The following is a 110,422-nucleotide window of genomic DNA, read 5'->3' as shown; positions in this document are numbered from 1 at the left end:
CAATACACCCTGCCCCCTCAAAATAAGCACAGTTGGGTTCAAAGCTGTGCTTTCCATCTATGCAAGGCTTGAGAGGTTGCAGATCTTTTCTCAGTGGGAGGCCTCTCTATTGAAAAAGCAGTAACAGGAGTAGAAACAAACAGCTCTGCAGAGTCGAGCAGCTAACTGGGAGGTGGGGGAGAAGCAGCACTCTTCTGTATTATATAAAATCACCCCAGGCTGCCCCTGAGGAGCACAGTCCTGTTCCTTTAGCTACAGCAGCAACGCACATCAAAATATTTCGAAACAGAGGTTGCAGTTCTTATGTGATTAGCAGTAAAGACAAGAATTAAACTGTGTGCTCTTGTGCCTTTGCCCCTGCAACTCTGAATATGCTGTGAGCAATACAACATCTTCAGATGGAGTGAAAGGCCTTCAAATGGCCCACTAAGAAAAGCATCTTCAGTGTTACACAGGCTTTTTATTGCTGGTGCGGCATGCAAGGCAAATGGTTGCCATAAACACCACCAGCCTTTCCCGGAGCCCACCCCAAAACAGTGGACACAGCGCTGTTATGTTTTCGGACAGACTAACAACGGAGCTTGGCTGTGAGCATGGAACGAGGCCTCACCGCCACGGCGATACTTAAACCTCCTCCAGCAGAGAGTTGCATTCCTTCACACCAGGACTTCCGTTGACCGTCGGGTACGCTGTTTGTCAGGGATACTGGAGCTCTGCAGGTACCGGCTATCGTTTCCCTGCAGTTGCGCTCTGTTAGAGCAGGTGAACAGCCCCTGAACGTCATCATAGATTTTTAAAAGCAAAAAAGTACTTCAGAAGTCTGCCAACGCGGTATTCCCCTCCCCGAGGTGGGGATCCCGCACTGCTCGGAGAAAGACCCTTAAAGGCTCTTTCCGACTCCCGGAGAAGATGGGTCTCTCCCAGGGCTCGCCCCGTTCCGGCCCGCCCTGCGGCAGGTGCGGCCGTTGTGGCCGTTGCCGCTGTCGCGCGATGCTCTGAGGTGACGGAGCCGTCCCGCGCGTCTCCATGACACCCGCGGCCGGCGGGACGAAGGTGAGCCTCAGGGTCCGCCTCACCGCGGCTGCTCCCCCACGGCTCGGGAGCTCTGTGAGTCCGCCGAGGAGAGACTCTACCGGGACACGGCTAGGAGAAGGGCCCCTCCTCCTGCGGCAGCCCGTGAAGCGGGGTAGCGCTGAGGGGCAACACCGCGCCCCACCAACTCGGAGCACACACAATGGAGCAGGTTGAATGGAAGCGGGCGCAGGGCCGCAGCAACAACGGGGCTGGATCGCTGGCCTCAGCCGCTACCGCGGCCCCGCTAGCGGACGGGAACACACTCCACTCCGCGTCTGATGCTGCTCCGGATTTCCCCTGAGCTCCGCGCTGGAGGGCGGGCCGGGCTGGGCCGGGGCGGGGCGGGCGGCAGAGCCGAGCGTTTGAACGGGAGAGCAGGTTGCGGCGGTACCGATTGATCTGAACCTGGCGTCCCGTGGTGAGTGTGGACGGGATGAGCCCCTGGCGGGTAGCTTCGAGCCCCTGTCCCGTGAGGCTCGGGCAGGCGGGTGGTTGTGGAGCGGCGGGGTCGGTAGTAGGACGGAGCTGTCCTGGGGCGTGCGCGCACTGCCCGCCTCTGGGGAACCTCCGCTGGGGTCTTGCTTCGGGAATTAATGCCGGTTTTTCGGCGTGTTTGTCGCCGGAAGTTAAGGTAAGGGTTTACAAACTGTAACTTCCCCCCCCTCCCCCCCAATAAAATATTGCTGTGGTCGGTGAGAAACGCTGTACCTCACGGGACGCCGTTATAGTCCCTTTATCAAGAAACCAGGACCTTTCCTTTCTCTAGAGCCGCAGCCGGTCTGTGCCATCCTCGAGAGCATCGTGGGGTTCTCGAGGGAAGCGGCAGCGCCCGCACCACAGCTGGTCCATGGGCTGTTCCTTGGTACTCCGAGGTGCACCTGGAGCTGGCCGGAGTCATAAGGGGCTACACCGGCGGTTGTGTTGGCCGTATTTGTTCTGTTGGTTAAATAATGAATCATGCCGGATAAAATTCCAGCCGTCTTTGGGCTCTTTGCCCTCTTTCTTGGGGGTAAAACCTGCTTTTGCCGTGTGCTGTGGGAGGTTCTGCTTGAAGGCTGCGTCAAAACGGTTGCAGCACCCGATTCGGTGGTTAGCTAAAACCAGAGAAAGCTGCAGCCGTTTGGTATGCCTTAAATTTAGACCAGACCGTGTTAAATGAGGCTTCACGTAAAGTCTTGACCTCACTGAGAAGAGTCGAGGACACCACCCAGAGTGTTGCAGGATGTAACAATGAGGGAGAACACTTGGTCTTAACCCTGTAAGGTGCTGAAATAGGTGTGAGTCAAGCCTCTTGGGGTATTGAGTACTTCATCAGCCCTCAAACAAGGCATTTTTAGGATCTACTCCGCAAACCATTTTTCAAGGAGAAAAAGAGCCAAAACAAACAACAAAACAGAACATACAATGAGCTGGGAATTATACTCCATGCAGGTTTTGTTGTATTTAGGCAACTGTATAATTCTGGGAACTTCAACTCTAGCTGGCCAAAAAGTGTTCTTAAAAGAAGCGTTATTAAATTCCAGGGAGAGAGATATAAGCCTTATCTGATGAACTAGTCATAGGCTCTTTGTTTAAAGTGTGCTTTAACTCCTGAGTTATAAAGCACAATGTTTGCCTGTTTTCAGTGGACTCTCCTGATTTACTTGTCCTTGAGACTTCTGGCCTTTGTATGTTACAAAACTTAGACGAAGAGAAAGAAAACTTTGGCTGTCTTGTTCTGAAATGTGAAAGAATAATTGCACACACCATTACTGAAAGGATAGACAGGATTCAACCCTGCAACAAGACACCCAAGTTAGCAATAATGTGGTATATAAAAAGAAAAAAATCAGACTTTCTGGGAGGTGGAGTACATAGACACTGTTAGAAATCTTCCTGTTTCTTTAAATGTTGGCTGTCTGGAATAAGTTTGAGAGTGCTACTTTAAGAAAGAAAACTCTGAAGGATGCTTTTTTATAGGTCTAAAAATACAGGTAGGCTGAGAAAAAAATATTAAGTTTTATCCGTTGAAGACACAGGATTTGTGAAAAATTATCTGACCAGTGGTAGACGTTTTCTGGTTTTATGCTACCTATTGTCTCTAAAAATGGGGATCAGCTGGTGGTTTTGGATTGAGTGGTGCACAACTCATTATTTTAACAATACTGGCTCAGGCTGAGAGGTTGCCTAGGGAATTGGCTTAATGCTTCTGTCCTTTCACCCTTTCAGGCGGGTTGTCCTACGATGACTTTGATAAAAATCACCAGTAGTTGTAAAAGAGAATAAAATTTTCACTCCATAAAAGCAAAGGAGAGGCCACCCACTATTAACAGATCCTCATTTTGCATTTGTAGATCTGTAATTTAAAACACTGCTAAGAAATACCTGTAAAACAATTTTATGAGCATCAAAACGCAGAACAAAAATTAATCTTCTATTCAATATTTAGCTTCCCTTTATTTGGGAAAGGCTTTAATGCTGAAGCTGTGTATTTCTATTGGCTCTGCAATGTAATATTTCTGTAAATAGAATGATTTTCCTTTAATGAAATGTGAATAAGATTTTTCTTAAAGGTGTCACCCAAGATCCAATTCAATTAAATGAATTGATAGCAAAGCCAGAGCTGCAGCTACAAAAGGTGGTGTGGTGGTTTTTTTTCTGTTTTGTTTTGTTTTGTTTTGTTTTTTTTGTAATAGGTTTAAGTCTGAATATTAAAATAAAACCCCAATAACATAAACACTCAAAATTTGGAAAGCAGAGGTCTGCTTTCCCTCCTATATTGTCTTCAACAGGACAGTATTTTTTGCCTGTATTTTCAGAGGAGGTAAGATTGCCATGTATAACTGCCGTGGTCTTGCAGAAACTGCTTTAATGCTTCAAATTTGCTTCAGTGTGTTGAAATGAAGGTGCTTTAGGAGCACAGTTATTATGGCATTTTCTTTTTGGCATAGTAGGATGCAGAGCATGGTCTGAGCAGTCATTAGGGCTGTTGTACTGGAACGGTGTTAAAGCCACTTATCTGCACAATGGGGTTCCCTAGGGGGAAGGAGCAGGGCTGAGCAATGTGCTAGAGTTTAACTGGTCTGAACCACTGGATTTGGACTTTGCTAGGGATAGACCTGTCTTTGCTTCCAAGTCTGTAAGCAGAAGATGCTTCTGCTTGAGTACTGCTGAAGTTGGCCAACATTTGTGCAGACTGATCTAATGGCCAGGAGGGAGGTGTGTGTACTCTTTTTATTTTGGTTTGGTTTTGACTTGTTTTATTGTTTATTTTGGGAAACTGGAATGGATTCTGTAACAAAGATGCCTTTTCTGTCCATGAACACTGAGGTCATTATCATTACTCCAGAGATATGAGCTTGCCCTCTGGTTTCCTGGCTTATGGTGCATTTTGATGGTCATCCAGCATTACAGAAGGACTATCTAGTTGTACCTGGGTAGCAGAGAGTGATGTAGAGTGTGCATTTGAGAGGTGGTAAGCCAGGCTGGGAAATACGAAAGGTGAGGAAATATCTGCTACCGTGGATAGGCACTTACTATGGTTCCCACAGGGGCAATGGGAGTGCAGAGGAGTGGAATAGAGAGGTGGGCAGAGTGGCTGACAGCGGTTTGGAAGCAGACACCTGTTGCAGTGCTAGAGAAAGCCAGGGACAGGATGATGCAGATGCTCCATACCCCTGCAGAGGCTCAGGTCCACCAGTGAACAATGCAAAACTGCTCAAGGCTGCCTGTCTGTGTGTTAAAGCAGTATATCATTCTCGGCAAGAGCTGTCCATGTGAGTCTCTTCAACCTGAAATAACTCAAGGTTGCATGCAAGAAATTTCAAGTGGAGTCAAACTGTTGTGTAAAGCAGTCCATGCTCCATTACCAAATTGATTTATTGGAACTGACACACAGCTCAGGTACCTACGCATACTGAGCATGACCAAGCATGTTACTGAGATGGAGTACGTGATAACTGCGTGGGTCTGAATTGGGCACTGCTGAGCCTCACATTAATGTGTTTCCCGTACTCTTTGCTTGGTCTTAGTTCTAGCCACATGTGATTGACACATTGGTTGGTAGTGTCCCTACATGAAAAAGAGGGAATGAAATTGGCAACTACCAACTGTCTTGATGAAAAAACGCAATGGGTCTTGTGGTTTAAAACATCTGCTTTGTGGGGAACTACGTGTCAATTGGTAAGTAACTATATATGTATTTATATGCCTGGCTGTGCTGATACAAATCCTTTCCTGGCATCTTATTTTTATCTTCTCATATTATCACATTCTTTGAATTATTCTATGCTACAGAAAAGCAACATCCAGGGTCCTCTAGGTAGAGCCAGAGCTGTAAGTTCAGCAATAGCTCGTTCAGCTATGAAGAATAAGGTCTCATATATTAACAGTGTGTCTGAAAATGGCTTCTCCAAATTATTAAATATTTACTCATAGTGAGAGATGGGTACTCCTGGGTGTGATCTGGTGTGCTGTGTATCACCTGCTTTTTACAGGGTATATTTCTGATGATCTCTTGAGGAAAAAAAAAGGTCCTCCTTAAAGCGAAATAACCTATGGGGGAGAAATGTTTATATTAGTTTCTAGAAAGAGAATTATTATTTTATAAAATTATGATAAGAACAAAGCAAGATTACGCTTCATGTTCGTTATCATGACTTCATGCCTTTAAAGCATCATTTTGCCAGTGGAAAAGGTCTTAAAGTCTTCACCAGGTATTTTCAGAAGATCTTAAACATGTGTTATTAGCAGCTGTTGAGTGAATTTCTTGCTGTATTGAATCTTCCTGAGAACATCTACTCCCTTCATTTGTGCTCTGTGTTTCACACTCCAGGCAGTAATGCACATGGTGAAGTGATGGTAAACAGAGCTTCATCTAAAAGAAGGTCTGGATGTGTTCTAGGGAGACTGGGGGTTTCCTTTTGCCCACACTCAGTAGTTCACCCTAGTCAGCATCAGCACCACCAAACTGAGTGGTGGGAATTAGAGTTTGTTTTCTTGACTGTGTGCAGTAGTGTAATTCATTGAAGTCTGAAATTTTTCATCTCCAGCACGGGAGATAAAGTTGGATTATTTTTTTTTTTTTTCTCTTGATCTAGTTTTTTCCTTAAGGAATTGAAGCATGAGCCAGGAATCTCTGGAAGTCCAGAAACTGCCTCTGATATCAATCAATTCTTCTGACTTTGGGACCATTAATACTGGGTGGATGGCTCTGGGCTTTCTGTGCATTCCTTTGCCTACTTCAAAGTGATTGGTTTTAAAGAATTTTGAGAAAATATTAAGAAAATCTCAGAGTAGAATAGGAACTGAAGATGTGTTGATGATGATGCATTAAAAATAGCATTGCCAGTGTGGTGAAGTGAGTTCTTTCTCTGGAGATTAAAATCTCCAGTGTAGAAAGACTCTTGCATTCATCATCTAGAGTTTGAAAGCCTTTGTGCAGCAAAACTAGAAAATTACTTGGGTTAGTTCATTGGTGTACAGGGAACTGGCAAAAGTAGCAGAAAGGTGTATAGAGTACTGGAAAGCTGTGTAAGGGAAACATACATGTACACTTGTTCATACTTATCAGTTCCATGTCTGGTGGGATCACTGCTATGCTGAACACAGGGTGTGCACAGTGTTTTCCAAAGCTGTGCCTGCTGAGCGACAGAGGCAGCAGTGTGTCACCCTCCTGGAAATAATTCCTTAAATAAGAGAAAAACAAATTCCATTTAGGTTTCTTGAGGAATGGGGAGCAAATGCTAATTCCCTTTCAGAGTCTGTTGCCATGGGGAATCAGTTAAAATCCTTTCTAATGCCTTCCTCAGCAGCAAGTTGTGCTGACACATGCTTTTCATGACTTCCCATAAAGAGCAGAGAAATGACTTGAAACAAAAGGTCCATCAGAATTAACAGCCACAGGAAGATTAAGGTTTGCTGGTTTTTAGTTGTTGGTAGGGCAGATAAGAAAGTTGTCCATTATACAGGCCGACATGGGTTGACTGGCCTCCTGTCTGCCATGGGTGGGCTACACAGCAGGGAGAACTTGCTGGGCAGACACCATGTGCAGCATAGTGAAGTCTACCTGCTCCTCTCCTGGAAAGTGAAAGGGTAGTTTGTAGAACAAACTGTGGGCATCAGCCCTCTGGTGTGACCCAAGTTAGATGCAGTTATGGTTAAGCTGAACCTTACATACCATTAGAGAAAGTGCAGCTGCTGCTGCCCACTCTTTACACCATGGCATTAGCTAAGTGAAGCTGAGTACAGCTTCCTGAGTGTCCCCAGTTGAATGCTGGAACTGGGACAAGAGACTGAACTGCTGTAGGGGACAGTGAAGGGAGCTGTGGTCTGATATGGCAGTAGGAATGATATGATAATGCTATTTCAGTCTTGCTGATGTAGATAGATAATTACTGTGAAATGAACAAAGATTTAGAAGCATTTTTGAACACTTAAGTAAACTGACATCGGAGTCTGCCTTCATCTAGTGAATGATGTATGACTAAGATTTGTATTTAATGGTCTAATAGGGGAATAGCCAAAATACAAGTTTAAAACAAATAAAATAAAAAAAAAAATCTGCATTTTCAGGAAACCACATCTGCCTAAAGTATATGCAGGTGCAACATCTGTGTCCTAAATCCAAACTGTCTTGTGCCTTTTTCCATTTGAATAGACAACTCTGACTTCTAAGAGTTTCCAATTGCTCCCAGCAAAATCCGCAGGATTTCTACTGAGCTGGCTTGCATACTCCAACACCTTTACTGCCAGCTTTGTGCCAGCACAGCTGTTCTTGTGGCCTCATGGCACATTAGATTAGGGAACTGATCTGGCAGAAAAATAAACCAAACAAAAATCACTTCTTCTATTCCTCCAGACCAGTTCTTAGAGAGATAAAAAAAGGACCAAATATTAGTTATGTTTCCTTTCTATTATCAAGTATTATCAGTAATATTTTTTTCATGCTGGTGGTACTTATGGATAAATATTTGCTGTTGAAAAGGGAGTTTTTTAAGCTTTTTGTTTATGCATGATACTTTAACTTCTGGTAAGTACCCCTACATTTCTGAAATAGTTTACACTGTAGATAGGTGAAACTTTGTTTTTTGAGTTAGAGAGTAACATTAATTTGTGGTCAAAAATGTCATTTTCTACCAGCAGGGTGGATCTTTCACTTGATGCCACTAATGTGCCTTGCCTATTCCTCATGGGTCCTGTACATCTAACTTTACCCACATTTATGCAAGTTATTTTGAGTCAGTGTTGATACTTGATTAAAGTGAAGGTCTGCACAGATGATGTATGGAACCCTTAGAGAGCCTGGCTCTGTGTGGCAGTTAAATCTAAATCTGCATGAATTCAGACCAGCTTAAATGTTTAGCAATATTTGTGTGACTTAGTGGCTTAATGTAATAAGATGCTCCATCCCTGGCAGTGTTCAAGGCCAGGTTGGATGAAGCCTTGGGTGGCATGGCTTAGTGTGAGGTGTCCCTGCCCATGGCAGGGGGGTTGGAACTAGATGATCTTAAGGTCCTTTCCAACTCTAACTATTCTATGATTCTAAGATTTCAGATAGGAGGATGCTCTGTGAAATACTGTCATATTAGGATGTTATTATCTCTTCAGGTTCTGTTTTCAGGTCTGACTATGGCTAAGCTTTTCATGTGATAGCTACTTTGTTTTGTGGATACAGTTTAAAAAAAAATATAGCCGATGTTGTGCAGCAGCTGGTCTCTGAAAGCTTGAAGGTTGCTTCGCTAGAAGATTTGCCGATACTTTCTTTAGAAAGTACAACCATGGGCTAGAAACACCAGTTCTAATGCAGCAAGCCTGGAAAGGGGTTCATGCTAGTGGCTACTGATGAGCTAATTTAGGATAAATCCTTCAGCATGTTTTAACATGCTCCAGGGAAAGAGTTGTTGAGGGCATAATTTTTCCTGGTTGCATGTTGTGGTGTAAACAGAATTGCAAATCGCTTCCCTCCCTCTTTTCGGTACCTGTTATTTTGTAATATTAGTATAACAAAGGGCTGAGCCTTAGGACCCTTGAGAGCATGTTCTGGGATAAGACTTACCTGATTTCTCCTGCAATGTGTTTGTCAAGCTGCTGAGTGCTGAGGACACCTTTAGATATGATGTATGGCTTGATCAAGAACATTCCTTTATCAAATTTAGGAGGTCGTACAGACAGACCAACAATCTCAATCCCACCTTGGCAGCCCTCATTCTGATCCTGAGGTGTGCAAGTAAATCTTTTGCTTACTCTCAGATTTAAGGCAAATCTAATGATCTCTGTTCTAATCTCTCTTCTAATCTACATGTATGTACATCTGCTGTGAAGCTAACTTGCTTGACTTTGAATACTACATCAGTATTTTCAAATAAAAGTTCAAAGTTGAACTTGTACTGTGATTTGGTGTTTGTTTTTTATTGTTTCTAATAACTGGAAGCTAACTGGATATGCATGATAGCAGTCAGATTCTGAGTGTGCCCACTGTAATCACAGCTGTCAGATTAAAGACCAGGGTTTCTCTTTGGACTGTATATGTTTCTGCTCCTTAGTGCCGGCCAAGTAGTCTTTCTGCCTTCACATACAGATGTTTTTAAGGGTGCTTTCTGGCCATATATGGAGCTAATACAGTAGTATTTCCAGTCACACACTTGGTGTGTCCTTTGCTTGACTGTATTACTTTCTTCGTTTCTAAACTACTTCTTGTTTTCTGTTCTTTATTATTCTTTCCCTTTATGTCAGTTGTGGTGTCCATTTTCTCTGAATTATTTTTCACTGTAAAATTTATCATTAACAGATATCTGAAACAGGTGCATGCTTCTAAAATCTGAAGTCCTGTGAATATTCAGTGTTTTCTGGACTTTCCAGTTTAAGACAGAATTGGCAGGCACCCAGGCACATGCACTTTTTTTTTTTTTTTTTTTTTTTTACTTTGGTAGAACTTTACCCAAAATATTTGTTTTTTCTTTTTTTTCATACATCATTTGTGCTAAGGAATACATTTTTTTTATAAATTGTACTTTTAAAATATGCTCACTGGGTAGATACTGGTGTGAGTTTTGAAGCTGGAGCTGTGGTTTTGTCAGAGGGTGGTAAACAGCAGTATCTGTCCTGTTATTAGGAACGATTCACAGCATCTGATTGACTTAACACTTACCTGTTGAAGTGCTTTAGAAACAAGAAGGGGAGAGGGCAGCTAAGAAAAAGTGAAATTAGCAGTCTCTCCACCTGTACACTGTTTGCTTAACTACTTGTTAATCTATCTGAGCATTCTCAAGAGAGCTGTGCAGTGAACTCCCAACTGTACAGGCAGAATTCCCACCTGGTGCTAAATGTGTGCCTAATACCCTCTACACATTTGGGACCTGCACAGGTCCAGGTTAAATACTGCAGATAAATATTTAGGTTATGCTGCTACTCTCAAAACCAGCTTGGTGTTAACTGTAGCAGTCAGCCTGGGCTGAGAACATACTCTGCTGAAGTGTTGATCACCTTCCAGCTGCTGGTGTTATGATTCACTGGAATGAGCATCCTACTCCTCTGCAAAACTCACTAAAGCATGGGGGTTTTTGTGCAAGAGGGAAAACTGGAGCATACAGTGACACCAATGTGTCAGGTGTTCTTGATGTTAAGCCTCTTCTAATAAGAAGCATTTATCACAACCTAGACAGCATGCACATCCTCTTCTAGATTCAGAAGTATCTTACACATTCATCTCTACAAATTCTATAATAAAATAATTTCATAATGTATGCATATAGAAAAAATTCTCTTGTAAAGAGCTTACCCACAACAAAACAACAAAAAAATCATATTTGTTAATCTCATCCAGCTATCTGGGCTCAGTATTGGGACTGGTGCTGTTCAACATCTTTGTCAGTGACATGGACAGTGGGATTGAGTGCAACCTTAGGAACCTTACTGACACCAAGCTGTGTGGCGTGGTTGACATGGTGGATGGAAGGGATACCATCCAGAGGGACCTGGACAGGCTCAAGAGGTGGACCAGCACAAACATCATGAAGTTCAACAAGGCCAAGTGCCAGGTCCTGTACATGGGTTGGGGCAATCCCAAGCACAGCTACAGGCTGGGCAGAGACTGGATTGAAAGCGTCCCTGTGGAGAACAATTTGAGAGTATTGGTTGACAAGAAGCTCAACCTGACCCTGCAATGTGCGCTTGCAGCCCAGAAAGCCAGCCATATGCTGGGCTGCATCAAAAGGAGTGTGGCCAGCAGGTTGAGATGGGATTCTACCCCTCTGCTCTGCTCTTGTGAGACCCTACCTGCAGTACTGCTTTCAGCTCTGGAGCCCCAAACATAAGGGATGTAGATCTGCTTCAGTGAGTTCAGAGGATGGCCACAGGTGCTTGGAGGCCTGGAGCACCTCTCCTATGGAGACAGGCTGAGAGAGTTGGGGTTGTTCAGCCTGGAGAAGGCTTGGGGGAGGACTTATAACAGTCTTCCGGTACCTAAGAGGGCCTAAGAGAAAGCTGGAGAGGGATTTTTTTATAAGTGATAGGATAAGGGAGAATGGCTTTAAACTGACAGTGGGTAGATTTAGATTAGATATTATGAAGAAATTTTTTGCTATAAGGGTGGTGAGGCACTGGCACAGGTTGCCCAGGGAAGTTGTGGATGCCCCATTCCTGGAAGTGTTCAAGGCCAGGCTGGATGGGGCTTTGAGCAACCTAGTGTAGTGGAAGGTGTCTCTGCCTGTGGTGGGAGAGTTGGAACTAGATGATCTTTAAGGTCCCTTCCAACCCTAACCATTCTATGATACTCTGTCTACAGATACATATATATGCATGCATACATGCATGAATACATAAGTTTAATTTTCTTGTATCAAACTCTTAGAGGAAAATCAGTTTGCTTCCATTAATAGCTCTTTTGTAAAGAACAGTTCAGTTTAGAAGTAATCATAGCTCTTCTAAAGGATGTCTTTTATGGAACACAGTACTAAAGTATTACAAGAAATCTGGAGAAGGACTTTTTACAAGGGCATGTAGCAATAGGACAAGGGGGAATGGTTTTAAATTGAAAGAGGGTAGATTTAGAATTAAGTATTAGGAAAAAATTCTTCACTATAAGGATGATGAGATATTTGAATAGAAGCTGTGGCTGCCGCATCCCTCAAGTGTTTAAGGCTAGGTTGGATGGGGCCTTGAGCAATCTGGCCTAATGGAAGGTGTCCCTGTGATGAGGTTGGATGGATGATCTCTAGTGTACCTTCCAACCTCAACCATTCATTGATTCTATGAAAATAACACAGCTGACACACATTTAATGGAAATTAATTGGCTAAAATAGAAAATACAGTTCTTTCAAGTTCTTGTGTTTCTGCAGACCACATAGTGGTCTTGCTCTCTTGCACCCTTGCTCCCTGCCTGTAAATTCACTTTATTCAGGTATAAAGTAGGTGGATTCTTGACACACTGGAGTAATGTCTCTTCACTTGAGTGGTGAAGCACTGATTACCACTTTGAATGTGCCAGGCTCAGGACTGAACCTGCAGAAATTCTGTTTGTTGTGAAAGAACAACACCCCTAAGGTGAGAAAGCTGCAGAGTGGAAAAGTTAGGAATGTTTTCAACTCTTTCTGAATTGGTTGCTTTATCAAGTAATACACAAACTGATTTTGAACTCAGATTTATATATGCTCAGGATCTTCATAACTTTTTGCCAAAATAGTTTTGGTGGTACAAGTCCTTTCCTACTTAAACATGTGCTTACTGGCACTTTTTACTCATATAGCATATTCTACACGACATAACCAGGGTATTCTTTTTCTGCTATATTGTTGAAATGGTGCAAGTTTTTGAACACTTAAGTTCCAAAGTGCATGTTCATTTGAGATAATGGTATTTTGGTCCAAAGTGTGTGATTGCTTGGTTTCTTGCTTGCTTTTTTTTTGTATAATGTAGGGTGTGATGATGGCTGGGCTCTCCCAGAGCTCTGTGACAGAGAAAGCAATTAACTTTGAGTGCCATCCAAATAACTCCTGGCATTTCTTAGGAAGGTTTTCTTACAGGATGTTTGTGTCAGCTGATACAGCTACTTTGGGATTCTGCCTTCATCCCTGATTGTGCCAGGGAGAACCTTTGTTCTAAGGGGCCACTGTGGTGTGGGAGAGCCCTTTGTGCAAGAACAAAGGAGTGTTGAATCAGCAGGAGTCGTGAGAGGGAGGGGGCTGAAGGGCTTCTTTCAGAGGCAACTGCATATATGTATTGATGGCAACATTTTCCCCATAAATCTCCCCTGTGGTATGAGTTCTGTGTGGGAGCTGAGCAGGAGATAACTTCTCTTTTTATTTTGTGTAAATTCTTAGTGATGAATATTTGATATGTGTTTCTTAATTAGAAACATGGTACCACTTGCATTTTTATAGCCTAAAATCAAAAAACCTGGCAGTAGGCTGGGCCATGATGGTAAAATTATTCCTACACTTTAAAAGTAACTAACAGCTTGTGCCTTACTAATTAATGCTAGAAGAGTAACCCTAGTTATGGCAAGCTGTAATGAAAGCTCATGTCTGACAAGGGCGAAAGTCCAAGAAACGTAGAAGATGAAGTCTGGCAGAGGTAGCGGGTATTACTGCTTAGCATTCCAAATTTTATGCCGTTAGTGTAAACAATACATGGGCCATGCCCAAAAGACGTACTGTAATGGAGACTGATAAGTTTAAGATAGAGCAAACTGGAACGATAGAGCAAACTGGAACGGGTGTTTTTGACTCACACGTGGAGTGGATCGTTCAGATCACCTCTCCTCCCCACAGAGGCAACAAGTAGAGAGGCAAATCCTGTATCTGCAGCAACAGCCTCGTCACAAACCTGCAACAGAAATATCATAGAAATCATGTCAACATTTACCTATCAGTCTCTAATACTTGCACCGATCAACAGTGCAAGTAAACATGAACGTAATTTTGCACGTTTTCACAAGTTATTGGCTTCAGCCCCATGCTAGCTGTTGTTTCTGCGAAGGAAAACCTGTCCCTGTTCCAGAGTGCCCCTGGCAGGGATGTTTGTGACACCCCACCGGATCTGACAGCTCGTTGGCAGGAGAGGTGGAGGCTGTCTCCCCCTCTGTCTTGCCTCCATGTTTCAGGATGCTGCTACCCCTTCACAGTGGTAATGCTGCTGAACCTTCTCTGAGCTCATTCAGCCTGCTAGCTCTCCAGGAATAGCTTGCTGCCTTTCCTGGGTTTATGAGGTGAATCAGTTGAGGAGGTGTCTGGTGACTTACTGAGAGGGGGGGAAGGTCTGTTCTTTTGATACAGGGGACTACAATAGAGGTGGGACTGGGACTGTTCCCAGGTGGACCAGACACAGCAAGTATTTCTGGGCTCTTCACAATCAGCTGCTTCATCACTGCAGGGATGGCATTCATCATACCTAATGAATGGGTAGGGGGAAAAGTTCTCCAGGTTCCTTAGTTCCCATGTAGCTGGGTTGGGTCCAAGGAAAGGATTGTAGCTAAACTGATCATTAAATGAGTCCTGTTAGCTATGACTTAAGATTACTTGTTTATTTTCTTGTTTTGAAATCACTTGAACAAAATGGATTTGTATTCCTCAGCAGAGCTGCAGTCCAGGCATTTACAACATGCGTGTGGTATTTCATCTGGGGGGATTTGTTACTGCCCCCTGGCAGTACTTTTATGAGGAGGCTTGAATAGCAGTGTCCTTGCATCCTGCTAGTGATTTGCTTGGATAAAGACAACTGGAGTTGCTTATATCTGGTGTGGGTGAGAAAGCAACTGGGTTGACTGGTGTGAAGGTGGGAGGGAGATAAAATGGGAGGCCAAAGTGGGCTTGTAACAGGAAGGGGTATCTGGGTTGCTGAAACGAGAGTCTTGAACTTAATAAAACTGCAGACAGAGAAGGAAGATCCAGTGAAAGGATTTGATGTCAGAACAAGGTATCAAGGAGTCCATGGTTGGTTGGTTTCTTTTTTGTTGGGTGTTTGTTTGTTTGGGTTTTCTTGGTGTTTTTGGTTTGGGGTGAGTTTTGGGTTTGGGTTTTTTTGTTTGTGGGGTTTTTTTTGAGGGGGTGTTGGTTGGTTTGGTGGTGTTTTGGGGGGGGTTGGTTTTGTTCCTTTTAGCAGCAAATATCAAAGAAATATGAAACACATTTTTGTTTGGCTGTAACTGTAACTGGCATAAGAAGTCCTGCTGGGTTTTTGCAAAATCCAACTTGCAAAACAAAAGTTTGGAAGTTCAGGGAAGTTCAATGAAATGACTCAAACAAATACAGCCTTGTCTTGAGTTATAACCATCAGCTTATTAATGAGTTAACTTCTACTGTTTAAGTCTCTGAATATAATTGTTCCAGTTGTTTCTGTTGTCCCGGGTTGTGGCAGTGGAACAATGAGTGGCTGTGATGGAAACACTCCCAGAGCTGAAGGAGGGTTGTTTCTTACCTCATTGTCAGCGATTGGATCATGTTTCCCTCACTTGGCTGGGTGCGTTTGGCCTGGCTTGCTGTTCATTTCCATTTTAACTGGTTTCTAAATACTACTGGCTGGATCCAAGAAAGATTGGTGGTTGCGGGCTTGGCCTAGTGGAGCTCCAGGGCCTGTGTCCAGAAAGACTGCTCTCTCCTCCCAGCACTTACTGGTGGTAGCATCTGCGGCAAATTACCCATGAATGCTTTGATGACTTGTCTCTGATGCTGCTGGTGTCAGAGGCAGAACTTATCTGTGACAGTGCTAGGAACCTCAGCAATGGCTTACAAGCAGGGAAGACAGGGCCTCCATGCACCTGTGCAGGGAAGGGCTGCTGCAGTCTCATGGGACATTCTCTGCAGCCTGCCTCTGAAATGAGTGCTGTGGTTCAGAGATGAATCCCAGTCTTCCTGCACAGCAGTGTGAGCTTCTGCCTGCTGATAAAAGACATATGGTTTGTGGTCTCCACTGTGGAGGGCGAGCGCTCAGGCTCCCAGGTGCTCTGGCTGTGCTCTGGGCTGTCCTCAGCTGGTGGCACTGCCAGGAAGGGTGCTGCTTCCACTCTGGTTGGTTTGGTGATTAGCTGCGCAATAGGAATGTAATGGAGGCAGGGGAAGCAGAAAAGATGGAAGCAGACTGACAATTTATCATGTGCTTCAGCACATGGTAGCCCTGGCACTCTGGGTTGAGGGCATCTCTTCCCTGTGCAAAACTGGGGTCCCTCAGGGCTAAAGGACACAAATTTTGCATGGCTGACTGTGCCTCCTCAAAGGTGCTGCTCAAACTGCCTGTCCCCAGGAGAGTTCTTCTTGAGCTTCCTCACAGGTGACTGTTTGCCAAGGGCAAGTGTGCGCAGGCACAGGGGAGTGCTCAGAGGCTCTGTGTCCATGTAACACTACTTTAGTCTCAAAATTACCTTTGATTCATTTGGGGAGGGTTTATAGTTTTGTGCCATTGTCTGGTGTTTCTGCAGCTCGTTAAATATGGGACAGCATCACTAAATGGATTATCTCTCCATGGCCCCACAGTAGCCTGCAGGGACTGTGGAGGTGGCTGTAACAACAGGCGCCCATTGTGGGTGCAGTGAGTGCTGGATAGGGTGGGCTTGCTGCAGCAGCCTTTAACATGCTAGCTGTCAGTGTGCTGACCCTTCTGCCCTGTCCAAATGATCTGCTCATACCCTTTGCCTGTACATCCTCAGAGATGGGCATGTTTGGAGAGTGAAGGACTACATCTGTTGCAATGCTTTGTATGAAGTTAATGAACTATTTTGCATAAAGGGCACAAACAAATACTCTTACAGTGCTTTGTGGTTACACATTTCTTGTAAATTAACTCCTAATTATCCACTCCTTGTTTTCCTTTGTAGGGCCACTGCCTTGGATGGTGAGCAGGAAATTATCTTACGATGAGTTACAGGAGTCTGGACAAGAAATGCTGTCTGCAGTACTGCAGGCACTTCTTGGTGGACAACGGTGTGTTTCACGGTGAGTTACAACATACCTAAGTGCTGACTTCTAGCGTTTCCTACCGTCAGGTGCCACTGAGGTTTTGAGCATGTGTGCACATCTTGTTGGTAACGCTTCCCTTGGGGCCAGTTAGCGACGGGGCCTGCTCAGCTCACCGTGGGTGCGAAGGCCGGGATGCTCTTCGGGTGGGGTGCCGGGGCTGCGGGACCCCGGTGGTGCGCTGGAGGCCGGGGGGTGCACAGACCGGGGCTGGCTGCTGGCGGCGCCGCGCGGGCACGCCAGGGGGCGCTCCGGGACCGCACCCATTCCGCAAACGCTGGCTCCCAGCACAGCGGCCGCGGCTCCGGGAGGGTCAGCGCAGGGAGCCCTTCCCATTCTCCCCGCCGCTTCGTTCAGGAATGCGCGTCCTCCCTTCACCATGGGTGAGGCCACCGACAGGCTGGTGCACCTGGCTGGTTCTGCTGAACCAGAGCATTAAAGCCCAGAGAAAAGCAGCGCAGCAGCGGAAGCACAGGCAGCGGGTAGGGTTGCTTGGAGTGTAGGTGGTAATTGTACTTTGGAGTGAAATGGATTGTGTTTACAAAGCCTGGCTCTTCCTTATACTTAAACGTTCCCTCCTGACATTTCTAGAACTGCTCCAGTTGCAGGTATGCATCCTTTGTGCTCCTAAAAAGGAGGAATTGAAAGTGTCCAAAGAGCTTGACTTCCAAGTATTGACCAGGCATTTGTGTTTGTGCAAAATAGATGCCTAATAGTGATCCCTGGTTAGTTCCCCATCAACCCCTTACATCTTAGTCTCTTGCCATTGCAGATAACATGCTATAATCATTTAGTTGTTGAAGTATTCATCCAATAGCAAAGTCAGGAAATACTCTGAAGCAATTTTGTTACAAGATTCTTCCTTCTCAGGACCTCTTTTTGTACACTTCAAATTTGATTTATCAGTTTAGAGCATGCGTGTCCCCCATGCAGGTTTCTCTCCCCTTGCTTTACCCTTGGACACAGGGTGCTGAGCCCAGCCCATGCTCCCGCAGTGGGGTAGGGATCATCAGGACTCAGAAGCTATGCCTGCCTGGAATAGACTCCTGCAGGCCTAGTCTAATGAGACAGCTGGACACCTACCTGTCCTGCTGGGGGAGGGACTTTCTAATGCTGTTTCCAGGAGGCTCAGATTTTGTATTCTTTATTCCCTTTGAGGTCAGTGATTAAAAATTGTCACTTTAGGGTAGATTTATGGCACTAATAGCAGCAGTGTGGAATAGCCTATAAATTTAACAGAAATACTCAACTTTTTCAAAAGCAATTTTTTTTTCTCCTAGAGAGCCTACACCTCCATTTTCATTGTTTGTCAGGAAGCTAGGGAAGTTTGCAGCTTGCAGAACTTCTGCAACCCATCATAAACCAAACTGCATCTGCATTTTTGTCACTAGTTATATTACTGTTGATGAAGCTAGTAGCTAGTGGTTGAATTAATCATTTGTCAATTTATGCATAATCTTAACAGTCTATTTAGAAATTGCCATTTTCCCCTGTATTGCTCTTTTCTTACCTGTAGTCACTGTTAGTTCTGTTTGGAACATCAGAAGAATGTTACTTTTCTGTAAGTCAGTCTGACAGCAGCATTGTCATTCAACTTTGTGCTATATTTGGGACATGCATTACATGGAAGATGGTTCACAGACTTGTAATTGGTAAATCTGTTGTCTCCAGGCACAACTGTTCTGATTCTCAAATGAAGCATATGCATTCCTGGGATTCATCAGGCCACATCTGTGGCCCCACTGCCTTTTGTGGGACTGTGTTCTCTCTGACACCGTAGAAGGAGACTGTTGTCTCCCAGGTGTCTTCACCCAGGTCCCTCTTTTCTGAGTCTGAGCACTCTGGCAATGTTTTGGTAGATGCCAATTAATCACAGTTTTCTCCAGGTAATAGTCTGCTTTCTGAGTGTGTAACAGGAGCAGCCATGTTTTGGATGTGTATTTGCAACTTTGCTATTCCAGATCAAGTGAAAGAAAAGTCTGGTCCATATTCTGTAACTTGAGGTAACATTTTACTGTAGAGCATCACAATGTCTTTATCTCCCTAATGGCACAAAGGATAGATAATGAGCCATTAGCACAAAGTCCAGTAATCTGTGAACAGCTAGCGAGTAATGAGTCTGGAAAGTGATAATCATCTAAAATAGAAGACAGAATTAGCAGGCATCCTATACTAGAAAGATTCTATGGCTTAATTTATTTTTCTTTCATTAATGACCAGACAGGTTTAATTATTTTTCTCTGACAGAATCCTTCAGGGCTTCCCATTTGTCTCTTTGACCTAAGCAAGACACTGCAGTGACAGTTATTTTCACACTGAGTATATGGAGGGAGTTGAAGTACCTGCTGGACAGTGACAGAGGTCCCAACAGCATGACATAAGGGGACATGTGCATGTCTGCAGGAATTAGCATGTTGCTCTTGATGCTCAAGAGAAGCTGGTTTCCTGTGGGACTATGTTGATGTAGATAAAAGGGTTGATGGAGCTTTTTAAGGATTTGGGGTTTTTTGTCAGCGAGCCTTCTTACCTTGTAGGTCCCGACAAAAGGCACGGGGGACTGGTGGGGGTGTGTGGGCTGGGTGCTTGCCCCATTCCTGGTGGCAGGTAAGATTGACCCGTTTCCTTTCCTTTCTTGAAGAGTTCAAGTGGGACTGAGCAGTGAACTTTTGAGCTTTGCATGGCTAAGTGAAAGCCAAACAACTAAATTGGGACTTACCTGTGTCTGAGGCCATGTTTTCTTCAGCAGATATAAGGAAATTGTACTTGTTTAGAACTTTTTTTAGCACTGGGAAATTGGGAGAGAAAATATAATATGAACGCTGTGTGGGAAGGGACTGTTAGCAGGGAAGGTACTGTGGTACAACCCCTTGTGATTTGCTGACATTTTAGTGTTTGGGTTTGTACATGTCCAGCTTTAGGGTGTATTCTGTTTTACACAGTTTTTTCATTATTTTTTTTTTAGTTATTACTATTATCATTTCATATTCTGACATTGAGAGCATAGCTCTTCAGGGAGCAGGCACACAGAGCTATTGATTAGCTTATTTTTCTGTTTATGAATGCTAATACTCTGTAATAGTTTAACAGAAAGAAGCTGTGACATGTTTAGCAAATAGCTTATTTTGTCTTGGCAGTTCTGGAAGTATCTGTTCATATATAGTTACCTATGCCAATTATCTTTTCTTCTTAAGTTCTCTCAGAAATACAACCCTTTTGTTTCAATTGCGTTTCCATAATTGTAATTCATTCTCTGTTTCTAATGTTATCTTCTGGATTCTCCACCTCTTTCCAGACTTGTGTCAATAGGGGCTTAGCCATTGTCATGTTAATTAAGTCTTGTTCATATTACCTAAGTTGCACTCTTAAGAGCGATGGACTAATTTAATTGTATCAGTCTTCTCTAGAAGGTTCCATCACAGTGGCACAGTTATTATCTGCAATTGAGCTCGTAACCTGGAAGAACTGTTGCACCTTGGGTGCAAGCCAGTCGGATAAAAATATCCCACTCCATCAGATGGTGTTCTTAAAAAGCATAGGAACATCATTCTCTGTAGAGACCTAAGTACTGGAAGCGTCTGCAATGGCAGACAATATGAACTTTGCTGCTCAGCTGCATTCATCTCTGGTGTCTTCTTGGACCTCAGGAACAGGCAGAGGAAAGGACTACAGAAGTGGAGGCAAGATGAGTCTGGTTTGTTTAGCTTGGGAAATCAAAGATTGATAGGGGATGTGACTAACTATCAATGCATTGCTCAGGGAAGCAAAGACTTATTTGAACTGATGGGGAAATCTGGCACAAGAGCAAATTGAAAATTGTCCACAAGTATATAAATAGACACAGGAAAAACTAACCTGGTAAGTTTTGAAAAAATTCTTAAATCACCCTGTCTGTGCTCTTACTCTGAAGTTATAAATGTAAGCAAGCAGGATGTTGGCTAATGTGGCTGTAAGGCTGAAGAATTATTGAAGTAGTCCCAATTCAAATCCTGTGTACAGTGAACATCAAATACAAACAGGAATGTTTCCATTCTATTCTAGAAAATGCTGCTGTACAAAATCAGGCTGCTCTTTCCCTACATTATGATGATGCTTTGAGGCATATGTTGTTAGGCGAGAAAAAGTATTGATACACAGCTATGTGCCTTTCCATGGGGCTTTAATGGATTGCCTTTGAGTAATGACTGAACATTCATCTGTGTAATGCTGAAGTACTATATGCATCAAAAGTGCCTAAGGATTTGTCCTAATTTTGTAATTTTTTAATAAAAATCTACTAATAGCTGCAGTTGCAAGATATTAGAATTCTAATCTGTTAATGTCTGAAATTTTTGGTTACAGAAGTGAAGGTTGCTGCTGTATCTTATAGTCTAGGGAGTCTTATCTGCCTAGAAGCAAAAATGTCAGTTTTCTTCAGTAACAGTTAAGATACGGCACTGTGTGTGCACAGAGAATAACAAACTGGAGACAGATCTGGGTTTAAGCTATTTTAGCAGTTTCTGTAGAATAGAGCAGATAAGCAATTATAATGTGTGGAATAGCCATGAGGACTTGATGAACCCACTTTCTTTTCCTTCCTGTTGCAAACAGTGCCAAAATACTAAGTATATGTGCCTCTAGGCTTGGAAAAAGATTTTTTAATTTTCTCAGGGTTTTCATGCTATAAATGTGGATCATATTTTGTTTGTTTGCTGGCAATAGCAATGTAGGAATGGCGATTTTGTCAGACCAAGCATCCATGTACTTTGCTAGTAGATGTTTGGGGCTTAAAGCAAAAAGGCGGAAAACCACAATCTGTACGTAATAACCCTTTCTGTGGCACATGCTCCCGGTGCCTGTTGGTCAGCAGCATAAGTACTTCCCAGGCCAGAAGCTGCACCTAGATATTTGCATGTATTGATCTTTACATCTGATAAGTTTTTCTACTTAAGTTTTTTGGAATTTTTATGCTTGTGACCATCTGTGCAGGTGAACTCCAAAATTAACGATGGTTGGTGTAAATCTGCTTGAACGGATACAATAATTTCATGTAACAATGCCACATTCAGGCCATAATAGATGGAACAGGTTTGGTTGCTTTATTGATTCACCTTTGAAAGACCATTGACTGGATGCCCTGAACTGAGGGCCAAATCTGTAAGAGAGGTACTTCAGTCTTGTCAGGCAGACATTTTGATAGCTTCGAATGTCTGCCTTCTAACGTCTTACAGAGGAAATGAGTGGAGAACATTGTGGTGATAGCACTTTCTGCTGCCCCTGAGAAGGGAAAGCAGCAAGAATGGGAACTTCATTCTGAACTTCAATATTGAGGTCAATATTGAGGTCTTGAGACATCACAGTGAAACTTTGTGGTACAGTGAATACAAGTACTTCCACTTACTTTAAATGGCACTTTGAGATAGGCTACTCAGATGTCTGTCTTGTGCTGGCACTAAGCAAACAATATTTTTCAGTAATTATTTTGTCATCTGACAGTGTGCAGTGTCTGTCCCCGCCACCAGGAGACTTACAGGGAAAATTGCTGGCTGCTGATTTGGATTCCTGCGTGTGCTCTCTGCCTCTTGTTTTGGGAATATCCAGCTCATCTCAAAAGGTTCTTCCAAATCTCCTACTTCTATACATCCCAAGTTGAGGGGGAGGAGACTTAGTCCAAGGCAATTGCTTATTTTGAGAGATAATCTCAAAGATTTCCGAATTGTAATGGATGTAATTGTGCACTGCCTTTATAGATGAGCAGCTACTCCTGTTACGCAACCAGCTTTGCACAGGTTAACAAGAGGTTGCTTATGGCTGGTGTTATTGCAGTGGTTTTCCATTCATTTCAGCCTGAGAGACTGAGCTTTTGTGCAACTTCTTGTAGAATTTTTTTGCTTCAGTGATCCTGAACTTTAGTGCCCAATGAATGGGAACATGAAATGCATTATATTTTACTTTTTATGCAATAAAATGGTCTATTTTGGTTATTAGAGCACAAGAGTTTGGGAAAACAATATTAAGTCATTGTTGAAGTGCACATATATATTAGGCTTGATGTTTGCTGATGGGCAATGCTTTATAATTAGCTCTGCTGAAGCCTCATGCAAGCCCTGCGCTTGAGGCTACAGTGCTAAAGATGGCAGATGTAGACTGCAGAATTCAGACTTATATCTTAGTAGTCAGCTTCAATTTAAGTTTTATAATGATGCTTGGGAAAGTAGGACAAGATAATAGTGCAATAATTTGTATTTTGGTTTATATTCTGATTTATGTAGCAAAATATCCACAATTCATTCCTTGAGAGAACCAGACATAACTGAAAATGTATATGCAAGAAGGGCATTAAAGACTTTTTTTATTAAAGTTCACATAGGTTTAAGAAGTGCCTAAAATGCCTGAAGAAAGGCCCTCTTGATGCTTCGTTGAATGCATAGCTACCTTTAAGAGCCCCGTGTGTTGCTAGATGCATCTTTGCTGAAACGAGGAGTTTCATGTGTGGGATGTCTCTCATAGTGTATCAGGTGGTTGAGTTCTAATGCCAAGTGTTTTCACCTTTCCATCTTTATATACTTGTTAGTTTTCTAAAGAGCCATGTCTTCATAAATCACAAATGAGTAGAGCTGATAAAAACTTTAATCTGATAAAAATGATGAGTTTTTCGTGCAGCTAATTTAAAGTTTTATTCATTGTTAGCTGGCTTTTCATGAGGAGGTTGTATTACAGCTTAGGGCTAAGATTAAATTTTGATGATTAATATGAAGATGTTATCCTCATTTCATTATCTGTTTGCTGTAAGAGGTAGAAGTTCTCTAATCAGCTTTCTTGGTTTTTAGCAGAATTAGTCTTTGTACAAGTTTCCAGCTATTTTGACAGTGAAAAAGGAAAAACTGACAAGCCAGAAAATTGATATTCTTTTGACGCTATAATTTCAAAACTGCTAGTTAAATCATATTCTCATTTCCTGCAAAATGAATATTTTGCTGTAGAACTTGCAGTGTTGTGTCTCTGCCCAGTATCTAAGCCTTGTGAGGTATGTGTTTTAGTGTTAAAAAATTGGGCTTCCATTTCTCTCAATCTGGCAAAGGCTGATTCTTTTGGTAATTAAATTTCTTCAATAGGGAACAGGGATGTGTCAGCTGCCTAGTTCAGGTGCTGCCGGGCTGTGGTGAGGAAAGGCAGCCTTCTGTGTCTCAGGGTGCAGGCAGGGCTACACCGCAGCTGGTGCTCCAGCAGATACCTTGGACCACGGCCACTAAGCATTGCCAAATGTGGGCTGTTAGCTCTCGAAAGGAGCATCTGCCTGAGCTCATGTGGTACAGCCCTGCCTGACCTCTCGCATCTCATCTAACCCAGAGCAGCAAATACAAGGCAGGACTTTTACCCTGGAAGTACTGGTTCAGGTTTTCATGGCACATGTATCTTCCATGCATCTCAAAGGAGTTTTAAACTGGATTTGTAGCCCAACAGACTTGAGCTGCCTGGGGAGGAGGGGCTTGAATGTAGCGATTCCTGCAGCTGGCTGGCTGTCCCCTTGGTCATTCCATGCGGGAATATTTGCTAGTTACCCCATGGGCTGTTCCCTCACAGGGATGAGCTCGGAGTGCCTTGGTGGCAGGTTTAATCCGTATTTTCTTGCAAACAGCTGAAAACACTGGCAATGGTTTGGCATATATACCCCATGCCAAGCCAGGACCACTTTGTCCCTCTGGCATTGTTTTTGGTGCAAACCCACATTCTCTCATCTCACTCAGAGCTCTAAGCTGAACTACAGTGTGTTTTAAATGAGAACATATCTGTAACTATGGGCATGGAAGAGAAGAACTACAGTTTGCAGATATTAAAAGAAAGCTTTAAATCATCTTTTTTAATGAAATGGTAGGGATAGTGATTTGGCACTATCTGCTTTGTACCTGGAGGTACTTGCTGTCTTACCTCAAAATAATTCCAGTGGTTTAATGACAGAAGCGTTTGGTGGGTTTTTTTTGAACAGCAAATTGAAAAAACTGGAAAATAATATGAGCCTAGGGGAGATGAGTGAATAAGCATCTTTTTATAAATTTTATTGCTTTTGTAGCTGGATTGTCAAAAGCTATTGGCAAGGTGAAGTTTGGAGGATGGTTCATGTGTTTCTTGAAACCAGCTCAAAAAGTTTTAAACCCCCAGACTTTTAAGCATGCAAGGCACTGGCAAAGGTCTTGCAAGGAAGTGCTTGAGGGGCAGAAAACATAAACAGGAAAAAAAGGCATACAAGTGAGCCTATTACCTCCCATGCCAAACCTTATCTGGGTATTGTGCAGTACCTATAAAACAGTGGTGGCTGTTCAGAGTATGTACGTTTGTCTTACAGTGCTCATTGATGTTAATCAAATTCAGCTAACAACTTTGGTAGGACTTTGGGTGTGGTGGCTCTGCAGATAGCACCTAGCAGGGACATCATGAGCCCCCTGAGAATAGGGGATGTATGTGAAAGTGAAGTGAGCTGGAAGGATGTGAGGGTCACCCAGCCATGGCTGAAATAAGATGTAGGTACAGCATGAGATGGAATAAAGTGAACTATTTCTCTTTTGACTTCTCCCCTTGCAGACAGTCAAACTCATGTAGAGTGTCTTTGGGGACACACCATTTTCAGATCTGACTCTGACAAGGCCAGAGATTGGATGCAAAACCTGGCTTGTCAGTGAAGAGTTGTCATGGTGATTTTTTTGGGGGGGTGTATGTTAAATAAACCTACCATTATCTTCATATCAGTTTGCATGTCTCCTGAATTATATAGAAGTCTTTGGTTTGTTTTAAAAGGAACTTTATTTTGAAGACAAAATAATAAGGAATGTATTAATTATTGAGCAAGGTTTCTTACAGAGTACCTTTGTTAAAGACGGTTGTGTATAGCTCCTTTCATAATTAACAGAATGATAGGACTATGGAGTAATTTGCATTTAACACATTGTCAAGTGCAATCTGATCTATCAATAATTAAACTATAGACTGGTGATAGTTTAGATTTTGTCACTGAATTGCAACTGCAGCACATCAATTCATTTAAATGTAAATGTATTGGTAACTGTCTAGAGGCTTTGGAGTGAGGACTTCATCCATTAATCTTGTGAACTGAGGTGTGAACCAGTGGTGGGGTAATGATGCAGCTGTTTCATTTCCCTTGTTATAACTGAGATAAGTGAAACTTCTTTTTGCAGAGCATGACTTCTGCTGTGTCCTGGAAGTGTGATTAGGAGCATGAGCTTTGAGTGCAGCTAAGAATGATCCTTCAGTGGGTTTGGTACATTCTTTCATTTTATAGGTTTGTTAGATATAGTACACACACATATTGCAGTGTGCTGTGATCTATCGTGACATGGTGACTGTGGGAAGTCTTAACAATTTGTGTTAGCAGCAGCTAAGAAATAATGATATTTCAGCAAGTAAAACATGTCAGCTCCACTTGTATCTTGTCTCCCATCTTATGCAAGTTCCACAGCCATGTAGAACTATTGGCTTTGTTTTGTTTTGTTTTGTTTTCTCAGTCATACTGTCTATTATGTAACTTTCTCCTAGCATGTGCTAGGCAAATTCTGTTCATTTATTGCTGTTACAATCTTTGAGAATACAACTGGGGATTCCTTTGGTGTGCTGATGTAAATGTCACTGTGTAAAAGCCAGATGAATAGTAAAACAATTAGGAAATGCAATAAATCAAAGATGCGAAGCTTTATGTATGGAGCTTGCTTTATTCTTGCTATGATTTCAGCCCTCTGCCCCCTTGGGCTCTGTCATAAGTAAGTGCAATTTATGCAAGTCTGAATGTTCCTGCCCATTGATCCACCCTAACTATAAACATATTGATTTGAGTTAGTTTAAACAAGCCCGGTATTTAGCCGGTAGCATGGTAATTTTTTTATAGCTCTTGGAAGAGTTAGCGCTCAGCATCTCACAGGAGACTACTTGTTCTTACGAAATCAAATGCTCAGTGATGCAGAGACTAAACATTTGCATGCTTTGTGCTCTAATTGGCTTGATTCTGCAGAATGACTGTTCCCTATCAAGTTAGTGACAGAGACAGGAGGAGGGGCACAAATTTAGGGGGAAGAAGTGCAGTCCACAGGGGTTCTGTTCTTCTGCCTCGCAGAATCCCATGGCTGCGGATGCAGAGACTTTCCCTGGAACGAGGGTCATTTCTCTTCTGAATTCAGCTGGTGTCATTCTCCCATTTTTTACGTGAAGTATGGTAATCCTTTGCTGACCAGCTTCCCTAGGTGCAAGCAGGATTTCCTCACACTTGCCTATATAGAGCTGCTCTTCCTAGGCGTTGCACACACTTAGTGCCTGGAGCGTCTTAATCGCTGTGCTATGTATGCATGTCTCATACCAAAAGTAGTCGCTGCTTCTGCGTTCCTGCAGCAGCAGCAGCATAGAGCAGATGCTTCCAGCATCCTTCTCAGACTGTGCTTTTCGGTTTTGAAGAAAGTTGCCTAGTACTGTCTCTGGATTTGTGCTTTCCTCTTTTTGTTTTATGGATCATGAAGATTTCACCATTTCTTGTAAAGAGCAGTGCTGGCAGTGTTCTCCTGTGCTTCTAAGGATTGCTTTCCAAATGTTTTAGCTCTGGAGATATGAAGACTAAATTGAGGCTTCCCTGCAGTGGGAATTTCCATTCCACTTGCCAATAATGCATAAGTTACAAATTTAATGGCAGACCTTGAAGTATATAAAAATTTAAGTCCAGAAAAAGGTAAGGATGTTTGAGTTTGGAATTACTATAGGAAGAGCTCGTAACATTTCTGGAAGTGCTATAGAAAAATCAGGTAACTTCATGGCTGGTGAGTTACATACAATATGTGGACATTGTTAGTATGAAAAATATGTGCGTGTATATATATTCCTGACTATTTAAGAGGAAAACCTGGAATTTTCGTATTGACTTGAAAGTGTATTTGTCCATGAAAACATAATATGTATTGTATGTGAGATACTGCTGCTATGACAGGGACGTACTGAACTTGTAAGTTACCTTAAATTATTAAAAATGTATCTGTGTTTGAACAAAATATATAATCTTGACATTTTCATCTCTTGGTCATTTTGCTGTGGCATAGTTTTCTATGGAAAAGAGTTTCTGTGGTTGGTTGTTGGGGTTTTTGCCCTAGTAGCACTTATAAATAATATAACACACCTGCAAAGGATGTGTAAAATTTTAACCAAATAGCATTGGGTGGTAAAGATGTGTCCTTTCAAGAATTGCAGGAGGCTGGTACAAAAAGGAAGACATCTTGAATAACTTTCTTCAGTAACTTGTAGTTTATAATTTCTGATTTTGTTCAATTTAAGTCATTGCTGGATGGAAAGTGGTAATTAGTTTAAGCATCTTAAGTGGAGGCTGTAGTGCTGTGGAAAAATCATGAGGGATAAAATTTATTTTAGTATTTTTCTTTTCCTTAATTATGTTGGATTATATGCTTTTAAAGAAAAAACAACACAACTTACAAAATACATTTAGCAGAGAGCTGGCTTGCCAGAATTGGGTAGTTCGGAAGACATTTTCTAACAAGATTATCAATAAGTTGTAACCAAACTAATCTAAAATTAAGCCACCAAAAGTCATGGATTGTATTTGAAATATTGTTTTGCCCACTATGAAGCATGTTAAAAAGAATTAAGGGCAGTGTTGGGGATTAATATATACTGATTTTTTATTAATATTTATTTAGCATGGATTATTTTATTTGACAATTTTTTTTTTTTAACTAGAGAAAATTACTGGAAATAGACAGAGCTGTTGTACAAGAAATTGATATATTTTTAAAGAAAAAGTCAGTTATGTATATCCTCTCAGGGGAGGAACTGTATCCTACAGTTCGAAATACTGTTTTTATTTTGGAGGTTTTGGTTACACAAAGCTCTACATTAAGCTTTGATGCATATGGTTAGGTAAAGGAGACCAGGTGTTACTCCATCTGAGATGCAGAAGGTAATGGATATGTCCCCATTCAATAATTTACAAGAGATAGCTAATTTGAAGGGGATGTTTTTTGAACAGTCCTGGAAGAAAAGCATCAGGTTTAAGTTTTGAAGCTCATGTAAGTGTGTGTGTAAGTGTAGATAAGTAGATTTCATACCAAAGTACTCAACTGATGGTGAAAATCTGTGAGGTCATTTTTCAGTCAGTACCTTTTTCTTAGGCAGATATAAAGCAACTGTCAAATTTCTGTTGATCTTTTCCAGTTAGCAGCACTACCGTTTCGCTGCCTGCTGGAGGTAGTTAAAGGATGCAGCAGCAGCGAGTGTAACACAATGTGACTTGGTGTCCCTTGCATTCAGGTTTGGCTGCTTTGGTGGTGTTGCAGCAGTGCGTGTGGGGTCATGGTTGGGCTACTGGGGTGCCCCAGCACACAGGAGGGGTGACACAGCACGAGGCAAACAGAGACTGTGGACTGTGCGTTTCGCAGGCATGAATATATTCATGTGCTTGGATGGTGGAATAAGGCAGATTGCCTCATCCTCTCTTGCTCAGGCTGGTGATCACTGATGCTGATAACAGCAGGATCACACCCCTTGCACAGTTTAGGCACTATAAGAGTGCTTGTATGACGTACAGCACCTGTATACGGGGATAGCTGAACATACAGGTTCTGTGTGTGCTATTGCTGGCTGGGTGTCTGATTTGCTCTTCAGGAAGCACTTGCAGGAAGCAGTAGCTCCGCACCTGCGAGTAGCTTGGCTGTGAGTTTGTATGTGACTTCTAACCACTGTGAATGGGAAATGTGCATGTACCATAAGGGTTATCAGCAGTGGGACGTTAATGGGCATGGCACAGGAGGAACGGTATGGACTTCCCTTGTTCATAGGTCTGTGTCTTTGGCTGATGGGGTCATGCTTGGTAGTTACCTTGCTGTTACTGCTTTAGCAGAACACTAGGGTTGAAGTTGGTACGGCTAAGCAGAGAACTGCATTGTGTTTCATTGACAGAGACTATTGCAGCAGCCTTTTTTAACGTCATTATTAATGCTTCTTTGGGACTCTTGTATCCTTGCATCTGACCAAGCACTTGTGAAGCAAGTATTAAGTATAGACACTAGAATAGTAAGTGATATATAAAGAAATTACCTCAGAATGGCATACACAACGGATATTGAAGGCATGAACCTCTTCCTGTGAAGAAGTTAGGTCTCCCATAAGTTTAATTCCAATAATATCTTAAATCTGTCACAGTACTACGTGCACTTGCAATAAAGTAGCATATGTATATGGTTCAAAGTCTCTGGGTTGTTTGGTATGTTCTGATGATGTTACCCTGCGTAAAGTGAAACGCCTCACCTGCCAACCTAAAAGGAGCATCTCTGTGCCATCTGGAGTGCCAGGTGGCACCACTGAAGTTTCAGAGGATGCTGGAGTTGGATACTGAATGCTGATGGCTGAATGAAAGGTGTCTAATCTGCTTGGTATATACTTTGTGTTCTGTTCTTTTTTCTTTTTTTTCTTTTTTCTTTTTTTCTGTGCTTGTGAATTAAATATGCTCCTGTTTCAATAAATCTACAGGACACCATCATCTTGTGACACTGAAAAGGTTCTTAGAATTTGCTGGAGAACTGTGCCTTTCTGAAAGTGTCTGCCAAAACTTAGAACTGTTAAAGTAACTCTTTCATTGCTTTGAAGACTCAGATGCCCAGATGCCAGCACTGAGCTTGCCTACAAGGGGAAATAAGTGTGCTTATTTTTCCTCTTTACCATGAATTTTGAAGTAGTCCCTTAAGAAGCTCATGTCTTAGAGGGCAGCCTGTTAGTATGCAGGCAGCATTTTGTGCTGGTATGTGTGCTTCTTGGATGACTGAAATTAAAGTCATGGGAAACCATAAGCTGTCTTTTTTTTATACAAGTGACAGAAAAAAGCTGCACCAAGGGAGGTTTAGATTGGATATTAGGAAAAATTTCTTCACTGAGAAGGTGATCACATATTGGAACAGGATGCCAGGGAAGTGGTGGAATCATCGTCCTTGGAAGTGTGCAAAAACCATGAAGATGATGAGGGCCCCAGTGACAAGGTTTAGTGGTGGTCTTGGCAGTCCTAGGGCAACAGTTGGACTTGATGATCTTAGAGGTCTTTTCCAACCTAGCTGATTCTGTAATTCTCTGTGTTTCAATTGGGTTCTGACTTATACTAAAAAAAAACCCCAAACCTGCAGGTGAGGAAGTTTACCTGTTTCTAGGTCAGGTTATTGCTGTCCTCAGCAATGTAACAGGTAACTGGTTTGGAGGCATTTTCACATTACTGATAGAAACATTGATCAGCATGAGACTTGTGCACAAAGTGATGCACAAAACATGATTATTTTTGTCAGTAAAATTACTTTGGTGTTTGAGACTCAAGTCATTGTTTATCTACAGATGACTTACTGTTGTGAGTGACTTGCACTGAGGTAATCTGAGAATAGAATCCACATGTTTCATTCGCAAAATTGCTTTCTGAGGCATTTGAATAAATTATTTAATATAATTGTTTGTGCTGTAGTTTTCATTACTTTTAAAGGTTAATTAGCTCTACCTTCATTTCTATTCTATTTGTTTTTTTTTTCTACCTCCTATTCTTATCAAACCCCAGATGTGGATTTATTTGGCAGCAAAAGGGGAAGCAGTGCTTCCATCAGTTTAACCACTATCACAACCCATCATGATGAGTGGGCTCCAGGTCCTGGGGACTGGATCCTTTTCCACCCACTTCATCCTACTTCATACAGCTGCTCTTGTGCCCGGTGTTTTATTCCCCTGACCAGGATTTGATGCTGTACAGGTGCCAAAATTGCTGTGACATTGCTATTTGCTGATAAATTTGTTGACATTAGAATTCATTATTTTCACTGAAGCTGAGACAGTTTATCTTCTGCATGTCTTCTGTGGGGGGACAGAAGCAATCTTTATGAAGGGTGTTCTGGTGGGGGTTTTATTTTTTTGTTTTGTTGGAGAAGTTGGGAGGAGGGATTATAAAGGGATAACATATTTCTGAGGCAGGAGCGAGGGGATCTGACCCAGCTCAATATGTTGCAGTGGCAAATGTATTTCATTGAAGACCTGGGTAGTACTGAGGAACATTCAGTGCCGTACAACAAAGGCAGGCTTAGAACAAGACATATTTATCGGTCATATAATCCTACTTTGTGTACTTACTGATTTTTAGAGGGCAGACATTCTGGGATTCTGGAAGAGAAAGATTTTACTGTTTTGAACTCCGATCTCTGTATCCAGAGGCATAGCTTCAGGGGTGCCTTTCAGACTTCTTTGTCAGTTGCTGTGTGGCCTCAAAGGAGAAGCTCATGTCTTAGTGCTGCTGGGGAGCATACACAGGTGACTCAGCTGAGCTACTTGGAGTGAGTTAATGCTATTTTTTTCTGGGAAATGAGCAAGCGCTTGCCTAGTTGAAAGGCGACCCTAGGGTTTCCTCTGGAGAGATGACCATAGAGCAATGTCTTGCTTGTATTCCTTGTGAATGGTTACAGCAGAGTGAAGGTGCTGCACGAGAAGCCAGATGTACCTCTGCCCTTTGCTTGTCCTGAGCTGTACTACTGTGGCTGCCACAGCAATATGTATGTACAGACCTGTCCACTCATCCTACTTGTTGGCAGGTGTTGTGGAAACTATCCTCCTCCATTTCGTCCTTTCTGCTGCTGCTTCCACTTGCTGTATGGTGTCGTTATCAATTGCTGTGCCCTCCCTGCTTGAGGAGTCCTCGTGCAATAGTGAGGGTTAGAATGTGCAAACTTGTCAGCTGTGTTTGCTTAATAAATATACATTCTTTGTTCACTCTGTTGATGTGAGAATATGTTTTGGCAGTTGGCCATGTCTGTGGTTACATGGTTGTGTTTTCTTAGTGTTGAGAAAGGAGTAATTCAAGGAATGGAAAACTTACAGTCCTCAGACATGCTGGGTTGCAGTGGCACAAGGGCTCTTGAACAGCTTTTCTGCAGTCTGTTCCTGAAAAGCCTGGTTCTTAAGCTTCACCCCTCTTGTTTACATATTATTTAGTGAATTTACAAGTATAAGTTGGTTTTCAGATTTTATGATTTTCATTGATTGTAAGCCATTCGCAATTGTTTTGAGTGTCAAAGTTTGTCTTTGGCTGGACTATTTGTTTTGATTCTCTACCTTCTTGAGGGCTGAAATTAAATATCTGCATGTTTTTTTAGCTGGGCCTTGCAAAGAGTAACATCAGCCTTTGGCATCTCTGCTGGTTTTGTGTAACTTCCTTGAGGATTTTGAGATTTGCAGAGGTGTGAGAGATTGTCCATCTCATGTCCATAGACTTAACAGAGATTATGATTCAATCCACTCTAAGAAGCTTAGTATGAAATTCCATAAGGTTGAAAGACTTGGTGCAAATCAAATTACAATCTGGCATAAAATATGACATTTGGCTATTAAAAATGGTCCTGACTGGGGCTGTCATGGATTCCCCCAGACCTGTGGTCTCTTTTCTCCTGGGCTTTTTGCCCATTACGTAACGAAACAGCAATCAACAATTTGATGACATTAGTGGTAAGCTGCGTGATCTGCTGGATATTAGTGCTGTTCTATGGGATTTAGATAAAATGTGCTTGCTGGGGAATGGAGGCAGGGAGGAAATGGCTTTTAATGGCATTAGTGTAAAGGCAAACTTACAACTTTCATATGATTAATAAATGATGCAAAAAAGGGTGATCAGAAGAATTCAGACAACTGAGAATATTGGGGTTTTGGTAGTTTGTTGTTGGGGTTTTGTTTGGGGTTTTTTTGTTCAGTTGGTTTTGGTTGGTTTTTGTTGTTTTTTTTTGTGGGGGAGTTTGGGGATTTTTTTGGTGGTGGTGGTTGTTTTTTTTTTTTTTTTTGATTGCCTGTTTTGGTTTGGTGATACCATGCAGAGTATCTTCACTACTTGGATCCTGACAGTTTAATTTCATACTGTTCTCTAGTTCAGGAGTGTGGGGGGGGTTTGGTTTGGTTTTGGTTTCTGTTGGGGGTTTTTTGGGTTGGTTTTGTTTTTTTTTTTAAATATATATACTTCTTCAGTGCTTGCTTCTGGGAATGTGCATCAGTGTCAGTAAAAACGAATTCCAAACTGGATCCAAGTACATGATTACAGTGATGGAAGCATGCTGAGACTCCTTTTTTAACTAACAACCACACACTTTTTGTGTAACAGCCTCACTTAGAGTTCAGTTTCTGGAATTTGGGGTGTGTGTGTGTGTGTGTGTGGGGGGGGGGTGTTAAATCTGAAAACTGAAGAGAATAACTGAAGTAAGATAAACCATGGTTTCTGTAGTGTATGAGCAGTTATGTTATGTTGAACCTCTTGGGATGCTTCATCCAGTGAATCACAGGAGCTGTCCACAGAAGTCCTGGCAATTGTGTGGGTGGAAATAATGTGTGGTAGTACCAGAGGGTCTTTTAGTTCTTCCCTCTCTGAAGGGAGAGCAAACGATATATCTGCAAAGTGTACAGTGAAACAAAAACGCCTGAAAGTGGGGGAGAAGAGCTGATGTTGCAATTGAAAAAGGAACTTCTGCGTTTTATGGCTTTCTTTTATTTCCTCAAGCTTAATGTTGGCTTTATGCAGTTACTGCATATAGTTTAGAAGCATGGCTCATCCTCTTTCATAATTATACTTCTCATTGTTTGGTAATGCTCTTTATACCTTATTTAATCTTTTTGTTTTGTCAGACAGCTGTAACATTAAGTCCATAAAGCAGTGGAGTTGGGATAACCCAGAAAACATTGGTGTACAGTGTTGGCTGTCACGTGTGGGTGATGGGGCAGCTGGTACACGCCAAATATCCCAGCTGCATCCCAGCCAGCATCCCTCGGGTGCCAGTGCCTCTCCTGCATGGTGCCTGCCTGTTGGCTCAAATTGCACAGTGACCCACATATTTATTTAATCTTGGATAACATGTTCTGTGCGGAGTGGATGTTTGTTTCACTGATGTGATGTGCCCTATATAGTAAAGTGCATTTCTATTTTACTGAAAGTGGTGCCAAGTGTAATGTTTTAATTCCCTAAATATTTTCCATCTAAAGAGTCCTGCACACCTTAGGGCTTTGTAGTGAAACACAGCAGCAAGCAGATGTACAAGTCATAACTATGACTGTTGAGAATTAAACCAAATTAATTGCAAACCCTTGAATAACAGGCCATGACTGTTAAACCTGTGAACAGAGCTGTAAGTTTTTGTGGGAGATTCTTGCAGGGTGCAGTGCTAAGCTATTTGCTGTTTATTAAAGACCTGATTGCATATTGGGATAGATTAGAGCAGAGCTGGATGGACAGTAGCATTGGCTGATTTGTGGCGGATTAGAGTGCTTTTTGAACATAAGACCACGTATGGTTAGTGGTCAGAGTTCCAGCTCAGTGTTCCCAGGCAGCAGCTTGATTTATTCAGCAGCAAGGAGCTGTGCTGTCAGGTAGAATAAATAGATTCTGCCTAACGTGTAAGATTTCAAGTAACATCTGGACTTTCCAGGAGCTTGGATGGCTTTCCTCTTGGCTTCAGAGATCTGCCATGTGCTGGGGAGTGTGGCCACTTCAGAAAAAGTCCAGCTGGCGCAGATGGGTTTGTATCTGGCTTACTGTTAGACAGGGAAGCAGCTCCTTCTGCAGAGGATATGTGTGTACTACTAGGAATGGTTATCATTGTTTGAACTAGAAATCAGAAAATGCTCTTTGAATTCAGGTCTGTTTAGCTCTAAATGGTTATTTTGGGAGGAAAAAATAGACTTTTTAAATATTATTAAAATCCATTAAACTACAGAATGTCTGTTTGGATGAATTTATACTATCAAGAATAAGTTTGCATAAATCTGGAAACAGAAATTACTAGTTTTCAGAATTTTTTTTTTCATTTGAAGGTAAAGCTTTAAATAAACAATGCATAAGCTTAATAATTTTGTATTTCCAGATTAACTTGCTTTGTTCTTGTAATACATAAACTGTATTGTATTCTAGTTTCACTAAATTTTCAGACTTCAGGCAAAAAAATGCATAGCTAGTTCTTGTGTAAAAAAAATACCATATAATGGAAATCATTATATGTCTTGTTTTCTCAAACTTCTGCATTGAGGAGCTGCTTCGCTTACTTAGTATTCATGGTTTAGCTAGAGGATTAAATGTTTTTCTGGAGTGAGGTGTCCTATTCCTTAGTTAAAACATTCTTGAATTGCTCTTCTGGAGCTTTATTCTGAACTGCCTCTGTTCAGTAACTTTGTTTTATTCAGATGCTAACATGCAGTGGTCTCTCTTTTGTGAATGTCTGGCCAGAGGCTGAAATTAGCATGTTCGGAATAGATTTGAACAAGAGGTGTTTTTTTCTTTGTGTACTTATATTTTATAAATAGCTTTAAGGGGAGGACTGTATTTTGTAAATGGTTTGCAGAGTTGAAATCCAATGGGCCTATGAATGGTGTGGCAGTTCCATTACCCTAGTCCTTTCTTTAGAAGTGGATTCTTTCTGTTATTAACACTTACACAGTAGAGATGATGTGATGAACTCTCTTACATGTTTACTAGTCTTCTTTAAATATTTGCATTCGGATGATATTTTCTGATGGAAAATTGCAAGCAGAAGAGATGGTGCTTATTTGGGCAGTGGGCTTCTTGCAGATGGCATCCAAAAAATGGAGAATGTTGAGATATTTGGCAGGAACTGGATTTCTTCCACTCTGAGTAAAAGTGTTTTAAAATCTGTTCCCTATAACTTTGATTTATAAGTCTGTCTGAAAGCGTGTATGTGAAATGCATCTATAACATTTACAAATGCAATACAGAAATGATTAGGCAATTGAAACAGTGAAGAGGTTTTGGTTTGTGGGTTTGGGTTTTTTTTCTTTTCTCCCCATAGCTTTGTTGGCTGTAATTATCTGTGTGGCCCATTTTCTGCTTTTCTTACAGTAAAGAAATGTAGTCCTCTTTCTTCTGCCGTTTGTTATCTGTCTTCAGCATCTTTAGTGAAGCCAGATTGTTGTTGTGGTTTTTTTTCTATCATAACTGAGCTGACAAAAATAAGGACTTATGTGAGAATTAGGGTTTTTGTAAGACTTTTAATAATAACTGATAGCCTTGGGTGCAAAGAAGCAGATTTTGTGTTGAATAGCTTGTTGCTAAACCTCTTCCTGAGATAAAACACTGTTGCAATTGATCGCTCTAATAGTGTTGATACTTCTAGTACTGAAATAAGAACATGTCTGAAGTTTGTATGCCAGGCTAATGTAGCGGTACAGATTTGCATATCCACGCACACACTGGTACAACCTTTTTTTTTTTTTTTTTTTGAGAACCTTATTCGTGTGCTGGAGGACATTATTGTACGTTAAGCATGAATCCAAGGCAAACTTGATCTGAACTCAGTTCCAAAAGTAAAAGCTCCGTTTGCTAAGAGGTGTGCGTGTATGTACATATGTAGTAAGTTTTAGAGGCTTAGTTTTGCTTCAGTTAATCTTTCTTCAAGGTTCTGAATATTCCATCTCTTGTAGTGTAAAGGCTTGTCTTTCTGGTATTTTGTGCATCTTCAGATAGATACAGGTTAAAACTGCCACAGTGTGTGGATACTGCATAACATCTATTTCTGGCTTGATCTATGCACTTTTCTGGCTCATCTTAAAGAACTTCCAAAGCCACGTTTTCATTTGGTGTATATTATGTATATTCAGGGAAGGCCATATATTTATGAACATATAAAGGACAGATTTACTGCACTCATGCATCTGATGCTTTCAGAACAGTTTGGTTCTGTTCAGCTCAACCTGAGTCCTCTCTTTCCTTCAGGAAGAACAACTCAGTAAAAACTGCTTCTGATGCAGTTTATGTGATGTGGAACTTGGCTTGCTATTTCCCTTTGTGTGAGGGAGCCAGGGGAAGCTGGTCCAGCAACCATGGCTGTTTGTCCCATATTTGACTAATGTTTGGGGAGCTATTCTGACTGCATCTGACCCAGAGACGCTTCAGAAGGAGCATCAGGCTTATTTTCCTTCACTGATAGCCTCAGAGTTGTGTGATTGCTGGAAGACATGCTCTGGCCACATATCTGCTGTGGAAGTTAACTGAAAAGGGCCATCACAACGTGTTTCGGTGTATGAGAGCACTGTTGGGTTTCAGCTGGGTCTGAGTCCACTGCTGGATGTGCCACTTGCTGTGGGAGCTAAGGAGGTGTCAGGAGCTCAGAAAATAAATCCTGATTCTGACAGAGAGGAGTGAGAGGGTGTCTTGGTCTTTGTTGTGATACCAAGAGGAGTATTGGAGAGAAATGATAAAGAGCAGAAGGGTGATAAGAAGTAAAGACAGACACAGATAGTATTTGGGAGCCAGCCAGAGTGTAAACAAATCATCTGAGAGGTGAATGTGGAGTGATATCAAGTGAGGAGAGGCTGTGAATGGATATGAGAATGTAACTTAAGAGCATGGATCAAGAGGAAATGTTATCTTGATCCTACTGTTTGGAAAACTGTAGGAGGGAAGATGTGAGATGAAATGGAAGAGATGGGTATATTTTAGTCAAAACATAGAGAAACAAAGCTCTATCATCCTGGGTGGGATGATGAAAGGAAGTCATCACAGTATGTGCTTGAAACTTAGTAGCAGGATGGAGAGGGTGTAAATGTGTGTGGTAGGGAGGAGGGATTGTGTATTTATAAATCTGTTATCAATTCTAACAGTGTCAAAAGCACAAGATATAGGCTAAAAGATTACCAAATCCAAAGGGATGGGAGTTTGAATGATAGTCTCGCCATCTGAAATTTGCAGAGTTTAAAAGTTTTAAAAGTACAGTACCATTTGTAATAATAGAAAATAATTAAATGAGGTAAGTATTGAACAACTTTAACTTATTTAGCTTCAATGTATGGTAAAGTTTTCTTTGCCTCCTTTGTTGTGAAAGTGTTTTGACAGATTATTTTTTATTTTATTTATTTTGTACCCTATATGGAGAACCTACTGAGGAAGAAATAGTATGTCTCATACAGCAGTGACTAGTTTCTGTCATTAAAGGTGCAAATCAAAATTGCGGTATGCTTGGCAGATGTTGGAAAGCTGGTAAGTCATTTTACTAGTAGAATTAGATGGCCATTTAGTTGAATTTATTCTGTCTGTTACACAGTTGAAAGATGCATGAGTGTTATGCAATCTGGGACTCAGATGGTTAAGCTGAAGAGTGGAACCAAAGGACTAGTTCGTCTCTTTTACCTGGATGAGCACAGAACCTGCATTCGATGGAGACCATCCAGAAAAAGCGAAAAGGCAAAAAGTAAACTTCTAATATTCCTTTTAATTTCTGGGGCAGTTCAGTATTAGAATGTGAACTACAGAGGGACTGATTAAATAAATGGTTTTTGATGCTTATTTCAAATGTGATGTTATTCTTACATAAAGATTTTCAAGAGTGCGGGTAGAATTTAACCACCTACTGAAAGTTCCGGGTTATGAAAGGAAGGCAGTGTAGTTCAGTCTGATGTCAACATTTTTCATACCTCTATATGAATTATGAGTAAACTGAAGTTAGCTACGGGGAACTATTTTAAATATATACATCACAGGTTTAAATACAGAATCTATAAAAGTTTAGATTGAGGTTTCTTAATCTTAACTGATAATTTTCTTTAGATATTCTTAAATCTTGAAGTCAGTGCGTAGCATTATTTCTTATTGAAACTGTTTCTGCTGCGCTGTTTTAAATTGGAATTTTAAATCAGTGATTTATTGAATAAAATAACTAGAAGTTCACAGGACTGTCAAGGAGGCTTGAGATTAAAAGCAAGCAATTGGGAAGGCTACAGACAGTGACAGCTGATGCTTTTGGTCCAGTGAGTGGTGGCTAAGAGCTGCTGTGTTGAACAGCATAGCTGTTTCGTGGTATGGCACTGGGAACCATGTTATCCATCACTGTGCTAGGGTATCCCTGTCTTCCTGCTCTAGAGAGCACAGCTGAGATAGGAGGAGTCCCTTTGGAGCTATGCAGTGTTTCACACATTGATGGAAGACACTTGGTATCTGTTTTCTCGTGTTCCCCTTTGAGTATCCTGCAGTCCTCTGATGTAGCAAGGAGCACTCAGAGCTCTGCTGTAACCTGCCTGTACATGCACTGGCCTGCCTTCAAGGCAGCTCCGCAGTACATGTGGCTTGGACAAACCTAGAAAACAAAAAGCGCTTTGGAATATGACAATGTAACATTAACAAATGTCTAATGACATTTTGCCTGAATAATTCAGAATAGCTAAAACCAGAAAGAGGTTGGGTGGATATCCAAGCATGCCAATTTTTATTTTCCCTTTTCCCAACAGTTGTCATTGACTCTATTTACAAAGTCACTGAAGGCCGGCAGTCTGAAATCTTCCACCGCCATGCAGAGGGGAACTTTGACCCGAGCTGTTGCTTTACCATTTACCATGGCAACCACATGGAGTCACTGGATCTGATTACATCTAACCCAGAGGAAGCTCGCACCTGGATCACAGGACTGAAATATTTGATGGCTGGAATAAGTGATGAGGACTCACTTGCTAAGCGACAGAGAACACATGATCAGTATCCTTTTATGAACCTCAGCTCCAGCTTCTGATTCAGTGTTTCTGACTTGTATTTTTTGTGTTTTAGTGACTTCAGCATAGGGTTTGCTTTCACCTGCTGTTATGTGATCAAAAACCTTACCATTGATTGTGATGAAAGCTTGAGTAATGGGTTTGACATGGACACTTACCTGTGCAATAAAATATCAGCTGTACCTTAGGGATTGTATTAAGCTGCATTGAAGTCAGGGGATAGTCTTGCATTTTGTTAGTGAAATTCTTGTTGAAGAGTCAAGTCATTTCTAGTTATCGCAGTAAATACTAACCTATCCTGGGTTCAGCAGTAACAGTCATTTTTCTCCTTCTTAGTAGCTGGTGCAGCGCTGATAATACCGATGTTTTTAGTTACTGCTCAAATGTTTAGTCTGACCAAGGACTTTCTGAGCCTCAAGCTCTGCCAGGGAGGAGGGGAAGCTGGGATGAAGCAGAAACAGGACATCTGACCCAAACTAGCCAAAGAGATATTCCATACCACAGCATGTCATGCCTAGGATGTAACTGAGAGTTACCCAGAAGGGCTCATTCACTGTTTGGTCGGGCTGGGTATCAATGGGTGGTATTGTATTCTCTTCCCTTGTTATTTCCCTTATCATTATTATTATTGGTGGTAGCATCAGTGATGTGTGTTACACCCTAGTTACTAAACTGTTCTTACCTCAACCTGTGGGAGTTACATTCTTTCGATTCTCCTCCCCAGCCCTCCGCGTGGGGGGGGGGAGAAAGAGGGGGAGTGAGAGAGCAGGCTGCATGGGTTACTGACTGCATGTCATTACCATGACATAACCTCAGCATGATTTCAGGATTTCTGTCATCTTCTGTGTTTTTGTTCTGCTGTAAATTGCAAAGTCCATTAGAAGACACTGTCTTCAAGATACTGTTAATTGAAAACTTGAATTCATTAGCCTCTGCACAAGTGAAACTCAATGTTTTTAGGAGTCTTCAAGTAAACTGACTTGTAATTCCTTGTCATCTCTGTTTCTCCTGGTCAGTGTATGTCAGATACGTGTCTGCTTCTTAGCCTCCATTGATTGTCAGGAGCACAAATCTTTAAAGCTCCTTAAATGTTTGTTGTAACCTAGCAACCAAAATGAACTTCTTATAAAGATCATGTCCATTGAATATTTCTTTGATGTGCTTGATTTCACAACAGTGTTGACTAGTATTTTAGGCCAGGTTGGACCGGGCTTTGAGGAACCTGGTCTAGTGGAAAGTGTCCCTGCTTGTGGCAGGGCAATTAGAACTGTGTGATATTTAAGCTCCCTTACAAACCAAACCATTCTACGATTCATTCTATGTTAAATACAAAGAACACTCTTCCCACTAAAGCAAAACCTCCCCTCAAAAAAACCGCAGAACAACAAACCAATAAACAACAAAGCCCATATTGACTAAAATTGTAACCTGTCTCTTCTGCCACCTGTAAATTTGCAGTGATCACTTGTAAATATTCCTTCTGAAGAATATATATCAGGTATTTTTAATTCGTATTTCCAGTGTTTAATTCTGATACAAGATAGGCACAGGTCCATTTGGGGAATATACTGCATACACTGTTGCACACATACTCAGCTTGCTGTATTTATCCACAACTTTTCCAAGCTGCATGTCCTCTACTGATGAAACATCACTTCAAGTCTCGTTTGTGGTATCAAAAGGGGCAGCTGGGAGACTGCAGACAGAATGACCCTATACCAGTTCCACCTAGCATAAGGACTTGGCAAAAGCTGAAAAGGGATATACGTGCAAAGAAGGGGTAAAAGGTACTGGTTAGAAAGTGGAGAAATTCAAGCAGAAGGGAGGGAGAAGTGGAAGATGATATTGAAACAAGCTCAACAGTATTTGAAAACTTAGAGTATGTTCTCAGAGAAGTTAGTAGCAGGAATGAGAGTGTGAAGGGGCTGGTATTGTGAACCTGTAAATAATAGTCCAAACCAGTACCAGTTATAAGCCTTTGAATGAAACTGTAGTGGGGCAGGGAGAGGGGGAGAGAAAAACTGGTTTAGTGTCAGCTCAAGCCCATGTAAACCTGCAGAACATCCCAATAAAGGTTGTGTTAAAAATGAGCTCTATGCTGCTTGAAGAATCACCTCTTGTTTTCTGAATTTGGCAGCTGTTGACTTTATTTGATGCCCTTTTGCCCTTGTGAGGGGAGAAAAAGCAAATGTATGGGCGCTATCCATTTTCTCTGTGCCATTTACAGTCTTACAGTTCCGATGCCCTCTGGAAGTGTAACACAAGGTGAGGACAGCGATATTGAAGATAAAGTGGTGGACAAAGAACTTGTCCAGAGATGGAAGAGTTATACAGATACAGGTGAAAGAACTGTGTGACAGTCTTGGAGGAGAGAGCATGGAAAACCAAGAATGGTTAATTTTTAATGATGTTCTGATGGAAACCAGAGGCCGATAATCATGTACTTGGGCTGGTTTAACAGAGTCTTCCTTATTCTATCCTCTTACACTAGATTAACATCATCCCTGCTACAGATGGCTATTGAGCTTGATTCCTTAGAGTTGAATCACAAAATCACCAGCCCTCAAATATAACTGTTTTAGTTGAACCAGGCAGGAGGTGCAATAGCAAATTGTACCACAGGGTGTACAGTAGTAAAAATGCTTTGGTTTGGCATGAGTGTGTGAACAATGCAGACAGCACCAGATCTTTGCCAGCAATAACTTTATTTCACAGTGTACCCATGATAACAATAATGCAGGCTGTGGGAAGTCTATATGCAAATGTTCTACCTGGAAGCACTGGCTTGAGTAAAACTTGTTTGTGAAGACTGAATTGAATAATGCCCAAGTTTTTCTTCCTGGAAGTTGTTAAGGTTCTCTGCTAAGGAGGATTACTTCCCTGCCCAGAAGAGTTGGGGCAGAGACTTGTTCTCCTGAATCTGAATCTTGTCCCTTACCTCTTAACTACTCTGTTTCCCTATGCATGAGGAAATTGCACTCTTGTACCTTTCCTTGACACATTTGTAGCTGGGTCAAACAAACCTTTGAGGAGGCTGACAAGAATGGAGATGGCCTGCTGAATATTGAAGAGATCCATCAGCTGATGCATAAACTAAATGTTAACCTGCCCCGCAGGAAGGTCCGGCAGATGTTTCAGGTTGGTAGTCTCTAACACAGTTTTGCTGTGGTAAGATAGTGCCAGCTACGGTCTGTTTCTGTACAGATCCAGAATAGGATTTGTAAGTTGTGGCTTTAAACTCTGTCGTTTCCAGCACCTCAGACTTTCTTTGAGCCTCAACCTTTTTGTAGACAAGGATGCATCAGAACATTGTTTTAATAATGTGAGCCACACAGAAGACAATTTATTAATATTACTTTTTCAGATGCATGATTGTTTTCATCTCTGAACTGAATTGTTCTATGCTGGCATTGATGGACAATGAAGTTCCTCAGTTTCTATTGAAATACTTTTTCATTTCCTTTATGGAAAATGATTTAATAGAGACTAGCTTTATGACAGTAATTGTTTGTTTTGGGTGTCGTTTTTTTTAAAAAAAGCTTCCTCTTACTTAGCCAGAATCAATTTTTTTATTTCTGTCTGAAAGCAGTTATCATTTTCCACCAGCCCTAGTATTTACTGATAGAAATAGACAAAAGATAAGCCAAGGACGTAATGAAGAGCAAAATATTTTTTTCTTAACTCTTAAGAAACAGTAGCAGCCAAAAGCTGATTTGCTATAAAACATAGGAAAGTTAAAGAATCTTCTATGGAAGTAACTTGGTTTTTGGTCATAAACCCCACATTAGAGATATACATCTATGGAGTTTTCAAGTTACTCCCCAATGACTTGAGAAGTGTGGAAACTGGTGGGGTTGTGTTGCAGTAATGAATACAGGTTGTATTTGTTCCCACAAATGATAAATATCATTTAATATATGTAGTAGATATAAAATGCTTCAAAATCCAACTCAGCACCAGATAGCTGGGAATTATTTTCTTCTCAGCTTACTTTGTGATCTGAGTTTATAGCTCAGATGGGATTAGAACTAATAAGGTGTACTGAAATGCAGCTTCCTGAGATCCTCAGGTTTTGCTGATACTGTGCACTGCTACAGGAGAGGGAGGGAGTTGTGAAGCCATGTACTGAGAGGAAAAATAATGTAGTTCTGTCTGCACTGTTAAACTGCCTAGGAATGAGTGCACTCTAGAAACCGTTAGCCTTTGTATAATCAGAGGCAGCTTTTGATTAAAAATGAAATGCTTTATTTACTTTCATTTTGCTGCACTTGCTGCCAGCATATACCTGAGTTAATGTCCTAGACCTCACAGATATGGTTGAAGTTATTAAGGTCGAGTAGAAAAGTAGCGTTGAAAGTTTGTTTACTGTTAGTCATTCAGGGCTCAATCCTAGAGGTCTTACCCCACAAGCAGTGCTTTGTGCCAGCAGTTCTATGGACTTCCAGGACTTAATGCGTGATAAAGGCAGTAGCAGAATAATGGTGGGACAAATCCTTGCCCCTGTATCTAGCTACTCTGCCCTGTTCTTGCACTTAATCTGCTCAGGTGGTACTGTTTATGTGACTTAGCATTACAGTTCAGACATGGCACAAACAGTACCTGTCCTGGAGGAGCACTTGTGGTCCATGGGGGTGGCTGGGCATATGACAAAGTCCAGACCCTGCACCTGGGAATAGAGTATGGGGCTGCTACTTCAGTTCTGTGAATGTACTAAGAGTAAAGATGGTTTCCTGTTATAAGACTTCAAGGTGGAGTATTTTATGTGAAGGGGAAAGTAGAACTGGATCCTTGGAAAGCAAGCCGGGTCAGAGATGTGTTCATTGTATCTGCTCCTCTTCTGTAGAAAAAGTGAGGTTGGACACCAATTGGAAGAGCATTCTTGTGAAGGAAGAAGTGATAGCAGGATGAATATGTCCTCCATCTGGAGAAGAGCTTGTATTTGGTGCACAGCTGTAGACGCAAGACCATAGGTTCAAAGCAAAGTCAGTGTTGAAAAGGCTCTCTGCACAGAAGGTGTTCTGAACAGAAGAAAACACCACTTTTAACAGAACATGACTTGAGAATGGCAATGGGGTTTATAACTGCAGAGAAAAAAACCTATATACAGCTATGAATGAAGTTCATTATTCTAAACATTTATTTCATTTTGTCTCCATTATCTGCTTATGGCCTAAAACTTTGCAAGAGTTGAAGTTTCCATGAAGTTTGTTTTTTTGTGGGGACCTGCATGAAGTTTGACAGTTCTCCAGAATATATTGTTTGTTTTTTAAATCCAAAGCAATCCTCTTAGGCAGATGTTCACAGTAAAAAGCTTGTATTAACATGCTTTAAGTACTGTTTCCTTCTCTTTCTACCTCTGAGGATAAACAAAACCTGCCAAGACTGAGGCTATTTGGCATATGTTGTGGTGTGGAGTCTTATTGCTGCTGCAGACTTGTTCCCTCTGCAGAGTGCTGACAGGGGGCTGAGTGTGTTGCAGTTTGGATTACCGTATAAGACTGATATTGTCCTGAATGTTTTCAAATCTGAGACCCTGTTGTTAGGGGAAGCCATGGGTGAAATTATTAGATTCCTTACTATGTTTTAATCCAGGATAACTGCAGGGCATACAAGAGAGTAACAGAGATGAGAATAAAGCCCAGGGTGAGCCTCTCAACAGGGGTAACAAATTCAAAACAGGATGGAATTGAGACTTCCGTAAGACACCTGTAGCTTTAGTGTGGCAACTGTTTTCACAAAAAAAAAAAAAAAATCCAATAGGTGGTATTATAATTTTGCACTTATTTTTGCCACTGGAATTTGTGTCTGAACAGAATGTTGCAGACTGGAATTTATTAGATTTCTGTTGTCTATGTAAAACCTGTTCTGCTTTGTTCCCTGAATTCACCTGTGTTTAGCATGCTTATCTGAATTTCTTTACCTCTTAGGAAGCAGACACAGATGAGAACCAAGGAACCCTAAATTTTGAAGAATTTTCAGTGTTTTACAAGATGATGTCCTTACGTCGAGATCTCTACTTACTGCTCTTAAGTTACAGTGACAAGAAGGATCATCTCACTGTTGAAGAACTTGCTCAGTTTCTAAAGATGGAACAAAAGGTATGGGAATACTAGGCAGGCATATATATGAACATTTAAATATATCCAAGTATAGGGAAAAATGTTCAGACAGCTGTTGTGTGACTGTTTGCTCTTCCCTCTGCCTTTCTGCTGCACTCACGGCACATCAAGTGCTTTTATTTCAGTCATAGCAGAGACCTTTTTGATTCTTGTGCTGATGGTTTTATGCAGTTACAAGGTTCGTGTTACAAACACGAAATGTTTAGTTTTGATTTCATGAGAGTGAGGTTTCCCCATGTGCCTGCTTGCCACTTGGATCAGTTACTTTATAATACAGTGTTCCTCTGTGCTGAAAATAAGGGCAGCCTGCTGAGAATTTGCCTACAGCAGCATTCTCTGCGTGCTCCAAGAAAGTGCTTCATATAGAATGATGTGCCCTGTTATGCTCCCAAGGGACAAGAATCAGGTGGAATTGCTAATACTGTGGCACCATATTGGTACCAAACTGGTATCTTCTGTTGTTAAAAGGGCGGCTGTTGTATGGAGCTCAAAAGAAACTGATAGCAAAAATTAATGCCCCTGTTCATTTTAATTGAGCTAAAAAGGAAACAATTTTATAACAGTTACACCCTCGGAACATGCACATATAATTATGTAAAGCTTTTTGTTAATTATTCAGTATGGGCTAGTGCATTTTGAGTTAAGCCTTCTTGAGAGAGTAATTTTCCCCTTATTACTTCTCTACACTAATTATAGAGTATCAAAGGATTAACTAGGGATGTGGTGAATAGTGAAAATGTGACAAAAAGTGGTGAGAAGTGGGGATTAAGTACACTTCTAGAAAATGAATATTTTGAAATAACTATACCTGCTCTCTTGAGAGGTGTTTTAAAGGGATATAATGAGGTAGTATATGCCAGGGTGTGTCTGTATGTGTTAGGCTATGATCTGAAACAGTGTGTGTGGAAGGATATCAGGAGCCAGTATCCCAAAAGGAATAGGGAACTGGTAAAAATATCAGTGTTGGTACATGGACTTTAAAAACAGAAGAAACTGTAGAGCTTGTTACTGTCAGGTAAAGAAGACAATACCAGTTCGTCATGCCTAGTCAATCCTTGCTGCTTTCCAAAAAAAAGCACCAAAAACACCTCTGTGGGAACACAAACTCTTGATTGGAAAGAAAGATGATGCCTTCCTCCCTCTCTCACACAAAAGGATAATCACTATAACTGATTTATTTGGTGAGCCAGTACATCATGACATCTTACATTGACATCTTGCACTGAAATTGGAAGAATGGCTTTGATTATTTATATTTGACTTTTCTTATGGAATAAATAACTGAGCAACTAAAGCCTAAACCATTACAGTACTTTTGACGTGCCTGGTGGGTTAGAATCCTGTCTAGGAATACCTGTTATTAGCATTGTGCTGCTTTTCTAAATTCTCCTTTTTTTTTTTTTTGTAACTTCCCTTCTACTTTACATTCCCTTCTCCCACTCTCTTTCCTATGAGAATGGGAAATGAGAACAATTCACATTCTTAACTTGTGGGACTTTGGCAGAGGAGGTCTCTCCTATTACTTCACATTGCAGTGCTTTGCAGCTTCAGATAGCATTAGACTTTTGGCAATAGGTTTGTCTGACCTGCATCCAGTCAGATTGGTGAAATCAAAAGTGATTTCCCTCTTCTTTCTTATACTTCTACACTGAAGATTAGGGATAATGTGGGTGTTTTTTTTTGTAGTTCTGTAGGATCTTGTTTTCAGAAAATTAATTAGTAGTTCATTTAGTTAAAAACGAAGTCTTATTGGTTATTCAAAGGCTGATGCTCTTGTAAAGGAGATATCTCCATCAAAATTAAAGCGTTTAACCAGGAACCTAAAAAGTAGCTATGTATTCAAAAGGTTTTGGAAATACTGCTGTTGGCCATCTTCAATAATTCATCTATCTAAATATTCAGTTATTGATAATGATCATTGCTATTTTATATCAATTTTAGTGAAATACTTTAAAACTTAATGAAAACAAATTTAAATGAGTAGCCTAAGTCATCATCTCTCAATCTCCAGTTAAAAAGCATTAATCAGTGGGCTTTTTCCTAGCAGATGCAGCTTTGGACTAGATTAGACATTTTCATTCCCAGAGCACACAAGTATGCTGCCATTCAGCCATCAAGGAGCCATACGGGATAATGAAAACTTTATCTGTAGCCAGCTCATGCTGAAGAAGGGCCTGCTATGAATAGTGTTTGCAATCAAACAGCAACATTTACTTGAGCTAAGATAATCAGTTGGGTTTTTTCCTACTGAATTGTTCTTTTTCCTATAATCCTGTGTAATTCCTGCAGGCATCTCATGATTGTTGGTTTAGATAGGAGATATAAATGTTTGGAGAAGGAGATGGGCCAAGCCATGCTTTCCCTATGCAACAGTAAAACAGAGGGAAGGGCAAAGGGCAGAAAGGCTAGAAAATAGCTCTGTCTCTCAACTCATATGGCAACTCAAGCTGAAGTGTTCACATGCTTACCTTCTGTTACTATACTTCTAACATTGACATATCTAGTTTTTCACCTCCTCTGGTAAGTTTCATACTTGGGCCATAGCCTTTTAGTTGTTATGAAATATGGTCAGTCATGGCATCCAAATTTGTTAAGAGGAACCCAGCACTTGGCAGGATTGGGCCCTTAAAGAAGATGAGATAGAGTCAACATACTTCTAGATTTCCATGTAGCTGAATGCTGTTGCCAGGAATCCTGAGCTACAGGAAATAATGGAAAGCCCAAATTCATCAAAGGCCACAGAGAGAGCAGTGTAAATAAAACTGATGTTGCCATCTGAAAGAGAAGTCCATTAGTAAGAACCGTTAACAGAGAGACTGTTTTCAGATTTAAAACAATAAATACTCTGTAATCTGCATGATGACTAACCTCACTTCTGCCTCTGAAGCAGTCATGTCAACAGAGACAACACATTATCTGAGAGGGGGAACTGCATGTTCCTGTGCTTCCAGAATGTCTGCATGTCAGGGCATTTGAGCTAACTTTGACAAAGGATGCCGAGTACAACCAGTAAACAAAATAATGATACAAATAAGCTGCCAAAGGTTTTAGTGTTGTCATTATCATCCTGTGATATTGTTATTGGAGGAAATGAAATACACCCAATTGTATTTCTCACTTTGGTTTTATGCACATTCAGGGTGGTGTGACAAGAGAAGAGCTGAGCAACAAAAGCTGCTACTTTCCTTTAAAATTAAAGGAAACAGAAGCATATGGTGATACTTTGACCACACTAGTCAGTTAGGACTTAAGCTGATGGCTAGTTGAAGCTGATTACAAAACTCTTACTTGTTTCAGAAGAGCTGCTGATTTTCTTTTTAGAATCTAATCATTTATCTCAGCCTGTGTATTATAGTGAACGCTCCTGGAAGTAATAAAATCACAGAAGTGGAAAATGCATGAAAATGAAATCAAACCCTGCCAAATTTTTTTGCATGTTTAAGTTGATTATATGAAAGAATATAACTTCATAGTTCTCATTTCATCAGTATTGCCCAGTACAAATAGTAAGTGTGCTTAACAGTTGATTTTAGTCTTTAAATTACAATAACACACCTTTTAAGTGATTGCTGCCTCTCCTGTTTTTATCCTCAAAGATAAGAGCCATGAGGCTTGTGCCAAAAATAAAATCAAAATCATAAAGTCTTTTACAGTAGTGTTACTGACTCTCTTACTCATATTTGACTGATCTCAATTTGATCATAAGTTTTTTTCCACTGAACTCAGAAGCCTGAAGTAAGGTTTGACATGCTTGTGACATGGTATTTAAAGTAAGTGCACCAATACTGAGGGGTTTTTTTTTGTGCAGATGAATAATGTGACACCAGAATATTGTCTTGACATCATACAGAAGTTTGAAGTATCAGAAGAAAACAAGAAACAAAATGTTCTTGGGATTGAAGGTAAAGGTTTTGATTTCAGAATTATATTTGTCTCTATATAATGTAGTGGAATGGAAAAGCTTTAACAGTGTTTTGGTGTAGCTTATAATATTTGACTGATAGGATGTTATGTAGATTAGCAGTTTGATCAGTAGTGCAGGTGCGTTTTTTGTGGGACATGGCAGAGATGAGAGTAGGTGGGGTGAATTAGCAGTTAGTATTATGCAGTGATGCATCATAACCATCAGACAGTAATGTGATTGCCTTGGGCTTGAATGAATTTGTTGCTGAGTATTTGTAAAACACAAATGTAAAACATTCTATACCATGTGATTTATACCACATCTTGCTCATAATTGCAGCAATAAAAGCAAAGTTTCCATTCTGCTCTGTCTTTGCAGGTTTGGAGTTGCTCCTGTACAATCCATTGATTTATGCTTATGTGAAATAAGCATATGAAATGAAATACGGGTAGTTGCATTTTCTTTGGGTTTGAAAACCTCATTCATCTTATTTGCTAAAGCGATTCTAAATGGTTTATTTGTTCAGAACCCAGCTTGGAATCAAATGAAAATCTGAACTGGCATGAAATAGATTAAATGCCATGGTGTGTTAATTTGCCCAGAAGACAGCTTTCATGAAGCAGCATAATTTAAATGGTGACTTTGGGGCGGGGGAAGGAGAATTCTTTCACATGGTACTTAAATCCTTGGTATAACCTTCCAGATCTTAAACAAGCCTCTGGTGTGACCCAGGGCACTGTACTTGAACTGAAGTAAGGATAGAAAAATGAACAAGCTATGCACTTAGATAAGAAATATTTCTGAAAGCATTGCTGTTCCTCTTAACCTTACTGCTGCTACTTTTGTGTTTGAGCGGCTTTCAGGGTTAGTGTTGTTTGCACTATCCTTTTGTAATATTTTACATTTCTCTGTCTCAAAGGAGGTATTTTTAAAACTTTATCTATCTAAAGCTGATTTACAGAAGTATAAACCAAGTATCATCTTGTCAGATAAACTTGAAGCATAGGGAAAACTGTAACGTATAGTGAAATTAGCTAGATGTTTGAGTTGGCTAGCATGGACCCTGTGCTCCTTGCGCTGCAGTGTAGCTGTTTGGGTGGTGCTACCTTGTCTACATATTATATTCAGTCAGGGTAGTGCTTACAGTAAAGGAGTGTCACTGGGGCAGAGTCAGCGATAAACTCAGGGAGTGGGGGAAAGGATGGAAAGGAATCATTTGCTTCAAAGTCAGGATGACAGTCTAACTCTCACTTCTGTCCTGTGATCTGTCTAAGAAAGATCTGACAATTTCACTTCGATAAAGTGTGTTATTTTGTTTTGTTCTTGACACTTGTGCTTTCTGAAGATAACTTCTCAACTTGGGACCCATGGAGCATTAACAGCAGCATGAAGTCCTGGCAGCTCTGCAGGATACCAAACCTATACTCTTGCAGGTGTCATAACCTTTGTCTCTTCTGCTGCCCAGTATTTGAGGGATTTCCTCTGCATCCTCTTATTTACGATACATTACACTTGTGACAGAGCAGAACAGAATACCTTTTACCTGCTAACATCACAAGGGTCCATTGAGGGAAAGATGGTGCACATGTCAAATTCTTTGCATCCTGCTGAAAGGGAGGCTGAGGTTCCTCCCCCTCTTCCACCTTCCCATCTACATTCCCAGCAAGCAAATCACTTGCCCTCCAAGCCACAATTCATCATCCGAGGAAATGCAGGCTGATGCTGCCAAAGCATTTGACCCAATTTCTCAGTTATACTGATGCTTTAACAAGGATCATGAGGGGGTAAGGGGTACCAGTTTGAGAAAAAGGGGAAGGAAAAGACAGTTTTTATAGCAGTAATGACTCATGGTTTAGCTGCTTACTCTCTGCAATAGCATCTAGATGAAGAGATCATTTTTATCTCACAGAATAATGGTGAGGGAGGATATTTTCTTCCACTAGTTCTAACAGAATCAGTAACGGATTTTTCTGTTCCACTTAATAGCAGAGTGGTTTTGTCTGAACTGCAGAAGTCAGCTGGAGCACACTTGTTTGCCTGTGCACTGGATTTGGTGTAGGCTTGTCAGGGTTTCATAGAATTTTTACTTGTGTGGTTTTGTCATCTGCCCCTTTTGAGGGTCTGAATGAAACATCTGATCTGAAAATAGGTTGGCCAGTGACCGTATCTATCTGTCTTGTTTTCAGCCTTCTCATATAGCTACTGTTCTTTACTTTTTATGCTTCTCTTAGAATCCTATTTTGTTTTTCACTATTAGTTGTTAATTAATTTCTAAAGAGTCTTAGCTCAATGTCACATTTTGCAAATGCTTGATTTTTATTTTTCAGAGAAGTCATAAATGTCTTTCTAGATTATATTTGCTTTTTTAGTTCAAAGCTGTTTGAAAATTGTCTGGGTTGGCTCTTGGGAATGTATTCTTGTCAAAGGTGTCAGAACTTCTATAGGCTTCAAAAAGAAACACCTATGTGTGTGTCACCAGTGGACTGAGTCTGTGCAGCGTCTTCAGTTTGAAAAGAACCAAGCAAGTCACAGACAGTAGTTAATATGTTGAAAACACAGGGTACAGGAAGATAATCCCTGTGATGGGGTTTTGGAGACCACAAGCACAGACAAGCATAAACAGAAAAAAATATATGTTACTGTGCAAATTGTTTACTTGGCAAATAGGTACTGCATCTATTGCAAAACTGTTTCTCTTTGTTCGAAGGTTTCACCAATTTCATGCGCAGTCCTGCTTGTGATATATTTAATCCACTGCACTGCGAAGTGCATCAGGATATGGATCAACCCCTTTGTAACTACTTTATTGCTTCATCTCACAATACATACCTGACGGGAGACCAGCTGCTGTCCCAGTCCAGAGTGGAGATGTATGCACGAGTGCTGCAAGATGGTTGTCGGTGTGTTGAAGGTATATTTTTATTGTGACTTGCTGGCTCTGGGAAGTATGGTGGATATTTCTTATGAGCACAAAGTCAGTGGCAAACTCAAAGCATCAATCCTTCACTGTCTGATTACCTTAGTTGTAAACTCTTTTTTTTCTAGCTGTCTAAACAGAATTTTCCTACTGGGGATGACCATCTCAAACATCACAGACACCACTGTTTTCTCCTGTCTGCTAGTGTGTTCTTCTGCTTTTCTCAGTCAGTGCAAGTCTTCCATTGCCCTGAATTTGTGTAAAGCATTTTTTCTGTGGCACAAGCTCCAGTAAGGCAATGGGCAGGCACCTGTTTGGGAACCTGCAGTTCCAGCAGAGCAGCCCTGGGTGTTCCGCTCTGCAGTTCCCCCATGCATCACAGAACAGCTTCCAAATCCACATTGTTCTGAATGAGCTAAACCAACAAAGACCTTTTTGTTTCACAAGCTGAATGGGGAAGCGGGTGTTTGCATATGCAGTTCCTCCTGTGGGTGCAAAGGGAAGATGAAAGGTGCCTGTAGGAGGAGGATGGGTGAGGAAATAGTGCATACTGTCAGCGCAGCTGAGTATCTACTTCTGTCACCATCTTAGAGCTGAGAAATTTAGCTTTTGTCTGCCACAATGGAGAGGTAGGATGCAGTTTCATTGGCTTAACGCTGATGGATTAAAACAAGATGCTGTTTGATAGCCTGGAGAGTGTGTTGGATTCCTGTATAACTTCTGCATGATTTAAATAATAAAAAAACATTCACATTTTGTTTTCAGGATTCTGGGTAGAATAAAGTCTTTTGACAAATTTTTTAGAGCTAATATTGCAAAACTCATCTCTAGAAAAAAAAAAGTTACTCTGAATTTAGAAATTATTTAGAGAAAGTGAACCTGAGAAGATTGGGCAATCTACCACTGTACTTTCACTTCTGTAGGAAAGTTCACCAGAACGCAGAGTAGCATGCTATTTTGCTTGATCTCAAAACTGTTGTGGGTTCCATACATTCTAGCTAATAGCTCTGTGGCTTCTCTTTGTGAAGCTCTTGACTTCCTATAGAGGCAACAGTAGTAACAAGGTTGGTGTGAATCCAGGATAATTCATTAGGAGAAGTATTACTTTCCTAATCCATTCTACATGTGATGGATTTGATGCTACTTTTACTATAGTCAGTTATAAATCTGCATGTTTAGTTGGGCATGGAAAAAGACTATATTCTTTTTAAATAGTCTGTCTTTCCCAAGAGATAGCTGTAAATGCCATTTGACTGTCACACCTTTATAATGTTATATATAAGGAAAAAAATCTCTGCTTAATATAAGGGGAAGAAACTAATTTAGGTTACATATTTCTCATTTGATGTAAGAAAAAAACCTGGTTTATTAGTCTTAATTGGTAGGTCATAATAAATTGAATGAATTCTTGACACCTGCATGTTTGGGTAGTGTACATATTATTGCCAGCTCTGCCAGTAAGCAAGATGAGCAGAAATGTATCAAATCATGGGCATCTCTTAATGTATAGCTTTTTCTTTCCTAATAGTGGACTGCTGGGATGGTCCAGATGGAGAGCCGGTAGTGCACCATGGTTACACTCTTACTTCTAAAATACTTTTCCGTGATGTGGCAGAAACTATCAATAAATACGCCTTCATCAAAAACGAGTAAGTGTAGAGTGAGTTTTGAAGCTACACATGTCTGGTTTGTGTAGTTAATCCCATCTCTAAATCAACAGTCAATGTCAGGAAGTACGAATATTCCTTAAAACACACTGAAAAATTATAAATTTGATTCTGTTCCCCTGTTTGTCATATTTATTGTTCAACTACACAAGCTGTTTCCATCAATCAAGTTAGAAAATTCATCCTAAGTTAGAAAGGCCTTTCTTGCATTGTGAACTCAGTAATGTTTTGAACAGTCTGAGACTGTTGAATATCTTTGAACAGAACTTCCCACTCGTATCCACAGGAAAATTATTCTTAAAAATCAGTATATTCTCTATGTAAGGAAACTGCTTCATTTCAGTAGGAATATGAGAAGCTATCTCATACATAGTATGAGAAAATACTGCGATGTGGGGTAATGTTCAGATTCTATTTTGTTTACCATGGTAATATGTAACAGTTTATTATGAAAATCATGGAGTTTAACCACATCTCCAACAGCCTTAGATCATGAGTATAGAATTTTGAGTATTTTAGAGAGAATAAAGGGGAAATGCTTACATTCTCTTATAAAAAAAAAAAAAAAGGGCAAGAGGTGGGGGGGGGGGGTGGCAAAAAAATTCCCAACCAACAAACAAAATACTCAAGCCCAAAAGTTTGGTGTTATTGATTAGAAACAGGAGGTGGGGATTTCAAAACTGAAGGAGGTAGTTCTTTATTTGATGTGTAGTTGGCACTGGGGATTCCTTGCCATAGAATTCTGTGGATGCCAAGAGTTTAGAAAACAACAAGGCAAATTTGTGGAATGTCTTTACCTAAGGAAACTTCAGCTGTAAGTTCCCGGAGCCTTGAATCTGTTGATTCCAAAACATTTTTTTTCAGAAGCATCTTGCTGGTCACTTAGAGCTTACGAAGACTTTGTTCATGGCTCACAAGGGAATAACGTACCTTCTGCTCAGTTAGATAGAACAGCAAGGCATTCTGTTGCTGATGAGCTTTATTGCAAGTTTCTCTGTGCCTCATGCTTAGTGATCATCACTTTCAAACTTTGTCATCCTGTGTGCTAGGGGGTAGGGTTGGAGTAAGAGAGCAGAATCGCCTGCAGGGGCTATCCAAGGGATTCTGACAGAACACAGATTTGGGAGTTTATGTGTAAAGTCCTTCTTTCCAAAGTGAGTTTGTTTCCACTAACAATGCAGAAGCAAACTGTGTAAAAGAAGTTTATATGGCAAGCTGTGCAGGTCTTCTCTCTTAAAACAGTTATGACAATATCTGGGGTTTTTGCTTCTAGGTTTCCAGTGATACTGTCTATTGAAAACCATTGCAGTATTCAGCAGCAAAAGAAGATTGCTCAGTACATGAAGGAGATATTTGGTGACAAACTGGACTTGTCATCTGTAGTCACTGCAGATTCCAGACAACTTCCTAGCCCTCAAAATTTGAAAGGGAAAATTCTAGTGAAGGTAACTTGCTACCAGTGGTGTGTTCAAAATGCAAAAAAAAGTAATATTTATTGTGCTATTTATTGTATATTTTCTTTGGCTTTAGAGATCTAGTTCAGCAGTATCATGTAGAATAGTACAGATGCAGTAAGTGAGTTAAAATTCTGAGCCTTGCAGAGGCACTCAGACTGAGTTCACCTTGGACTTGGCGAATGTTCCAAAGTACTTTGGTAAGTGTTTAAACAGGGAGGTGATATCAAGAGCAGTGGAAAGAAAATTCTTCCTATTTTTTTGAGCATCTTATCTGAGAGTCTTAAAGACAAAGGTGCTTATTTTTAAACCTTAGCACCATGTCAGGAGAGCAGAAAAATGACATAAAATCCATCAATATGAATAAAAAGAACTGTGACAGTTACCTGAACCTGCTATTTTCCCTTTTTTTTTTTTTAATTTTTAATTTGCTTAAATTTGTCTGGCCTGTTATTAGTGGATATTGGTCTGTATGGTTCAGATCCCTATAGCATCTAAACATTACCCTACAGTTCTTTCTTGATACTCATATTTTGGAGTAATATAAAAGCATCTCAAATTTTCTTGTGTTTTCTTGCATTTCCCCCTCATCTTGCTTTGAGCAGTAGTTCATGAAATGAAACTATTTTCACGGTTCATCAGCTGTGTTTATGAAAGAAGAGCACTTCAGAAGGTAGCTGTAAGGAACAGTGAAGGAGGAGGAGGCCCTGGAGCACTGAAGTTAGTGTTGTATGCAAGATTAATTGTTTGAACCTCTCAGTATAAATGGGTTTGCTCTGAAAGGAATTTCGAAGACTGAGATGGATATAATAAGAAAGAAATGCAAGGCAGACCTTTGAGAGGGTGATTAATAGAGTTGTGGCTTATCAGACTGTCAAATTTACTTTGACACATGAGGGCAGTTACTTTGCTGTGAGCTCTTGAGATACTATTATTATTTTTTTTTCCCCTCTGTCCTCTATATGAAGCTGGCTACCAGGATTCACAGTTCTGGTTTGATGTTAGTTTGGACATATTTCAATGTGTAGTGCAAAGCTGATTCTGAATTAGAAAACCTTTGCGTGCTTTACTGAATCAGTTTTTATCTGCAACTGCTAGTTAATGAACTATGAAAGCACGTAGTGTTGGTGTTTTAGGGAGTCAAACTAAACAGTATGTAATGTCAGTCGTGCGACAAAACCTGGCACACCTGGCTTGAAATACTAGTGTCAGTGCAGAAAAAGCAGAACAGGTATGATACTGTGCAGCTCTTACATGAAATTTTGAGCTGGTTTTTGTAGTACATCTGAGTTTGTAACTTCAGTTTAATTCTTCAGTTGACAGTGCTGGAACCCCATGAGCTGTTACAAAATAGTGTGGAGCTGAGCTAATGGTTAGAGAATAAGGAATGCTATTTTAAGCATCACAGTATCTTTTCACAAAGCCCTGTCTCCCATCTTCTTCTCAATTTGAGCAGCCTTGTTGGAAAAGATAAAATCATATTTAGGAATCAGCATCCTGTTGAGAAGTAAACCAATTTCTCATATTTTGCCATTATTTTTGCTAGTATTTGAGTTTTACTTTGAAAGGCAGTTTTGATTCATTTGCCAAACAATTTTGAGTAATGGCATAATTTTCATCCTGCTAGTGTATATAAAGAGTAATTGTAATAGTACTCATGGATTTAAGCCAGTATTAAAGGTGGCAGTGTGAAGTGAATTTGACCTACTCGTTAGCGGTAGCATTATTAATTTCCAAATGCAGCCAGAAATCGATCTGTTTCTGCAGAAATCTGGGTGTAATTGTTGTCTACCTCTGCCACTGATGAAACAGACAGTGAACATTTCTGCCATCAGTGAGAAAGACGCACATAGAAGTAATAACTCAAAAGTTTAATAGGTAATTTATTAAGTAGCAGATGGTAAAGCAAGAGGCAATGGCCACAAGTTACAGCTTGGGAGGGGCAGACTGGATGCCAGGAAAAGCTTTTTCAGCTGACGGTAGTGCAGCATGGAAAGAGACTGTACAGAAGGCCAGGGAAGTCTCCACCTTTGGAAGTTTGCAAAACGTGGCAAAGGAATGCTTGTTGGGAGCTGGTAATGATCCTCCTTTACTGGGAGATTGGACCAAAGACATTCAGAGCTCCCATAGTCAACATTTCTAAGGTTCTGTGATTGCACATCGCTGTAAGTCAGGAAAAAGCAAAATCAAAGATTAATGCTCTAAAAAGCAAAACTAATCTGTCAGAGCGTTTGTTTGTTGTTGGTTTGTTTTTTTTTTACTGTAAGTAGCCAGTAACCTCTGTTTGATGCTCACCACTCTAATCAGTTGTTGGAAACTAGACATGGAGTTAGTTTCTTTCTAATGTAGATATACAACATTCACAGTACTGGATTAGCATCTAATTTTGGACTGCTGACTATACTGTTGGATGTGCATGCAATATTAAAACAGCTTTTGGCTTTGCTGCTTCCTTCATGTTGATGGCTGCTTGCAGTGACTTCTTTTGTGTCTGTGTTTTCTATTCTTATGAGGAACCTATAACAAAATCTCAGCTTGTGACTTTTTTTTTTTTTTTATGTTAAATATACAGTAGTCTGCTTGCTAGGAGAAAGTCTGAAATATCTGAAAGTTAACTCAAAAAAATCCTTTGGACCCCTGCTTGCTTTCTCCAGACATGGGAGGTGATACACTTTCTTGAAGAGCTTGCAAAGATCTTCCAGTAAGAAACTCTTCCAGAAAATCTAAAATATCACCTGTGATAATCTAGGTCCTTGAACCAGTTTGCATGAGACTCTGAAAACAAATTCCAGACTGTGGTCATAATTAAAATAAGGGATAGTTGAGGAATGGGCTATTTTGGTCTTTGCATTGAAGAAAACTGGCCATGTGTGCATTTATTGTGAATTTTTTTTTTTTCCTCATTTTAGGGTAAAAAGTTGCCTTGCAGTCTCGGAGCAGATGCTGAGGAAGGAGAAGTTTCAGATGAGGATAGTGCTGATGAAATTGAAGATGACTGCAAATTAAAGCCTTGCTATGTATGTGCATTTATACAGTTCCTAGAACTGTTATAACTCTACATCTCTTACGTGCATACTCTATAATCCTACGTAGTTGTTAGCAGATGAGTTTTTAACTGTTATTTCTAAGTCAGGTCCTTGAGATAACGAAGTTATATAATTTCACACTTAGATAGGGAATGACATTGTTTGGAAATGCGCACTTTGTCTTTTAAATCATATAAATAAAGGATTTAAGTAGTTCAGGTACGCTAGACCGTAAGCATTGATGCCAGCACTTGCAAGCTTGCTAGGCTTTTTTCAGATACAAATGTGTAGTACCTAAAGCAATGGCATGATGGATTTGTTACACAATTGCTAGATGAAAATTGAGACATACAAATGAAACAAATATGAGGTTCATTTTCAATCCTTCTGTTTCTTATTTTTTGGTACAGAAGATTGATTTCTGTTTGCTTTCTTAACTCTTCATTTATTTTTCTGTTGTTAATTTTAGTAACATTTTTTGCTAAAAGCTGAAACTGGTGTGCATTATCCAGCAAGTGGGTTTTTTTTTCTAGTTAAGAGACAGCCTTGCTTCACCAGTTAAAACTTTTGAACAAAGAAAATGCTATCTAGGGAGACATAGAAAGAATTTATTTGAAAGAATTCAAATTAGCACTTGGCAAGTCTAGTGTTTAGCTTGCTCCATGACTCAGAATGTTATATTTTCGTTGGTATTTACTACAGTATTGGAAATATTTGGTGTTAATTTACGGGGAAGCTTGAAGACTCCCAATTCCATAAATCTTTAGGAATATGATTGATTTTAAGTACAGCTACAAAATTTTGCAGGTTTAAGTTCAAGGAAAAAGTATATATTGAAAGAACATAAGTCTAATTATGGGTGTAGTGAGATGAGATTGCTCTACTGGTTCTGAAACCAATGTAAGGCCTGAAACTAATGTAAGGCCTGAAACCAGTGTGCTGTTCACAGGAGCAGTCTGTGTAATCCACGTATACTTTACTAATGTGGTTTGAGCACTTCTGATAAGATTATGGTTTCTTTAATAGAAAGATCTATGAAAAATATGGCAATCCATAAAGCCAATGCAAAACATAGAATGTCTTTTGGGGCTAGAAATGGAACTTGTTAGGACAGAACAGTTGCTATCCTCTCCTTTATCAGGAGGGGTCTCACACCTCAGTGACAAAGGGATGCTAAGTGCACACTGTTCTACAAGATCCATTTTTATTTTAGGCACCTTATGTAAGAGACTGGTTTCTGTCTGTATAGTGCATATGAGTGTTGTTAACTCCTCTTTTTTACTGTTTGGAGCCGAAGTATAATGATGCGTGGGTTGTCTGGTATTTTGGAGGAAATAGGTAAGTGCATTAGCTTGTCATCATAGGAGAGAGAAGATCAAAGTTGTGACAGTTTTGAAAGAAATTGCTAACACCAGGGCCAGGTTCTGGGTATTCTACGTGGTGGACTGTGCTTTGGTGTGGCAGTGTAAGTTGCGTCAGGAGGACTAAAAAGAAAAAGGAGAATGGGAAGGGCTGTAAAAGCCACTGATAAAAAGTCAAGGTTATGCAAGACAGGATTATACAAGAAGCTTCTTCTTGCACAAAGAAAACGTTCGGACTGTTGTGTTGCCCGAAACGTGTGTAATGCTTCCTCAGGCTGTTCCAGAAGCAATGGACATAATAATCTACTTTAACTGGATTTCTTAATGGATATAACTGGATTTCTTTCAGAGTAATGGCACAACTGAGCACCAGGTGGAGTCTTTTATAAGAACAAAACTGGAATCTCTAATGAAAGAATCCCAAATCAGGGACAAAGAAGATCCTGACAGCTTCACTGTGAGAGCCCTACTAAAGGCAACTCATGAGGGTTTAAATGTTAACCTGAAGCAGGTATGTGGGTTTTTCCCTTTCATATGCTCTGTTCAATATTAAGAGAATAGAATGTGTATTGCACATTTTTCAGATGAGAAAGCTGATAAATTTTAAACAGCTTCTGAAAGTTTGCTTTGTCCAAAGTGAAAACTTGAAACTATTTCAGAAGAGAATTTTAAGAAGAGAATTTGGTCAAATGTGAAGAGTATGTTGCTTCAATGTTTTCTAATCTGGTTTACTACTTGTAACACTTGGAAGCAACCAGTTGAGTAAGTACCAATTGCAAGCATGTATTAAGCAATTCAGTTTGTGTCTAGAAAGAGCTTTTTTCTGTTGCCTTAGTCTTACGAAGTCTGGTCATAATAACAGAAAGGGTTCTCTGCCTGTAATGCCAATGGATGAAAGAAAGGTTGTTTTTTTCATGACTTTGAGACTGCTTCAGATCAAGAAGGGTAGGTTTTCTTTTCCCTTTTGACATCAAACTACTTTTGTAAAACAATAAAATATATCAGAATTTTGACTACATCAGTAAACAGCACCTTGAATCCACGGATACCATACTTTTGCCTCAATTGTATGCGAACCTCGGTTAAATACTGAGTGAATTGTTGTGTGGGGGTGCCTATTGCATAAGGGGTGTAGTCTTAAAAGTCAAGTACATGTAGCTCTGCTTTCTGCATGTCTTCCCACTCTTTAGGGCTTATGTAGTTCTCATCAATCTCTTTCTCCAAGGCTGCACCTAGGAGACTTTTGCCTGGAGCCAGGCTTTACTACAGCAAACATACTCGGCTTGTGCTGATGCTTGAGACATCTGTAAAACCTGTGTTGTGGTGGGAAGAGGCTGTAAGAAGCAGAGGACAAGGCAATCAGACCTGACAGAGAAAGGTTATTTTCAGACTGTGGCTTTGCAGTCTGAGAACAGTCAGATTGCTGGTTCCCTTTGGCCTTCATGAGGTCAGAAAAGTGGGATTTCAGAGAGCAAACTCCCTGTGTTAGTAAATATGATTATATATGAGTGATTTCAATGCTACTTTGTGTTAAAATTACATTTGCTGTGTTCTCTGATGTCTGAAAAATTATTGGCCCCTAGATAGCTTTTGAAGGGGTAAGGAGTTTTGTTTAAAGAATGTGAATTTCCATAAGGTGTTGATGTTGGATATGATGACTGAGATTACCCATTACATGTCATTGATGTGATAAAAGTACTGAAAATACTTTAGTTATACAAGTGCATTATTCAGATATCTGTCAGGTAATAATATTAAATGATAGAATTTTCTAATTGACATTTGAAATTATTTAGATCTCTTGCTGCAACAATCCTGTGTGAAGATTGATTGATTGTGACTCTTTTCAAGGGTCTTATAGCAATACAGAGCTGAACAATTAATAATTGTCAGTTAAAACAATAATAAGAATAATTTATAGCCACTGTTGACTTAGATGGGAGGAAGCTAACTGATTAAACACTTTGGTGGTTTGGTAATTGTCTAACTAGCTTAGTTAGCTTTGGTGGTGTTGTAAAGCTTTTTTCTAGTAGTTACTGTGTAACTGATGTGTCAAAATGGGATCTGTTGGGAATTTTTTCTACTTTGTGGTGATCAGATCTCATTTTCCTTTATCGCAAGTTTTATGTGCTCATCTCCAGTAATTACCAACCGGGTTCTGAGGGTAGGTGAGCAAGGTAAGCAAGCAGTGTGTACAATACTTACTGTCAGTCAGGCCTGATACTAGTTTCAGTTTGCTGTTGAAACTGTCAACTCTCACCCTTATCTGAGAGAGAAAAGTACTTTGCTGAAGTTTCATTCAGTGTTTTACAGAGACTTTCATCCTGAGCTAGGAAAAGTCTTTGAACATAGCTACAGAGGCTGTTGACTTCCTTGGATGTAGCGCCCTTACCATGACAGTAGTCAGAAGCGAATTCCAACTCAACACTGAACAGCGAATAATTGGAATTCATAGGAATTGCTGAAACCCTGGGGAAATATTCTTCAGCACCTTTATGTCTTTGTTTTGCTTTTTAGAAGAGGAAGGAATGTGCTTTTCTGACAGAAAAAGCTAGGCGCTGCTTAGGATTGTCAAATTTGTGTCTAGGGGCATGGCTATAAATATGCAACTCAGACTTCAGGCTACCTGTGAAAAGTCCACATTTATCTGCTAGATTTTTTTTTCCCCTTTTCCTTTGTGATTGTTTTCAAGTGCATTTTCAAATGTGTTTTGTTTTTGCTAGACTGCTTTTTTTACATGGTTGGTTGTTGTCTTAAGCGTCAGTATTTTTCCTTAATGCTAGAGGGTTGCTAAGCTCTCAAGTATATAAGCAAATTAGAGAAGTCCTGTGAAGATCTTGGATTTCAGTTTATGTTCACAGATCAGTATGTTGCAGTTTAGACTTTAACTCACTTTTATTCTCAGTTGGAATCACTGTACTTTTCTAATAGTGAATCAGGGTGACATGCAAAAAACTTACACTAGGTAGAAATGATGTCTTTTAGATACTGTAGCAGTCTCTTTAAGGATGATTCTGAAGGTATCCAGTTACGCTTCTTATTGCACTTTCTCTGCACAGAACCTGGATGTAAAAGAAGGTGGAAAAAAGTCTCATAGTCGATCATTAATGGGCAACTTCGGTAAACACAAAGTAAGTAAAATGAAAGACTCCATTTGTTCTTCTAGTTCTCACAGCATTCTAGAGACACCGGATATGTTTTATTGCTTGGAACAAGCATGACACATAGGGGGCAGTCAGAAAAGACTATGTGATTACACTTGGTACATTCATTGCTGTTCAGAGGAATGCTGGCTGCTAGCAGTACTGGAGAACTTTTTAAAGATGAGCTTGTAAAGTTAAAAAAAAAAAATCCACACCAAAACCAACCCAAAAATCTTGCCTGACCAAAAAGATCATCTTTACCGGTGATGTGGAATTGCTGGTTTTCTGATCAAACTTGCAACGGCATAAAAGTAACATAGGCAAATGCCTTGGTGTATTCTTATTTTCCAGACTTGTGTGCACACAGTACACATAATGTTGGTTTCATTCAGGATCCAGTTTTGCTGTTTCATACCCTGAGCAGTGCCACACAGGGTGTGCTGTGACTGGCTTTCCACTTGATTTAGGAGACTGCTGTGACTGAGTACTGGTTCTGACTTCTGCTTTGTAAGAATGTATTCTTTTCTGATTGCTTAATGGTTTTGCAGATAAGTTAGATGTTTGTGTAGCTGGTAGGTCAAACTGTTTGCTTCGCTGGGTCTTGTTGCAGCTGAACCACGTAAGATCTGATACAATTCAGATGAGTGTGAGGTTTCGTTTTACAGGTGGACAGCAGCTACCAGAAGTGACAGTGGGCCCATGTTTTCCTCCTATTCCAGTATCTTGACAAATGTGTTCCTGTCATCCACCTCCCCTGTTCCCACACTCCCACAGTGCTTCGAGGCTTGGATTTATTGAACATGTAATCTCAGCATGATTTGGTTCAACTGAAGGCTTCCTTCCTCCTGAGTCAATTAGCAGATACCAAGTAAATAAATCAGAAAAAATAGGCTTGTCAGGGAAGGGGCACACAGCAGTTCTGCAGCTGAGTCACTGTGATGCCAGCGCTTCCTCTGCCCCAGCCTGCAAGACACCTGTATTGCTCGTCAGTGCTCTCTGCAGTGAAAGCTGCATCTGAGCAGGGAACACACTCTGTAATTGATAAAATCTGAGCATCAGTTTAGGAAAAACAGCAACTATGAAATAGTTCATACAACTTAATCAGCCACCAGTTCATCTGCCCTGGAGTCAGCTAGCAGCCATCAGAAATTCTCTAAGCAGGACTTATTTACATTTTGATTATAAGCTTACATCAGATTGAAGCAGACATACTTCTTTCAGCAGCTTTAGCTAAGTGCACATTATTCACCCAGAATATACTGTGATCTGTAAGTACCTGTTGTGCATGATAGTAGACACTTCTCTTTGTAACCTGTGCTTGCTGACTGGAAAACAAATGCTGTGGAATGAGATGTCAGAGGTGACAGTCAGCCACTAAAAATTGCTGGTTACACTGAGGGCTGGAAAGTATGTCAATAATTTAATTACTACAACTATCTAACCTAATGGATGGAGAAGGTTGGAAAGCCCATTTGCTTCATCTCTGCTGAAAAAAGTCAGAGTATATATAGATTTTTATTTTTTTTTCTTCCCAATTGTGTTGTAGACTGAGGCAACAGGGTTGTCCAGTAACTTCCCATTTATGCCATTCCAGCTAAAGGGATGCCTGGGAAGGACAGTTACTATCGATATTTTTGCAGGTACAGAATTATCCACTCAGGGATATTGACTTGGGGTACTTTCAGCCAGCTCTTGTGCCTCATGTATAAACTCTTTAAAACTGCCAGTGGAGGGACGAACACACTAAGACTGGCAGTTCCTGCAAGTTAACTGTGGGAAGCATCCACACTGCAGACCTTCAGATTCCAAAATTGAACCAAGGAAATTATTCCCAGTGTAGGCAATTTTATTTCAGCACTAAACACAGCAAACTACATTATGTACATTATTTGTGTATCATAACAGGAGAAATCTGTGCTCAATTACCATATGAGTAAAAGGATAAGGAGTTTTCAATTATATTGTTAATTACCCCTTGATGAGAAGGGAATTAAGGAAACTCTCACTTGAAGACAGTGTTACAAAAGATGTAATGTTGTTGAAATAGGAAGCTGTTAAATAACAGTTGCTTGTGAAATATAAGTGCTTTGGAGATGTTAATGTTTTCATCATAGCTATTTACTGTCTACTGTAATAATTTGGAATAACTTGAATGCTTGTGTGAGGGTGCTCAAAAGGCAGCAGAAGGATGATTGAAAATTTTGCCCAGACTGTTCTCCACTTCATGGATTATTCCTTAAATTTTCTAAGTTGGGAGTAGCATAGGTAGGTGAAAGGAACTCACATTGTGTGTTACTGTTTGTTAAATATGATACAACCCATTAGAATTTCAGTCAGGTGGCCAGTGTACTGGAGACAGCTGGAGCAGTGTTGTGCTTTCATGTTAGGAGGGAGCAGGGGAGGGAAGCTGCAGAATATGCACTGGCCTGCAACAGACTGGTCAGTTTGCAGAAATAATATTCTTCAGGCTTGGATTTGTCTGCTTGCCAGCAGATAAAACTGCTCCCTGGATGCAGGCTTGGATCCTTGCAGCCAGATAGAGTGAGCTCTTGGCACTGGTGCTTTGTGTTGGCTTTTCTTCGCTGCATGTATGGAAACACTTGACATACCACCTAGAGTTTTCTGTTGTCAAACCCCCAGGGGTCATTCAGCATCCTCATAGGACACTGGTCCTGTGCTGTAAACCTTCTGCAGCTTGCCCAACCCACTGACATTAATTACAATAATGTGTATTTATAGAACCACCCCATAAACTGACACAGCTGTGCTTGATTCTTTCCCAACAGAAAGCTGTGAAGGTAGCATCCAAATACCATAGTACATCAGATGATGATGAAAGCCAGCAAACACCCTGTGGGAAGGAAATGGGGCAGCTCCACAGGTGAGCCATGAATCACCATAGTTTTACAGCTCAGTTAAGCTAGAGGCAATATTTACTACTATCGATACTTACATGTCATTGCCTCGGGGAATTCTGTTCTTAAGAGCAGGTCATTTATGACACTTCTGTTGGTGTATATTTTGCTTGACTGCTGTAGCCTGATATTTTGATTGCATAGGTTTTTGTAGCTGATAGTAATACTCTTCTAATGGAAAAATGCCGATCTACATTTTGCATGCTGTAAGAAAACTGTTTAGGCTAGGTAAGGGTACATCACAGCCCAGCCAACTTTATTACATCTGAGAATGTAAAGAAAAAGCAATCAAAAAAGTGCCATTGAGAATGCATTTGTTGTCACTGCAGTGCTCCTTTTTCAGATACAGCTCAAAGCTGTCTGCCTTGTTTATGTTAAGAAGAGACATGCTGCAGCTATTTCATTATGTTTTAAATGAAAAAATTGTGTATTGTGACTATAGATGTACGAGGGGAACAGTCATCTTGGAGCCCTCTCTGAGAAGGTTTGCCACACACCGTTCCCTGTTCAGTTGTTCATTTTCTTATAGATGAAAAGAAGAGAAAGGGGGATTGAAATACGCTTTAAATATTGAAAATCTCCTGATTTGTTTTATGTATTGAACATATTTAAGCAGACTAGGTCATCGAAGAAGAACAGTGAAGCTGTGCCGAGCTCTGTCTGACCTAGTGGTGTACACGAACTCTGTGGCTGCCCAGGATATAGTAGATGATGGTAAGGCTGCTGGCCTTTTTCAGTTTCCTGTTTGGATAGGAAGCGTGTCTGCCTTCTTCATTTTTCCCTTGTTTGTTTGTTGGGTTTGGTTTTGGTTTTTGGTTTGGGTTTTTTTTTTTAAGTTGTTTTAAAAGCAGAGGAGTTAGTTACCTGTTCCTTTTGCTTAACTGACTGCTGCTGCCGAACCCATGACATAGAGAAAGACTAAAGCACCACCTTTCCCTTGATTTCTTATGTCATTCATGTTTTAGTGGCAGTTTTAAAATGAGTCTTTTTTTTAGGCGGACCCTTTCCTGTTTTCACAATTTTCTAGAATTCGTCATCATCTTTTAGCTTTATCAATTTTAAGTAGCATCTAATAGCATGATAGATTTTTAGTTGTGATAAATAGATATGATCTCCATTCAGAAAGTGTGCAGTTGTTTTACTAAACAGAGGTAAAATGGCCATTGAGAAAGTTGCAAAGGAATTTGTGGGGAAGGTCACTAAATGTATATGAGCAAACTGTGTATGAAATTCTGTAATTACTATAAAATTAATTCCTATTATAATAGAATTTAATGGGAGAATTTAAGGAGGGTGAAAGCACCATGGGGGGAGTTCAAGATACCATACAAGAACAAAGTCTTGAGGAGTTTCAGTGTCATTGTTCTGAGCTGAGAAACATCTCAGCTTTTTCTGCAAGTCCAGGTGCAATCTGAATCCATCTGATTGCTCTTGATGATTTGAAAAGGAGGGCTTGCTCATCAGAGCACAGTACTGCTCTTACCTTTCATCTAGCTCTTGTGCTTTCTTGATCCTAGCTGAAGAGATGGGCATGGAGAGATCATACAGTTGAGTGGGTCTAACTGCTCGCTCACAGTTGGGCACTTTCACCTAAGAAAGTCTTCTGGGCAGTCTTTCTCCCAGAGGGCTGATCAGAGGGGGTCTGCCTAAGGGGTAAAACTCTCAGAGGGAAGACTTACAAATTGGAAAGATTGCTTGGATTACTTAGAGAAAGGATGAGTTGAAATGGGTTGAGTGCTGCTATTAATGTGTTACAAGGACAAGAGCCCTGCTGGGCACTTCTTTCCCCTGACTGTAAGCTCTTGAGTAAGATAGTTATCATCATGCTGCCATTAATAGATTTCTCTGTAGATTCTTCTTAGTAGTCATGTCTGGGCTGTTTGGCAGGAGAAAAGGCTCTAGCAACTAGCTTCAGCTCTTGCTTGGCTTCCCCTTTAAGTTCTGGAAGCTTGACAGTAGAACAAAAGACCCTCCTGGAAGGGGAAACTGGTGCTTTTTAGTTATGCAGTGTGATTTGCATATGACAGGGCAATCTGTGTTATAATTTAGGACTAAATCTCATGTTCCCCTTGATTAATACCAGCATAACTGAGGTCTGAGTTCAGGCCCCCATCTCCTAGGATTCGTTTATAACCTATTTGTTGATTTAACAATGCACACAGGATCAACAGGGAATGTGCTATCATTCAGTGAAACAAGAGCCCACCAAGCAGTGCAGCAGAAGGCTGAACAGTTTATGCTTTACAACCAGAAACAGCTTACAAGGGTGTATCCATCAGCCTATCGGATTGACTCCAGCAATTTCAATCCTTTACCTTACTGGAATGTTGGTTGCCAGTTAGGTAGGTGTTGCATGAAAACTTACTTCCCAGTCCTTGTGTATGTGATAAGGGAATATTATTATCAATGACACCTGAGTTTTCTCTTTCATCAGTGGCACTAAACTACCAGTCTGAGGGACGTGTGATGCAGTTAAATGAAGCAAAATTTAGAGTAAATGGCAACTGTGGTTATGTCCTCAAACCTCAGCAGATGTGCAAAGGTAATGTCCCACTCTACATTTCTTAGTATGTCAAGCCTTTCAGAAAGTGTCTTCATATGAAGTCGTGAAGACTCAAGAAAGAACATATATAGAATCTTTAATATTTCCATACATTCGTATCTTATTAGAGGGGACTTTTCTGTCTTGTAATCATATAACCAAGGACTGCTTAGCTCAGAAAAGGTTGCAAGAAAGTGGAATGGAATTTTAAAATTAATCCACAGCTGTTTCATACTCTGTAAGTTACTTTATGACTGAACTTCGGTTATATGTATGCATCTTGGGTGATACATCTTCTGTGTATCTTTTCCTTACAATTCTCATTCCTTGCCATCTTTTAGGCACGTTCAACCCTTACTCTGCTGATCCACTTCCTGCCAGTCCTAAAAAGCAGCTTATTCTGAAAATCATCAGTGGACAGCAGCTACCTAAGCCCCCTGACTCCATGTTAGGGGACAGAGGAGAGGTAAGATACTCTGATAGAAACAGATGCTTCAATGAGAGGCCCTGGAGTGACATAACAGATTGTGACTCAAATAAGCTTTCTCCTTATTATATGCCAATATGTTTCCGATATTGATACCAATATATATACCAATAAATTTCCGATATTTTCAAGCCTTTGGTCACTAAATGCTGCATTTTCCCAAGGAGTCTGTATCCTACACATGATGTTTAAGAGCTGATTTGTACTTTCTTGAAAATTAGTCATAGCTGGCCATAGCTTTTGAGACTACAAACCATACCTCAGCTTGTACTTTATGAAGTCATTTCTCATGATTATGCTGCTTGAAAATCAATGTGAATCAAAGGGTTTTGAATTCTCACATGAATTTAAATTAACTCTCTGCATGAATTTTCTGAGAAAATTGACTTTTAGCTTTTCTTATTGGCTTGCTTTTAAAATATTTTGTTTTTTAAAAATAGATAATAGATCCCTTTGTTGAGGTGGAAATCATTGGGCTACCTGTTGACTGCTGTAAAGATCAGACCAGGGTGGTTGACGACAATGGTAAGATAATCATAGAATCATAGAATAGTTAGGGTTGGAAAGGACCTTGGAGTAAAATATTAAGTAATTATAAATGATTTAGTATCTGTTATTACTTTGTAAATTGCAAAGCTTCTTATCTGATGAATTGAAATGATTGTATTCTAACAGATTAATTCTGAATTTCTGGTGTGGGGAGACAGACAAGCTAGAAGTGAAAGACAGGAGCTGTTCACCACAATATTGTCTCCTGGATAGTTCTTAAATCTCCTTTATGCAGAAGTTGCAAATTTGTTTTATATTTTTTTAATGTATGGAAAATACAGATATAACTTCAAATGCAATGAAAAAACCAAATCACATCCTAGGCAAATTCACTGCCACCTCAGCCTTCATAGGAGGAAGAGTGAATAACAGAGTGGGATAGCCTGTTGCAACAGGAGAGGTGGCATCACTTCTCATAGGCAGTTGTAAAACAATGGGGAGGGAACAAATGTAGTTCCTGTTTGTTCTGATTTGTCTTTAGCCTACTTTAGTTCTACAAAAAAGCGACTTGCCTTGGTATCCTTGCCAGCTACCCAAACAGAACCGTTTTCTTTGTAAAAGCAAACCAAGAGACAGATCTGTCACTTTGGGTTACATACATAATAGAGATTGAGTGCACCTCTATCTAGATGAGCAGTAAGTTAGTAAGTTATCATTTGTGTCTGCTTGTTTCCTATGCCTCTTGCTGCATATCATGAAAATTGAAGCTAGTGCTTGCTATGGACTTGTTTTCCAAAATTTCTGTTCCGTTTGCTTTACAGGGTTTAATCCTGTTTGGGAGGAAACACTCACTTTTACTGTCCACATGCCTGAAATAGCTTTGGTGCGATTTCTTGTTTGGGACCATGATCCTATAGGGCGAGACTTCGTTGGACAAAGAACCCTGGCCTTTAGTAGTCTTGTGCCTGGTTAGTCCCACTTGTTTGATTTAGAAATCTAGCTGAAGAACAAACAGCTTTAAACTTAAAGATGAAATTATCAACATAAGAGATATGCTTATATCTCTGAGACTTCTTGTACAAACATGGACAGTTCTCCTTAGGGTGGTATATTCAGCGTTACTTGAGGGAGTTTGGGTATCTGTGCTTTTGGAAATTGCTGTTGGGGTCTGATTTATAACTTGGAAGAAGTTTGTTCTGGGGTGGGCTTGGAAAACAAGTAAGAACCTAAGAGAAGTTTTAGTAAAGGCATAAGGTGGCTTACTGTGTATATTTCACTTTTATAGACAGTCATTACCAGTTGTGCTTAAAATTATATGTGGTGTAATGTTTTTGGCTTACTAGGTTATCGTCATGTGTATTTAGAAGGACTGACAGAAGCTTCCATATTTGTTCATATAATCATAAATGACATCTATGGAAAGGTAGGTATATTTGGAAATTTACATCCGTTATGACTTGTTTGTTTTAATTCTTCTGAAAAAAAGGGATTTAAATATATCACAGAACCTCACAGATTTGTGTGGTTCTAAATAATTCTTGCAGCTTAGGTTTGTGGCAGTTTGTACCTTGGTTTAGCAGTGCCTAGCTCTCCCTGGCAATTATCAGTAATAAACTTGAAACAAAGTATTAGGATAATACAGTAATGACATAGCACAATGTCTGATTCTCTGTTGTCCTAAACTTGATGTCTTTGTTTATACTTGTATTTATAGGTAACTACAAACATACAAGTATCAGCATTCTCAAAGAAGAGAAATACAGTGCCTTATAGTGTTTTCTCTGAGGAGCACTGAGCCAGGGTACCTGTTCACAGCACACCCATGTCCAGTAAAACCTGTCTTTCTCCAGCTCAGATACCCCAATAACAGCAGAAACATGCTTCTGTTGGAGCACTCAGGAAGGAAAAGGATGTAGCTCATAGCGTGTGGTGGGGTTCCCTGTGGGTGATCAGCAAGGAAAGCGTAATGTACTCTTACACTAGACTTAGCATGCATGTACTCATCAATGTTCTTACTGTTAGCGCCTAATAATTATCATGTCCAGATACAGTAAGTACATTTCTTCAGTATGTTAAACTAATTTTATTTTAATCTTGAGAACTGTAACAGCACCAGAACACGGTACTGGGCAAGATATTTTAGCAACTAATATGAGCTTTAAATCTTTAAGGTTTTAGAGCAGAGATTTTGGTTTTCTGCAAGATTACTGATTTTAAATTTTCTTTAAATGAAAATAAAAATGCAGTCCTTTTTCTGTGCATTCCTGCTTCAACTGCCTTCATGAGCAGTTCACAAGGTTTCATTGGAGATAACTAGCACAAATAACTTAAGGCATATTCAGTGGAATGCTAAAATAAAATAGCTCTTTGTAATGATAAAAATAACTAACCAAACAGAAAACCCTCACAAACCAACCTCCTCACCTTTATGAAGGGTAAAAGTTGGAAAGAACAGTAAGCCCTCAGTCTTTCTCCCTTCTGAGAGTGGATGCAAAGAATGTCATGTCAAATATGTAAAACCACAGTTCTGCAAGCACCCAAGGAAAGCTGAGTGGAACAGAAATAGAAAATAACATATACAAGGCCTTGAGGCTGAGATTTGGTATAGACCAGAGCCTTACTTAACTCCCCTACCTTTGTTGTCACTGATCCCATTAGATTACTTAATGATTCAATGCTGGTTCTGTAAGCAACTTAGGTATCTTGCTCTTGGCATCCTTGTCTCAGCGCAGGGACCAGGGTTTCAATGTACTCCTCTGTTTTTGCCTCCACAAGTGTTCTTCCTGCCAGGGAGGACAGCAGCAAGGTGGTGGAAGGAACAGCACTGACCATACCAGATCTGTTCACATTCTGTGCACAAAGAGAATCCTTTAGTATTCAAGGTAGACTTTGTTACTCCTAAATCAGTGTAAAAAGAGAAACAGTAGTGAATAGGCTGGAATTCACTGCAATGTATACCTAGATCTGTACATGTCTGGGTACAAGGGTGAAATCGCATACAGTTTTGGTGGTATTCTGTAGTAGAGCCTGTTTGGCTATTGCTCTTGGCTCATGTGCTCTTCAAAGAAGAAACAGACTCAAGAAAAATAGTGAAGAGTAGTTTCATAGGGAAGACCAAGAGGAGGAAGGGAGGAGAAGACCCATTGAGACTTGATCTCTGTATCACTTGGTCTGTTCATCTAATGCTTGCCTTAATGATGGGCTGTGCTGTTGTCTCTAATGTATAAACAAAGGCTGAATGCATGTTTGCCTCCTTACAAGTGAGGGCATCTGTTCAAGTTTCTGAGAGAGACTTACTTTAGATTAATAAATAGGTTTAAATTTGCTGTAGAGCAGTTATATTTACAGCTGATGTACTACTACCTTATTTGCTTGTATCAAGCTTGTAGCCAAATGTATTTGCATTTTGTTTTTGCCTTTCAGTGGAGTCCTTTAATCCTCAATCCCAGTTACACAATATTGCACTTTCTAGGAGCCACAAAGGTAGACTTCATTAGCATGCACTTTGCACTTGCTGGGCACAGATATTTTTGAATGGTTCCTAATCGCATGATCTGCAACTACCGAACTTACATCATTCTTCATTCAGACTCTGAAACATTTGAATATTGCTTTGATGAAGCCCATGCATAGAATTCCAAGTTAATGTGTAGCCTGTCACTGTAGTACACTTCTTACAATCTTGTCATCTCTGATTAGGAGATTTTGAGCAAACTTCTTATAACTGTGGCAGGCTGCCATCCTAATGAGGAGAAATACAGACATGCATGAACTCATGGAGGCCAGTGCTGATAGTTTCTTGGTCAGAGCAAATGTGAATTGCTTGGTGTGAATTTTTGCTTTGCTGCATTTTTAACTTTGTCTTCATCATTCATAAGTACTCTAAAAGCAGGCCTTTTCATTGTATTCATACAATAGTTTGAACTCACTTGAAACTGTGCCTATTCTTGTCCTTTCAGAATAAGCAACTGATAGGACTCAGGGGTCTGTTTAACAAGAACCCAAAGCACAGTTCTGCTGAAACCAGTGGGCACTGTGTACGGAAGCGATCTATTGGTGATAGAATTCTCCGGCGCACAGCCAGTGCACCAGCAAAAGGTAGAAAGAAAAGCAAGATGGGTTTTCTGGAAGCTACTGAAATTAAAGACAGTGCATCAGAACCAACGGACCTGAAGGACAAAGAAGGAGTTGTAAGGCGTACAAGCCGGAGCTTGCAAGCACGTCCTGCTTCTATGCCCGTGGACAAATACCTTCTTGTAGGACTGCCATGCCCAGCAGATGAAACTGCCCAAGATGCCAAAGGGAAAGAAAACACATCTGGTAAGATATTTCCAAAATTGCTATTGGTGTAGTAAGTTGAAATACTCTGCTAACAGGCTTAGTTCTGCAGTTTCTATGCAAGTAGTTTTACTCAACTCAAGAATTACTGGACAAAATTATTCTGCAAACGAAGCAAATGAATTGCAATAATTTTTGGAAGTACTCTGAAAAGGGCAGTTCCCAAATTTCTTTTCTGTAATTTAAGAAGCAACTTTCAATTGTATTTCATCAGTTTCCGGTTTACTACTATCCATTTACATATGGAACTGGAGCTGCTGGCATGGTGGATTTTCTCTCTCCATTTTCAAGGAGGGACAACAGCATGCAGCATACGTTTTTGAAAATAAGTGTGTGCAAAGACTAACACAGACTTTCAAATAGCTGTAAAGGGGGCAAAAGTAGGTCAAACTCTACCCAGTCAACTCGATATTAACCTAGGTTGCTTAATTTAATTTGTATGAAAAACATGTGTTGGGATATAATCGTGGTCTATTATTGATGCACAATACGATTTAATTCTTAAAATACCCTTTTTTTTCCTAAGTACACTCAGCAGTAATAGTCTTGGTTTCAAAATCCAGTTATTCCCATGACTACAGCAAAGTTAATGTGTTTGACCTGCCTAATATTTTATTTGCTAGAATACTTACATTAGCTTGGGAATCCAGTGCAGTAGCTGTAGTTCATTAGACCTGCTGTCTTCACCCTGAGCTTTTACCTTGTCCAGATCATCTATACTGCTTTTTGGGGCTATTTTTTGTTTGTTTGGAAAGAGTGTGTGCACTCACACAGGCTGTCCCCATGAGGCTGCAGGGATAGCCAGATCATAGTCTGACAGCACAGTGTTTCTGCAGTTAGTTCTGCAGGGCTCTTCCTCAGCTGGCACAGAACAGCCAGAAGTACGGTCTGTCTTCCTTGGTGCAGAGTGCACAAAGAAGCTCTGTTGGCTGGGGGGAGTGATAGAAATGCTGCTCTGAATATTTTCAGCTAGGAAGCAACAGCTTCCAGCAGCCACAGGAGCCACCCTAAAAAAGGGGAACTGCTGGGCGCAGATAAGAATATGTTGTTAAGTCATCTTTGTTTTACTTGCCTATGTAAGTGGCTCTGAAGGGACAGATAATCTTGTAAAAGAAGTTAGGAGAAATAGCAAGCAAAATCAAACCAGTTCTTTTTCTACCACCCTGAGAAGAAACTGTAGGCAGGAAAAAGGATATTCCTTGTAAAAGAAGTTAACTTTGAAATGCTGTATTTTAAATTGAAAGATCCTCTAGCTAAACCTTTGAAGATGATGCAGCTCAGCCATTCTTTGCAACAGATGTAATAATTTCTTTCATATTTCTTGTGAAGATACTACATACAAACACACAAAATTCTTTAGAAGAAAGGTTTTTGGAGGCCAGAATTGTTCACTTATGGCAAAATAACCCTTGCAGAAAACACAGACCTTGGTGACATGACCTAAAAAAACCCAAAAGCTGTCATAGGGAATGAATCCTGCCCCTTCTAACTATGAAAGTCATAGAATTCTGTCCATTAGAGTCTCATAAGGAAGGCTAGTCTGTGAAGGACTGGTCACCTTAGACATCAAGAAAGGAGACATGAAGGAGATGAAATTCCAAATGGAGCCCTCTTCTGTCCCCAAGGGACCTGTTCCCTTCTGTGTGCTGCAGGAACACCCTGGCTTAGTGGTGGATGTAGAGAAAAGCTGCCTGGGTCGTGTCCCGTCCCCACCCCCACCCCCTTTTTTTTTTTCTTGTGGAAGCACCTGTGTGGGATAGTGGTAAGAAAAGGTACAGTGCACCCTTGTGCACCTACAGGAATAGGCCTGGGTATTCTCATAAGGTAAGCTCAGCCTAAATATTTCAGAGTGGGAGGTAGCTTCACCCGTGGGGAGTTATTAGCCAGTTGAGGTGTTTGTTATTGTAGAATGCAATGAAGAATGGAAAGGGCTGGCTGTCCAACAGAGATGTTTCTTGCTAAAATACTATGGCTGAACGTACCTCTAGTGCCTTAATTGGGATTATGCCAAGTGGCCCATTTTCACCTTTGTTCTTCATAGAGAAGAAAAAAAAAATTACAAATCAAAGCAGCGTACATTGCATCCATCCTTATCTAGAAGCACCTGGAAAGCTTGGGAAACTTTTCAGATTTTGAAGATCAGCAAAACCAGACATGTCTGTTAGAAATAGTTCTTACTGTGGAGGTTCAGTCACTGTTGGTGAATGATCAGGGCTTCTCATTTCCTCCTAGGGTACCTGATTTCTAGCAAATGTTAGATAAGTATGTATTATGCCAAGCTTGCTTCTGTAGTCCCTGCTTGATTAAAAGCTCCAAAGGAATGGGTCTTGGAGCTTGGATTTGGCATATAAAGACATGTAAGAAGATTTGGTGGAGAAACTATCTAATTCACTTTCTTTAAGGAATTCAAAATCTTGCTCTCAGAATGTAGCATGCTGTTAGAAGATCAAAAAATAAATCCTTAAATTGTGATACTTTGCAATAACTCTGTGTGTAAAACAGTCTGGAATCCATCTATTTGGTACTTTTTACTCAGCTCTTTTAACCATGCATCTGGTTTCAAAGTATTATGTTTTTTTAACAGAGCTGTTTTGTTCTGTCTTTATTGCCATGCTTCTTTATAGTACAAAACTGAATAGGAACACAGCTGAAGGTAATACGATGTGCAAGCTATGATATGGTGCCTCATTAACATTATTTGCAACAAATATTACATCACATGCTTGATGTAATAGACATTCAAAGGAAGTTTCAGTGAAGTGCCTGCAGTTGTATTTTTTCATTTATTCATATCACTCAGATAATTTGTACCTGCACAACCCCATGATTAAGTTCTGTCACAAACTATACCCAATTTTGCGTTCTCCATTTGTCTGTCTAAGGACAAAATACTTGTTAATAAACAACACAATATTGTATGCAACTAACGTGTTTCTTATTTAATTTAGCCAACAGTGATGGCAATACAAACGAGAAGGAAACAAACTTGAAAGAATCTGTTTTTCCATGTTCGGAGAAACCATCCAGTACTTCAAATTTGGCATCTCAGTTTAAGAAGAATGACCAGGAGACTACAGTTGACTCTTTAGTATCACCTCTACAGGAGCAACCTGAAAATCTAGTTTTTGCAAGTGGAGTAGCTGAAGCAAATCACCTTATAGACTATCGGGAAAATAATCTTTCTGATGAAACTGTCCCTCTAATGCAGCACTCTGATTCTGAACTTGCCACAGAAAAAACGCATAACAAAAACTGTGCAGACAATAAAAAGGAAGATGGCACAAAAGGGTCCAAGGAGGAGAAAATAACTCATGTAGGGACTTCCCTTTCCCCAGAAGAAGAGATGGAAAGTAAAAAATATGACATCATCAAGAAAAGCACTGCAGCCCTTCTTTCTTTGACAGGTATTTCTTCTACCACTTGCCCTGATGCGCCTGATTTGCACTCTAGTCTAACCATGCAAGACAGTGACCTTTCTCGCCTTATAGATGAAGTTTCTTTAGTGAATGAGAGTGAGATGGATAGCACTGTCTCAGCTCTGATTGGGCAGTTGGATGTCACAGATGATGAAACTAATCTTACTGCTGTATCAAGCCTCCATGGCACTAGCAGCCAGGCCTTCAGTATGACGGCTGCACACACATGTGTGCTTACTGAGGATCCTAACAATCCCCATATGCACAACTTTGCTATCACAAAAGCCATCGAATCCCCTTTGTTCTCCACTCCAGATACTACCCTGTTCTCCAGCCCTGAGACTGCAGAGTATTCTGTGCACACAGCTGCCCATGAAGCAACTCTTACACCAGCTTCTGAATGTAAGACCCACAATGGATTACTTTGCAAGAAAATAAATAGTGTAGAAAATAACATGCCTAGCTCTCCTTGTCTGTCACCTCTCTCTTTGCTAAATGCAAATTCCAAAAGAATATGTGGAACAAAATCTGGAACAAGCTGGGAAGCCTGCAAGACTGCTAGTTCTTTTGCTTCCAACAGCCTCATCTTTGAGGAGGCACTTGGTGACCCTCTCAGTGGTGAGAATTCAGAAAGCAGCAGTCTTATAGAAGTAGATGGGGATTCTCAAGATGTGTTGATAACTGCACGTGAGTATAAAAAGGAAGATATGAGCCAGTTGGCTTCCCCTTTGAAACTGAGGCAAAAGCAGGATGCTGGGCACGATGGAGAGAGGCCTTCTGAGAACAGTGCAACTGTTGAGCTCTGTGCTGCTGCCCTGGACTGCTCAGGAAACTTCAGGACTTCAGGGAGTCATCTCCCTTTTCCAGTGTGTGAAAGTGTTGGTTTCTTGTATCATCATCATTCAGATAAACAGAAAAATGTAATGTGTACCTCCAAGAGATCCCAGCTCAACATACACTCACCACTGCTCAAAAATGCTTTGTCTTTCCCCCCTCATTCAGCCATCAAGCAGACTAGCCCTTGCAAATCCAAGAGTCTTGGTGACTTGACATCAGAGGATATTTCCTGCAATTTTGAAAGTAAGTATCAATACATAAGTAGGAGCTTTATCTCATCAGGCATGAGAGACAAGAAACTTGCTGCTATGAAGAATATGAGACCACATTCAACAGATGCTCTGACGGAACAGCTGAGGAAGCTGGTGTCCCTGGATCAGGAGGACAGCTGTCAAACGCTGTACTCCAGGCAGATTGATGAAGACTGCCCAAAAGCACTGGTCAGAAAACTCTCCTCCAGAAGCCAGAGCAGAGTGAGGAATATAGCCAGTCGTGCCAAGGAGAGGCAGGAGGCTGCCAGCAAGCAAAAATCTTCTAACACAAGTAGTGTAGCAGGGGTTATCCTTCGGAACAAGCCCTCAGCATGTCCTCATGTTATCAACAGGCATTCAACAGGCTCATACATAGCCAGGTACCTGAATGGCTTCCCTGGGGAAGATGTGGAGGGCCGAGGAATGCCAGAGGGTACATGTGCTGCTTTGCACTATGGCTGTAGCGACCAGTTATATACACATGATTCTGTTCTGCAGCTGGAACACAGTAATGATGATAAACCTGAAATTTATTTCCTGCTGAGACTGTAGATTGTATAAATGTACATCTTCAAAGTTTACAAACTATTACACTGAGAAATGAAGGATTTTTAGCAAGAAATACTTTTTGAGGGATTAAATTATTTAGAAATGTAATTTCATGGTAGTGAGCCACTCATGATTTAATGTGCCCTTTCTTATCAAAGCTTATGTAAACAGAATCCATGCTTTATCTTTATGTATGTATTATTTTGATTTAGAAATTATGAAGTAGTCTGGGGACTATTTGCATGCAATAAGCATTTGTAGCATTTTGTATTAGTAATGATGTACTTGAATGCCTAATATTGCAATGAATGCAATAGTATTGTTTTCCCGATGTCCTTGTCCTACTGTTTGTAAAAACATTTTTAGTGATCACTTTCGGCCTTTCATGCAAATTTTACTAAGCATTGTGCTTTCTGTTACTGGTAATGTCCCTGGGGTAAGACTGCTGAACTAGGGCTTGTTCTGCCCAAGAAGCAGTAGTCGTGGAATGAGACCCCCTCATTGGCATCACTGTTTTCACTCTGACTTACAATTAATTGTTAATATTATTTTTACATGTTTCCATGTATCAGCTATGATTATACAGCAAACAATTTGTGGAATTAGGGTTAGTCCCAATTTATGAGTAATATAGATTTATCTTCTCCACATTCTATGAAATACAGGAACAGTTGTCTTCCTTTTTGGTCACTGTGTTGAATGTTCGTTTTGGGACAGAATGGAATGTGGGAGTAATTCTGCCTTTATGAATGGAAAACACTTAATTTCTGCATATTTTGTTATTATGAATTTTTGCTATTGGTTGTATGTGTAGCTATGCAGTAGGAGTGCAGTAGCAGATCTGTTTTCTATATATTTGTAATTTTATTGCTAAATTGTTGACAGTCAGTGAAATATTTAAAGCGGACATGGTAGAGTAACTATTTTGACAGTCCACCTTCATCTTTTTCCAAAAGTGAATCGAGTGAATAATCGCAAATACCTGAAGCTTTCCTGCAGTGAGCAACATAGCTTTATTTTGAAGATATTCTTTGCCTTTGGTGTAAGTTTCTTATATGTAAAAGATGTACCTTTTACCTTTCTTTTGTAATGAAGAGTATTATTATTCTTGAAAACATCATTAAAATAGATTTTTAAGCACTTGATTACTTGTTTACTGAAACCATAGCAAATCCAATTATGCTTATATTAACAGTAACTGGTGGCTGCAGTCGTCTGTCTTGTCAAGACCTTGCAATAAGGATACATGAAGGAAAAAAAATGTTATTTCACATGATGGGAATGGTTCTTAGCTGGAAACCTGCAGCTGAGCTCACTTTCTTTTCTTTGTAGGAAGCCATGTTTATTGAGTAGGTCTAACTGGCTGAATGTGCCTGTTTTTGTTCCATTAAGGGTCTAAGAGGAGCAAGTGGCTGTTGTTTCAATTGCTTATGAGAGAACAGTGTCTTTTCTAAATAAATAGCATTTTTCCATGGAGGACCAGACCCAGATACTGGATTAGTCCCTTAAGCTTTGGACCCAAATGTCTGTTCTGGTGCTTGTGTTACAATTCCAAAAGTGTGACATAAGCCACTTTTAACTTCAGGGAAGTTCAGAGGCTCTCTGCCTTTTGGTGTCAGGATTCTCCTGAAAGAGAGATGGTTTCAAATTGAGACTTGCCTGTGGCTTGCCTACTGTGGTAGTGAGATACTTTTACCAAGTGAAGGAGGGGATGTGTGAAGGTTGTGATCTGTTCTGCTGAATGCTGCCTGCCCCAGGTGCTCACACACTGTATCCAGATACATTTACTTCTATTAGTAAAAACTATAAATTCTCTAGAAATAACTGACATGAAAAGTGCTTTGTAATTAAGAAAATAATAAAATATCCATCGCAGGAGATGAAAAAACTAGACTTGAAGATTATTAGTTTAAATTGGAATTTAGAAAAATTGTATGGTACATGCAGGAGGTCAGAATGGATCATTACAGTGGTCTCTTATGACTTAATCTCTTATACTTTTGTCTTAATTTTAGAAGTTAATTTGATGAGGACACCTTTCTGTGTGAAAGTGAATTTTTAATAGCAAAATTGGGCAGGGTTTCTGTAACGTAGACTGAAGCCAAAGGTCTGGCTCAGTGGTTTTTCCTCTCACTGGGCTTAGTGTGTGTGGGCTTTTTGTTTTGGTTTGGGGTTTTTTTGCCTTGCTGAGATTCAAATTATGTTTTGAATCTGTAGTATTGGGGTGTGCCAAAACCTTCTGACTTCTCAGTGCTGGCATACTCTGAACCTGGAAGAACTCAGAGTATTCAAGATATTCGAAGGACTTCTTGTGTGATCTAGCACAGGTGAGAAGGCAGAGAGTTCTGATTTCAACTACCATTAATTTCTGTTCTTGAGTAATCTGTAGGGCAGTTTGTGGGCCTGGACATGGAAAAATGATATGAAAGGCTATTTGTATTTGTTTGCAATGGTGATATTGCAAGAGAGAAGTTTTCAGATTGCAGAACTTAATTTCAATAGGTTGTATTAGAAATGGATTTGGTCCTTAAATGTATGTCTTCAATACATGAAAAAAAATATTAAAACACAAGTGTTATGTATAGAAGTGTGAAGATACCTGTCTGAGCTCTGCACAGAGAAACTTGTGATAAAGTGTTCTGAAGATTGGAAGCAAGCATTCTGTATAAAATGCTTGAATTGGAGAGGGGTCTAAGCTAAAGTCAGAGACATTATCCTCTTATGTTCATAATTCTAAAAGAAGAAAAGCTTAGTAGTAAACATAAGTGCTAAAAAGTCAATGGTATTATTTTGCACATATACATTTGGAGTATATTTATAGGTTTATATATATATATACTCCACATATATGTATATATAATATGTTTAGTACTTTATATTAAAGCAAGTGTACCAGTTCTTTTTAGAAGATAACCATTTGCCCATCTCTCTCTTAATTTATTAGAAATGGAGAGCATTCAGACTCTGGAATGAAGAACTTGAGATTCAGAGGAGCTGAGTCAATACTACCCTTACAGAATAGGCAGGTGAAGAATTCTCCCCAAGGCTGGCCTGCCTTCTGTTTTCCTGCCAGCTGGCATAGCATCCAGTCCAAGTGCAGTGCTGTTTATCTTTGGGTACCAGGTCAGAAAGTGTTTCTAATTCCCAAAAGCCATTCTGATGTTTGCTGTTAAGTATATGGCTAAGGTGTTCACAGAATTAGGAACCATTCTGTAAGCAGATGTCAAAGATGCTTGAAACCCCAAGTTAAGTTTTCCAAACTAGAGCCTGTATAAACAATTTAATCCATATGGCTTCTGAATCTGGAATTTACAAATAGAAATGTAGGGCAAAGACAAAAGATGGAACAGAAAGTTAAAGGCATTGTTTATCTCATAAACTAATACTTAGTTGTGTGTTAAGCTGGAAGTTAAGATGAATTGGAGACGGGTAGACAGCACTCTCCAGTGAAGTAAGTTGGTATAAATCAATTATTCTAAAGGAGATGTACTGCATTCTGTACCAGTTTATATTCTCAATTCCAGTGGATTTTATATATCCAAGATTTCTATTGTATCTTTAGTTTTTAGTTTAACTGAGTGAGCTTTGTTTTCTTTCATGGAATGGAAGAGCTATAGACAAAAGTACATTACTATAGTGATGAGAACAGTAAGCAGTGTACAATACCAGTCTGTTGCAAGTAATGTCTCGTTTCTAAGTAGTGGGCCAAATACATCTCTGGTATAACTCAAAGGTCTGATCAGAGAAGCTATACTTGGACTAAATCTTCCTTATGAGATACAAACTTCTTGGCATGTTAAAACAGTGTGTTTTGATTAAATAGCACCCACTTTTTCTGTTAAATTCTGATACTTGGCATAAACTTATATGCAGCATCTTTGCTACATGCATGCCTCTGGAAGTCACTGCTGCTGTTGCACCAGAAAGCAGGCACGTGAGAGTCAGCAGGCTAACTGATGCTGAGCCTGGGCTTGCTATAGTCAAGGGTCAGGCTAGTTCTGTAGCTTCCAACTTGTAGAAGGAAATGGACAACCTCTTTGAGATACTTTCATAAGCCTGGAAGCATGCTGCCAATCAAGCTGCTGCAGTGGTCATGTTCCCATCACAAAGGTAGCCTGGCATATCTGAAAACACACTGGTGATCCTCCTGTGCCTGGAGGATGATGGTGTCCCTCCCCATGGCAGGGGGGTTGGAACTTGATGATCTTAAGGTCCTTTCTAACCCTAACTATTCTATGATATAACGGTGGTCTAATGTGATACTCTCAAAAAACCATAGAAATGTTTGTCTCACTATGAATTTGTGCTGCAGAAATGATAGCAGTGTCAGACAAAATATAACCCAGAAGTAATATGCTTCATACACAATACTAAAATGTGATGCTGAATAGCAGTAGGTATGGGACAATTTTGGAAAACTGAGACTGCTTGCTGCAGTAGGCTGGTGTACTAGATAATAAAATGAAGGGGCACTGTATCAAGAAATTAAGTACTTTCTGAACTCATCTTGGTCTTTAAACCCCTGTGAGCATCTGGTATGTAGACTACAAGAAGCATAGTATAGAGCCAGGATTTTTAGATATATGATAGAACAGACCAGCAATCTGCGGTTCAGACATTTATAAGGCCATTCATTTTAGTTGTTCCCCAAAGTTAATTAAACTGCGTATGAACAAGGCTGCAGCTTTTTGAAAATCCATCTAATGAAGCCTGTTTTTTGGTGCAGAATTTGTTGCAAACTGACATTTATTGCAATATTACTCTCAGTGCTTATAACCAAATATTTATGGCTAATGTTTGTCTAGCTTCACTTTCCAGAATGAAACTATGTTTCATCTGACTGCTCAGTTGAAAGGGCTGTTACCACACAAGTTTCTCTGTCGTAAACATGAGACCACAGCTTTCTCTTGGACATCCTACGTGGATCACCCCCTCTGAAGGCTCCCTTTTAAAAGTATTTTATTTGTTCCTGGAGGTCTCCTGTGAAGATTATGAAGTTTCCAGCACCATTCAATAACTAGGCACCAGAACCAGTTGCAGCATGTCAGGGGCAGTTATGTCAGTGGAAAGCATGGAGATAAGATGATTAGTACCAGATTGTGGTTATGTTTATAATGTAAGGGCATTTAACCTGTTTGGCTGCAGTATTGCAGTTGAAGAATCTATTTGGTGGGTATTTGTCATGTTTCCCAACTATTTTATTTTTTTTAATTGTATGGAGGTCGGAGTTCTACTTTTGTAAATATAATCTGCATTTTTTTCTGAGATTCATTTTTCCTTCCTACCATCTTTGTTCACTGTCCAGCTCAGGAATGTGTTCTTTATTATTTTGCGTTCCTCAAATTTTTATCTCCTCTGTAAACCTTAATAACCAATTTAACACTGGGGTTTTTTTCCAGGTCATTGATACAGCACAGGACCAATGTCTAAGTCTTACAGGACTCCTATACAAATGTTCTTGCTCTCCACTGATTTACTGTCTGTAGCTCCATTTGGAGGTACAGCTGCTAGCTTTGCACTCTTCTAGCGAGTGTCATAATGGTCATGTATCATCCAAGTCTCTTGATGAAAATGTCATGAAGTACCTGATTAAATGCTTTATAGAAGGCTAAATACTCATCGTCATCATCATCATCACTCTTACCTGTATAGACTGAACTGTTATAATTCATGTCCAAACTTGTAAATCTATTTTTTTTTAACCCTATTTTGTTTGGTATTATTATTATCATCCTCTTTTAACTCTTTCTAAACAAGCATTTCCTTACTTATTCTTTAATTACTTATATTACTTTGTCCAGTTTCTACATCAGACTCTTAGCCAAGAGTTATTTCTCCTGTTGCATTTATTCTTTTAAATACTGGTACACATTAGTTGTATTTCAGCCCTGTGCAATTTTAGGAACTTTTCGAATCAGAATGCTTTCTTCATTAGCTTTCCCTTCTCATCTTAAATAAGATTGAGCTCTAAAAGAGTAAAATATTTAATTTATTTAAAAAAAAAAGAAAGAAGGAAGCGCTATAGAAAGAACAGCCAGAATTTCCCCCAGGAGCATGTTGGGTCAGTTTTATTCTTTTCTTAGGGTGATGCACATTTAGATTTGTTTTGGTAAGATTTTAAGGCTGGTTTTGCAGCAGGGAAAACAGTGTTTGGGACCCTCACTCCACACACGTGAAGTGTGGCAATGTGATTACACTGATTACAGATCTGCTTAGACATGCACAGGGAGACATAAATTGAATTTCTATCAGAGATTATCTTTTAAAGTCCCATGTTGATTGGGCAGAAATAAATTAAAATGGGCAGTGCCTTCAGTGGCCTAGCTGAGCATGGAATTTTGTGTGTGTGCATGTGTGTGTGTGTGTGTAAAAGCCATGGAAGTTGAAATATGTTCTTTAGTTTGTAAATGTGGTATCTGGTATAGCTGTGGAGCAAACCAGTAACATTTGGAATCCAGGTACAGCTTACAGCTGAATTACCTCACCTTCTTTTGCTGTTCACCTGCAAATGCTTTTATGTCAGATGTACAAGCATGTATTTGTATGTATAAGAAGATGTCCTGGGAGGGAGGGCAAGGAGGGCACCTGTAACTATCACAGTGGCTTTATTAGTCCTTTGCTTAAGAAACAGTTGTTTCTGGAATACAAAAACTCTTTGCAAGGGACTTGCCTTTACATATGGCTTCACTCAAGCACTGCTGTAGGCCTAACAGTGTTTCTAGGATCCAGATACAGAGAGAATACTGTCAGCCTCTTCTGCAAGTGGAGTTAGGTTATTTGTATTCCTGCCTTTGCTGCTTTGGTTTGCATGTATGTGTGCGCAGCAAAGACACAGGCATTTAATGAATGGTGAAATGGTCGAAGGGAGTTTGAGATTCTGAATGGACTAAATTTTTACAAATTGCTTTGCTGAGCACCTGCCAATAGAGATAAATCCTCTTTTTCCTGGTGGGTAAATTTAAAAGTACCGTGAACTTCCATTTCAGATTTTATGAAGACATGGAAATAGCCTTCATATTCAAAATGGTAAGATCTAATCTTGGCATGCAGCAGATATGTCCATGTAAAAAATGAATGGGAACTCAGGGATCTGGAATATGTCAGTACTCTGGGACAGGTTTACTCCTGGAGGCTGTGCTGCTGATGGTCAAGGGCAGCTTGCTGGTTCCCACTTGTACTATGCAGTGATACAAGTGAGTAGAAGGTTTCAGGAATAAAGCCCCCTCAACTCAGACAAAACATCCATGCAGCACTGCATGGGACTTTGTTGTTTCCATTTTATGACCAGTGCTAGAGATAAAGTACTGAATTAGATCTGCTCCATCGCCTTTGTGTGACAGTTATTTCCCTGAAGCTCTGTTGTTCCAGATTCATACAATGTTCTGTAATGGCATTAGTTGGATGGTTAATTTAAGTACATCTGGATATAGACTTAAATTTGTCAGTAAAGTCAGGCAGAATTTATGTGATCCTGATCTCATTTTAATGAATAATAGTCTTAATAAAGCACATTTTAAAGGGAAACAGATGTCTTGAAGCAGATTATTAATTCATGCTTAGTTTTCAAACACTCATTTGTCTTACAGGGTTTTTTAAGTGGTTTCTTTTAATTTGTGCTTCACATCCTAAACATTTATAGTGAAAATCTTCATTAAAGATGTAGTAGTCTAAAATGTCACTTTTAAATTCAGCAGAGAAGTTCTGCTGAAAATCAACACTGCTGAAAAAACAATATAGATTTGCAGAGAGTCTGCAAGTCGTGTTGATTTGACTTTATTTTCAATACTACTTTTTATTTTTTTAGTAAAATAAAAAAATGTAGTTGCATCTGTGTGGATCCTCTTGCAGGACAGGGTTCAGCAGAAAGAGGAATACAATCAGGTGCTAATTTGAGGTCTTTTAAGTCGGTGTGTATCCAGCATGTAACTATTGCAGTTGATGGAGTTTCCCCAGACGTTTGCAAGGATGGGAGCCTATTTCTTGACTACTTACTTATCTCCATTTAGAGATGTTCAAAAGGCTAACAGTAGAGATGGAAGTTTGATTTAAAACTTGCTTGAGGTTTCTAGGACTTTTCCATATCTGATCTGCAAATAGAGGTGATGCTGAGTAAAGAAGATGGTAATTAATACCCTGGTATTTATTTACTTTGTCTCGGAACTAAGATGTTAAATATGTGAAGTATATGCTTAGGCTTCTTAAGGGTGAGGGTGCATGTGCTGTTTCGAATTAATTTAAATAAATAGTAGCGCACTATTGACCTGTACTCCCACTTTTTTCCTATAGCTTGAGTGAGAACCTAGTTATGCATAGTATTTGCATAAAATAAGGCTTTAGTGCTAATCAGCTGTGTTCTTAATTATGGAAGATAATCGCTATTACCTGTTTTTCTGTTTTGATCTGTGCAGTCAGTGAGCAAAGGGTCAGCCCACTTGTATGCATAATGCCCTCTGGAGGAGACTTCAGTCTTTGGCTGAATGAGTAGGGTGCATTAGGTGACTAGTTTTAATTTGGTACTCATTAGCTTTTTAAAGCTGCAATCCTGGCTCTCTTCATCCTGCACATACACACACACACACACAAAGTAGTACAGAGTGTTTGAGGGTATTTATGAAGCCTGAGCTGAGAGAACCTGTTCCCATGTTAGCTCACCAGATGAAGAAATCTAATGCCACCATAAAGTGTCTGTTGCTCTCCAGAGATCTTCTTCTTAACTAGAAAGGTTGAAGCAACCACAGGGAATCTGCTGATGGAATAAAAGACAAAATCTGAGAACAGTTTGAGATAAAACTGCCAGCATCCTTCAAGGGTAAAAGGGGACAAAGACAAATGTTTCAGAGCCACTTAAGTAAAGCCAGGCAGTAGAGTTAAAGCAGCTGCATTGATTTACCCAATATTAAGTTGTGGGAACAGGAGCCATGAGACCTTTCTTGCAGTGGCATCCTTCCCCATCCACATTTGTGTACGAGAAAGTTGAGGGAGAATTAATCTTTCTGGGTTTCCCTGGAGCCAGTAGATGTTTTCATGAGATAAACCAAGATTTACTTATTAAAATAGTTTTTAATATGAAAGAAAAATCCTCAGCAGTCTCTGCCTCTGGTTTCCATGCTCAGTTTCTCTGTGCCAAAAACTACTGAACTAGCTTTGCAGCAGGAATACTGCAAGACTTGACAGCAGGAGTGAAGGCAAAAAGCCTGATGCACACATGTCCAGTATATTGTTTCTTTTATTTCCTTGCTTTTTAGTCAAAAGATGTGAAAGTGTGTATTTATTTTGCCAGTAATTCAAGTTCATACATTATCAGGCCAGTAGGATGCAAGACCTTCTCTGCTGTAGGTCTTTGCTGGGAATCGTGCAGAAGGATTCAGTCCAGTGTCAAATGAAATGGTTTCTCTCTCTTCAATGGTTTTGGCAGCCCCTGCTGTTGCAGCTAATAGAAATGCTAAATGCAAGATGAATAGGTACAAGCCACAGCTGACTTCTGCTTCTGAATGCAAAGCTTTAAACAAGAAATACTTTATTTATTTTGTTTGAACTATGTAACAGTATAAATTAGACCTAAATTCATAGTTGTTGATCATACACATCAAATACGTTTTCATTTGTTTGAAAGAACTGTGGAGAAAGTGTGGGTATGACTTGTAGAAAACAGCACTGTAAGCATGACAATTATGGGTTTCTAATGTATTAAAGCCTTGCCAGGCTCAACATTCAGTCCAGTGCAGTTGCTGAATGGATATGTGTTCTAGAAAGATCTATAGTTCTGAGTACTACTTTGCACTGTGTTTCTGAGTAGTTTGGTAGTTAAGGGGCTTCATATATGGAAAATCCTGTGTCAAGGGGTTCAGTTTCACACTGAACACACTGGACTTGCAGCCCCAGGCTCCATCAGCTACCAATGTTCATCATTCTGGATAGGTGTTGGTGAGGTCTCCAACAACCTCTCTTCCTTATGACTGTAGGAGGGAGCAGCAGGAGATATTTGTTCTTGTCAGACAAATAAAATGAGACTATCTTTTCACTTGGTAAAATGATCACCTGTGCTGTAGGGTGCTTGTAGACCACACAAGTGATATCTTTTTGCCTTCCAGAGCCAAAGCACCATTGTGCTGGTATATGGTCAGGATGTTGATAATACAAGTTAGTGTGATATAATTCTGAATGCGAATTTCTGCTCCAGACATTGCTAAAGGAGGAAACGGAGGATGATGATATGTGCTTGCTGTTAAACGCCAGCAAGTTTAAGGTTGGTTCCTATCAAAGCAGGCTATACTGAAAGATAATGCTTGAAGAAGGGATTTCCAAAATAGTGTTTGCAGGTAATTATCCCTATAAAGTAAAGGAGAAGGATGTGATAGTAGCAAGAAGAATGTTGCTGCAGGCTCATTACCTCTCTAATGACTTGTAATTGAGCAACATCTTTGGAAAAGTGTCTGCTTGCTCAGTAGTCTCTAGCCACCTTGGCTCTAGACACCCAAAAGGTATTTGTTCCCCTGTACATGCATCAAAAGGCTTTGGATGCAAAATCAGGTAAGGCAGATGAAAATGATGCAATCCAGGTTAGCCTCTGTGGGCAAAGGAGAAGGAACAAAGGATATGAAGGAGGAAGGAAAAAATTTGTTTCGGATAGCATGGAGGGCAAGCTTATTAGAAGACATGAATATCTTTTCCAGGAGTTGGACCCCAGTGAGGGGAAGGCAGATCCTTCCAGCTCTGCCCTCTAATGCCAGCTTGACCCTGACTCATCCACATTTACTGTGAGGTCCCTGAAACACGGGCCCTGTGTTTTGAAATATTATCATTTCCAGAGATGGAGCAGTGTGGAAAGACTTTGGGGGAGCTCACCTGTATTTTCCTGTACTTTCAGGATGTTGATGGATGGAAATTTGCTTCTTATCTATATTTTTAAGAAGCACATTGCTTTAGAGCAACAGATTTATATCATGAAGAGTACAACAGACTCATACCTAAAAAAAGAAAAATCCTAACAGAAAGTACATGATATTTTTATTGCATGACACTGAACTAAGCAGGATTACTCAGTGTGTTAGTCCATTAAGGTCTTTATGGCTTCCTCTGAATGTGAACTGAATTTTTAAGGCTGGAATTGGATCTTCAAGGACAGGAGTTGCATGATGCAACACTTGTGCACAGTGCCAAAGAACAGGTTACATAGTCTTCTTCATTCTTTTGTGACTATAAATATACTGTCTCAGTATTCTTCTAATACTTAAGTATCACATTAAATTACAAACAGATGTTCCTGTTTTGCAACTACAGTTCTAGTGCACTTATTTAAGTGGCTGTTCTTATACTTGCATTGTGCATGATGATGCCTGGAAGAAGGGAGAGGCTGGGATATTGTCATAGAATAGTTTGGGTTGGAAGGAACCTTCAAAGGTCACCTAGTCCAACCCCAGCTGCAATGAGCATGGACATCTTCAACTAGATCAGAACTGCCTGGCCTTGAATGTCTCCAGGGATGGTGCATCTACCACCTCTCTGGGCAACCTGCTCCAGTACTTTACCACCCTCACTGTAAAAAATTTCTTCCTTATGTCCAGCCTAAATCTCTGCCCTTTTAGTTTTAAACCATTACCCCTTGTCCTATCGCAACAGGCCCTCCTAAAAAGTCTCTACCCATCTTCCTTGCAAGCCCCTTTCAAGAACTGAAAGGCTGCAATGAGGTCTTCTTCAGGCTGAACAACCCCAACTGTCTTAGCCTTTCCTCATAGGAGAGGTGTTCCATCCCTCTGATCATTTTTGTAGCTCTCCTCTGGACCCTTTCCAACATGTCCGTATCTTTCCTGTACTGAGGACTCCAGAACTGGACACAGTACTGCAGGGGTTGGTCTAACCACAGCAGAATAAATGGGGAGAATCACCTCCCTTGACCTGCTGGCCATGTCCTTTGGATGCAGCCCAAAATCCAATAGGCCTTCTGGGTTGTGAGCTCATGTTGCCAGCTCATGTCCAGTCTTTCAGCCACCAGTATCCCCAAATCCTTCTCTGGATTAGTCTCAATCCCTTCATCCCTGTTGTGGTTTAAACCCAGCCATAACTCAGAACCACTCAGACGCTTGCTCACTCCCCCCCTTCCTCCCCTCTGTTCCCAGAGGGATGGGGAGGAGAATCAAAAGACTGTAACTCCCACAGGCTGAGATAGGAGCAGTCCAGTAACTAAGGTGTAACACAAACCACTGCTGCTACCACCAATAATGAGAAGGGAAATAACAAGGGAAGAGAATACAACTGCTCACCACCTGCTGACTTATACGCAGCCTGACTGAGCAGTGATTTAACCCTTCTGGGTGACTGCCCCCAGTTTATACAGTGGGTATCATGTGCTGTGGTATGGAATACATCTTTGGTTAGTTTGGGTCAGGTGTCCTGTCTCTGCTTCCTCCCAGCTTCCCCTCCTCCCTGGCAGAGCATGAGGCTCACAAAGTCCTTGGTCAGAGTAAACATTACTGAGCAGCAACTACAAACATTGGTGTTACCAGCGCTGTTCCCAGGCTGAAAGTCAAAACCACAGCACTGCACCAGCTACTAAGAAGGAGAAAAATGACTGCTACTGCTAAACCCAGGACAATCCCCCAGCCTGTATTAATACTGGGGGTTGCCCTGACCCAGCTTTGGCCTTGTTGAACCTGATAAGGTTTGCATGGGCCTACTTCTCAAGCTTGTCCAAGTCCCTCTGGATGGCGTCTTTTGAACTACCTTTAATGCAATTCCTCTGGAAAACAAAGAAAGCACAAGTAGGGAGTGCAACATCTTCAGCTGTAGTGTTTATCAGATTTTGGGTCCTTTGAAATCCCTCTATTTTTAGACTTGGCATTGCTATTCTTTCTTAAATAGAAGTTTAGTCTCCTCTTAAAAAGGAATGCATACTAAACCAGTTGATGCTTTTCTTCCTATGAAAAAAAAAGTTAAGCTATTAAAGTTCAGCTGTTTTTTCATTTCTGAAAGATTGTTGCGTCTTGTGATTCTGCTCTGAATTGCTTCTCTGTATGTATTTGATTCCAATATAATATTGACAACTGGAACAAAAAAAGAAAAAAAGAGACAGACTACCTCAGAACACCCTGTTGGTTCCTTTTCCTTCTTTATTTCTTTAAGCCTAAGAAAAAGCAGCTGCCAATATGTTCAGTGGCTGGCAAGTAAAGCACTGTCAGTGCGGCTGACTTGCTGCGAAATATTAGTAAACAAGCAGTTACGTGAACAGCAGCCAAGTTTAACAAGATCTCCACTTATTATCCTGTCATTTTTTGTGGAAGAATATGCCATTGCTGTCAGATCCATCTGTTCGATTGCACAGCCTGTGCATAGAAATCACCTAGTCTTACACATGGGGAAAGATTGTGGAGAAACCTGAAACCAGGAATGCAAGATGAATAGTTAGAACTCAATTTAGATAAATGACTGTCTAGTTGAGAGCAGCCAAGTTTTGTTATGTTGTGTGCAGCGGCGAAAAATCTGGCTATCTGGCCCAACGCAAACATGATTTGTTGTAGTCTGTGTAGCTCAAATGTTATCTGCAGCTTGGTTCATCACAAAATGATACAGAAAGGAGGTGTAAGAGAGACATTCCTGGGGAAAGCCAGAAGAAAAGCATGTAAGAAGTTATCACTTTAAACGTTTGTTTTTTTTTCTTTCAAAAACAGATGAATTAACCTGATCACTTGCTGTGAAAGTCACTGCTGATGTAATTGGGATACCCTTGTTGGAAGCAGTGGTATGGAAAAATTAACAAATGCTGGAGAAACTTCAAGGGATAGATATATACTCCTAATATTATCTTATTGTTTTTCCTTTAGCATCTTTAAAAGCTAGAGACCAAATGTGCTTGGTGGTACATGTGAATCTTCTGGTGTCAATTCCGCCTGCAACCCCGCTGAAGCACTTCTCTCTTGCTTGTCTTCACAGCCTGAGGTGCAGGCAGAAAAAAACAAGAGGGGTTGAACACATGATAGTAGAGATGAGTTTTGTGTCAAAATGAGCATACATGGTCAGTCCTTCCAACGATGGGTCTCTCTGTCCAGGCTTCATCACAGCTCTTGCTGTTCTGGGACAGTGTAGGGAACAAGCGGTTGTAGGGCATGGCTGATGTGCCCCTGAAAGGAATTGGGATTTGGGGGTTTGGTTTTGGTGGCTTTTTTTGGTTTGGCTTTTTTTATTTTCTTTTGATTGGTTTGGGGTTTTTTTTTTTTTGAGGTCTTTTTTATTTTTTTTTGGTTGGTTGGGGGGTTTTTGTCTGTGTCAGAAACTTTCATAGAATCACAGAATGGTTTGGGTTGGAAGGGACCTTGAAGATCATTCAGTTCCAGCTCCCCTGCCAGAGGCAGGGACACCTTCCACTAGATCAGGTTGCCCAAAGCCCCATCCACCCTGGCCTTGAATACTGCCAGAGATGGGGCAGCCACAGCTGCTCTGGGCAACCTGTGCCAGTGCCTCAAAGTGACAAATTTCTTCCTAGTAGCTAACCTAAATCTACCCTCTTTCACTTTAAAACTGTTCTTCCTTTTACTATCACTACATGCTCCCTTGTTCTTTGCCCTTTTATAAATAAAAGCAAAATTTAATCTGTACTGGAGTAAGCTGCTGGGTGGCTTTTGCTTTCCATGGCATCTATTTTGCCTCCTGTTTGATCAGCCTAATTAACAGGTCACAGCCTCCAGTCCTGGTTTAGACAGAGGGCTTTATTGGAACTTTGAAATTGGTCCTTCAGCTTAAGTTACTTTTTGCCCTTCAGCAAGTGTGAGTTGTCTAGGCTTTTCCCTTCACCCAAGCACAGAAGCAGTGTGCGGGCTGTCCGGGTTTGGGGGTGCCTGGGATGGTGTTGGTGGCTGATGCAGGGAGGACCCACCTTCCAGGCTGTTGATTTGGGCCAGTTCAACACGAGCACAGAGATGGGCAGCAGTGCCCAGGTAGGATTCCTGTGGGCCTGTTGCTAACTAATGATGTTAGGCTAGGTGTGATGTTGAAGTTGAAGCTGTCAGCTTTGTGATTTAAGGCAGCTAAAGGAAGTGAACCATGCCTGTTAAAACCTAGTAAGATCAGCACATGCATGGGAATGTAATCTGCATCCTGATCTGCAGCAGAAATGTGTCGAATCCCAGCTCTGCCCAGAGCAAGGGAGTGTCCAGCACCACCTAATCCAGAGAGGCATGGAGTCAGCTCACAGAAGCGGAATCACGCTCCAGTGGGCTGTCACACTGCAAGTTTCTGAGCATTTTTATTTTGTCATTTGGGATGGGAACACTTAAGGTAACGATCATTATTTTTCTACTTTTTTGTAGCTATGGAGACCAGAAACTTCATAAAGCAAAGCGAAGCAGAGGCTCTCTATGTGCAGTTGGAACTAGCTCAGACATTTCTGTCTCTTTTGGCTCCTTGTCAAATCTTTTCTATTTCCTGGGAACTGGAAAAAAGACTGAGAGTGGCATATGCAGAATATTATACTTTAGATTAAAATTCAGTGGAATAAACATGAATGAATCTGCATTTGAAAACAAAGGCTAACTCTCAAAAGCCCCTCTCCCACAGCAACGCTGCTCTGAATATGAAAGGTATGTGCCAATAAAATCAGCAGGTATGGCAGCTCTCTTGTCAGATAGGCACCCACATTTTTTTCAAAGGCAGAAGGACCTTTGTAGCTGGAAATGACAGTAACTAAGGAGGGGGAAAATGTTTTATCTTATATGTATTTGATTCTGTGAACTGTTGGATAGGGGTAGAAACAAACACAAAGATGTAACAACACAAAGATGAAGTGGTATAGTAAGGGATAGTTCAGAAACGCTAGTTACTTATATTCTGTGTAACTCCTTACACTGTTACATACTCTTATTTGTATTTAAGACATACATGAGACTTTTATTCTGTATTCCAGCTAGATTTCTCTTTCCCTTGCAGTTTGATCTGTGAACAAGACCTTTCTGATTTTATCTGTGTGCAACAAGACATTGTATTTTGTCCAGAGAGCCTAGACAAAAGGCTGCAAAAGCTGGCTTGTACTGATTGCATTATGCCCCATAACACAAGTATGAAGAATCACTGCAGGGAACGGATCCCACATCTAACTGTTAACAGCATTAATAGGTTTTAGGTGGCTCCTAAAGCAGTGAAACTAACTGATATACCTATAAGAAGTAACTGTCAGCTCCCATATATCAGCTCCATTTGGGATATATTGTTTGGTGAAAGATAGTCCCATAATTTAAGATCTGTGTTTAATTTAAGATCTATGTTGTTATGATGACAGTTTTCCCAAAAGATAAAAAATTAGAGAAGCATCAATATGCTGACTGATTTCAGTGACTAACAGCTTAGAGACTCCTTGATACATGTAAAAATTGGCAGTGGAGAGTCAGAGACTTTCTGTAGTTCTCATGTCTCCTTCAATGAACTTGGAATAAACTGTTATTAGCAAATTAGTTATGCTAGAAAAATAATATAGGGGTGATTAATAGGCCAGGAAGTAGCTGAACAGTGTACTACCATAAGACACACTAAATCTGCCCAAACAGCCCACTACCACAGTTCACATGCAGCATTGACATCATGTAGCAAGAGAAGGGTAAGAGTGAAAACTAATGGATTTAGTTGAAAGGACTTTTTCTTGAGGTCTGGCCTTGAGCTGGCAGGGGAAATTAGCAGCCTGACTTTCTGCATGCTTCTTGGTTCAAAGGAGATGTTAATGGAGAGTGAAAAGGCAACTGTATTCCTCAAATTGCTGGAAGGAAGCCTGTTTTGCACCAGAGATCTCTTTTCTTTATTTAATGAACTTTGAAAACCGTACATCCGCCTGACAGTTAGGCTTCAATGTTCTGCCTGGAAATGAGGTCCTCACCAGCAAGCCTGCCGCAGGTAAGATCTTGCTCTGCATCCCTTCTTTGCCTGTCTGCTCCTTCTTCATCTGAAACTGTCTTTTCATGACATGATCTGAGCTGAAACTCTTCCACTTGATGGGGAGGGCAGGAGCTACCAGGCTGCTTGTGCCCTCCCCTTCCATTTCTGTGCAGTCCCAGCCCTAATTTGTCATACGATTTGTCATAGCAAACACATATGGATGTTGAAAAGTAACAAAAGAACTGATAAAATATGCACCAAATATAAATTCATGAGCAAGGTAATGCAATAGGATCATTCTAGCACAAGTGTTATTTTCTACTTGCCTTTTTAATTTGAAATATTCAGAACAGTTTTAGAGTTTTGACATGTAATAAGATCCTGACCTGTTTTCCACAAAATTGCAATTGTAGAGCTTAATAATATATTGCCATCTGGACCTGAGTCAAAGTAAATCCACATACATTATATAACTTGAATTGACTTATAAAAGGAGAAGGGGATATAATATCTTAAGCCTTTTAAATAAGGGATAAGTGCAATACTGGGAATTTGTTAATATTATTTCATGCTAGATTTTAAAATGCGTTCCCAGGTGCAGTATTTAAAGATGGGGTTGTTTATTTGATGGGATCATTTGCTTTACAGTGTCTGGGAGCTGCGACTGGTACCAGTGCCAATAGGCTGTTATCCTGGGGTTGGATATTACTGTGTTCAGATGCTGTTGTGATGACTTTGGTAGATATACCCAGATGAATAGGGGGAGAGCTCTTCTTCCTCCCAGAAAAGGAAGCAAATGAATGATTTGCTGGAATGAATAGAAATAGTAATGGTTTAAACATGCTGGTCATGGAAGTTAGTCAAGAACTCCAAAAATAGCTCCTTCTGTCCGCGTCATTTACTAGCCTGCAGAAAATTATTCAAGCTTGTTTATTTTAATAGGAAAAAGTTAATTTACTGTCATTTTAAAGCATGTTGTCTACTTTGTGGAGGCTAGAGTGTACTATATAGGTTGCCAGTGCAGTTCCAGGGCTTAATTTCTCAGGTACACTCCAGAAAGTTACATTTGGCTCAGAGGTGATCACACAATTTATTCTGTGATCTCAGTGCCGTGTAAACCTCAATTGATGCCTCTCTAAATTCTTTTTCACTCTCTGTGCAATGAGGCTGGCCTGTCTTACAAATGTATAGGTACATAAATCACATCTTATACTGACATTTCAACAGCGCTTTAAGAGGAACTGTGGAGTTGCTTGCATGCGGCAGTGTCACACATGCTGTCACAGGATGGACAGGATTATGGATGGGCTATGCCGTGCCATCACGGCATTGCAACCACTCCAGCTACTGAGCCCCAAGTGCCAGCACAGCCGGCGTGACATTTTTTAAGATAATATTTTTAGGTGTCTCAGTTGTGAAGGTTTTCTTATGTCATCTCTCAAATTTATGAGTCCAGGGAATAACACAGAAAGACCAAAACTTTGACCTTAGTGACTTGTATATGCATATATATATATATATATATTACATATACCTAACTTCATGTTCTTGGAGTAGTACTCTAAAGCAACTGGGATGAAAGGTAGCGTTACTGGCATGTGGAATGAAATTCAGGAATTTTGCAGCAAGAAGTACAGTACAGAAGTTAAATTAAAAATAGATCAACTAAAAATATACTGTACATCAACAAGTCTTGTGTGCGATCCTGAAACCTGACACAGTCATTAGTGCCCCCCCCATCAATCAAGAGGCCTCTTACCACAGTGTCCCTGACAATGACTCAAAGGAATAGTGCTTCTCACCTGTTGCAGCCATAAATGCAGTCCAACCAAATAGTGACTGTGAATTGTTTCCATGTGATGAAGTGTGGCCGGTTTGAGATGAGCTGGTGTCACAAAAGCCCTCTCTCTCTATAGCTGTCATGTAGACAGTTGTCAGCCACAGGACAAAGGGCAAAGAATAGGCGTTTAAGACTATTTTACTCTATTTTAAGCAGGGATTTTTTTATGCTGTTGTTGTCATATACATTGCCACATTTGAGGTCATGACATGATTTGGCTAAAATCTGAATGTTACAGTTTGTGCTGATCTTGTTCTTTCCCCCAGGTGACAATGGCATCAGCAGCATATGGGCTTTTTGGACAGAATTGGCCTTCACAACTTGTGCTGCTGTAGAGTTGTGTTGGCAAGGACAAGATGGTGACATCACATGTGACAGTTCCTAGCTCCTGGAAGGAGTCGCAGAAGTCATGATCCACAGATTAATTTAACCATGTGTGAAGGACACTGTTTTAATAGGAATTCTCTGGGATCATATTTAATTCAGCAGAGCTTATTTTAAAAGTATATAGAACTGTATTACCAAACCCTGCACTAACATGTAAACTCTTCCTACTCTACCAGCAGACGTACAATTCAATGTTATGGATGGGATGTGGCCACCGGTCTGCATCAGATGCTGGAGGACGTGGCACAGTAAGGTTCATAATCAACAGCTCAAGGCAAAGGAGCTGCAGAAAGAGTGATCAAGGAGATGATTGTACATTATAGATTGTTAATTTAATAACTTTACACAATTAAGAAACGTATGCTAATATATCAATACAGAAGATAAAACCCACACAATACTGAATAGTAATTGTCTCAGCTGAATCTCACATAATACAAACAATTTAATGTAAGTGTAGTTACCTATGCTACTAATTTAATTAGCATTCATTTAGAAGAAAACATCCTTTGGCATTTGACAGCATTTAAACTCTGCGTGGCTGTTCAGAAGTAGCTACCAAGAAAAAAAATCGAGTCCACTTAGGGAATACCTGAAAAAAGTAAAAAATATTTTGAAATTCAACTGTTTCCTCTATTTCCTTCCCTCATGTGTGCTTATATAAAAATCAGCATTGGGATTTTGGAATTCTCATTTTGCATGAATAACATTTCAGATTATAATATTTGTATTTATAGAATCTACTTGAATCAGTTAGCAGCAGCATCAGCTTCTCTGGAGAGAAAAGTAAGGGAATTTATGCTTCTTTTGGAGTTTTAGTGTGTTCTAAACTATTGCTGGTGCTTGATGTTCGTAACTGTTCATGTAGCACATGGAATATTTTTGGTTCAATATGTTTGGTGATTCTGTAGCCTGTAAAGCTTGATGACTAGTTCAGAGCACGTGCTGAACTAGCAAAGGCATTGGTGCTCAGATAAAAATAATAACTCTGAGGTGCACTCAGAAAACATGAACTTGTTATCTACCAACAATATCATCTAGTATAGATTGTTACACCCCCAGGATTGTTTTCTTCCACACACTGAAGACAGCTCATATGCAATTTCTCCACGGATTTTGCTTTAAATGAAAACTTCAAGATAACTTATTAAAAGACTACTTCTAGAGATTATCCCTCTACTAAAACCATCAAAAGTATCTTCTTTTGCTTTTTGGCCTAGCTTTTGGACTTTTTCATGTGACCTTTTACTTACAGCATGATTTTAAAGCACTTACACAAACAATAACATGTTCTTTATGAGGTTTAAAGATAGCTCATTTCAATTCAGTATAAATGAAACAATAAACTGAATCTGAGGAACGTTTTTTACTGAACTAATCACTTCTGCATTTTGCAGCAACAACACTGGAGTAATTGAAGTGTACATAAGGCCTTGCAAATATGACCACTGGCCTGTTATATTTTGGATGAGGATTTTATAAAAATACCTGCCTTCACTGGGAAAGTAAAGCCAAATTACACTGCTTTACCAGTCTGTGCCCCTGCTATTACTTTCATTAGCATAATGAATATTTACTTGATTGTGTATATATATATATATATACACATGTATAACAAGGTAGAATAACTCATTAAAAAATTAAAAAGTAGATTTTTTTATTTTCATGGTAGAAGTATATTCAGATCTATTTCCCTCACCAAATATTTAGTCTTCTGCAGGATCTTGCTGCCCCTTGGGCTAAGATGCAGGACTGCAGAACCAAATGTGGCAAAATTTTGCTTGTGACATCCTTTTTCATTAGGGGTGCATTGCAAAACATGCTGATTCTTTGAGGAAAGACAGGTGAGTTCTGTCATTTATTCTTTGCTCCGTACTAATGAGCGGTGTGTTAAGTGAAGTGGCTTAACAGGAATATACATCATGGAATATACATTTCCCACAGCCAGAGCTATTGCAGAAAGAATTGTCTTCGAAACACTGATTAAATTGTGATCTTTTCTCACCTCATTATTATTTTAGATCATTTTATGATGTCTGCGACTATGATATATAAGTGAGAATATGGAAAAGGAATAATTCCTCGAGTGTTTAAGAAACAAAACCTTGCTCCAAGTGTATATCTGTGTGTATAGGTCGGCAACAGAGCAAGGAAGAACTGGCTCTTTATTTTCCTTCTATAGTCTCTGTATGTTGAGCAGTTTGTTTCAAAAATCCAGGAAAAATAATACTTTTCCTATATAAATAATAGTTCCGTAATTAATGATATTACTTAATTTTGTGGGGGGTTGGTTGTTTTGTTGTTTGGTTGTGGGGTTTTTCTAATAATTCTGATCTATTTCTCCCAAACGCCCTGTACGCCTGAGACAAAGCACTGGCCTCGCTGCCCAGGACTGCAGGAAGGGGTTGCCATCTGCTGGCAACCACGCAGCACGGAGCAGGAGTGAGCAGGTTCATGCAGGGGAAAGGTTTTGGTTAGTGGGACCTAACCTCTCAAGTCATGCAGAAGCTGGATGCCGACAGGTCCGTCTAACCTGAGCATTTTGTGTACCTCGATTTTGTGTACGGTGCACAAAGTGAGGTGAGATGATGTATGGCTTTTGCTTAGGAAACAGCTTGAACCTGTTGCAGTGGCCAGATTTAACTAGTGCATACAATCTGTGACTGCTCTGGAAAACAAGAAGCTAATTAGACAGTGTGGGTTTGTGATTCAATAACAGAAGTAGCTTCTGAAAGCAAAACCCAGCAAGTTCTGGGAGCTTAGATTACAGCAAAATACATTCTCCGTAAAGCACCTACAGAAATGAGAAAGGTAGGGGAGGGCTAAAATCAAACAAACACCAAAATCTGTGTTTCTACCTGTAGATGTTGCTCCCAGTTACTCAAGTGATCTGAACAGTAGCCAACAGGCTAGTGATCAGCCATTTTTTTATCATCTTTGGCTTGTGCATGGGGGTATCAAGGGCTGAGGAGAGTGAGATACAGGTGCCCTCCTTCATTTGTAGTAGAATTCATTTGAACAGGGACAGAGACACCCCCGAATGAAGAAGCACTCAGTTTTTTCAAAGCCCCAAACCACTATATATTTCCTGAGAAAAGTTTTAAGGACAGCATATTTAGTTTCGGCAGGGGAGAGCCAAGTAACAAACCCCACACAAAAACAAAATAATAATAATAATAATAATAATAATAGTAATAATAATAATAATAATAATAATAATAAAACCAAATCAAACCAACTCACACAACAACAACCAAACAACCCCCACAAACCAAGCCACAAAAACCCACACACCTTTTTTTGTGCATGTAGGTCCAGTGCCTCCTTTGATGCTGTAGAGCACCCTCTAGTTTCCCTGTAGATCTGAAGTTGCCCTATCTGGCGTAAGAGGGCACTGCTGCACAAGTGTAGGAGCTGCTGCTGTTCCCTCCTTAAGGACTTGGTGTTTACAGTAGGTATCTAGCTGGTAAAGTTGGCTACCTTCTTACAAGTAAGTTACTTTATTAATCTGTGCATGGAAGTGTCAATTTTTTAATGTTTGTAGACCTTTATTTCTGGTTGCATAACACTTGGTAACATTTTAATGGCTTTTCAAGGCTGGCACAGCTGTTTTGAATAAAGTGATTTGTTCTCATAGTTTTTAAAATTCATCTTTTCCCCAGCACAGTAGATGCATTTAAAAATGAAAATATAAGCTATAGAAAAAGAAAGGAACAAAGATCCATCTTATGTTCTCCCACAAGCAGATGGACTGAAAAAGGAAGGGTCATCTCCACATACGGAAACTTACGCCAGAGTCACCTGGAAAAGGAGAGGAAACAATTACTAGTTGTCTACAAATGCAGTGGAAGTCTGAGCTGGTCCTTCCAGGAGGACAGTGTCAAATCTTGTGTCCAGATCATGCAGATTCAACTCACATTCAGAAGTGATTACTTTTTACAGAGTGCAGAGCCTTCTCACTCACATGAAGGCTGTTTCCTTATGGCTGAGTCTCAGCTGGTGTAGTCTTGTGTATCTCTGCTGACCTGAGTATGGTTTTGCTTTCACACAAGTTGTTTCCTTCTGGTCTTGAATTTTGTTCCCTTTCGTTAAATGCCAACCTTGGTTAGGCTTGCTTTTTCCAGTGTTTAAGAAAAGGGAGTCACCCTACGTACAGATGAGAGCAAGATACCTGTGGGTATTTCTGCTGGAAAACATGCAGTTTAGGGTGGGTGACTAGGGCACAAATTCCAGGGCCGGCTTATACTCAGTTGTGTTGCAGTTTTCTAATACATAGGAAAATGCAGAATAAAAGATTCTAAGGAAATTGTAGAATGGTTTGGGTTGGAAGGGACCTTAAAGATCACTTTGTTGTAACAAACATGAGGACATTGAAATCATCTTACTCCATTTTATCCAGTGTTTATGGTTAACTGGAGTGATCAGATAAACACATAATTTAAATCTTAGATGAACACGGCATTTTAGAAAGTCTTTCACAAATTATGTTAGTGAATATATCCTTTTTTCTTCAGCCAGTTTGTGTTTGCCATTGTATTCCTTGCTGGCATGATCTAATGCTCTTTCAGAGCACACAATAAGATCCAGTAAAAATATTTTCAGCCTGTGCATGACTTTGCTCTGCACATGAGCTGAAATCATATGAGCTAGCATTTGTTCCTGAATGTGTATCTTCAGTCTAGTAAGTTGTTTTCAGTTCAGGGCTGAACCAAGAACTGAAGATGCATCCCAGCTAAGCAGTACACTTACTTGTTTTCCAGGAGTTAAAACAAGGGAACAACCAAAAGTGTAATCTAATATCCAGCTGGTGCCATTTCTTTGTCTGGGCATCATGGCAAACGCCAAATATTTGAGAATAACAATCCCCTTAGGTGACCCTTGTTGGTTGCTCCAGGCCTCCCACACTGCTGCCTCCCCACCCTCTGAATGGACCCTTTTCCTGCACACTTGAGCCTGAAATGGTAAAAATGTATCCTGAGCACCAAACTTTAAACTTCATCTATAAGAACAGTCCCTTTGCAAGCCAGGGGAGAGGGGAGCTGGGCAAAGAGAAAAGAAATCAGTTGGGAAGCAGCTCTGGCAGTCATTCACCCTGTTTCCTCTACCTCTCTCCTTGTGCCACAAGCAGTGCTGCCGGGGAAGGGGGAAGCCTCCCACGCTCCTGTATGTGCCCCATTTCACCCTTGGGTGCAGGGGAAGTAGCGGGAGCTGGGACTGGCCTGGCTGGCCTGAGCTGGGAGAGCACTGTGTATTCAGGTTTCTTCAAGCAGGTCAGACACAGGGTTCCTCATTTCTTCTCTGTCCTTACAACCACTGGAAATAATTTTCTACAAATAGTGTGGATGGCACAGTGTGCCTGGATTTCTTTTTGCCCACTACCCAACCTCCAGCAGACCTGGAGCCAGAGGAAGCATTTCAGCCCAGTGTCAGTGGAAGGCTGGAAGATGTAGTGTCCTCAACATGATGGACTGCTTGAAGGTATGTAATGATCACAAGTACTGCAAAGCAGTATGGGGTCTGCTCTAAAACTGGGTGTGGCTTAGTGCTTCTCTTAGCTTTTTGCTAGCAGAATGGAGCAGTGCAAGAAGCTAAGACTCTGGCACCTGGCCACTGCTGGACATGCCTCCCCGCACGTGCACTGAGGCCTTTTCCTCACTCTTTTTGCTGTATAAGGGGTGCACTGCCAACTTTTCTTATCAAAAAAAAACAAAACAGAATGAAAGAAGTATTAACTTTGTGGGTTTGTGATAGCAGAAAAATCACATGGAAAATGCAGCATGGTAAGACTGGAGTTTTAACTTGGGCGTAGTAGCTTGGTCAGGAAGTTAAGATTCAGTGCAAATCTGAGTGGCACATTAAATGCCGATTTTTCTTTGGCTGTCACAGTAAAAGCCACACCAACAGGTTATGCTAATGTATAAATCATAAAATGCATCTTCCAGAAAGCTGACATTTCCCAAATCATAAATCCTTTGGTGATTTACAGTGTATGATAAGTTAAATTGGGTTTCCTTCCAGAAGAATAATCACTGGAGAAGAAGAAATTAATGAAGTTTTTATAGGAAATATCCGAAACTTGTCCTGTTGCTGACCCTGCACTGGGCAGCTTTGGTTGCTGAGCTATTCCTGGGAGGTGTTTATCATCTCACATGTCTTTCAGTTCAGCAGCAGGCAAAGGTGTGCAGCACTTGGTTGGACAGGCCTCCGGACCTTCTTTCAGTCTCCAAATAACTGCAGTTAAGTACACTCAGCTCTTTGTTCACATACAGCCATCCCCATGGAGTGGGCTGTTGCCCATGGTCTCAGCAGGCTGTGCAGAACAAGCTGGAAACCCAGGTCAGGTTGCAGTGCCCATTGAGACTCTGGCCACTGAAGTGGAAGCTTTGAAATCTGGCCTTGCCTTGAGTGCCATTGCTTTGTAGGGCAATTTACCTCCCAGTCATCTGAAGTTCAGTACTAAGCAATCCAGCTGAGACTGTTTCTCATAAATTATGTGTCAGGCAGATTTATTCACAGCAATTATCCCCTTGCCAGCTAGAAAGGTATTCACCAGTCACTGAGCAGCCATTGAAACGAAGCTATACAAAGACAAAACCCACGTTGTTATCCACATTACTTTTAGACAGCAGTGGGAAACTAATCCAGAAATGACATTGCACATGCAGATGTCTACAATGATAGTGCCCTTTTTCTGTTATATTTACAGCCTTTTTTTATCAGGTATCTCAGCATTCAGCTGAAGTGCTCTGCCAAGAGCAATGACTCATACACCCCAAGCCCTAGGAACTAGTGTGTGGAATTAAATATTTAGTAGATTAATAAATGGATCTTTTCAGGTCTTCAGTTGCATAGTTATCAAATAACAATCAGTCTTTATTTTCATGATGTAAATGTGAGTGGAAGTAATGTCTAGCAAATTTTAAGGGAGGTTTCAAATTCTAAGATTGCTGTGACTAATAAAATGCATCTCATGAGACAAATTTTCCATATTTATTTTGTGAATGCAATAATCTGATACTTTCTCACATGTTAGTCTGCAGGTCACAGGAGACTATGGCAAAGTAATAACACATTCCAAGGCGTATAAACATGGCTTTCAATTTGCTAGCAAATCAGGGCATTTTAAAGGAAAAAGCTCAATTGAAGTAAATCTGCTTTAAAAAAATAACTACCAATATTACAAAGCTGTAAGTATTACTTGGAGGATTAATTTTGTGAGTTGATATGTCCCTCTAATATAAAGCAGTATAGCCTTCAGTTATTTATAAGAATTGCATAGGATTTGTAAATTGAAAGCATTTCTTTGCCAGGCTACTGAATACTCCATGTAGATGTTCACATGTCAGAAGTACAACTAACAATAATATAAATTTGACATTCTAATACTTCATATCTAGGTACTAATGAAATTATGAAGGTTGGAATGTACTCTAAATGTATTAGCTATTTAAACAGTAAATATTGCCAATTTTCTTGCAAAATGCATCGTGTTTTAAAGAGGTTTTTTGATAGTTGCTTCCCAAATATCAGATGCTAAATCACTCAGACTCAGCAGAAGTAGCATAGCAAAAGCATCTGTGGTGTTGTTACCAAGCAGTTGATATTTGCTTTCTCTATTTTTTTCCCAGCATTCCTCAGAGAGAACTGCGCTATGAAGAAAACCTGTTCTGGTACAAAAGGGGAAGAGTTTCCTTCTTAATGAGGTGATAGGTGATTGTTTATAGCTAAATCTTTCCCAAACACGTTGTCTAAAAACCAGCACTAGTTCAGAGAAAGGAAACTCAAAGTTCATGAAACAGAGATGTTTGTCTCTGACTCTGTGCTCTCTAAGCAAGCACAACCTTTATTTCTGCTTACTGTAACACCCCATGTGTACAAACACAACACAGTGGGTGAGTCGAAGGGTGGAGATGGTGTTAAGATGTTCTAACGTTAGACGTGTGCCCCTTACTGTTACAGGAAAACAAATCCAACGATGTATTTGTGGCAATGTATGTTGGCCTTGTGGCCCCAGTGTTAGGCTAGCCAGCTGAAATGCTCTTATGTAACCAGTCTACCTGTTAAGGAGCTGTACAAACATTTCTGGTAGCGCCGGCCTGATTTTTTTTCTTGTTTTCTGTAGGATTGGACTCTGTCTCTAATTGCCGCCTTGTCCACTAACTTACCATGAGCACTGTGTTCGAGGACAGATGCTGCAGATCCTTGCTTTGCTGTGGCAAAGGAGCTGGTGACAGACAGCTCCCCAGGGCTTGCCTGGCCTTTTTAGTGCAGACACAGTAAAATGGCTCGGATGAGAATGGCAGGCTCATACAGCTCCTTTGTATGACTGAAGGAATATCCAAAAAGATAGCCATCAGTGAAATAGTGCACTTTATACTACCAGGGAACATACTTTTGAACACAGCTAGGGGCATTGTTCCTCCAAACCAGGTAAATGGCCTGTACAGGATTCTCAGTGGTGAGCAGCAGGAGTTGGTGAACAACAGCATTCATAACTTCCAGCCAGCCAGTGAATCCAAAGCCTCTGCTTTTTTCCCCTTTTTTTTTTCCCTCTTGGCAAAGTCCACATGGATCTGAAGAAGGGAATTTAATATTTTCTACAACATCAGTACTGTTTCTCCCCTTAAAATTGCTTTCTCTTCCAGAAAGACTTGCAGCCCTGCTGACTTACTCAATTTATTCTAATTCACTTAAAGTACTGAAGGCATTTAAAGTGCATTCCTAGCTTTGAGCAGATAACAGGACTGAAATCAAGGAGCCTGCTCAAAAGACTGCCTTAAGTGAGATAAATCTGTTTGAGCTAAACAGTGAATTAAAGGCTAAAATAGAGATCTCATTTCTGACCACAGCTAATTCTGAATATTGAGTATTTCATGATGCCAGCACAAAAACAAAGAAAAAAACACCATACAAACAGAGAAAAAAAAAGACATACAAAAATTACATTTTAATTTGAAACACAAATAAGAATGAGGAAGTTGTTTTTCATATGTATTGTTCTTCAGCAGGCAAAAAAGCAATTGCTTTTTGCTACAAATCCCTCTCCTGATTTTATTCTTAAGCAGTGTGTACTCTTCTTGGGTTTTATATTTTAAAACTGTCCCTCTGCTTTTTTTTCCCGGCTGTTGGACTGAGATCTATTGTAGAGTTTGTCTGCAGTTCTCTTGTCCATTCCAAACAGATGATGTGTTGTTTAAAATAATGTCGATATTGTTACACTATTCTTTGCTGCAGTTACAACTTTTATATCCTTAACCTCATGCTTTAGGCTTGCAGAACAATACTTACTGTGCTTGTAGCTAAATTAGGGTAGTAGTTAGGAAAACTGCTGTGAAGAGCAATGACTCTCTGTCCTTGCTTAAGGCAACTACGCCTGGAAAGTTCCCAATCTGTGAAGGTCAGATTCTCTTGTTAGGAATACCTGGTTCCAGGCAGAAATTATTTCCATTAGATCAGATGTGTGTATGCATGTATGTAATTAGTAGAACCAAAGCAGATAGGATTCTTACGGGAACAGCTACGGAGCCAATGAAGCTATTGTATCAGAGAGGTTGGGGGTATTTTTCAATAAATATATTACACAAAGAACAGAATCATATTTCTTTTTACACCAAATTGCATCTTATCCCAAAACCTCTGCTTTACAGCATAGCTAGACAAAGAATGTAAAGCTCATATTTTATTCTTGTGTCTCAAAATGATGTGATACGCTGAATTGTGCATGGCACAGTTTTATTTTAAGAGTATGCCCATTTTGGACAAGCATTAATGAAACTGCTTTCCTTACGTGATGCTTGGAGAAAGGCTGTCTTGCTCAAGAATGCAGAGGACTGGCAAAAGCCAGCAGTGGAGACATAAGAGGCATAGATCCAGTACCAGAAAACTTCAGGGCTTGCAGAGCTTGCCGTTTCAATTACCATATTAGCATACCCATTGGGTCAAACCGATCTCTAGAAATCAGTGGAAGTTCTTTGACTAGTTTCCCTGGGCAGGTGAACATGATTCTTTGAGGGGACTCACTGAGTCTCTACTGGTCTGAAGGCGTTGCAGGTGTTGTCGCAACTGCTGGGAAACCATCAGTGGGAAATTCTAGAGATTAGCAGGTACCATGGTGTTAAAGCTGATGAAAAAGATGTTATCTCATGATGCTGTTAATTGGTAGCCAGGCGTTTCAGGTCCCAAAAAATCCTGTAAGTCCTGTACCCCTACTAGAAAAGAAGGAGGAGTCTGATCCTTCAGCCAGCAAAGTTCTGTTGTCAGAAGAGACTTCCTGCTATGAACCTGGTATTACTGGGCAGACAGTAAAGCTCCAGGTCTCTGTTGCATCTGCAGAACTGGAAATAATGCTTCAAAGTACCTACTTTGATGTATCTCATTGTGCAAACAGAAACAAGAGTCTGAGAGAGCACAAACTGACTGAGGATCAAGATGGTCAAGATACTGATTGCAGAAATTGATGAAAACTTCCTTAGGTGACATGACCTGGCTTCTGGTTTTTTCCATAACTGTCATCTTAGAATTCATTCCAGACTCAAAAGACCAAAAAAATAAGATTGTTTATAGTATGCAATCTATACACAACTAAAGTCATTGCTGATGTAAAACAACTGTTTTCAGTAAAGTTTTGCCAGAGTTGAGTGCTGCTCAGTCACATTGTATGTGTGTTAGCATGGTTTCTAAGATACTGATCACAGCAATACGAATAATTGTATTTAGAATATTCTTCTGCCTTGTTTTTTGTTGTTCATTCCAGATGCAAGTACTCTGCAGATGGATGTAAGTCATGTAGCCTGGGGCCCACAGTTTCCACTCTTCCATCTAGGACAAAAAAAAAATATTATTCCTGTAAAAATAACCAGTCATCTAATTGCATTTGCTATGGGTATACTGAAGGCTGTCTCTCCCAGCTGTTTTCTATGTGTAGCATTGGACATGTATCTGCACCATTCTGCTCTGCCTCTTCAGCCACGGGGTGGGCAGGGAACTTAGAAGGAAACCCCAGAAAGCAGCTTCTGCGTTCAGGAACAGACACTTCCTTGGAAGGGACTGGTATTGTATTTCCATTATAAAAGGCTCTAGTCCTTTCACAGTTATATACTTGAGTTATGAACTTGCTTTGGAACAAGTTAGATTGTGTTGGTATGAAAAGCTGGTATTTTTTCCACCTGGTGCTCTGGAGTCTAACTTTGGCTTAATTCCTTTTCTTCAGGCTGTCAGGTACAATATCTCTAAGTAAGAATCGATCTCCATAGCGACTGTAAGAGAGGAAACAATTCTGAACAAAGGTGATAACTGGTATTTATGTACTTAATATTTAAGCAAAAAGCACATAAGAAAGCGATAATCTGTCTTAGAAGGTCTGCATAATGTCTCTCTCAGCTCTGCCTTGTCTTTTGGGAGCCCACACCAATGCCTCTGA

General features: G+C 40.3%; 1 protein-coding gene and 2 long non-coding RNA genes across 7 annotated transcripts; all 3 read left to right on the top strand.

Moving 5' to 3' along the window:
- The first annotated feature begins 993 nt into the window (after window positions 1–993).
- PLCH1 (phospholipase C eta 1) lies at window positions 994–81,070 on the top strand. 4 transcript variants are annotated; one of them, XM_061371592.1, is made up of 24 exons: window positions 994–1,053; window positions 16,861–16,978; window positions 39,073–39,219; window positions 40,253–40,496; window positions 43,519–43,648; window positions 46,438–46,608; window positions 50,438–50,531; window positions 53,241–53,444; window positions 54,979–55,099; window positions 56,391–56,562; window positions 59,481–59,588; window positions 61,308–61,469; window positions 64,018–64,089; window positions 66,888–66,982; window positions 67,630–67,730; window positions 69,179–69,358; window positions 69,451–69,558; window positions 69,900–70,024; window positions 70,486–70,570; window positions 71,356–71,502; window positions 71,878–71,957; window positions 73,958–74,017; window positions 74,494–74,854; window positions 77,821–81,070. In XM_061371592.1, the coding sequence occupies exons 2-24, from the start codon at window positions 16,900–16,902 to the stop codon at window positions 79,926–79,928; spliced, it is 5,154 nt and encodes a 1,717-aa protein (XP_061227576.1). In that variant the 5' UTR covers window positions 994–1,053; window positions 16,861–16,899; the 3' UTR covers window positions 79,929–81,070. The 4 variants fall into 4 exon arrangements, with proteins under 4 accessions (XP_061227576.1, XP_061227579.1, XP_061227578.1 ...); XM_061371595.1 differs by lacking the exon at window positions 73,958–74,017 and having other exon boundaries at window positions 995–1,053; window positions 67,633–67,730; XM_061371594.1 differs by lacking the exon at window positions 73,958–74,017 and having other exon boundaries at window positions 995–1,053.
- Window positions 81,071–82,877: 1,807 nt separating this feature from the next.
- On the top strand, window positions 82,878–98,007 carry LOC133222063 (uncharacterized). The gene is made up of 3 exons (XR_009728173.1): window positions 82,878–83,048; window positions 94,977–95,192; window positions 96,616–98,007. It is a non-coding gene; the product is annotated as an uncharacterized LOC133222063 (long non-coding RNA).
- A 3,457-nt stretch (window positions 98,008–101,464) lies between these two features.
- Window positions 101,465–107,902, top strand: LOC133222148 (uncharacterized). Of its 2 annotated transcripts, none has more exons than XR_009728212.1 (3): window positions 101,465–101,525; window positions 102,666–104,481; window positions 106,632–107,425. It is a non-coding gene; the product is annotated as an uncharacterized LOC133222148 (long non-coding RNA). The 2 variants fall into 2 exon arrangements; XR_009728211.1 differs by lacking the exon at window positions 101,465–101,525 and adding an exon at window positions 107,649–107,902 and having other exon boundaries at window positions 102,458–104,481; window positions 106,632–106,706.
- Window positions 107,903–110,422: the final 2,520 nt, after the last annotated feature.

This window comes from Neopsephotus bourkii, unplaced genomic scaffold (genome assembly GCF_033783945.1).
Source record: "Neopsephotus bourkii isolate Nb327-2 ecotype Australia unplaced genomic scaffold, CSIRO-AGI_Nbou_v1 NB_1574, whole genome shotgun sequence".
NCBI classification, from domain to species: domain Eukaryota; kingdom Metazoa; phylum Chordata; class Aves; order Psittaciformes; family Psittacidae; genus Neopsephotus; species Neopsephotus bourkii.
The sequence above is the reverse complement of the archived record's forward strand: the minus strand, read 5'-3'. Positions and strand labels throughout refer to the sequence as shown.

Coding starts and splice junctions, on each gene's coding strand:
- PLCH1 (XM_061371592.1), top strand. CDS start 16,900: ATGAGTTACAGGAGTCTGGACAAGAAATGCTGTCTGCAGTACTGCAGG. Junction 55,100..56,390: donor TACGCCTTCATCAAAAACGA/GTAAGTGTAGAG, acceptor TTTTGCTTCTAG/GTTTCCAGTGATACTGTCTA. Junction 70,571..71,355: donor CAGGGTGGTTGACGACAATG/GTAAGATAATCA, acceptor TTTGCTTTACAG/GGTTTAATCCTGTTTGGGAG.